This window comes from Oncorhynchus keta, chromosome 14 (genome assembly GCF_023373465.1).
Source record: "Oncorhynchus keta strain PuntledgeMale-10-30-2019 chromosome 14, Oket_V2, whole genome shotgun sequence".
Lineage (NCBI taxonomy): Eukaryota > Metazoa > Chordata > Actinopteri > Salmoniformes > Salmonidae > Oncorhynchus > Oncorhynchus keta.
In genome coordinates, this window is record NC_068434.1 from 14,748,191 (window position 1) to 14,854,963 (window position 106,773).

A 106,773-nucleotide genomic window follows, 5' to 3' on the forward strand; every position below is an offset into this window, starting at 1 on the left:
AGGCTGCTGAAGGGAGGAAGGCTCATAATAATGTCTGGAATTGAGTCAATGGAGTGGTATCAACCACATGGAAACCATGTCTTTGATGTGTTTGATGCCATTCCATTGACTCCATTCCAGACATTATTATGAGCCGTCCTCCCCTCAACAGTCTCCACTGTTGGGTGTGCTCTGTGCATCTACAGTACATGTAGTCACACAGGTGCCAATCAAAGCAATCATTAGAGTGTGATGAAATAGGAGCACACTATATGCACATCTATTCATGTACAGTAAGACAAGCTAGTAAGAGTCACCCTGAATGACCAGAGAGCTGACTATTCATGTACAGTAAGACAAGCTAGTAAGAGTCACCCTGAATGACCAGAGAGCTGGCTGAGCCTATTTCCAGCGCTCTGAAGATTTATGAGCACAGTCATAACTGTAATTCACACAGAGGCAATTATCTATATACAGTACGGTGTGACATTTGTCACTATCACCATGCTATGCCCTGATCCCTTCCTGGTATGACATGCACAATAAGGCCTCCCCATCATGATACATGACATTGTGTTTTATTGTACCCAGGGGCCCCGCTTAGCTTTTATCCATTGTAATGCAGAGATGATAGTTGTTCCACAGTGACCTCCCAGTATTGGCTGGGCTGGGAGTCGACCACAAAGCCAGACAGAGACTGGGAGACTCTCCCACTCAGTGGGATGAAAGCGCCCCCAGCAACACATCCAACCTGTGGTTTGGGTGGCTGACTAATTCACTATGGCAGCGATGTTACATCAGTTCTCCCCATTATAACAAGTGGCTTCTTTCACAAGGTTGATTAGGACAGCCAATCCTAATGGCTTCCTGGATTGCTTGCAAACATGCAAACTGGTTTGACCCTGAACAGCAACTACAGCGCCATGACAGTAGATGTCTCTGTTAGAGGTCGACCGATTCATCAGAATGGCCGATTAATTGGGGCCGATTTCAAGTTTTCATAACAATCGGAAATCTGTATTTTTGAACACCGATTTGGCCGATTTTACACCTTTAATTCATCTTTATTTAACTAGGCAAGTCAGTTGAGAACACATTCGTATTTTCAATGACGGCCTAGGAACGGTGGGTTAACTGCCTCGTTCAGGTGAAGAACAACAGATTTTTACCTTGTCAGCTCGGGGGATTCAATCTTGCAACCTTACGGTTAACTAGTCTAACGCTCTAACCACCTGCCTCACGAGGAGCCTGCCTGTTACGCGAATGCAGTAAGCCAAGGTAAGTTGCTAGCTAGCATTAAATTTATCTTATAAAAAAACAATCAATCAATCATAATCACTAGTTAACTACACATGGTTGATAATATTACTAGTTTATCTAGTGTGTCCTGCGTTGCATATAATCGATGCGGTGTGTATCGTTGCTCCAATGTGTACCTAACCATAAACATCAATGCCTTTCTTAAAATCAGTACACAAAAGTATATATTTTTAAACCTGCATATTTTGCTAAAAGAAATCCAGGCAATATTAGCAGGCAATATTAACCAGGTGAAATTGTGTCACTTCTCTTGCGCTCATTGCACGCAGAGTCAGGGTATATGCAACAGTTTGGGCCGCATAATTTGCCAGAATTTTACGTAATTATGACATAACATTGAAGGATGTGCAATGTAATAGGAATATTTAGACTTATGGATGCCACTCGTTAGATAAAATACGGAACGGTTCCTAAAATAATAAAAGTCTTGTTTTCGTGATGATAGTTTCCGGATTCGGCCATATTAATGACCTAAGGCTCGTATTTCTGTGTTATCATGTTATAACTAAGTCTATGATTTGATAGAGCAGTCTGACTGAGCGGTGGTAGGCAGCAGCAGGCTAGTAAACATTCATTCAAACAGCACTTTTGTGCGTTTGCCAGCAGCTGTTTATGACTTCAAGCCTATCAACTCCCGAGATTAGGCTGGTATAACCGATGTGAAATGGCTAGCTAGTTAGCGGGATGCGCGCTAATAGCGTTTCAAACGTCACTCGCTCTGAGACTTGGGAGTGGTTGTTCTCCTTGCTTTGCATGGGTAACGCTGCTTTGAGGGTGGCTGTTGTCGATGTGTTCCTGGTTCGAGCCCAGGTAGGAGCGAGGAGAGGGACGGAAGCTAAACTGTTACACTGGCAATACTAAAGTGCCTATAAGAACATCCAATAGTCAAAGGTTAATGAAATACACATGGTATAGAGAGAAATAGTCCTATAATTCCTATAATAACTACAACCTAAAACTTCTTACCTGGGAATATTGAAGACTCCTGTTAAGGAACCACCTGCTTTCATATTTTCTCATGTTCTGAACAAGGAACTTAAACGTTATCTTTCTTACATGGCACTTTTACTTTCTTCTCCAACACTTTGTTTTTACATTATTTAAACCCTATTGAACATGTTTCATTATTTATTTGAGGCTACATTTATTTTATTGATGTATTATATTAAGTTATAATAAGTGTTCATTCAGTATTGTTGTAATTGTCATTATTACAAATAAATAAATAAAAAATTGTCAGATTAATCGGTATCGGCTTTTTTTGGTCCTCCAATACACGGTATTGGTGTTGAAAAATCATAATCGGTAGACCTCTAGTCTCTGTAAAACAACCAGGTCAAACGAGGTGTGAGGCTGTGTGTGTGTCTGTGTGTCTGTGTGTGTGTGTGTGTGTGTGTGTGTGTGTGTGTGTGTGTGTGTGTGTGTGTGTGTGTGTGTGTGTGTGTGTGTGTGTGTGGGCGTGCATGTGCCATTTAAAATCCAGTTTAGTTTCTATCTCTGGCAGCTGAATATGGCCAATGTCTTTTCGATGCTGCCTGTGGTAATTGCCAACCTCCTTAGTGAAGAACGGGGTGGCCAATACAATACTATCTAGCCTACTGGCCAATAAAATATTATCTAGTCTACTGGCAAATACAATAGTATCTAGCCTACTGGCCAATACAATCGTATCTAGTCTACTGGCAAATACAATACTATCTAGTCTACTTGCCAATAATATACTATCTAGCCTACTGGCAAATACCATACAATTTAACATACTGGCACCAACAATATTATCTAGCACAGGGGTCTTCAACATTTTCTTGCCCATGGACCCCTCCCAGGCAAACTGGAGACTCAGGAACTGGAGACTCAGGTACCCCTATCATGCATTAGCAAAACTTTGATTTTTCACGTTTCTTGTCTTATCATCAGGTGAATGATAATGGCAAGGAGAAGTAATCCACATTTTTAAATGAATAGATTTGGTAGATATTTTTCATTATTTTGACATTATAATTGGAAGATGAAGTGTAAACTCTAACATACCAGCCGCCAGAGGTATTTGCTGCACTGCTAGCCTATTGGTATATGCTTTTCGAAAAGCCTATGTCAAATACTACATGGCTCCGAATACTGTAATTAGCTCAATATTAGGAGTTGAAAAATCATTAGAAAGAAGATATTCTCTTATTTTCTACTGTAGGTATGTAATTCAAAGGCTGTTTATTCTGTTGTTGCAAACGATATTAATAAAAACATGAAACATTTCTTTGTATATTTTTTCTCGGCCCCCTGCAGTATCTTGGACCTCCGGTTAAATATCCCCATCTAACAAACTGCCCAGTACAGTGCTATCGAGCCTACTAGCAACTACAATACTATCTAGCCTATTGGCACAGGCATCAATGTCAAACACATAGAAAATTAGAGCTTATAATTTTATGATTTTATTTATGATTTTATTAGGATCGCCAATGGCAACAGATAGTCTTCCTGGGGTCCGACACGTAACACAAAATATATTACAAACAAAAATACTATATAATTGACATATATTTAAAACATTAACATAGAAATGACAGACATACAACTATAAGAGCTAAAGAGAAAGTGTAGAAGGAATTCATAACAAATCACTCCTCAATTTCTGGTACTGTCTTTTCAATACTGTCTTTTCAATACTGTCTTTTCAATACTGTCTTTTCAATCGGTTTCTCTCTCTCTCACACACACACACACACACACACACACACACACACACACACACACACACACACACACACACACACACACACACACACACACACACACACACACACACACACACACACACACACACACACACACCGCTGGCGACAGAGAATGGTGTTTCTTAATTCAGATTTAATGAAACCCACAGCCACTGGAGGAGTGTGATGTGGGATGTTATTAAAGGAAGGCAGGAAGCAGAGAGATGCAAGGTGACACCAGAGAATACTGGAGAGTCTGAATATAACAGGCATGGCTAGTGTGTGTGTCTGACCAAAAAGGCATAGTATCATCTAAACAACTAAATAAAAAATACACACACATAAGCATGTACACACTTTGTGGGAAGAACAACAGATTTGTACCTTGTCAGCTCGGGGATCTGAACTTGCAACCTTTTGGTTACTAGTCCAACGCTTTAACCGCTAGGCTACGCTAGGCTACGCTAGGCTACGCTAGGCTACGCTAGGCTACGCTGCCGTTTTGAACCCAAGTTGAACCACTCCGTTATGTTTCCCTTGTCCAGACGCTGTTCGTGTTTTGTTTCATGTCCGCTATTCATTAAATGTTCATTCCCTGTACTTGCTTCTCGTCTCCAAGCGTCTGTCCTTACACATTCAAGGGTTTTTCTTTATTTTCTACATTGTACAATAATAGTGACAATATCAACACTATGAAATAACATATATGGAATAATGTAGTAACCAAAACAGTGTTAAACAAATCTAAATAAATTTTATATTTTAGATTCTTCAAATTAGCCACTTTGCCTTGATGACAGCTTTGCATACTCTTGGCATTCTCTAAACCAGTTTCACCTGGAATGCTTTTCCAACTGTCTTGAAGGAGTTCCCACATATGCTGAGCACTTGTTGGCTGCTTTTTCTTCACTCTGCAGTCCAACTCATCCCAAACCATCTCTATTGGGTTGACGTCGGGTGATTGTGGTGGCCAGGTCATCTGATGCAGCACTCCATCACAGTCCTTCTTGGTCAAATATCCCTTACACAACCTGGAGGTGTCATTGTCCTATTGAAAAACAAATGATAGTCCCACTAAGCGCAAACCAGATGGGATGGCGTATCGCTGCAGAATGCTGTGGTAGCCATGCTGGTTAAGTGTGCCTTGAATTCTAAATAAATCACTGACAGTGTCACCAGAAAAGCACCCCCACACCATCCCACCTTCTCCTCCATGCTTCATGGTGGAACCTACACGTGTGGAGATCATCCGTTCACCTACTCTGTGTCTCACAAAGACACGGTGGTTGGAAACAAAAATCTCCAATTTGGACTCATCAGACCAAAGGACAGATTTCCACTGGTCGAATGTCCATTTCTCATGTTTCTTAGCCAAAGCAAGTCTCTTCTGCTTATTGGTGTCCTTTAGTGGTGGTTTCTTCGCAGCAATTCGACCATGAAGACTTGATTCACACAGTCTCACATTCTGAAAGGCACATCTGTTAATTGAAATGCATTCCAGGTGACTACCTCATGAAGCTGGTTGAGAGAATGCCAAGAGTGTGCAAAGCTGTATTCAAGGCAAAGGGTGGCAACTTTGAAGAATCTCAAATATAAAATATATTTTGATTTGTTTAACACTTTTTTGGTTACTACATGATTCCATATGTTATCTCCATATGGGTACAGAGGCCCATTATCAGCAACCATCACTCCTGTGTTCCAATGGCACGTTGTGTTAGCTAATCCAAGTTTATCATTTTAAAAGGCTAATTGATCATTAGAAAACCCTTTTGCAATTATGTTAGCACAGCTGAAAACTGTTGTCTGATTAAAGAAGCAATAAAACTGATGTCCACATCAGGTGCAATGACCAAAAGATGTATTTTTCGGTCATTGATTATACAGCCAAATTTAAGCTACACATACACTCTCAGTAAAGTAAGAGTTATATCACAATAATAATATTTCAAGCCTCTTAACATAGGAAAAAGGAGTCAACTGAAGAACACAGCAGAATATTTTTTATTGCTCCACTCAGCCACAAGCACTTATGTTAGATTTCTTTCAAACTTCAAAACTGTCAATAACGATGTTTAAAGTAGTCAAAATCAAAAGAAGAAACCAACAGACCACTTCAACTACAATAACATTCTCAGTAATGGTTCCATAAAAAAACAATTCTGGCTATGACTTGTTCCCAAGAAAGCTAAGGTAACTGAGCTAAACGACTACCGCCCCGTAGCACTCACTTCCATCATCATGAAGTGCTTTGAGAGACTAGTCAAGGACCATATCACCTCCACCCTACCTGACACCCTAGACCCACTCCAATTTGCTTACCGCCCAAATAGGTCCACAGACGATGCAATCTCAACCACACTGCACACTGCCCTAACCCATCTGGACAAGAGGAACAACTATGTGAGAATGCTGTTCATCGACTACAGCTCGGCATTCAACACCATAGTACCCTCCAAGCTCGTCATCAAGCTCGAGACCCTGGGTCTCGACCCCGCCCTGTGCAACTGGGTACTGGACTTCCTGACTGGCCGCCCCCAAGTGGTGAGGGTAGGCAACAACATCTCCACCCCGCTGATCCTCAACACTGGGGCCCCACAAGGGTGCGTTCTGAGCCCTCTCCTGTACTCCCTGTTCACCCACGACTGCGTGGCCACACACGCCTCCAACTCAATCATCAAGTTTGCGGATGACACAACAGTGGTAGGCTTGATTACCAACAATGACGAGACGGCCTACAGGGAGGAGGTGAGGGCCCTCGGAGTGTGGTGTCAGGAAAATAACCTCACACTCAACGTCAACAAAACTAAGGAGATGATTGTGGACTTCAGGAAACAGCAGAGGGAACACCCCCCTATCCACATCGATGGAACAGTAGTGGAGAAGGTAGTAAGTTTTAAGTTCCTCAGCATACACATCACAGACAAACTGAATTGGTCCACTCACACAGACAGCATCGTGAAGAAGGCGCAGCAGCGCCTCTTCAACCTCAGGAGGCTGAAGAAATTCGGCTTGACACCAAAAGCACTCACAAACTTCTACAGATGCACAATCGAGAGCATCCTGGCGGGCTGTATGACCGCCTGGTACGGCAACTGCTCCGCCCTCAACCGTAAGGCTCTCCAGAGGGTAGTGAGGTCTGCACAACGCATCACCGGGGGCAAACTACCTGCCCTCCAGGACACCTACACCACCCGATGTTACAGGAAGGCCATAAAGATCATCAAGGACAACAACCACCCGAGCCACTGCCTGTTCACCCCGCTATCATCCAGAAGGCGAGGTCAGTACAGGTGCATCAAAGCTGGGACCGAGAGACTGAAAAACAGCTTCTATCTCAAGGCCATCAGACTGTTAAACAGCCACCACTAACATTGAGTGGCTGCTGCCAACACACTGACACTGACTCAACTCCAGCCACTGGAAATTATGTAAAATATATCACTAGCCACTTTAAAAAATGCTATCTAATATAATGTTACATACCCTACATTATTCATCTCATATGCATACGTATATACTGTACTCTATATCATCTACTGCATCCTTATGTAATACATGTATCACTAGCCACTTTAACTATGCCACTTTGTTTACATACTCATCTCATATGTATATACTGTACTCGATACCATCTACTGTATCTTGCCTATGCTGCTCTGTACCATCACTCATTCATATATATTTATGTACATATTCTTTATCCCCTTACACTGTGTATAAGACAGTAGTTTTGGAATTGTTAGTTAGATTACTTGTTGGTTATTACTGCATTGTCGGAACTAGAAGCACAAGCATTTCGCTACACTCGCATTAACATCTGCTAACCATGTGTATGTGACAAATAAAATTTGATTGGATTTGATTTGATTTGATATGTTGTTCTTTATCTACCTTAGTTGAATGCACTGACTGTAAGTCGCTCTGGATAAGAGTATCTGCTGAATGACCAAAATGGAAATGTAAAAACAAATACTTGCAAAGCATGCTGGGTATTATTCTAATATTTAGGAACCCCTGCTCTACTGTACTATACCTTGCTGTCCAAATTTGTGAACCATAGACACCATAGACATCTATGATTCATTCAGACCAAATCTACCAAAATTCAGACCAAATCTAAACCAAATATAGATGTCTATGTTTGGGCTAAATCTAGTCCGGACCGGACGTCTGTGGGCATTGACATCAAGGCTGGACTGCACCAAAAATAGATGGTTGGTCAGCATAGGACCAAAAAAGACGGTTGGTCCGGACAGGACCAAAAAAATACATTGTCATCGGTACATACTTAGTAGGAGGTACTTCATGTTGTAAATCTTAGAAACTTTGTCTGCTGCTTTTTTGGCCAGGTCTCTCAATGAGACTAACCTGGTAAAATAAAATCAATAATGCAAACACAGACACACAACCATGTACACACGATCAAACACACACTTATGCAACATGCACACATGAACACTGACACATCCCACACAGTGGTGATATATTGTGACAACACACTCTCTCTCATGCACATGCACAACCCCCCCCCCCCGCACACACACAGTCATATGACTGAAGTGCTATGTCTCCCAGGGGGATCAGCTTTCCAACACAAACATGAGAACAGCAGCAGACGCTACAGAATGGCACCTCCAGATCAAATCCCTGACACACACTACAAAATACAAACATAGTCACAGTGACGTACTGTGTAGGTATAATATCTTAACTTGAGCCAGCTTGCTACAACAACAAAAAATATCCTGCAGGAAGAGAAAATACTAATTATGGAATTTACTAACTTCAGAAGCCTTTTTATAAAACCTCAAATAAACTGTTTTGAATTTCCTGCATACTGTGACAGGGTGATCAAATTAAGATCCTACATTTCAATTTGCAGTCTCATAATGCTATTCTACATATTTTGTCATTAAGGCTGTGAGAAAATGTTGCATGTGCCATGGGTATGAGAACATTTGTGAGAAAACAGTCCAAATCAGCTGTTGTGTTTTTGGTGGGTTTTTATTTTATTTACATTTAATCTGTTATTTTACCAGGTAAATTGACTGAGAAGACATTCTCATTTGCAGCAACAACCTGGGGAATAGTTACAGGGGAGAGGAGGGGGATGAATAAGTCAATTGTAAACTGGGGATTATGAGGTGAGCGTGATGGTTTAAGGGCCAGATTGGGAATTTAGCCAGGACACCGGGGTTAAAACCCCTACGATAAGTACCATGGGATCTTTAATGACCTCAGAGAGTCAGGACACCAGTTTAACGTCCCATCCAAAAGACAGCACCCTACACAGGACAGTGTCCCCAATCACTGCCCTGGGGCATTGGGATATATATATATTTTTTTTAGAGCAGATAAAAGAGTGCCTCCTACTGGCCCTCCAAAACCACTTCCAGCAGAATCTGGTCTCCCATCCAGGAACTGACCAGGACCAACCCTGCTTAGCTTCAGAAGCAAGCCAGCAGTGGTATGCAGGGTGGTATGCTGCTGGTTGTTTCCCATACATTTGAAGATGTATTTTATTACCTCCATTTGGTAAACCTGACCACAACTCTATCCTCCTGATTCCTGCTTACAAGCAAAAATTAAAGCAGGAAGCATCAGTGACTTGGGCTATAAAAAAGTGGTCAGATGCTAAACTACAGGACTGTTTTGCTATCAGAGACTGGAACATGTTCCGGGATCAGTCACTGACTATTAATAAGTGCATTGAGGACATCGTCCCCACAGTGACTGTACGTACATACCCCAACCAGAAGCCATGGATTACAGGCAAAATTCGCACTGAGCTAAAGGGTAGTGCTGCCGATTTCAAGGTGCGGGACTCTAATCCGGAAGCTTACAAGAAATCCTACTATGCCCATCAAAGAGGCAAAGCGAACCATCAGAGGCAAAGCGTCCATACAGGGCTAAGATTGAATCATACTACACCGGCTCCGATGCTCGTCTTATGTGGCAGGGCATTCAAACTATTACAGACTACAAAGGGAAGCAGAGCCACGAGCTGCCCAGTGACACGAGCCTACCAGACAAGCTAAATCACTTCTATGCTCGCTTCCAGGCAAGCAACACTGAGGCATGCATGAGAGCATCAGCTGTTCCGGGCGTCTGTGTGATCACGCTCTCCGTAGCCGACTTGAGTAAGACCTTTAAACAGGTCAACATACACAAGGCTGCGGGCCAAGACAGATTACCAGGACGTGTGCTCCGGGCATGTGCTGACCAACTGGCAGGTGTTTTCACTGACATTTTCAACATGTCCCTGATTGAGTCTGTAATGCCAACATGTTTCAAGCAGACCACCATAGTCCCTGTGTCCAAGAACACAAAGGCAACCTGCCTAAACGACTACAGACCCGTAGCACTCACGTCTGTAGACATGAAGTGCTTTGAAAGGTTGGTAATGGCTCACATCAACATTGTTATTCCAGAAATCCCAGCTGCAACATCGAGAGCATCCTGACTGGTTGCATCACAGCCTGTTACAACAATTGCTCGGCCTCTGACAGCAAGGCACAACAGAGGGTAGTGCGTACGGCCCAGTACTTCACTGGGGCTAAGCTGCCTGCCATCCAGGACCTCTACACCAGGCGGGGTTGAGGAAGGCCCTAAAAATTGTCAAAGACCCCAGCCACCCCAGTCATAGACCGTTCTCTTTTCTACCGCACGGCAAGCGGTACCGGAGTGCCAGGTCTAGGACAAATAGGCTTCTCAACAGTTTTTACCCCCAAGCCATAAGACTCCTGAACAGGTAATCAAATGGCTACCCGGACTATCTGCATTGTGTGCCCCCCCAACCCCTCTTTTTACACTGCTGCTACTCTCTGTTTATCATATATGCATAGTCCCTTTAACTATACATTGATGTACATACTACCTTAATTGGGCCGACCAACCAGTGCTACCGCACATTGGCTAACTGCATTGTCCCACCACCCGCCAACCCCTCTTTTTTTACGCTACTGCTACTCTCTGTTCATTATATATGCATAGTCACTTTAAATATATCTACATGTACATACTACCTCAATCAGCCTGACTAACCGATGTCTGTATGTTGCCTCGTTACTTTTATAGCCTCACTACTGTATATAGCCTGTCTTTTTACTGTTGTTTTATTTCTTTACTTACCTATTGTTCACCTAATACATTTTTTGCACTATTGACAAGAGCCTGTAAGTAAGCATTTCACTGTAAGGTCTACTACACCTGTTGTATTCGGCGCACGTGACAAATCAACTTTGATTTGAGATGGAATGTGAGCTGACCTAGAGCCTGACCCTATCCTACCTCAGGTCTGCTGCTGTCATTTGAAGCCCTGTCCTTCCGAGAATGTGCTAATGCTGTTTTTTCCACCACTTCTTAGGATCTGTGTTTACGCTGTGAGATCATTACATAATGCAGAGGGAGAGCTTCAAATAATGTCATTAGCAACTGGAAAAGTTTATAAAGAGTGCCTTTGAGTTGCCAGAAATGACAATGCAATCATGCTACAATCCAGTGTGGGAAGCCAAAATCCCCATAGAAGAAAGGCACACTTTGCTGTGCTGAACATTTGACTTGGAAGCTCGGAGCTCTTACCCCAAAGTGTGTCAGTATGGGGGGTTGTGCAACAGACACGCTTATCTGTACCGTCACCCTGGACCAGGGACCCAAACAGGACACCCACTCAGGCCCTGTCCCCAGCCTAGGGCTCTCAGAGTGGGGGAGTGGGCAGAGGGAGAGGACAGAGGGCTTGTAAATGTTTCTGTGATCACCTTAAACGTAAACTTCCATGTATATATGTACTGTATGTGAATGTGATAGGAGTGTTAGTGTCACGCCCTGACCATAGAGAGCCATTGTTTCTCTATGGTGTTGTAGGTCAGGGCGTGACTGGGGGTGATCTAGTTTATTTATTTCTATGTGGTGTTCTAGTTTATTTTCTTTGTTGGTGATTTGTATGATTCCCAATTAGAGGCAGCTGGTAATCGTTGTCTCTAATTGGGCATCATATTTAGGTAGCCTTTTTCTAGCTGTGTTTTCATTTCTAATAAAAGATGTGGAACCCAGATCCGGGTATGCTTCCAACGATCGTGACAATGAGTGTACATGTAGGTATAGAAATGTATAATATTACAAACTGTATTTTTTGTTTTTCTAGAATAAAATATGAATATCAAAAAAATATAAATGTCTTTGAAAGGCAGTGTTAGATCTGTTATTACATAAATGTGCACATGGTTATGTGAAGTAGCAGCTGCAGAGCCTCAGACCTATGTAACACAGAGTAACTGAGTGCACTGACTAATGACATTACTCAACTAAGCGGAATTACTTTGGAAAGGGGCGAATCTTAACTTTAACTAATGTCTTTTTATTCATTATCAATGGGAGACTAAATGAACATTTTACTTCAAGTGGAAGTTAGGATTCACCTGAGGAGCAGGGGAAGTGAGGGAGAACTACTGTAAAAGATATGGCAAGTAGATGACTCTAGTCTGCTTGTCTGTCTGCCTGCCTGTTTGTCTGCTTGCCTGTCTGCCTGTCTGTCTGCTTGTCTGTCTGCCTGTCTGTCTGCTTGTCTGCTTGCCTGTCTGTCTGCCTGTCTGTCTACCTGTCTGTCTGTCTGTCTGTCTGTCTCTGTCTGTCTGGCTGCTTGTCTGTCTGCTTGCCTACCTGCCTGTCTGTCTGTCTGCTTGCCTGTCTGTCTGTCTGTCTGCTTGCCTGTCTGTCTGCTTGCCTACCTGCCTGTCTGCCTGTCTGTCTGTCTGCCTTTGTTATGCCCATGTTGGATTGTTTATGTTTTTCACAAGGTGTTGTAACGGACTTAGTACCTGACTCCCAACTCTGTATTGGCTAAACAAAGGCTTTGTGATATCTAGCCCTCTTGTCTGTGTTCCTCTCTGCTGTTCTCCAGGCTGCTTCCCTCTTCCTCAGGGTCTGTGCTCCTCCTTTCCTCTCTGGGGAGGCCCACTGTCTCATCCCCAGCTCTCCTCTCTGCTCCCCACTACCATACAAACACATGCATGCGCACACGGACACACATTCTTTGCACACGGACACCCTGCTTAAAAAACAACCACAGTGGCAGCCAGAAAAGAAAGAAAGAATTGTATGACTGCCATCCCTCTCTCAATCGCCTGCTACATTTCCCCTCTCCCTCTCTCCTTCTCTCCCTCTCTCCTTCTCTCCCTCTCTCCTTTTCTCCCTCTCTCCTTTTCTCCCTCTCTCCTTTTCTCCCCCTCTCCCTGAAACAGCATTACTTCAGCAGAGAGACAAACATCATGTGGTTTAGAGAGGATAACTAACTTTTGTATCTCTGTGTATCTCTGTGGGTATCTCAGTGAATGTTTTATGACTGCCAAGGTGACAATGGCTGTGTGTGTGAGAGAGTTTGCACACATGCGCACTGTGCAGTCTGTGTGTGTTCCTTTGTCTTGCAATGTATCTTACGGAGACTACGTCTGACTGTTATGAAGCATCACATGGTTTCAGCAGCTCTCTGTCCCTTGGTAGAGAGTGGAATGCACACACACACATAGCCCTCACGGCCTCCCACCCCATGCGTTCATCGGGGTATGCAGAGTTGAACAGTGGTGGGGGTCGGAGGGTGTGTGTGTGTGTGTGATATTGCTCAACACACAAAGACACAGCGTCTTATATGGCTCCCAGCTGCGCAGAGCTGGCCCGCTAACCCTTCATCCAGCAGCCTGGAATGTTTGGTGATCAACCCCAGTGGAAAGCCCCAGTTGCCAATACACACTCCCAGCCCCCTCAGGAGACTAACATATTCCACAGAGCCGGACAGGCCTCACCCAAGGAAGAATGGCTCAAATTCTACAGGTTCTACTGGTACAAAAACAGAGCAGAGGAACCGTTGTCAACACTGTATCTGACCATCCACATCTCATATATATATATATATATGAGTGTGTGTGCATATATATATATATATATATATGAGAGAGTGCATATATATGCACACACACTCATATATGAGAGAGAGCATATATATGCACACACACTCATATATGAGAGAGAGCATATATATGCACACACACTCATATATGAGAGAGAGCATATATATGCACACACACTCATATATGAGAGAGAGCATATATATGCACACACACTCATATGAGAGAGAGAGCATATATATGCACACACTCATATATATATATGAGAGAGAGAGAGAGAGAGAGTATTATGTAGATTGTTGGTCAAGTTGATAAAGATATGAAGGGTGGTGTCATTTTCGGAGGCAAAACGCTTGAACGTTTATAGGCTACAGTGGGTGTCTATAGAGAGGGGTAGGTATGAACTGTTCCTGATGTCTTTCTAATAACGTAACTTCTCAGGAGACACATTGTTGTGGTGGCTTTCTCTTTGTCATGGTCCACTGACAGCAGGTGCTATGAAAGAAAGTAACCTATCTTATTGAGATAGGCTATACAAACCCATGTTAAATACTCTTATTTTTAATAAGATTTCGGTTACCTATAGGTTGTTGAAACGTTTGGCCTAATATACGGGTTTAACCGAGCTACGATTGCAGGAAATTAGCTTTAAAAATGCTAAATGCCATTTAGCAGACGCTTTTATCCAAAGCGACTTACAGTCATGTGTGCATACATTCTACGTATGGGTGGTCCCGGGAATCAAACCCACTACCCTGGCGTTACAAGCGCCATGCTCTACCAACTGAGCTACAGAAGGACCACTAAATTCTCTCAGTGTCATTGCAAAATGTGTAGAATAGCATGAGATTAGCTATACAACTGCAAATTGTTTTCTCTGACCCATGTCAAAATGTGTTGAATTGCATGAAATTAGCTTTAAAACAGCAACATGCTCCCTCAGCACACATATCAGCAAGTACACACCATAAATAAAAACCTCTCAAATAAACGGCAGGTCTAAATGAATTGTTTATGAGGTTACCATGAATTACCATGAATTGTTTATGAGGTTGCCAAAAGGAAGCAAACACCCCGAAACAGAGGGACCTACCTGAATTTGTCCAATAAGAAACGCCTGTTCTTCCTTTGCAAAACGTTTAGTTTATGGTGTGCTCTAGTGACCTTCCATGGCTCATACGGTGGGCTCAGACATTGCTGGCCCGCGAAACTTCTGTATACCACTGTGCATGTGTGGTCAGTTGCTTGTAATTTCTTATGATAACACATTAGCATAAATTATTTCGCACGATTATTGCAGTCATTTAGGAATTTACCTTCAATGGTCATTCGCCTCTGGAATCTTTTCGGTGTTCTGCGTAGTCCACTTCACACTCTCCACTTTTAGCTTTCTTAGTTATTTTCACAGCGCTCGTATATTTCTCTTCCCTCTTGGCTGCAAGGAACAACACACAATAACCATGTTCAGTACATTCCTGCATGCTACCGATAAAACGATGTGTGAACAGTGTGCACTTAATATTTACTGGCAAGTTTTTTTTCTTGGTGAGACTTGACGCCTGTCTTCCGATGCCTTTTGGACCGGTTTTGTTGTGACCAGTCAGCTCTAAAACACTCCCATGTACTGACGCCAGAAGGAATGTAAATATGCAGCATATTGCATATTGCAAAAGCTGCAGACAATCTTGTTTAGGGGACTGGGTGTTCACTGGTGCTGATGCGAGTTTGTCCACGTCCTTTGTTATTTCTGTCACACCTAAAAGGGGCCATTGGAGGAAAGGCATGTGCCCGAATTTCTTTGTCTGTTTCCTTCTATCGCCTTTACCAAAGCAATATATTTTTTTTTGTACATTTCTTGATCTTTCTTATTAGACTATTATCTAACCAGTGACTGGTTGCCTATACCTTCATACAAACCTAACTATAGCCGAAACCTGGTCTACACAAATGTGAGCGCAAGCATAAGACAAAAGGAAACGTGGTATTCACAACGTGCGATGCTTTTATATAGGCTATAGACTATCTGTTTTTTTGTCAGTATGGACATTTTGAGCCAAAAAAATGAATCTCAAATCGTTTGTTTCTCTGTAACCCTGCTCCAATTCCACCCCTACAACGCGTGTAGTGCATGCGGTGCGAGACTGCCCCATAGCCTCACCAAATCCGCCCGAAATTCACCTCGGCTTGAGTCTCTGTGGTGTCGCTGTCTGTCTCTCGCTCTCAATTGTCACATACGGTGGAGGAGCCAAATTGCGCTCTCATCCAGTCCAGCCAGCGACAAAACGCCAGTGCCTATCAACGAGAGCAGTGACGACAACCTAGCGCCAGTCACTCATCCACCGCCTCCGCCACACCCATCCATTCATAAACTGAATGGATGCCTTCACTGGCACATGGCGCCGAGGATAGGCAGAGGATGCTAGTAAATACAAATCCTGTTGTATTTTTAAGAGAGAGAGAATAATTAAATCTGAAATAAATGCTTAATACATATAGCCTACCGACAATACCTACTGCAGGACTTGACATATTTTTTAATCGTGACAAATAGACTATCAATCAAATTCACCAAATCTGTCATAATTTCTCGTGAATACTGAGTATTATTAATATCTGGGCTTGCTCAATGCATCGCTCAGGACACGTTACTCTTGCTAATCACACTTATAGTGATAATGAACAACACCTCGTGTGTGTGTGTGTGCGCGTGTGCGTGCGCGCGCATTGGTGTGTGTATGTGTGTGTGTGTGTGTATCTCTGTGTAGTCTTTGTGTGTGCGTGTTTATTTCAAACCAACGCAAAGCCCTCTGTTGTTATGGTTACACTTAGATATGACATTAATTGGTTGGAAATGTCAAGGTAAAAATACCATCAGGTTTTGAATAGAATGGTGGCACACAGCCACAGGGACCTGTCGACAGGTGCTGTGCAGAGGAGTTGATATAGGTCTGTGTAGTCACTTTGTTGCACATGGTCTGTTGTGCATCAGGTGTGTCTACTAGACAGTTTAGGGATGTATTCATTTGAGCACACCATAGCAAAACGTTTTTCAACGGAAAAACAAGAACAGTAGTTTCTTATTGGATAAATTGAGATAGGTCCCTCCCTCTCTAGGAGGACGTGTACCTCTATTCAGTGTTGGACAGCTTGGATGCACACACTCCCAGACACATCCTGTATCTAGAAGCTACGTAGGAGTGCCATCAGAGGTAAATGCACTCTCTCTTAGGTTTTAGTGACACTTGACTTGAATGACAACAAATAATTTGAACCACTTTCAATTTCTGCTATGACACCCTATGTCAAGGAATGGGAGATACCTAGTCAGTTGTAACAACTGATTGCATTCAACTGAAATGTGTCTTCTGCATTCAACCCAACCCCTCTGAATCAGAGAGGTGCGGGAGGCTGACTTAATCAACATCCACGTCTTCAGCGCCCGGGGAACAGTGGGTTAACTGCCTTGCTCAGGGGCAGAACTACAGATTTATACCTTGTCAGCTCGGGGATTCGATCCAGCAACCTTTCGTTTACTGGCCTAATGCTCATACTCGCCAGGCTACCTGCTGACATGGATTACTAAACTAGGATTACTAAAGTAGGATTACTAAAGTAGGATTATTTAAGCAGGATTACTAAAGTAGGATTACTAAAGTAGGATTACTAAAGTAGGATTATTTAAGCAGGATTACTAAAGTAGGATTACTAAAGTGTTACCAAGACCTTTGCCAGGATAGGACAATGATTTACTGGGAGGAACACACAGGACCATGTTTTGAACATTTTGGTCTCTGCCTCTCCAGTTCACTCAACCATTTGCTGAGGCATTCTCGATGTGAGGACGAGAAACATGTCCAGGCTTGCTCACATCTCAGCTGTTATGCAATGAGGGCCCTAAACAACACACTACAAGCCATAGGCCCTTGGTACTACAGTTATTTTTACACTCTGGCGGGTGTGACATGTAGCTGTGGCCATGGCAATGGTATCATTGGGATAAATCATTGTCCTGTATCTGGAAAAAGTGAATGTATTGGAAACATGTTTCTGATGAAGGCCATTGACAGCCGATTTCAGCTCTAATCAGATCAATAAAGTATCACATTTTTATTGTGAACGAGAGTCGCGCCTATTCCTTCCAAATGTATTGGGCGGAGACAATCTTTATTGCAGTGATGAACATTGGCGTGATGGTGCAACGTGGGTCATGTGAACGTTTGTCTTTTTGGGCCAACTCTATGCTCATCAAAGCTAATCATCTTCTTTGTTACCTCTCTCCTTCATGCCACACCAGGTGCATGGAAGCTTTATCCTAAAGTGTCCTCTCCAGCACTTTCCCATTGCCTAGGGTTATGCCCAGCACCATTGTTGTGCCTGGGCACAATAGGAGCACAAAGGTGGTCTCCAAAAAGCCCACCCCACTGTCTCCCTGTCCTGTGGAGGGGGGACTGCTGATCCGAGGGGTGGGAAAGGCCTGTGTCGGCTGAATTCAACAAAGCTGGCCCGGCCCATGCCACACACTCATGAAAGAGTGGTCCTAATCCCACCCAGATCGATTTCACTCAGCAACTCTGTGTCCCTCACACTGTCCCGGCCCCGGCCACAATAGGGCTCTCTCTGCACCTCAGAGCCTGGCTCATTCTACCCGCTGATCCTTCCGACAAAGCAATGTTACAGAAGTGCCAATTGAGCTTGAACAATCGCTCACAAAGGGAGGTGCTCACTCGGTCCACCCCCCTGGCCGTACGTACCCTAGCACGTTGGGCAGTAGCCAGCCAGCCATCCATCTAGCACTGTGTGCTATGGAGACTGGGTGCCGTTAGTCACTGTTCAACTGAATTAGATCATTCTGCATGTCAGCTATTGATTGCAGATGGATAAGTTAGTAAGCCAGTGTGTGAGAGAGAGCCAGGCCTTGAGTCACTACAGTAAAACGGACTCACAGCTAGGCGTTAGGAGAGTACATGGATACGGTGGGTGGATGACAGTTCCCTAATGCTCCTGCCATCTTGCATTCCACTAACACCTTATGACACGGGTTTAGGTAACGTATTGCTATGGTTTTGACAATACTAATGACTTATTGAAATCTCAGCTCAACAGGACATGAAGAATCAGGACTGAATCCACGACTCCTTTAAGACTAACAGTCCTATTACTAATGGAGGTTGTTGTTACTTCTCCAATCTACATGATCAGTGTGATCCTGAATGCAGCCCAGAGGAAAGCTCATAAGCTCTGTGTTGTGATTGACTAGACATACGGTCCATCTCTGTAAGGCAGTCGGGAGACCAGGTGTCACCCTCCAGAGTCTGGAGCAGGATCAGAGCGAGAAAAACAGCAGCTCCATGCCTTGTCCCTCCGTACACCTGCCCATAGCCACACCTCTGCCATAGTCCTGCCTCGACACTGAGTGCTATGAATAGTCACGCTGAGTGGAGCCAGGTTTAGGCACGTGCCTCAATGCAGCTCAGTTCAGCACAGCGATCCCAGTAGCGTCACCACTCTGACGGCACTTTTGGGTCGCCATGGATACAAGGACTAGTGCAGCTGCCACTACCCTGACATTGTTACATGAGCTGTCTTAAGATTCCTATTTTAATTTGACTCTCTTTCCTCTCTCCCTCTTCTCTCTCGCTTCTCTTTCTCCTCCCTCTCTTCTGTTCCTCTGCTCTTTCTCTCCCCCATTCTCCTCTGCCTCTCCTCTTTCTCCTCCCTCTCTCCTCTTTCTCCTCCCTTTTTCCTCATTCTCCTCCCTCTCTCCTCTTTCTCCTCCCTCTCTCCTCTTTCTCCTCCCTCTCTCCTCTTTCTCCTCCCTCTCTCCTCTTTCTCCTCTCCCTCTCCTCTTTCTCCTCCCTCTCTCCTCTTTCTCCTCCCTCTCTCATCTGCTTCTCCTCTTTCTCCTCCCTCTCTCCTCATTCTCTTCCCTCTCCCCTCTTTCTCCTCCCTTTCTCCTCTTTCTCCTCCCTCTCCCCTCTTTCTCCTCCCTTTCTCCTCTTTCTCCTCCCTCTCTCCTCTTTCTCCTCCCTTTCTCCTCTGCTTCTCCTCTTTCTCCTGCCTTTCTCCTCTGCTTCTCCTCTTTCTCCTCCCTCTCTCCTCTTTCTCCTCCCTCTCTCCTCTTTCTCCTCCCTTTCTCCTCTTTCTCCTCCCTCTCTCCTCTTTCTCCTCCCTCTCCCCTCTTTCTCCTCCCTTTCTCCTCTTTCTCCTCCCTCTCTCCTCTTTCTCCTCCCTTTCTCCTCTGCTTCTCCTCTTTCTCCTCCCTTTCTCCTCTGCTTCTCCTCTTTCTCCTCCCTCTCTCCTCTTTCTCCTCCCTCTCTCCTCTTTCTCCTCCCTCTCTCCTCTTTCTCCTCCCTCTCTCCTCTGCTTCTCCTCTTTCTCCTCCCTCTCTCCTCTTTCTCCTCCCTCTCTCCTCTTTCTCCTCCCTTTCTCCTCTGCTTCTCCTCTTTCTCCTCTTTCTCCTCCCTCTCTCCTCTTTCTCCTCCCTCTCTTCTTTCTCTGCTTCTTCTCTTTCTCCTCCTCTCTTCTGTCTTCTCTTTGTCTCTCTTCTCTCTCTCTTCTCTTTCTCCCCCTCTCTTCTGTCTTCTCTTTGTCTCTCTCTCTCTCTCCTCTTTCTCTCCCTCTCTTCTCTCTCTCTTCTCTTTCTCTCTCTCTTCTCTCTCTCTTCTCTTTCTCTACTTCTTCTCTTTCTCTACTTCTTCTCTTTCTCCTCTTTCTCCCCTCTCCCCTCTCTTCTCTCCACTCTTCATGTTTTCTTTCTCCCCTCTACTCATTGTGTCTGTCACTGTGTGTTTCTGGGTTCATAACTGCATTGGTATGATGTGCTTTCTGTAACACAGAATGGAGCACACCTGACAAATCTCATGTGTCTGTATGTATGAGTTCACAGAGATGGATCTGGGCATTGTACAAGTCCCAACAGGGAGGTGGAGCAACGTGTGTGTGTGTGTGTGTGCGTGCACGCACTAGAGGCCATGTGCACTCCTTGCCATCTGACTGCCACGTCTCTCTCTTTCCCTCCTTCCCTCCCCCTCCTTCAACAACCACACAGAGTATGAGTGATACCACTAATGGACATCTTTGTGTGTTTGAGGCTCTGGCCTTTTAGTGATGTCCAGCAGCTCTGCCTGTGGTCAGAGTATATCACAGGGAGAGCTGAATACAGGGATAAATGACCAGATTTAGGTGTTTGTGTTCCGGATCCATTTACCCCTCAGTGTTTGATCTGTCATATAATTAGTGTACCCAGACAGCCAGGAAGGAAGACAGGCAGGAAGGAAGACAGACAGGAAGGAAGACAGACAGGAAGGAAGACAGACAGGAAGGAAGATAAGAATGCAAGCAGATAGGGCGGCAGGCATGCAGCCGAGAATGGGATGATCCCGTAGTCTGGTTCCTCTCAATGTTTCTGTGGACCAAGGAGGTTTCCTCTCCACCCTCACCCTGGTTAGGTCTTTTGAGGGTTTAGTGGGTGAGGAGTATGTTGAGGACTTTGTGTATTTGTAAAAACTGCAATACAACTTAACAAGATACTGGCTTTGGATCTACTGTACATCAGATAAGACGAAGAATGGAAGTGAGCACATCGATTTGTTGTTGTTGTTGTTGCTGGTCACTAGATTGATCGTTCAGTACTTAAGTGAGTCCGAGAGGGCTGCCATTGAGTCCACCTTCACTCACTCCAGCCAGCCAGGCTGTTGATTCAGAATTTTCAGTCAGAACATAATTCATTTCCTCCCTCCAACATTTTGAAACCAGGACAGTGAAGATGAGCTCATGTGTTGAATCAGCTGGAGCAGTGTGCAGTGTGTAGTCTCAGCGGGGTGATTGTGGTGGGTCGGTGGGTTGCCTAACTCTGGCCTGATAGTTGGTCAAAGTCCTACTGGGGGAACGGAGTAACACATCAGACAGATGTTTCTGTGTAGGATGTCTGCAGGACAGACAGTTTGATGTTCACACTGCCTGTTGTTGAGGTCTGTCTCACTTTTAGAGGATCTTTTGTTTAGTGCACCCAGTAAATAACCGTTGACCTGAACTGAAAGAGAGTCAGTGGTATTGGTCCTCTGGTTTATGCCTCTCAGAGACAGTGGTGTGTGTGTGTCTGTGTCTGTGCACGTATATGTGTTTGTGTACACATCTGCGGTGTGAGTGACAGTGCAGCTGGTTGAGACATGAGACTGGTTGATCTAAAGGGGGAGCAGCAGGGCCTCTCACTGGCCCAGCTCTGCTCTGCCTGGTGTAATGAGTTCTTATTGAATACTTGGGGCCTGGGCTCCATGCTGGCTGACTTGTGTGCTGCTGAATCACATGGACCAATGGTAATATGCATCGGAGCCTCAAACAAGCCAAACAGACAGTGACTCATCTGAGCAGTGGAAATAAAGTATTATTGAGCTCATAAAATACTTTAGCATGAAACTTGAAATGAATGGTGAGCGTACATCCTCAGCCATCCAGGATCTTTGCCCTGCCTCTTGTCCATATTGCTATTGTAAAGAGGATATTCATTTATTCTTTCTAGTTCATGATAAATTCCATTGGGAAGCAGAAAATGTACTGTTGTCCTAAATGTCCTACCTTGGAAAGTATACCAGGGTTTAGCCCATCGTTAAATAGGACATGATTTATTTTTAGACAGTGTTTGAATTGTCCGACCTGCCAGTCTAGTAAGTGAAACCAGTTCTGCAGGATCAATTCTGTCTCCCTACAGTTAATGCATTTGTATAAAATGTTCTGCAGTTTGCTCTGTTCTTATCTAGATAAATATTAGCCATTTGAGTTCAGCTTCTCTGGGAATATTAGGTGAAAGCCCCAGTGAATCATGCCTGGTAACGTTTATAAGAATTTGATATACACTCTTAGAAAAAAGGGTTCCAAAAAGGTTATTCGGCTGTCCCCATAGGAGAACCCTATTTGGTTCCAGGTAGAACCCTTTTGGGTTCCATGAACAGCCCAAAAGGGTTCTACCTGGAACCAAAAACGGTTTGTCAAAGGGTTCTCCTATGGGGACAGCCAAAGAGCCCTTTTAGGTTCTAGATAGTAGCTTTTTTTCTACGAGTGATGGATTCATTCCATATCCTGATAGAAAGATATTGCTCTTAACGGAATAGAGTAGACATACAGTGATTTTACATTTACATTACATTTAAGTCATTTAGCAGACGCTCTTATCCAGAGCGACTTACAAATTGGTGCATTCACCTTATGACATCCAGTGGAACAGCCACTTTACAATAGTGCATCTAAATCTTTTAGGGGGGTGAGAAGGATTACTTACCCTATCCTAGGTATTCCTTGAAGAGGTGGGGTTTCAGGTGTCTCCGGAAGGTGGTGATTGACTCCGCTGTCCTGGCGTCGTGAGGGAGTTTGTTCCACCATTGGGGGGCCAGAGCAGCGAACAGTTTTGACTGGGCTGAGCGGGAACTGTACTTCCTCAGTGGTAGGGAGGCGAGCAGGCCAGAGGTGGATGAACGCAGTGCCCTTGTTTGGGTGTAGGGCCTGATCAGAGCCTGGAGGTACTGAGGTGCCGTTCCCCTCACAGCTCCGTAGGCAAGCACAATGGTCTTGTAGCGGATGCGAGCTTCAACTGGAAGCCAGTGGAGAGAGCGGAGGAGCGGGGTGACGTGAGAGAACTTGGGAAGGTTGAACACCAGACGGGCTGCGGCGTTCTGGATGAGTTGTAGGGTTTAATGGCACAGGCAGGGAGCCCAGCCAACAGCGAGTTGCAGTAATCCAGACGGGAGATGACAAGTGCCTGGATTAGGACCTGCGCCGCTTCCTGTGTGAGGCAGGGTCGTACTCTGCGGATGTTGTAGAGCATGAACCTACAGGAAAGGGCCACCGCCTTGATGTTAGTTGAGAACGACAGGGTGTTGTCCAGGATCACGCCAAGGTTCTTAGCGCTCTGGGAGGAGGACACAATGGAGTTGTCAACCGTGATGGCGAGATCATGGAACGGGCAGTCCTTCCCCGGGAGGAAGAGCAGCTCCGTCTTGCCGAGGTTCAGCTTGAGGTGGTGATCCGTCATCCACACTGATATGTCTGCCAGACATGCAGAGATGCGATTCGCCACCTGGTCATCAGAAGGGGGAAAGGAGAAGATTAATTGTGTGTCGTCTGCATAGCAATGATAGGAGAGACCATGTGAGGTTATGACAGAGCCAAGTGACTTGGTGTATAGCGAGAATAGGAGAGGGCCTAGAACAGAGCCCTGGGGGACACCAGTGGTGAGAGCGCGTGGTGAGGAGACAGATTCTCGCCACGCCATCTGGTAGGAGCGACCTGTCAGGTAAGACGCAATCCAAGCGTGGGCCGCGCCGGAGATGCCCAACTCGGAGAGGGTGGAGAGGAGGATCTGATGGTTCACAGTATCTAAGGCAGCCGATAGGTCTAGAAGGATGAGAGCAGAGGAGAGAGAGTTAGCTTTAGCAGTGCGGAGCGCCTCCGTGATGCAGAGAAGAGCAGTCTCAGTTGAATGACTAGTCTTGAAACCTGACTGATTTGGATCAAGAAGGTCATTCTGAGAGAGATAGCGGTAGAGCTGGCCAAGGACGGCTCTACCGCTTGATTTCAGTCATAACAATAACAATATTTATATTTTGGGGGTGTTAAACATTTTTTGGGGGGAAACTAACTCAATATACTTTAAAATGACTAAAACCAATTGGAAACGGACTGTTCTTGACTGTCCAGCTCGCTAACAACCAAAAACTATGGATCGAGGACAATTGTCTGCAAATTGTGACGCCAACGAAATATAACACACATTCAGTGCGGCCCTCCGGAATTCATTGAAGACCGAATTCGCTGCCTCGAGCAAAATGTGTTGGACACCCCTCTCTCTAGATTTTCCTCCATCTTGTTAACCCAAATATGATTGATTTGAGTATCTCTGGTCGATAAATGAAGTGGGACCTTTATGGACATTGAATTTGATTGAATCCCTCTTCTATGACAAAGAATGGCTCTATGTGGCTAACCAACTAACGTACTAACGCTGGCCACCATGCCGCCCAGGCGCCTGTGTGCTAGGGTCCTGGTGTACTGTATGGAGCTCATCCATGCCAACATGGTGACCTGGTGTACTGTATGGAGCTCATCCCTGCCAACATGGTGATCTGGTGTACTGTATGGACCTCATCCCTGCCAACATGGTGATCTGGTGTACTGTATGGACCTCATCCCTGCCAACATGGTGTCCTGGTGTACTGTATGGACCTTATCCCTGCCAACATGGTATCCTGGTGTACTGTATGGACCTCATCCCTGCCAACATGGTGTCCTGGTGTACTGTATGGACCTTATTCCTGCCAACATGGTGTCCTGGTGTACTGTATGGACCTTATCCCTGCCAACATGGTGTCCTGGTGTACTGTATGGACCTCATCCCTGCCAACATGGTGTCCTGGTGTACTGTATGGACCTTATCCCTGCCAACATGGTGTCCTGGTGTACTGTATGGACCTTATCCCTGCCAACATGGTGTCCTGGTGTACTGTATGGACCTCATCCCTGCCAACATGGTGTCCTGGTGTACTGTATGGACCTTATCCCTGCCAACATGGTGTCCTGGTGTACTGTATGGACCTCATCCCTGCCAACATGGTGTCCTGGTGTACTGTATGGACCTCATCCCTGCCAACATGGTGACCTGGTGTACTGTATGGACCTTATCCCTGCCAACATGGTGTCCTGGTGTACTGTATGGACCTCATCCCTGCCAACATGGTGTCCTGGTGTACTGTATGGACCTCATCCCTGCCAACATGGTGTCCTGGTGTACTGTATGGACCTTATCCCTGCCAACATGGTGTCCTGGTGTACTGTATGGACCTTATCCCTGCCAACATGGTGTCCTGGTGTACTGTATGGACCTCATCCCTGCCAACATGGTGTCCTGGTGTACTGTATGGACCTCATCCCTGCCAACATGGTGTCCTGGTGTACTGTATGGACCTTATCCCTGCCAACATGGTGTCCTGGTGTACTGTATGGACCTCAGCCCTGCCAACATGGTGTCCTGGTGTACTGTATGGACCTTATCTCTGCCAACATGGTGTCCTGGTGTACTTTATGGACCTCATCCCTGCCAACATGGTGTCCTGGTGTACTGTATGGACCTCATCCCTGCCAACATGGTGTCCTGGTGTACTGTATGGACCTTATCCCTGCCAACATGGTGTCCTGGTGTACTGTATGGACCTCATCCCTGCCAACATGGTGACCTGGTGTACTGTATGGACCTTATCCCTGCCAACATGGTGTCCTGGTGTACTGTATGGACCTCATCCCTGCCAACATGGTGTCCTGGTGTACTGTATGGAGCTCATCCCTGCCAACATGGTGTCCTGGTGTACTTTATGGACCTCATCCCTGCACTAGCTGGTCACTCATACACACACCCTGTTTGAACCCAGCCCTCTGTACTGAGAGCCTTTTGGAATTGTTTGAACCCAGCCCCCAGCCCTCAGCCCTCTGTACTCTGTAGTGTAATTGCAGCCACACCTCTGAAGAGGCTCAGGTCTCATCTCATATGAACCCTTTTAATGGGCTCTTTGATAGAATACAATGGTGAAGGATCCCATGATATACTGTAGTTGAGGTTGTTGCTGTGGTTCAGAGTCAGACTATTTTGGGACTCGATGGTTCACACAGCACACTTGATCATACCATGAGGAGACCTTTCTGAAACCCTTATAGGAAGGACAAACACACAGGTACATACACGTACACACACACACACACACACACACACACACACACACACACACACACACACACACACACACACACACACACACACACACACACACACACACACACACACACAGCACAGTACTCTGGAGCCTTAGTCTGGAAAATGAATCCATCATCATGAGTGCTGCCACGCACACACACACACACACACACACACACACACACACACACACACACACACACACACACACACACACACACACACACACACACACACACACACACACTATCCTCAGTACACCCACGTCAGACTATCCAAACAGGACACGGCACTAGGCAACCATGCCATCCCAGCGCAGATGGCTGATCATGTTTATTTTACTCTAATGTACTTAAGCACAGATGCCTCCCCATGTCTGCTCATTTACATCAGTAGGGGGTCCGTATGGGGGCGCCGGTACGCTAATGTGGACTGTCTGTGACGTCAAGGGAAGAGTCAATGGCACTGTGACCTTCAACCATATAATTCCAGTCCCATCCTACCAACACTAAGTGTGTGTCTCACTGGGAACAGACATCAGTTCAACGTCTAGTTTTGATTTCCATTTGGTTGAGTTGTCAACTAACGTGAATTCAACGTTAAAACCCCAAAAATGAATCACCATGTCATTGGGTTTTTGTTAAACGTTATGTGAAAAGAAAGACGAAATGCCCTGACGTTGATGACTCTTAGAAAATACAATCAGTTTTCCATGTTGATTCAACGCCATCATGTAGATTTTTGGGGGTTGAAATTACGTGGAAACGAAGTTGATTCAACCATTTTTCCCCCAGTGACGTATGTGTTGTGGTTTGCAGTCCGGTGTCAAACTTGTGCGTAGTCAATGTGGACAGGCATGAAATTCTAAGTTGTTTTTAGGGTTGGTCCTTAACGTTTACTTTAAAAGGTTAACTTTAAAGGGACAGTGGTCATCTTTGACTTTATTCCTTGTTAATCTTCCTCGTCTTCTCTCCATTCCCTCTTGACTGTTGATAGGTGTGGTAACAGGATATGTTGATAGGTGTGGTAACAGGTTAGGTTTTCACCATATTTCCCATAATCGATCAAGGGCTCTCAGACTTTGGTTCGGGATAGTTCACCCAAGTTACAAAACAATGTATTGGTTCCCTGTAAGCAGTCTATGGACATGGTATGACAGCAGTCTATGGACATGGTATGATGCAAGTCTATGGACATGGTATGACAGCAGTCTATGGACATGGTATGACAGCAGTCTATGGACATGGTATGACAGCAGGCTATGGACATGGTATGACAGCAGTCTATGGACATGGTATGACAGCAGTCTATGGACATGGTATGACAGCAGTCTATAGAGCAGGTATGACAGCAGTCTGGACATGGTATGACAGCAGTCTATGGACATGGTATGACAGCAGTCTATAGAGCAGGTATGACAGCAGTCTATGGACATGGTATGACAGCAGTCTATGGACATGGTTTGACAGCAATCTATGAACATGGTATGACAGCAGTCTATGAACATGGTATGACAGCAGTCTATGGACATGGTATGACAGCAGTCTATGGACATGGTATAACAGCAGTCTATGAACATGGTATGACAGCAGTCTATGGACATGGTATGACAGCAGTCTATGGACATGGTATAACAGCAGTCTATGGACATGGTATAACAGCAGTCTATGGACATGGTATGACAGCAGTCTATGGACATGGTATGACAGCAGTCTATAGACATGGTATAACAGCAGTCTATGGACATGGTATGACAGCAGTCTATGGACATGGTATAACAGCAGTCTATGAACATGGTATGACAGCAGTCTATGGACATGGTATGACAGCAGTCTATGGACATGGTATAACAGCAGTCTATGAACATGGTATGACAGCAGTCTATGGACATGGTATGACAGCAGTCTATGGACATGGTATAACAGCAGTCTATGAACATGGTATAACAGCAGTCTATGGACATGGTATGACAGCAGTCTATGGACATGGTATAACAGCAGTCTATGGACATGGTATAACAGCAGTCTATGAACATGGTATGACAGCAGTCTATGGACATGGTATGACAGCAGTCTATGGACATGGTATAACAGCAGTCTATGACATGGTATGACAGCATGGTACATGGTATGACAGCAGTCTATGGACATGGTATGACAGCAGTCTATGGACATGGTATGACAGCAGTCTATGGACATGGTATAACAGCAGTCTATGAACATGGTATGACAGCAGTCTATGGACATGGTATAACAGCAGTCTATGGACATGGTATAACAGCTGTCTATGGACATGGTATGACAGCAGTCTATGGACATGGTATAACAGCAGTCTATGAACATGGTATGACAGCAGTCTATGGACATGGTATAACAGCTGTCTATGGACATGGTATGACAGCAGTCTATGGACATGGTATAACAGCTGTCTATGGACATGGTATGACAGCAGTCTATGGACATGGTATGACAGCAGTCTATGTACATGGTATGACAGCAGTCTATGGACATGGTATAACAGCAGTCTATGAACATGGTATGACAGCAGTCTATGGACATGGTATGACAGCAGTCTATGGACATGGTATAACAGCAGTCTATGAACATGGTATAACAGCAGTCTATGGACATGGTATGACAGCAGTCTATGGACATGGTATAACAGCTGTCTATGGACATGGTATGACAGCAGTCTATGGACATGGTATAACAGCAGTCTATGAACATGGTATGACAGCAGTCTATGGACATGGTATAACAGCAGTCTATGGACATGGTATGACAGCAGTCTATGGACATGGTATAACAGCAGTCTATGAACATGGTATAACAGCAGTCTATGGACATGGTATGACAGCAGTCTATGGACATGGTATAACAGCTGTCTATGGACATGGTATAACAGCAGTCTATGGACATGGTATAACAACTGTCTATGGACATGGTATGACAGCAGTCTATGGACATGGTATAACAACTGTCTATGGACATGGTATGACAGCAGTCTATGGACATGGTATAACAGCAGTCTATGGACATGGTATAACAGCAGTCTATGGACATGGTATAACAGCAGTCTATGAACATGGTATGACAGCAGTCTATGGACATGGTATAACAGCAGTCTATGGACATGGTATAACAGCAGTCTATGGACATGGTATAACAGCAGTCTATGGACATGGTATAACAGCAGTCTATGAACATGGTATGACAGCAGTCTATGGACATGGTATAACAGCAGTCTATGGACATGGTATAACAGCAGTCCATGCTTTGGTTTTGTTTACTTGACCACTGTTTCAAATGCTAACTTTTTAGCATCTGTGGCACAAATCCAATGCAAGTCAATTGTACCTATATTAGCATTTTTTTGCGCTTCATGTCCAAATCATCTATAAGTAACTTAATTGAGTTAGACAATCACATTTGAGATACTTTAGGATGATTTGAGACAAGTAGATGATGCAATGTAAGGACATTGGGATCCAATCTCAGTCTTGGGCTCTTCTCTTTACTGAGGAAGTCTCCCTGGAGGAGCCGTCTTCTCTTGCCCTGTCCTGTGGGTTATAGTTCAGGAGCCGTCTGGTGAGTCAGATCTGTGGGAGAAGGCATTTCCCCTTAATGAGAAGCCTAGGCTCACTTTGGGTGTGTCCCATCAGGGTACAGCAGTGAACTAAGACAAGTGTAGTAGGCAGGGTTGACTAAAGCTTTCACAACAGGACTGCCAGGCAGTGAGGAGGAGGTTTGCCAACCATCCACCTGAGTGAATCCCCATAAAGTTTGCATAATGTTGTGCTGAAACAGTCCGCTCAGTTCAGTCTCTTAATACAATGCTATTACCCACAGGTCCTTGAAGTGCACATTTCTGTACGTCATCGACCTGTTTACTGGCTCGCCAACATCAATATTATTTTGAACTTCTGGTTTATTTCAATGGGGGGGTTGAACAATCCAAAGCATCCCTCTGATTGGTTGAGAGCAGCGAAGTCTTGAAAAGAGGACTGACAACATTAAGAATCTCTCCCCTCGAAGAGATTTTTCTCACATCAGAGGACTGATTTTCTCTCCCTTTCCCTTTCTGTCTGCCACTCATCTCATTCTGAGGAAGGACTTAGTCAGAGACACAACAGAGGCAGACCCAGTTTCTGAAAGACAGGATCCCCCACTTAGATGAATACAACCACCTAATGAATCACCTGCGAGTTGAATGGAAAACATTTCTCTCATTTATTTCAAAACTCCCCAAACTGCTTCTGTCTCATCTCTCATTTCTCTCTCTCTCTCTCATTTCTTTCACTCTCATTTCTCTCTCTCTCGTTCACTCACTCTCATTTCTCTCTCTCTCTCAATTCTCTCACTCTCATTTCTCTCTCTCTCATTCCTCTTTCACTCATTTCTCTCACTCTAATTTCTCTCTCTCTCTCATTTCTCTCACTCTAATTTCTCTCTCTCTCATTTCTCTCTCTCTCTCTCTCTCTCTCTCTCTCTGTCTATTTATACAGCGTGGCTTCTGTCTGTTTCCTCATTTCGTCATGTGCGTTTCTCTGCTGTCCAGCTTGGAGGAGCTTTAGACTGTTGATCCCCTTAGTGTGCTTCTGTCTCAACAGGCTTTGCTGTAGTGGCCCAGGCAGCTGCCAGTGGGCTGGAGGAGATGGGCAGGGATTGTGCGTGCTGTACCATCCACATTTCACACCCAGTGGCTGTTTGCGTTGTTGTTGTATCATAGGGTTCGGTCGATACCTCTGCAAAACAAGGGTGGACTCCAAACACCCTTGTTTAATTGTCCTTTGATTAGATAATTAAAGTGACACCCACATACCGTTCCAAGGTGTTTGCAGGTTCTGTGATAACGCTAGTGCAAAAGGTGAATGACTGATTCATATGAGATATTTTGCTATTTTTGTCACTCATGAATAAAATATGTCTGTGTGTCGACTGGGTATAGGGAATTTAGTCATTATTTAAATCCCACCTCTACTACGCACAAACACACAAACACACACACACACTTAATGAAATGTCAGTCTGAACATAGCTCATATTTTGTCCCATTTCTGTCAACCAAAACATTGCAAACCATGACAAAGGATAGATGATGCAATCTACACACATATTGTGAGCTCAGCGGTGAAACCCATAAGTGCACCGTATTGACTCGTATATTGTATTGTGCTGAAGTGGATTGCAGTACTCAGTATATGGGGGCCTGGGGCTACAGTAAGTCTGGGGCCAGAATAGTGCAGAGCACTATCGACCTTATCCTGCTGAGCATGTCACTGTGGCCCGATGCTTTCTGTTGCTTCACATCCTTCTAAAAACATAGTGACCTTATATCCCCTCTCTCTCACAACCTCTCTATTCCTACTCCCCATGCTCTAACTCTATTCCTACTCCCCATACCCTTGCTCTATTAGTATTCCCCATGCTCTAACTCTATTCCTATTCCCCATACCCTCGCTCTATTAGTATTCCCCATGCTCTAGCTCTATTAGTATTCCCCATGCTCTAACTCTATTCCTATTCCCCATACCCTCGCTCTATTAGTATTCCACATACCCTCGCTCTATTAGTATTCCCCATACCCTAGCTCTATTAGTATTCCCCATGCTCTAGCTCTATTAGTATTCCCCATACCCTAGCTCTATTAGTATTCCCCATACCCTAGCTCTATTAGTATTCCCCATGCTCTAGCTCTATTAGTATTCCCCATACCCTAGCTCTATTAGTATTCCCCATACCCTCGCTCTATTAGTATTCCCCATACCCTAGCTCTATTAGTATTCCCCATACCCTCGCTCTATTAGTATTCCCCATACCCTAGCTCTATTAGTATTCCCCATGCTCTAGCTCTATTAGTATTCCCCATACCCTAGCTCTATTAGTATTCCCCATACCCTAGCTCTTTTCCTACTCCCCATACCCTCGCTCTATTAGTATTCCCCATACCCTAGCTCTTTTCCTACTCCCCATACCCTCGCTCTATTAGTATTCCCCATACCCTAGCTCTATTAGTATTCCCCATACCCTAGCTCTATTAGTATTCCCCATACCCTAGCTCTATTAGTATTCCCCATACCCTAGCTCTATTAGTATTCCCCATACCCTCGCTCTATTAGTATTCCCCATACCCTCGCTCTATTAGTATTCCCCATACCCTCGCTCTATTACTATTCCCCATACCCTCTATTCCTGTATTACTATTCCCCATACCCTCTCTCTATTAGTATTCCCCAAACCCTCGCTCTATTAGTATTCCCCAAACCCTAGCTCTATTACTATTCCCCAAACCCTCGCTCTATTACTATTCCCATACCCCTCTCTATTAGTATTCCCCAAACCCCCTCTCTATTACTATTCTCCAACCCTCGCTCTATATTACTATTCCCCAACCCTCGCTCTATTACTAGTTTTCTCCAAACCCATACCCTCTCTATTACTATTCCCCATACCCTCTCTCTATTAGTATTCTCCATAACCTCGCTCTATTACTATTCCCCATACCCTCGCTCTATTACTATTCCCCAACCCTAGCTCTATTAGTATTCCCAAACCCTCTCTCTATTAGTATTCCCCAAACCCTCGCTCTATTAGTATTCCCCATACCCTAGCTCTATTAGTATTCCCCAAACCCTAGCTCTATTACTATTCCCCATACCCTAGCTCTATTACTATTCCCATACCCTCTCTCTATTAGTATTCCCCATACCCCTAGCTCTATTACTATTACCCTCCATACCCTACCTAGCTCTATTACTATTCCCCATACCCTCGCTCTATTAGTATTCCCCAAACCCTAGCTCTATTACTATTCCCCAAACCCTCGCTCTATTACTATTCTCCATACCCTAGCTCTATTAGTATTCCCATACCCTAGCTCTATTACTATTCCCCAAACCCTAGCTCTATTAGTATTCCCCAAACCCTCGCTCTCCATCCTATTTCTCATACCCTAGCTCTATTAGTATTCCCCATACCCTAGCTCTTTATCCCATTCCCCTATTATACACTGTCTATTAGTATTCCCCATACTAGCCTCTCTCCCCTACCCTAGCTCTATTAGTATTCCCCATACCCCTCTATTCTATTCCTGTTGGCCTATTATACCCTGCTCTAGCTCTATTCCTATTCCCCATACCCCTCTCTCTATTCCCCTATTTCTCATTCCCCATACCCTCTCTATTCCTATTTTTCATTCCTATTAGTATTCCCCATACCCTCTCTATTCTATCCCATTTTGTCATAGCCCCTCTAGCTCTATTAGTATTCCCCATACCCATCTAGCTCTATTCCTACTTCTCAAACCCACTAGCTCTATTCCAATTCCCCATAATCTAGCTCTATTAGTATTCCCCATTCCCATACCCTCTCTATTAGTATTCTACTCCTATTCCCCATACCCCTTGTCTATTATTAGTATTCCCCATACCCCTTGCTCTATTCCTATTCCCCATACCCTCTCTCTATTCCTATTTCTCATACATTCTCTCCACTCTTTATTCCCATACCCTCTCTCTATCTCTATTCCCCATAACCTCTCTATTCCAGTTCCCCATAACCTCTCTCTCTATTCCTACTGCAGTGTGAGTTTTTATATGCTCTTAATTACCCCCTCTGTCTCTCTCTCATGCAACCTGTTGCATCTCTCTCTTTCCCCCTTTCTCTCCCTTCCCCCCTCCTCACTCCTCCAGTAGAATTGTGTAATACTAATAGCACCAGTGTGATTGGGGATCTAACCACAGACTCCTCTGGACATTCTAATCACAGATTCCTCTGCTCTATTAGGCCAGTCTAATCTCAGACTCCTCTGTCTATTCCTATTTCCAGTCTAATCACAGTACCCTCTCTCTATCTCTGGCCAGTCCAGTTAATCCAGACTCCTCCTGGCAGTCTAATCACAGATTCCTCTGGCCAGTCTAATGCACCAGACTCCTCTGGACATTCTAATCACAGACTCCTCTGGCCAGTCTAATCACAGACTCCTCTGGCCAGTCTAATCACAGACTCCTCTGGCCAGTCTAATCACAGACTCCTCTGGCCAGTCTAATCACAGACTCCTCTGGCCAGTCTAATCACAGACTCCTCTGGCCAGTCTAATCACAGACTCCTCTGGCCAGTCTAATCACAGACTCCTCTGGCCAGTCTAATCACAGACTCCTCTGGCCAGTCTAATCACAGACTCCTCTGGCCAGTCTAATCACAGACTCCTCTGGCCAGTTTAACCACAGACTCCTCTGGCCAGTTTAACCACAGACTACTCTGGCCAGTTTAACCAGACTCCTCTGGCCAGTTTAACCACAGACTCCTCTGGCCAGTCTAACCACAGACTTCTCTGGACAGTCTAACCACAGACTCCTCTGGACAGTCTAGCTACCACTGATTCTCTGTTAATCATTTGACCCTATCATCATCAATGTAAGTTAACACACTGTCATTACATGCCATAGAGGCTTCCATAACTGATGTTAACTATAGGAATTTACACCACATGGTTCCTTACATATACCAGTGTTAATGAGTGGGTTAATTAGGAACAATCAATAGATCTAAGTTGTCTCCACAACACCACTTCTCAGATTGCAAAATATTTTCAAAGGTTACTTGAAATGTTATTTTTTTTCTCCTCTTTACATATTTGATGTTAGTTTGAAAGATTACTGTCCACCCAAACCTCTCTACAGCACCCTGAGCACACTTGGTGAGAAAATGAGCAACGAGTGAACTCTAAGCCCCTGAAAGTGCTAAAGTTTTTTTCTCCATTACACAAAAAAGGAACCAACTCATTCCCACGATGTTGGCCGAGAATACTGATGCAGAGCACCATCTACTGGCATATTGGTGAACTGCAACCCACCATATAAAACTTGAACAACGTTTAATCAAATACTGGCCAGAGGAGTCTGTGGTTAGACTGGCCAGAAGTATCTGTGGTTAGACTGGCCAGAAGTATCTGTGGTTAGACTGGCCAGAAGTGTCTGTGGTTAGACTGGTCAGAAGTGTCTGTGGTTAGACTGGTCAGAAGTGTCTGTGGTTAGACTGGCCAGATGAGTCTGTGGTTAGACTGGCCAGAAGTGTCTGTGGTTAGACTGGCCAGAAGAGTCTGTGGTTAAACTGGCCAGAGGAGTCTGTGGTTAAACTGGCCAGAGGAGTCTGTGGTTAAACTGGCCAGAGGAGTCTGTGGTTAAACTGGCCAGAGGAGTCTGTGGTTAAACTGGCCAGAGGAGTCTGTGGTGCTCTGAAATAGATCACAACTTTACAGTTTCTACTTTCAGCTGTTCTATTGAAGGCAAATGTCACAAAACTAGAAACTGAATTTCCAGAAGATATTTCTGAAGGAATGTGTAGTGAAATAAGTGTGTGTGTGTGTTTAGCTGCTGAAAGAAAGTGAGTCTTTGTTATAAAGGTGAGGGATGAGGAAATATCACAGATAGTACCTTTAAACATGTTAGTTTGACGACACACACATACAGTTGAACGTTTTGGGTAGCCTTCCACAAGCTGGGTGAATTTAGGCCCCTTCCTCCTGACAGAGCTGGTGCAACGGAGTCAGGTTTGTAGACCTCCTTGCTCGCAAACCTTTTCAGTTCTGCCCACACATTTTCTATGGGATTGAGGTCAGGGCTTGTGATGGCCATTCCAATACCTTGACTTTGTTTTCCTTAAGCCATTTTGCCTCAACTTTGGAAGTATGCTTGGGGTCATTGTCCATTTGGAAGCCAAGCTTTAACTTCCTGACTGATGTCTTGAGATGTTGCTTCAATATATCCACATAATTTTCCTTTCCTCATGATGCCATCTATTTTGTGACGTGTAGGAGTCCCTCCTGCAGCAAAGCACCCCCATAACATGATGCTGCCACCCCCATGCTTCACGGTTGGGATGGTGTTCTTCGGCTTGCAAGCCTCCCCCTTTTTCCTCCAAACATAACGATGGTCATTATGGCCAAACAGTTATATTTTTGTTTCATCAGACCAGAGGACATTTCTCCAAAAAGTACAATCTATAGACACTAGAGATCACGGCTCTGTCGCCGTGACCAGGAGACCCATGGGGTGGCGCACAATTGGCCCAGCGTCGTCCGGGTTAGGGGAGAGCCGGGAAGTCCTTGTCCCATCATGTTGGCAGGGATGTCCTTGTCCCATCGCACTCTAGCGACTCCTGTGGAGGGCCGGCGCATGCTCGCTGACACGGTCGCCAGGTATTCAGTGTTTCCTCCAACATGTTGGTGCGGCTGGCTTCCGGGTTAAGCGGGCATTGTCAAGAAGCAGTGCAGCTTGGCTGGACGCACAGCTCTCGACCTTTGCCTCTCCCGAATCCGTACGTGAGTTGCAGCAATGGGACAAGACTGTAACTACCGAATGGATACCACAAAATTAGGTAGAAAAAGGCATAATAAAAAAATTGTATTAATAAAATAATTCCCATCAAGTGGGTTAACCCTATTGGCGCGATGAGTAGAGTGTTTGCCATTGTGCCAGCGACCCAGGTTCTCTTCCCTGCCCCGCCATTCGTGACAATTTGCTACAAGCGCAGTTCGCTGCAAGCACACAACAACTAAGAAACACAAAGCACAAACAAATTAAATAGGATAAAGACAGTTATCTACAATAAATATTTATTGTCAAGTTCATTCATAGTTACAGTACATTTATACAGTGATGCTGTACAATAATAATATTCAAGACTTACTAAGTCAAAGGAATGTTACATTTCCAAACTGAATGCTGAACGACCTACATTACCATACACGTTGTAAATACTTGCAACAATGATATACTGAGACACCTGAGGACTTGTGCTGCTGTCAGCAACCCTACGTCGTTACAGTATAGCCTGCTACCTTCATTTTAAATCTGTACAACAGATTTATACACACTCATCTGTAGTTTCATGGTCCGTTACTCGCACGCACGCATGCACGCACGCACGCACGCACACACACAACATAGAGGAAACGTGTCAGCATAAGCCAGTATGTGATCAGTCAAAATATACAAGGTCACATCGCACTACAAATCATCTTTCTCCTCATATATCGTAAGATGCCTCACTTTTCCTTTCCCGCATTGATATGTAGGAAACTACTTGATAGAGACAACATTCTTCTATCTGACCTCTGGACCAAAGTTATTATATCCATGGGAGAGACGCTGTAGACATACATACTGTATCATGTCCTGTAGTTAGGTCATAGTAAATGGAGATGGGGTCACAGCCCTCGTTTGCTTCTGAGTTAACCTTCATAGGCTTTCAGTCTCTCTGTAGACCATTGATCTGGTGGAATTAGATGCTGCATGGTCTATCAGGCAGATGTTTCCTGCTGTAGGCTTCTCTTTTGTCACACACTCCCCAACAGAGATACTGCTGAGCTGACACACTCCGTTCACATGTCAACCTCACACACACTCACACACATCTACTGCTGTTAGACCTGTGTGTAGCGGATGATCTCACTCAGGTCGTAGCCCGTCACAGCGAAGGCGTAGCCGTCCCCATCGCAGAACTTAGCCCCGCAGATCTGGGTGTCTGTCACACACTCGTTATACATGTGCACGATCTGGAGGGAGAGAGAGGGAGGGAGGCAGTCAATGTCTGTCTGTGTGTGCGTGGTGTCGTGAGGTTCCTCCCTGGTATGGTTTGAGAGGTTACCTCCACACTGTTAGTCTCTGGGGTCATGGTCAGATGCCACACTCTAACCAGAGAGTCCTCAGCAGCAGAAAGAAGCTTGGAGCACAAACACACAGACAGACAGACAGGGAAAATGATCCATTAGCATCAGAATTCACTCCTTTACATTAAGATGTTTTGTCTTTCTACATGGATCTCTAGTAGCTTGCTTTAAAATCAGTTTGCATACAACTGGTGATAAACACAGTCCATTGTCTGGAGATAGATAGTCATATGGAAATTGCCAATCCCTCCCACTGCCCCATCCTGACAGCATCTGGTGTTGACCTCACCAGGCCAGAGAAGGGGGCGATGTCCAAGGAGTAGATCCAGCGTGCGTGGGCGTTGACCTCTGCGTGGACGATCCCTGTCACGGCCTCGTAGAGACGGATCTGCCCTGTGCCATAGCCTGCCACCACGGTTCCCTTCCACAGCTTCACTGAGGAGCAGCTCATACTGGTACAAGAAGAGGGCAGAGGTGTTGAGGTTAGTGGTGGCATTTCCACAGATGCCAGGCCAATGGCAAGAGGAACTCATAACTACAAGGCCTCTATGGCCTTATCTGAAGAAGGGAGTTCAAATGTGGTTAAAAGATCCTACTGTCAGTAACTCACTTACTCGAAACCAGGGATCTTGTTGAGCAGCTGGAAGTCCTCTCCTGACTTCCACACACAGAGATTGCCAGAGTCGTCAGCACTCACCATGTCTGCAATGCACTCCTGGGGGAGGGAGAGCATCAACGACAGGGTCAATATCTAAAGCTGTGATTGATGCATATTGACAGACAACTACACCTTCATCTGTCTGTCGGTTCTACATGGTTACGGTTATTATCGAACATAACACTTGGCCCCAGATGGATAATGCTTTTCCGAGATTAACAACAGACACATGGTGTTTGCGCATAGTACCAGGCTACCGGAACATTCTGAGGCCAAATCCGTGATGGACTCCTTGTGCTCCTCCAGCACCTCCGAGAGGGTGATGTTACTGCCTTTAATGGGGACGTCAAACACCAGCATAGAGCCAGACGAGATGCCTGCAGAGAGAGAGAGAGATGAAATTGGCTGGGTTTTGGTCAACATCCTGTCAGGTCTGAAGTGATTGCAGGAGAGAGAGGGAGAGGCCTAGCTTACCGTGCTCATTCTGTACTTACCCACACAGATGTATTTTTCCCGCACTGCTGCAATCCCTCGAGCAAACACTGCCTGAGCTGTGGGTACAGATCAGGATATATCATCAGCACGGTCCTCTGAGCTCACACACTCAACCTACAGTACACCAAACTCCTCTCCATGGCAAAGACACCCCTCCATGGCAGACACCCCTCCATGATAAAGACACTCCTCCATGGCAAAGACACCCCTCCATGGCAAAGACACCCCTCCATGGCAGACACCCCTCCATGGCAGACACTCCTCCATGGCAAAGACACCCCTCCTGGCAGACATCCATGGCAGACACCCTCCATGATAAAGACACCCCTCCATGGCAAAGACACCCCTCCATGGCAAATACACCCTCCATGGCAGACACCCTCCATGATAAAGACACCCCTCCATGATAAAGACACCCATCCATGGCAAAGACACCCCTCCATGGCAAATACACCCTCCATGGCAGACACCCCTCCATGATAAAGACACTCCTCCATGGAAAAGACACCCCTCCATGGCAAAGACACCCCTCCATGGCAAAGACACCCCTCCATGGCAAAGACACCCCTCCATGATAAAGACACCCCTCCATGGCAAAGACACCCCTCCATGGCAAAGACACCCCTCCATGGCAGACACCCCTCCATGGCAGACACCCCTCCATGATAAAGACACCCCTCCATGGCAAAGACACCCCTCCATGGCAAAGACACCCCTCCATGGCAAAGACACCCCTCCATGGCAAAGACACCCCTCCATGGCAGACACCCCTCCATGGCAAAGACACCCCTCCATGGCAAAGACACCCCTCCATGGCAAAGACACCCCTCCATGGCAAAGACACCCCTCCATGGCAAAGACACCCCTCCATGGCAGACACCCCTCCATGATAAAGACACCCCTCCATGATAAAGACACCCTCCATGATAAAGACACCCCTCCATGGCAAAGACACCCCTCCATGGCAAATACACCCTCCATGGCAGACACCCCTCCATGATAAAGACACCCCTCCATGATAAAGACACCCATACATGGCAAATACACCCCTCCATGGCAAATACACCCCTCCATGGCAAAGACACCCCTCCATGATAAAGACACCCCTCCATGGCAAAGACACCCCTCCATGGCAAAGACACCCCTCCATGGCAAAGACCCTCCATGGCAAAGACCCCCTCCATGGCAAAGACACCCCTCCATGGCAAAGACACCCCTCCATGGCAGACACCCCTCCATGATAAAGACACCCCTCCATGGCAAAGACACCCCTCCATGGCAAATACACCCCTCCATGATAAATACACCCCTCCATGATAAAGACACCCCTCCATGATAAAGACACCCATCCATGGCAAAGACACCCCTCCATGGCAAAGACACCCCTCCATGGCAAAGACACCCCTCCATGATAAAGACACCCCTCCATGGCAAAGACACCCCTCCATGGCAGACACCCCTCCATGGCAGACACCCTCCATGATAAAGACACCCCTCCATGATAAAGACACCCCTCCATGGCAAAGACACCCCTCCATGGCAGACACCCTCCATGGCAGACACCCCTCCATGATAAAGACACCCCTCCATGATAAAGACACCCTCCATGATAAAGACACCCCTCCATGGCAAATACACCCCTCCATGGCAAATACACCCCTCCATGGCAAATACACCCCTCCATGATAAAGACACCCATACATGGCAAAGACACCCCTCCATGGCAAATACACCCCTCCATGGCAAAGACACCCTCCATGATAAAGACACCCTCCATGATAAAGACACCCCTCCATGGCAAAGACACCCCTCCATGGCAAAGACACCCTCCATGGCAGACACCCCTCCATGGCAGACACCCTCCATGGCAGACACCCCTCCATGATAAAGACACCCCTCCATGGCAAAGACACCCTCCATGGCAAAGACACCCCTCCATGGCAAAGACACCCCTCCATGGCAGACACCCCTCCATGATAAAGACACCCCTCCATGGCAAAGACACCCCTCCATGGCAAAGACACCCCTCCATGGCAAAGACACCCCTCCATGGCAGACACCCCTCCATGGCAGACACCCCTCCATGGCACCCCTCCATGGCAGACACCCCTCCATGATAAAGACACCCTCCATGATAAAGACACCCCTCCATGGCAAAGACACCCCTCCATGGCAAATACACCCCTCCATGGCAGACACCCCTCCATGATAAAGACACCCCTCCATGATAAAGACACCATACATGGCAAAGACACCCCTCCATGGCAAATACACCCCTCCATGGCAAAGACACCCTCCATGATAAAGACACCCCTCCATGATAAAGACACCCCTCCATGGCAAAGACACCCCTCCATGGCAAAGACACCCCTCCATGGCAAAGACACCCCTCCATGGCAGACACCCTCCATGATAAAGACACCCCTCCATGGCAAAGACACCCTCCATGGCAAATACACCCCTCCATGGCAGACACCCCTCCATGATAAAGACACCCATCCATGGCAAAGACACCCCTCCATGGCAAATACACCCCTCCATGGCAAATACACCCCTCCATGGCAAATACACCCCTCCATGGCAAATACACCCCTCCATGGCAAATACACCCCTCCATGGCAAAGACACCCCTCCATGATAAAGACACCCCTCCATGGCAAAGACACCCCTCCATGGCAAAGACACCCCTCCATGGCAAAGACACCCCTCCATGGCAGACACCCCTCCATGATAAAGACACCCCTCCATGGCAAAGACACCCCTCCATGGCAGACACCCCTCCATGATAAAGACACTCCTCCATGGAAAAGACACCCCTCCATGGCAAAGACACCCCTCCATGGCAAAGACACCCCTCCATGGCAAAGACACCCTCCATGATAAAGACACCCCTCCATGGCAAAGACACCCCTCCATGGCAAAGACACCCCTCCATGGCAGACACCCCTCCATGGCAGACACTCCTCCATGGCAAAGACACCCCTCCATGGCAAAGACACCCCTCCATGGCAAAGACACCCCTCCATGGCAAAGACACCCCTCCATGGCAGACACCCCTCCATGGCAAAGACACCCTCCATGGCAAAGACACCCTCCATGGCAGACACCCCTCCATGGCAGACACCCCTCCATGATAAAGACACCCTCCATGATAAAGACACCCCTCCATGGCAAAGACACCCTCCATGGCAAATACACCCTCCATGGCAAATACACCCCTCCATGATAAAGACACCCTCCATGATAAAGACACCCATACATGGCAAAGACACCCCTCCATGGCAAATACACCCCTCCATGGCAAAGACACCCCTCCATGATAAAGACACCCCTCCATGATAAAGACACCCCTCCATGGCAAAGACACCCCTCCATGGCAAAGACACCCCTCCATGGCAAAGACACCCTCCATGGCAAAGACACCCCTCCATGGCAAAGACACCCCTCCATGGCAAAGACACCCTCCATGATAAAGACACCCCTCCATGATAAAGACACCCCTCCATGGCAAAGACACCCCTCCATGGCAAATACACCCTCCATGGCAAATACACCCCTCCATGGCAGACACCCCTCCATGATAAAGACACCCCTCCATGATAAAGACACCCTCCATGATAAAGACACCCATCCATGGCAAAGACACCCCTCCATGGCAAATACACCCCTCCATGGCAAAGACACCCCTCCATGATAAAGACACCCCTCCATGGCAAAGACACCCCTCCATGGCAGACACCCCTCCATGATAAAGACACCCCTCCATGATAAAGACACCCTCCATGGCAAAGACACCCTCCATGGCAAAGACACCCCTCCATGGCAAAGACACCCCTCCATGGCAAAGACACCCTCCATGATAAAGACACCCCTCCATGATAAAGACACCCCTCCATGGCAAAGACACCCCTCCATGGCAAATACACCCCTCCATGATAAAGACACCCCTCCATGATAAAGACACCCATACATGATAAAGACACCCATACATGGCAAAGACACCCCTCCATGGCAAATACACCCCTCCATGGCAAAGACACCCCTCCATGATAAAGACACCCCTCCATGGCAAAGACACCCCTCCATGGCAAAGACACCCTCCATGGCAGACACCCCTCCATGGCAGACACCCCTCCATGATAAAGACACCCCTCCATGGCAAAGACACCCCTCCATGGCAAAGACACCCTCCATGGCAGACACCCTCCATGGCAGACACCCCTCCATGATAAAGACACCCCTTCATGATAAAGACACCCCTCCATGGCAAAGACACCCCTCCATGGCAAATACACCCTCCATGGCAAATACACCCCTCCATGGCAGACACCCCTCCATGATAAAGACACCCATACATGGCAAAGACACCCCTCCATGGCAAAGACACCCTCCATGGCAAATACACCCTCCATGGCAAAGACACCCCTCCATGATAAAGACACCCCTCCATGGCAAAGACACCCTCCATGGCAAAGACACCCCTCCATGGCAAAGACACCCCTCCATGGCAAAGACACCCCTCCATGGCAAAGACACCCCTCCATGGCAAAGACACCCCTCCATGGCAAAGACACCCTCCATGGCAAAGACACCCCTCCATGATAAAGACACCCCTCCATGGCAAAGACACCCTCCATGGCAAATACACCCTCCATGGCAAAGACACCCCTCCATGGCAAAGACACCCTCCATGGCAAAGACACCCTCCATGGCAAAGACACCCTCCATGGCAAAGACACCCCTCCATGATAAAGACACCCCTCCATGGCAAAGACACCCCTCCATGGCAAATACACCCCTCCATGGCAAATACACCCCTCCATGGCAGACACCCCTCCATGATAAAGACACCCTCCATGATAAAGACACCCCTCCATGATAAAGACACCCATCCATGGCAAAGACACCCCTCCATGGCAAATACACCCCTCCATGGCAAAGACACCCCTCCATGATAAAGACACCCCTCCATGGCAAAGACACCCCTCCATGGCAGACACCCCTCCATGGCAGACACCCCTCCATGATAAAGACACCCCTCCATGGCAAAGACACCCCTCCATGATAAAGACACCCTCCATGGCAAAGACACCCCTCCATGGCAAAGACACCCCTCCATGGCAAATACACCCCTCCATGGCAAAGACACCCTCCATGATAAAGACACCCCTCCATGGCAAAGACACCCCTCCATGGCAGACACCCCTCCATGGCAGACACCCCTCCATGATAAAGACACCCCTCCATGGCAAAGACACCCTCCATGATAAAGACACCCCTCCATGGCAAAGACACCCCTCCATGGCAAAGACACCCTCCATGGCAAAGACACCCTCCATGGCAAAGACACCCTCCATGATAAAGACACCCTCCATGATAAAGACACCCCTCCATGATAAAGACACCCCTCCATGGCAAAGACACCCCTCCATGGCAAATACACCCCTCCATGGCAGACACCCTCCATGATAAAGACACCCCTCCATGATAAAGACACCCATACATGGCAAATACACCCCTCCATGGCAAATACACCCTCCATGGCAAAGACACCCCTCCATGATAAAGACACCCTCCATGGCAAAGACACCCCTCCATGGCAAAGACACCCTCCATGGCAAAGACCCCTCCATGGCAAAGACCCCTCCATGGCAAAGACACCCCTCCATGGCAAAGACACCCCTCCATGGCAGACACCCCTCCATGATAAAGACACCCCTCCATGGCAAAGACACCCCTCCATGGCAAATACACCCCTCCATGATAAATACACCCCTCCATGATAAAGACACCCCTCCATGATAAAGACACCCATCCATGGCAAAGACACCCTCCATGGCAAATACACCCCTCCATGGCAAAGACACCCCTCCATGATAAAGACACCCCTCCATGGCAAAGACACCCCTCCATGGCAGACACCCCTCCATGGCAGACACCCCTCCATGATAAAGACACCCCTCCATGATAAAGACACCCCTCCATGGCAAAGACACCCCTCCATGGCAGACACCCCTCCATGGCAGACACCCCTCCATGATAAAGACACCCCTCCATGATAAAGACACCCTCCATGATAAAGACACCCCTCCATGGCAAATACACCCTCCATGGCAAATACACCCCTCCATGGCAAATACACCCTCCATGATAAAGACAGATTGCCATGGCAAAGACACCCCTCCATGGCAAATACACCCCTCCATGGCAAAGACACCCCTCCATGATAAAGACACCCCTCCATGGCAAAGACACCCCTCCATGGCAAAGACACCCCTCCATGGCAGACACCCCTCCATGGCAGACACCCCTCCATGGCAGACACCCCTCCATGATAAAGACACCCCTCCATGGCAAAGACACCCCTCCATGGCAAAGACACCCTCCATGGCAAAGACACCCCTCCATGGCAGACACCCCTCCATGATAAAGACACCCCTCCATGATAAAGACACCCCTCCATGGCAAAGACACCCCTCCATGGCAAATACACCCCTCCATGGCAGACACCCCTCCATGATAAAGACACCCCTCCATGATAAAGACACCCATACATGGCAAATACACCCCTCCATGGCAAATACACCCTCCATGGCAAAGACACCCCTCCATGATAAAGACACCCCTCCATGGCAAAGACACCCCTCCATGGCAAAGACACCCCTCCATGGCAAAGACCCCCTCCATGGCAAAGACACCCCTCCATGGCAAAGACACCCCTCCATGGCAGACACCCTCCATGATAAAGACACCCCTCCATGATAAAGACACCCCTCCATGGCAAAGACACCCCTCCATGGCAAATACACCCTCCATGATAAATACACCCTCCATGATAAAGACACCCCTCCATGATAAAGACACCCATCCATGGCAAAGACACCCTCCATGGCAAATACACCCCTCCATGGCAAAGACACCCCTCCATGATAAAGACACCCCTCCATGGCAAAGACACCCCTCCATGGCAGACACCCCTCCATGGCAGACACCCCTCCATGATAAAGACACCCCTCCATGATAAAGACACCCTCCATGGCAAAGACACCCTCCATGGCAGACACCCCTCCATGGCAGACACCCCTCCATGATAAAGACACCCCTCCATGATAAAGACACCCCTCCATGATAAAGACACCCCTCCATGGCAAATACACCCCTCCATGGCAAATACACCCTCCATGGCAAATACACCCCTCCATGATAAAGACACCCATACATGGCAAAGACACCCCTCCATGGCAAATACACCCCTCCATGGCAAAGACACCCCTCCATGATAAAGACACCCCTCCATGGCAAAGACACCCCTCCATGGCAAAGACACCCCTCCATGGCAGACACCCTCCATGGCAGACACCCCTCCATGGCAGACACCCCTCCATGATAAAGACACCCCTCCATGGCAAAGACACCCCTCCATGGCAAAGACACCCCTCCATGGCAGACACCCCTCCATGATAAAGACACCCCTCCATGGCAAAGACACCCTCCATGGCAAAGACACCCCTCCATGGCAAAGACACCCCTCCATGGCAGACACCCCTCCATGGCAGACACCCCTCCATGGCAGACACCCCTCCATGGCAGACACCCCTCCATGATAAAGACACCCCTCCATGATAAAGACACCCCTCCATGGCAAAGACACCCCTCCATGGCAAATACACCCTCCATGGCAGACACCCCTCCATGATAAAGACACCCCTCCATGATAAAGACACCCCTCCATGGCAAAGACACCCCTCCATGGCAAAGACACCCCTCCATGGCAAAGACACCCCTCCATGATAAAGACACCCCTCCATGGCAAAGACACCCCTCCATGGCAAAGACACCCCTCCATGGCAAAGACACCCCTCCATGGCAAAGACACCCCTCCATGGCAGACACCCCTCCATGATAAAGACACTCCTCCATGGCAAAGACACCCCTCCATGGCAAATACACCCCTCCATGGCAGACACCCCTCCATGATAAAGACACCCATCCATGGCAAAGACACCCTCCATGGCAAATACACCCCTCCATGGCAAATACACCCCTCCATGGCAAATACACCCCTCCATGGCAAATACACCCCTCCATGGCAAATACACCCCTCCATGGCAAATACACCCCTCCATGGCAAAGACACCCCTCCATGATAAAGACACCCCTCCATGGCAAAAGACACCCCTCCATGGCAGACACCCCTCCATGGCAGACACCCCTCCATGATAAAGACACCCCTCCATGGCAAAGACACCCCTCCATGGCAGACACCCCTCCATGATAAAGACACCCCTCCATGATAAAGACACCCCTCCATGATAAAGACACCCATCCATGGCAAAGACACCCCTCCATGGCAAATACACCCTCCATGGCAAAGACACCCCTCCATGATAAAGACACTCCTCCATGATAAAGACACTCCTCCATGGCAAAGACACCCCTCCATGGCAAAGACACCCCTCCATGGCAGACACCCCTCCATGGCAGACACCCCTCCATGACAAAGACACCCCTCCATGGCAAAGACACCCCTCCATGGCAAAGACACCCCTCCATGGCAAAGACACCCCTCCATGGCAAAGACACCCCTCCATGGCAAAGACACCCCTCCATGGCAAAGACACCCCTCCATGGCAAAGACACCCCTCCATGGCAGACACCCCTCCATGATAAAGACACCCCTCCATGATAAAGACACCCCTCCATGGCAAAGACACCCCTCCATGGCAAATACACCCTCCATGGCAAATACACCCTCCATGATAAAGACACCCCTCCATGATAAAGACACCCATACATGGCAAAGACACCCCTCCATGGCAAATACACCCTCCATGGCAAAGACACCCTCCATGATAAAGACACCTCTCCATGGCAAAGACACCCTCCATGGCAAAGACACCCCTCCATGGCAAAGACACCCCTCCATGGCAAAGACACCCCTCCATGGCAAAGACACCCCTCCATGGCAAAGACACCCCTCCATGATAAAGACACCCTCCATGGCAAAGACACCCTCCATGGCAAATACACCCCTCCATGGCAAATACCCCTCCATGGCAGACACCCTCCATGATAAAGACACCCCTCCATGATAAAGACACCCCTCCATGATAAAGACACCCATCCATGGCAAAGACACCCCTCCATGGCAAATACACCCCTCCATGGCAAAGACACCCCTCCATGATAAAGACACCCCTCCATGGCAAAGACACCCCTCCATGGCAAAGACACCCCTCCATGATAAAGACACCCCTCCATGATAAAGACACCCTCCATGATAAAGACACCCTCCATGATAAAGACACCCATCCATGGCAAAGACACCCCTCCATGGCAAATACACCCCTCCATGGCAAAGACACCCCTCCATGATAAAGACACCCCTCCATGGCAAAGACACCCCTCCATGGCAGACACCCCTCCATGGCAGACACCCCTCCATGATAAAGACACCCTCCATGGCAAAGACACCCCTCCATGGCAAAGACACCCCTCCATGGCAAAGACACCCCTCCATGGCAAAGACACCCCTCCATGGCAAATACACCCCTCCATGGCAAAGACACCCCTCCATGATAAAGACACCCCTCCATGGCAAAGACACCCCTCCATGGCAGACACCCCTCCATGGCAGACACCCCTCCATGATAAAGACACCCTCCATGGCAAAGACACCCCTCCATGATAAAGACACCCTCCATGGCAAAGACACCCCTCCATGGCAAAGACACCCCTCCATGGCAAAGACACCCTCCATGGCAAAGACACCCCTCCATGGCAGACACCCCTCCATGGCAGACACCCCTCCATGATAAAGACACCCCTCCATGGCAAAGACACCCCTCCATGGCAAACACCCCTCCATGATAAAGACACCCCTCCATGATAAAGACACCCCTCCATGATAAAGACACCCATCCATGGCAAAGACACCCCTCCATGGCAAATACACCCCTCCATGGCAAATACACCCCTCCATGGCAAAGACACCCCTCCATGATAAAGACACCGCTCCATGGCAAAGACACCCCTCCATGGCAGACACCCCTCCATGGCAGACACCCTCCATGGCAGACACCCCTCCATGGCAGACACCCCTCCATGATAAAGACACCCCTCCATGGCAAAGACACCCCTCCATGGCAAAGACACCCCTCCATGGCAGACACCCTCCATGATAAAGACACCCCTCCATGATAAAGACACCCCTACATGGCAAAGACACCCCTCCATGGCAAATACACCCCTCCATGGCAGACACCCCTCCATGATAAAGACACCCCTCCATGATAAAGACACCCTCCATGGCAAAGACACCCCTCCATGGCAAATACACCCCTCCATGGCAAAGACACCCCTCCATGATAAAGACACCCTCCATGGCAAAGACACCCCTCCATGGCAAAGACACCCCTCCATGGCAGACACCCTCCATGATAAAGACCCCTCCATGGCAAAGACACCCCTCCATGGCAAAGACACCCCTCCATGGCAAAGACACCCCTCCATGGCAGACACCCCTCCATGACACTCCTCCATGGCAAAGACACCCCTCCATGGCAAAGACACCCCTCCATGGCAAAGACACCCCTCCATGGCAAAGACACCCCTCCATGGCAAAGACACCCCTCCATGATAAAGACACTCCTCCATGGCAAAGACACCCCTCCATGGCAAAGACACCCCTCCATGATAAAGACACCCCTCCATGATAAAGACACCCCTCCATGATAAAGACACCCCTCCATGATAAAGACACCCCTCCATGATAAAGACACCCATCCATGGTAAAGCTGGCCACCAGACAATCACACAGCAGAGAGAGAAAAGGACTCCTGTAGGAGAGCTTCTGTAGCTGTTACTAGGTAGAGATAAAGGAGCAGCTCATTCATATCCAAAGGAAGAGTCTCTCTTGGGTTTGTGTGCACTGGTAAGGGTTAGAGGAGACTCAGTATTTGTATATGGGGCAGAAGTTACCTGTTTGGGTTTCAGGCGTGTCCAGTGCATGCCAGTATACCATTATGGATCCATCCGACTCATACATCTGGAACACAGACACACCTGTCAAGACCTGACCAACAGGCGGACAGCATTGTACAAGGCCACACACATGTTACAGGAGGCTGCAGAGGGGAGGACGGCTCATAATAATATCTGGAACGGCGCGAATGGAATGATATCAAACACATAGAAACCATGTGTTTGATACCATTCCACTCCAGCCTTTAACACAAGCCATCCTTCCAAATGTAGTTAACACCAACCTCCTGTGACATGCACGCACACACAATCCACTCACCTGGATGCCTTTCTGAGAGGTGAGCACCAGGATGTCACGAGATGGGAGGACACACCAGGCTGCCTGAAAGGAGAGACAGCAAGTTTCCCCTTCAACAAAAAATAAAATACTGCACCAACTCATGTCCATCTAACATGGACATTAAAGAAGGAAGTAGACCCATATCATTCATGATCCACTGACACCCTCTTGGTCAGCTCTAATAACAGTCTACCTGCATGATGAGGGAGGAGCTGGTAGCTACGTTGGCCTCTTTGGACTGCAGCTGGCGGTGGGAGTAGTTGAGTCCGTCCCAAGAAGCACTGACCATATTGACCATGTTGGCGTGTACCACTGTGAAATAGGTCAGGCTCCGCGGGGCTATGCGCAGCACGCTCAGGTTGTTGTATAGCGCAGACGCACTGCTTTTCATCTGAATGCTTTTCTCTTTGTGGTACATCTTTCAATCTTATCAATTCAATTGGGTAAAAAGGGAGAGTGCAAATAGTGTACTTAATGACGACAATTCTGGGGAACAATGAGAAATAAAGCTGGTTAGTATTGCAGTGTGTGTCAGTATGTCGCTGTGTCTCCGAGTTGGGTGAGATGTGGGAAAAGAAGTAGCGTAAAATATGTCATACCAAAAAACACAATGGCAGCTACATAATGTTGCCCAACGTGAAGATGATCATTCTCATTGAGCAAGTTCAGCGAACATGCTGACCTACTAGCCAGCTAACGTTAGTCATCCAAATTATTTTTGACCATGCCACACTGGGCCCTTGAATCAAGCTAGCTGTATAGCTAATCAGCTTGACATGCACTCCTATGAATTGGAAGACGTTAGAAGCCATCTAGTTCAGTCTCGCCATTGCCGGCTAAATTACCTAACGTATACGTTACATCAATTAGGAACTAAGTTAGTTAGCTAATGCAATGCAATTCAGCAAAATATAGTTAGTTAGCTAATGTACTGCAATTCAGCTAAATGTAGTTAGTTAGCTAATGTAATGCAATTCAGCAAAATGTAGTTAGTTAGCTAATGTAATGCAATTCAGCAAACATAAATAGTTAGCTAAATTCGCCTTTAAGTCTATTCATCTTTCTTACGCTAGCTAGCTAACGTTGGCTAGCTACTGCAAGCAAGCCTAAGCTTGGAGGCAAGTATTGTCGAACAGAATACCGTATTGTGAACTAACGTTAGCTTCTATCATATATTCTGCTAGACAAATACAGTTAGCAATATTCTATGTTACGTTATTCATTCATCAACAAGTGCTAAATAGATTGCATTTCATTTAGCGAGGAGATTACCATTGCGCGTCCTTTGCAGCCATAGTGACAGCTCCACCTTTGCGTGAAACGTCATACGTTTTGTGTACACAAAAAAAGGTAGTGGCGTTTTCAGTTGCCAAGCAATCCTGTCTTTTTGGGTTGGAAAAAAAGTAGGGCAACGAGAGAAGTGTTCTTGTTCTTCTCCCATCAGATTGAAGGCAAAGATTTTCAGCCTGCTCTTTGTTTAAGGTACCTAAATATTGTTATCTAGATTAGAAAGCAACCTTGTTATGTTTGTTGATGCATTGCTTCACTTGGCTAGGTTGTTCAATCACTGCAGGCAGCTTCAAAGATTTTTCACTTCTTGTCCAATACAAGGTGGTGAGGGCTGTGTTATTGTTGCACTCAGCAGACAGTCTGGTGTGTTTCAAGAAAGTGACAACTCTCTCCAAGTAGAAAACCCACCAAGAAGGCCTATTGTAACTCCATCCATAAAATATAAATGTACAAATTAATCTAGTACTTTTGAAGGGAGTGAGAGTAGAAAAGGACAAGATTTTGAACCAGAACTATAACTAAAAGTTATTGCTTTGAATGGCTGCACATTTAATAGTATCCTACATCTTTTTTTCACTCACGCAATTCTAATCTAACCTCAGCAAAATAAGAAACGTCCCTTTTTCAGGACCCTGTCTTTCAAAGATAATCCGTAAAAATCTAAATAACTTCACAGATCTTCATTGTAAATGGTTTAAACACTGTTTCCCATGCTTGTTCAATGAACAATAAACAATTAATGAACATGCACTTGTGGAACGGTCGTTAAGACATTAACAGCTTACAGACGGTAGGTAATTAACATCACAGTTTATGAAAACTTAGGACACTAAAGAGGCCTTTCTACTGACTCTGAAAAACACCAAAAGAAAGATGCCCAGGGTCCCTGCTCATCTGTGTGAACGTGCCTTAGGCATGCTGCAAGGAGACATGAGGACTGCAGATGTGGCCAGGGCAATAAATTGCAATGTCCGTACTGTGGGATGCCTAAGACAGCACTACAGGGAGACAGGACGAACAGCTGATCATTTTCGCAGTGGCAGACCATGTGTAACAACACCTGCACAGGATCGGTACATCTGAACATCACACCTGCGGGACAGGTACAGGATGGCAACAACAACTGCCCGAGTTACACCAGGAATGCACAATCCCTCCATCGGTGCTCAGACTGTCCGCAATAGGCTGACAGAGGCTGGACTGAGGGCTTATAGGCCTGTTGTAAGGCAGATCCTCAACAGACATCACCGGCAATAACGTTGCCTATGGGCACAAACCCACCGTCACTGGACCGGACAGGACTGGCAAAAAGTGCTCTTCACTGAAGAGTCTAGGTTTTGTCTCACCAGGGGTGATGGTCGGATTCACGTTTATCGTCGAAGGAATGAGCATTATACCGAGGCCTGTACTCTGGAGCGGGATCGATTTGGAGGTGGAGGGTCCGTCATAATCTGGGGCGATGTGTCACAGCATCATCGGACTGAGCTTGTTGTCATTGCAGGCAATCTCAACGCTGTGCGTTACAGGGAAGACATCCTTCTCCCTCATGTGGTACCCTTCCTACAAGCTCATCCTGACATGACCCTCCAGCATGACAATGCCACCAGCCATACTGCTTGTTCTGTGCGTGATTTCCTGCAAGACAGGAATGTCAGTGTTCTACCATGGCCAGCGAAGAGCCCGGATCTCAGTCCCATTGAGCACGCTCTGGGACCGGTTGGATCGGAGGGTGAGGGCTAGGGACATTCCCCCCAGAAATGTCAGAGAACTTGCAGGTGCCTTGGTGGAAGAGTGGGATAACATCTCACAGCAAGAACTGGCAAATCTGGTGCAGTCCATGAGGAGGAGATGCACTGCAGTACTTAATGCAGCTGGTGGCCACACCAGATACTGACTGTTACTTTAGATTTGGACCCTCCCTTTGTTCAGGGACCATTTCTGGTTAGTCACATGTCTGTGGAACTTGTTCAGTTTATGTCTCAGTTGTTGAATCTTGTTATGTTCATACAAATATTTATACATGTTAAGTTTGCTGAAAATAAATGCAGTTGACAGTAAGAGGACTTTTCTTTTTGTGGCTTATGTGCTTACTCAGGCTCCCGGCAAAGATGTCCCGCGCTGCATCAAAGTCCCGTGCTGAGAAGGGGCGCACCAACTCTGCTCCTGCACCCCCCCCTCCTCCTTCCCAGAGTCCAGATGTGGTGGACATTGTCCCGGGCCGCCTGACAGAGTCTAACTGGGTGTCCATGCTAGTGCAGGAGGAAGGAGAGGAGGTGGTGGTGGAGGTCCTGTATGAATTCATGAACCATATCATGGAGAAATGTTACACTGTGTACCTCCAGAGACAGGTGAGGCCTTACGTTCACAGGTGGACACTCCCTGTGTCAGACAGTAGTCTCATACATTCACAGTGCAGAGATGACATTCTGATTTTGTTTCAAACAAATATTAATAAATGTACTATAGCCAATGAAGAATCCTTCAGTTTACGTGGCTTATCAGTTTAATGTGGGCAGTATACAGTGCATTCGGAAAATATTCAGACACCTTCCATTTGTCCACATTATGTTATGTTACAGCCTTATTCTAAAATGGATTAAATAAAAATAAATGTTCATCAATCTACACACCATACCCCATAATGACAAAGCGAAAACAGGTTTTTAGAAATGTTTACAAATTTATTAAAACAGATACCTTATTTACATAAGTATTCAGACCCTTTGCTATGCGACTCGAAATTGAGCTCAGGCGCATCCTGTTTCCATTGAGATGTTTCTATAACTTGATGGGAGTCCACCTGTGGTAAATTAAATTGTTTGGACATGATTTGGAAAGGCACACACCTGTCTATATAAGGTCCCACAGTTGACAGTGCATGTCAGAGAAAAAACCAAGCCATGAGGTCGAAGTAATACTCCATAGAGCTCAGAGACAGGATTGTGTCGAGGCACAGATGTGGGGAAGGGTACCAAAAAATGTCTGCAGCATTTAAGGTCCCCAAGAACACAGTAGCCTTCATGATTCTTAAATGGAAGAAGTTTGGAACCACCAAGACTCTTCCTAGAGCTGGCCGCCCGGCCGGCCAAACTGAGCAATCAGAGGAGAAGGGCCTTGGTCAGGGAGGTGACCAAGAACCCGATGTTCACTCTGACAGAGCCCCAGAGTTCCTCTGTGAAGATGGGAGAACCTTCCAGAAGGACAACCAATACTGCATCACTCCACCAATCAGGCCTTTATGGTAGAGTGGCCAGACGGAAGCCACTCCTCAGTAAAAGGCACATGACATCCCACTTGCAGTTTGCCAAAAGACTCTGAGACCATGCGAAACAAGATTCTCTGGTCTGCTGAAACCAAGATTTAACTTTTTGGCCTGAATACCAAGCGTCACGTCTGGAGGAAACCTGGCATCATCCCTATGGTGAAGCATGGTGGTGGCAGGGACTGGGAGACTAGTCAGGATCAAGGAAAAGTTGAAAGGCGCAAAGTACAGAGAGATCCTTGATGAAAACCTGCTCCAGAGCACTCAGGAACTCAGACTGGGGTGAAGGTTCACCTTCCAACAGGACAACAACCCTAAGCACACAGCCAAGATAATGCAGGAGTGGCTTCGGGACAAGTCTCTGAATGGCCTTGAGTGGCCCAGCCAGAGTCCGGACTTGAACCTGATCGAACATCTCTGGAGAGACCTGAAAATAGTTGTGCAGCGACGCTCCCCATCCAACCTGACAGAGCTTGAGAGGATCTGCAGAGAAGAAACGGGAGAAACTCCCCAAATACAGGTTTGCCAAGCTTGTAGCGTCATACCCAAGAAGACTAGGGACTGTAATCGCTGCTCAAGGTGCTTCAACAAAGTACTGAGTAAAGGGTCTGAATACTTATGTAAATGTGATATTTTATTTTTATTTTCTAAAAACCTGTTTTTGCTTTGTCATTATGGGGTATTGTGTGTAGTTTGATGAGGGAACAACACAATTTAATCCATTTTAAAATAGGCTGTAATGTAACAAAGTGTGGAAAATGTCAAGGGGCCTGAATACTTTCCGAATGCACTGTATATACTATTGATTTAATCAATTCACTTTACAATAAGTGCCTTCCTTTGCTCAGAGGATCAAATGCACTGTTTCAATCTGGCTGGTGACCAATTTCCCTTTACTATCCTCTCACCAATAATGCTGCTAATTCTTTGCGGGACTGACAATGAAATGTCTCCTCTCTAGCCAGAGTTATTCACAACGTCTTGGGCCCGAGATTCTTTGGTGCAGATTCTGGAGTGGCAGTTCCTGGTCCAGGATGAGGGGGAAGGACCAGACAGTGCCCCCTCCTGGGAAGAAGATTCAGAGCCCCTGCCGTCAACTACAGACTCCTGGGCACAAGGCTGTGTGCAGGTTCTGCAAGTCAAGCCAACAAAATACCCTTCTCCCCTACAGGTAGCTCTGAACAATACTCCATCGAGCTGCATTGTGTTTCCACTCTAACAAGTCTACCTGGAAATAAGCCAAAATGTCAAGGATATATCTAGCAGTAAATATGTAGTAGTAAAGGAAGTAGAGAACTCCATGAAGTATATTGTTTGAAGCTAGTTGCTTGCTTACCGGTGAGTGGCCGGTGTAATGCTAATACCTGAAAGCTAATCATTTAATCATAATAATGTAATCTAACACATCTCTGGTGTTTTCCTCCAGAGGTCCACTCCGGTTGGTGAGGCGGCTGGACGGACAGGTCATAGGGCCAATCACAAGACTCACACAGTGAGCCAGCTTAGTTCCTCTCCCAAGCATTCCAGAAAAGACAGAAAAGCCAGAGAGCCACCAGGTTTTAGGGGTTTCAAACTATCCCCTGCTCCCCCACCCATAACTGAGGGAGGGACCTGGAGGCAGCATCACACATCACCCACCACTCCTACAGAGGACTACCTGCAGTCTCCAAGGCATTCTCTGAACAGCTCAGTGACTGAGGAAGAAGAGTATGTAGAGACATGCCCAAACATTTCTGTCCAAAGTGCTAAGCTCCGCCCTCAGCGTGGAGGCCTCCCATCCTTGCGAAGACTGGATCTTGCCCGTCTTCCACGCCATCGTGTCTGGCCCCAATATGAAGTGCTGGATGCCAGTCCCTCAAAGCGCCATCCATTGAGACCCGGAGGTCCACTGGCAGCAGGGCAGAATCTCGAGAAACAACACACCACACAGACAAAGGCAATGAAACCCTTGACCAACGACAAAGGCCCATCCATGGCCCAGAGGAGAAGTGCCCTGACTGGGGCAGTCTCTCTGACCATTAAAAGGAGGAGTATTCTGCATGGGGGCAACAGTGAGGGGATTGTACCCTTCTCTGGCACCCTGATGCTTGATAGCATGGAGCTGGCCCCTGGGGTCACTTTCAAAGGCCCCCAGGGGACCCGTTTCAGCCCCCTCAAAGGATGCCCAGCCCAGCTAGAGCACAGTGCAGAGCTGAGGCCCATACGGAACAATCTGCCTGTGCCACTGTTTTCCCTGGAGCAGCTGACGGCCGGACCAGACCCTCAGGTCAACACACTGATTTGACACCAACTGGGCCATTACTCAAGAACTTTGGGAAGGTCAATTACTGAAGACAAAATAATGGGATCCATTTCATGACAATAACTTCAAGAATGAAAGAAATTTACAAATTGTTGAGATTAAATAACGTTAAAAATATATATATATTTATTTTAAAATGTGTAATTTTTCAGTGATTTCCACAATGAAAGTAGACATTTGAGTTAACTTCACTATTCCCAACTAATCAGATATTTGATGCTCCATGGTGGAGTAGTAGGCCATATGAGGCAGAAAGGCATTTGCTTTTCAATGCTATGAGTAAATTTAACAAGATGGCACGGTGTCATATATATTGCTCGAATTGTCATAAATTGACAGTATTTTTTGCAAGTCAAGTTGATCTTCGTGTGCGCTCTTTGCTGCTAGAAACCGAGTGCTGCAATGGCGACACCACGTGACAAATGCGGAACAACAACAGACGTGAAAATTGAATTTGTTGCAGTCAAGAAGCCCTTGTTGGACGACAGTCACTTCCCTGAATAAATGCCTCTCGTCAGCACCAAGGCAAGCAGCAGCAGTTAATGTCGTAATAATTATAATTTTTATATTGATGTACGCGATGTATGGAACATGGTTAGTTCTCCTTATACTTTCCCAAACGCATGGACATTGTTTGTGCCAAAATCGTACCACAAACTTCAGACCCAACATTGTGATGGTGATGTCCGATGCATTTGTAAGTACTGCCACTTTGACATTTTGTAAATATTTTTGATTCGTTTTACACAACATTCTCATGAGTTTTTGTGTGGATTATATTTAAATGTAACTTTCCTGATGATTTATAAGTTGTTTCCACCAGTGAGTTTTAACAAGAATGTAAGCTTTCTGCCATTATCAGATATGTCTATATCCTGGGATATGTTTTTATTACTTACAACCTCATGCTAATCGCATTAGCCTACGTTAGCTCAACCGTCCCGTGGAGTAGTAATATCCCTGGTTAATTTATCACTGCTCTGATAAGGTTGGAGGGTGGTCATGGATCAGCTATTATCAATAGAGACATAGTAGATGCTCTGTTACTACCTCAAAGAAGGGAGAAAGAATTAGGAAGGATGTTTTTTTTTAAAGGTATTCAAACTCTTTATTTCCCTCTTGCTGAAGGATGGGCGGCTGACCTTTGACCCTGGGAGTAGGGTGGTCCAGTTACCATACTTAAACTATCTCCGGGAGCTAGGCACTGTCTTCATCAATGCCTACACCAATTCTCCAATCTGTTGCCCCTCAAGAGCAGGTAAGATGTTGGTGTGCATTTGTATGGAAGACCTCAAGGCAACAGCAGATCATTGGTCAATAATGTGGGCTATGTTACGATCCATTCACAACATACAGAACAAGAAGTTGAATTGCATAATGCTGGTGGATGACTCTGAATCCGATAGTTTGTGAGTAACAGACATGTTCAGTACAAAGGAATGGAATGCAACCAGCTCAAATTGTATTCAAAGTCAAACAATACTACAACTGCATTTCAATCCAGTGGCCACCATAGGTCCATGGAAGGAAACATTTCACGGTCTGTTGTATGTTGATTCTTTTTCTCAGCTATGTGGAGTGGTCGCTTTGTCCATTTAACTGAGTCCTGGAATAATTATAAGTGCCTGGACCCCAATGCCACAACGTGGATGGACCTGCTCCAACAGAATGGCTATAACACCTTGAGTGTTGGGAAGCTGGACTATACTTCAGGAAGTCACTCTGTCAGGTGGGTGGGCACTGCAGTGAGTCATGAATGTCTGATTATCCTACCGATCCTTGACTTCGGCGAAGTCTTTTACAAAATAGCCTCCAAAATAGCGCTCCAGCAGGTATATTTCACTGGTCATCCCCAAAGCCAACACCTCCTTTGGCAGCCTTTCCTTCCAGTTCTCTGCTGCCAATGACTGGAACGAATTGCAAAAATCACTGAAGCTGGAGATTTACAACTCCCTCACTAACTTTAAGCATTTCTGTCAGAGCAGCTTACTGTACCTGTACACAGCCCATCTGTAAATAGCCCACCCAACTACCTCATCCCCATATTGTTATTAATGTTTTGCTCTTTTGCACCCCAGTATCTCTACTTGCACATCTATCACTCCAGTGTTAACGCTAAATTGTAGTTATTTTTCCACTATGGCCTATTTATTGCCTTACCTCCCTAACCTTACTACAATTGCACACACTGTACTTAGCCTTTTCTATTGTGTTATTGACTGTACATTTGTTTATCGCATGTGTAACTCTGTGTTGTTGTTTTTGTCGCACTGCTTTGCTTTATCTTGGCCAGGTCGCAGTTGTAAATGAGAACTTGTTCTCAACTGGCCTACCTGGTTAAATAAAAGTGAAATAAATTTAAATAAATAATAATAATTTATAACAGAACTGACAGCATCATTTTACAGGAAACAGTGAGCTCACTTAAAGTAGCCAGTCTTGTAATGCTAAGAGATGCAGAGACTTTATGTGTAGATAGATAGGCTTGTGCATGGAAATGTTTTATTCAGTCTCATTTTCCCCAAATGTGAACAGTCCCTTGATTTCTGACTCATGTCTTTGTTTAGGCCTATGTTTTTTTCCTCGTGTCAAGTTTGGTGATGTCACATTTTTATGATGTGTGTATTTCCACTCCAGTAATCGTGTGGAGGCATGGACGCGAGATGTGCCTTTCCTTCTGCGGCAAGAGGGCCGGCCGGTGACAGACCTGGTTGGGGACGCGTCCACAACGAGAGTCATGACCAAGGACTGGAGAACCACGGACATTGCCACCCAGTGGATCCGCCACAAAGCTGCAGCTCTCTCCAAGCCTTTCGCCCTCTACCTGGGCCTGAACCTGCCACACCCCTACGTCACAGACTCCCTGGGGCCCAACGCTGGGGGGTCCACCTTCCGCACCTCTCCTTACTGGCTCGAAAAGGCACGTTCTCTTCAAGAATTACTACTAGTTCCTATTTACAATTTTATAGCAGTCATGTGTCATGTTAGCAGTCTAGCTTTGTTTTAACTGTGCTAACCAAATGTTGATACATCTTCAGAAGCATTCGACTTTACTCTAGAATGTCAAACCATGTTGATTGATTCCCATCTGCAGTCTGCACTTGTGTTCCATTTCGCAGCATGTGTAATAAGGAGCTGCTTTCCACACACAGGTGATGCCTGAATTAATCTCTATTCCAAAATGGCTGCCGTTGTCCGACATGCACCCTGTGGACTACTACTCCACCTTCACCAAGAACTGCAGTGGGAACTTCACAGAGCAGGAGGTCAGAAAGATACGGGCCTTCTACTACGCTATGTGTGCCGAAACAGATGCCATGCTGGGTTAGTGGTGACTTAATTGTTTGTGTCTGGAATTTCATTTGGTCAAATGTGTACATCCGTACAATGTTTTACAGTGTTGCAGAATGTGGTGTTCAGCAATGGACAGTTTAGCAGCTCCTGGTGTTATACTGGTTTATTGCAGATGTATTGCTGTTGGTAGTAAAACATCTAGCCACGTGCCAGCCAGGCAGCCACCAACCATAGGATGTTCTGCAACCTTGTGCAACTCAATCAGTTTTCATACAAATCAAATCTAATCTAATGTTATTTGTCACATACACATGGTTAGCAGATGTTACTGCGAGTGTAGCGAAATGCTTGTGCTTCTATTTCCGACAATGCAGTAATAACCAACGAATAATATAACCTAACAATTCCACAACTACTACCTTATACACACAAGTGTAAAGGGATAAAGAATATGTACATAAAGATATATGAATGAGTGATGGTACAGAACGGCATAGGCAAGATGGTATCGAGTACAGTATATACATATGAGATGAGTAATGTAGGTTATGTAAACAAAGTGGCATAGTTTAAAGTGGCTAGAGATACATGTATTACATAAAGATGCAGTAGATGATATAGAGTACAGTATTTACATATACGTATGAGATGAGTAATGTAAACATTATATTAAGTGGCATTGTTTAAAGTGGCTCGTGATACATTATTTACATGTATGGCAGCAGCCACTCAATGTTAGTGGTGGTTGTTCAACAGTCTGATGGCCTTGAGATAGAAGCTGTTTTTCAGTCTCTCGGTCCCTGCTTTGATGCACCTGTACTGATTTCGCCTTCTGGATGATAGCGGGGTGAACAGGCAGTGACTCAGGTGGTTGTTGTCCTTGATGATCTTTATGGCCTTCCTGTGACATCGGGTGGTGTAGGTGTCCAGGAGGGCAGGTAGTTTGCCCCCGGTGATGCGTTGTGCAGACCTCACTACCCTCTGGAGATCCTTACGGTTGTGGGCGGAGAAGTTGCCGTACCAGGCGGTGATACAGCCAGACAGGATGCTCTCGATTGTGCATCTGTAGAAGTTTGTGAGTGCTTTTGGTGACAAACCGAATTTCTTCGGCCTCCTGAGGGTGAAGAGGCGCTGCTGCTCCTTCTTCACAACGCTGTCTGTGTGGGTGGACCAATTCAGTTTGTCCGTGATGTGTACGCCGAGGAACTTAAAACTTACTACCCTCTCCACTACTGTCCTGTCGATGTGGATAGGGGGGGTGCTCCCTCTGCTGTTTCCTGAAGTCCACAATCATCTCCTTTGTTTTGTTGACGTTGAGTGTGAGGTTATTTTCCTGACACCACACTCCGAGGGCCCTCACCTCCTCCCTGTAGGCCGTCTCGTCGTTGGTAATCAAGCCTACCACTGTAGTGTCGTCTGCAAACTTGATGATTGAGTTGGAGGCGTGCATGGCCACGCAGTCGTGGGTGAACAGGGAGTACAGGAGGGGGCTCAGAACGCACCCTTGTGGGGCCCCAGTGTTGAGGATCAGCGGGGTGGAGATGTTGTTACCTACCCTCACCACCTGGGGGCGGCCCGTCAGGAAGTCCAGTACCCAGTTCCACAGGGTGGGGTCGAGACCCAGGGTCTCGAGCTTGATGACGAGTTTGGAGGGTACTATGGTGTCAAATACTGAGCTGTAGTCTATGTGAACAGCATTCTCACATAGGTATTCCTCTTGTTCAGATGGGTTAGGGCAGTGTGCAGTGTGGTTGCGATTGCGTCATCTGTGGACCTATTGGGGCGGTAAGCAAATTGGAGTGGGTCTAGGGCAGAGGTGGGCAAACTTTTTGACTCGCGGGCCACAATGGGTTCTAAAATTTGACAGAGGGGCCGGGCCAGGAGCATTTGGAGGAGTGTTTGGGCCGGATATACTAAAGCATTAAATGTAGTGTGTGCAAACCTCATAGCACAGTAAGAACACTACAACCCAATTTATTAACTGTCTTTCAAATGTGAAAAATAGCCCTTATCAGTTAATAAATTTGTCTCAAGGAATATGCAAGATATGGCATTTACATACTATTTCGCAGATACTGGGAGGAGGAAATGTAAATAGATTAAAATAACATACGCACTGTTATTTATCAAGATTGCGTCTGTTTTTAATAAGTTTCAATCGAAGGTGCACAGTTAAAGAAATCAACATTTATTGAAAAATGGAATCACTTTCAACATTCAAAACATATTATTACACAACGAAATACTCAAGCTCAATAATATCTACTTGTGTTAAACTCCGCAAAATCATGGATGGATTGTCCTGACCGCGCGCTCTACAAACTCGCCACGTATAGTTGCCAAGCACACAGACATAGGCTGTATTAAATATCCTACCTGCAGCTGAAAATTTAAATTTAAATTAAGAGCGATGTGCGGCGTGTTAATTAAGCTACTGTACCGCTGCTGTGCGTAAATGCGCATTGCTCTTAATTAAAAGACGCACTTCCAAACTTTCCATATGCATTTTTTCATAACACAGCAGAAAAACTCACCATTTCAGTGGGAACAGTGTTGTTGGTCTCCCTTTTTTGCCAGTGCATCAAAGTCTGGAGTTAGTTTTGTTGTGGCAATTCTCAGGACAGATCTGAGGTGTTGGTCAGTTAACTTGGATCTGTGATGGGCTTTGTTGATTTTCATGACGCTAAACGTCTGCTCACACACGTAGGTCGAGCCAAACAACACCAGCATCTTCTGCACCGTCCTCGGAACGCGGTCTCGTTAAGTGAAGCGTAAAAGTCATTCAGTTTAAGAGACTTGAACTTCTCCTTTGAGACAGACTGAAGATCGATCAGTTCCAATTGCAGCTCCTGCGGTGCTGATTCGGGGTCTTGTGACAGGGGACAGGACACCAGTTGAAGTGACTTGTCAATTTTTTCAAAATCACAGAACCGACGGCAAAATTCTCTGTGCAGATCGTCCAGTGATTTGCAGTATTTCTTCGCATTTCGGGCGGCCTCTTTCTGCAGGCTAGTGTGGGGAAATGTGCGAAAGATTTGTTTGACATTTGCCTGGAGAATAAAACCAGCTTGGATTTGAAGGCTCTCACATTTGTGTACATGTCGTGCGCAAACTGATCTTTCCCCTGTAGCTTCACGTTCAGCTCATTCAGGTGTGAAAATATGTCCACAGCAAACGCAAAGTCACAAAGCCAGTTTGTGTCGCTCAGCTCGGGGATTCTTCGGATTTCCCCATTAAATTAAAAATGAGCGAATCTCGTCTTTGAGCTCCCAGACTCGTTGAAACACTTTCCCCAAACTTAACCAGCGGACGCGAGAGTGGTAAAGTAGGTCCTGGTGATCCGCATTAGTTTCTTCCAGGAACGTAATGAACTGACGATGATTAAGTCCCCTTGCTCGTATGAAGTTAACAAGTTTTACAACTGGATCCACGACGTGATTAAGCTGCAATACAGACTTACACAGAGACTCCTGATGAATGATGCATTGAAGTAAAATAACATCCTGGTCAGGGTTTTCTTCTTTCACTTTATCCTGGATTCTTTTCAGCAGCCCGATGTTTTTTCCAGTTAAATTTGGCGATCCATCCGTGGTGACATTGGCAAGTTTACTCCAAGGTAGCTTCATTCTCTCGATGACAGCAGACACCTGTTCATATAAGTCCTCTCGCGTTTTCCCTTTCAGTGATTCCATGCTCAAAAGCTCCTCCGTTATCTCAAAACTGTCGTTAATCCCTCGGATAAAAATGGAGCTGAGCAGTGTCTTTTATGTCGTTACTTTCATCCAGTGCTAGTGAATATAACTTAAAGGACTCCGCCTTTTTGTTTAACTCGCTGACTATATCTTCGTCAATCAGTTGAGTCACTGTCCTGCGTGCTAAACTGATTTTTTCAAACTTGGCTTTGCTCTCCGGACACAAGAGACCTGCTGTCTCTACCATGCACTCTTTCAAAACTCGCCTTCGGAGAAAGGCTTGCTAGCCTTTGCTAATTTGAAAGCCTTGGTACTTGACTCTTGAATTGCAGTTTGTCGGTGAAAAAGTTCTGTTGACTCTGTAAATTAGCTGCCAACCTCTGAGCAGTAGCCCGTTCTTGTGTTGACTGCTTGCTAGCATAGTTTGCATGCTTCGTGGCAAAGTGACGGCTGATATTGTACTCTTTGAAAACCGCAACAGCTTCTTGGCATATCAGACATACAGCCGTTGATCGGACTTCAGTGAAGAAGTATTTTGTTGTCCACTCCTTATTAAACACTCGGCATTCGCTGTCCACTTTCCTTCTCTTTGGTCCGCTCATTTTCACAGAAGGGCTTAATGGTGACGTGAAACGAAGTGAAAATTAAAGTGAAATAAAGAGAAATACGCGCCACCCAACAACGGTCAATGTGTTTTGAGTGCGCCATCTATTGGGGAAACGTGGGCATTGCAGGGAAAGGGGAAAAAAGGAGGTTTTTACCATAATTTGGACAAATTCGGATTAAAAAGCCTTATGTGGCCCGCGGGCCGTAGTTTGCCCATGTCTGGTCTAGGGTGTCAGGTAGGGTGGAGTTGATATGGTCCTTGACTCGTCTCTCAAAGCACTTCATGATGACGGAAGTGAGTGCTACGGGGCGGTAGTCGTTTAGCTCAGTTACCGTAGCTTTCTTGGGAACAGGAACAATGGTGGCCCTCTTGAAGCATGTGGGAACAGCAGACTGGGATAAGGATTGATTGATTGAATATGTCCGTAAACACACCAGCCATGCGGTCTGCGCATGCTCTGAGGACACGGCTGGGGATGCCGTCTGGCCTGCAGCCTTGTGAGGGTTTACACGTTTAAATCTTTTACTCACGTCGGCTGCAGTGAAGGAGAGTCCGCAGGTTTTGGTTGCGGGCCGTGTCAGTGGCACTGTATTGTCCTCAAAGCGGGCAAAAAAGTTAATTAGTCTGTCTGGGAGCAAGACATCCTGGTCCGCGACGGGGCTGGTTTTCTTTTTGTAATCCGTGATTGACTGTAGACCCTGCCACATACCTCTTGTGTCTGAGCCGTTGAATTGCGACTACTTTGTCTCTATACTGACGCTTAGCTTGTTTGATTGCCTTGCGGAGGGAATAGCTACACTGTTTGTATTCGGTCATACATTGATTAGGTCTAAAACATTCTTGGCAAAAAAAAACTGTTTTCAAATGTAGTTTGGAAGTTGAATAAGTAGTCCCTTACATTACACACTTCTAATACCCCTTGAATGTAATCCCAACAGACACTCATTCTGTGGCGGTCCGTGCTATCTGGGATCCTTGCAATGTCCCTACTCCATTTAATGTTGATATTTTAAAATAGTTAAAGTTAGGTAAGGGTTCAGGGTAGGGATGTTCAAAGGATCCCGGAGAGTACTAACCATTCTGTGGCTGCGCTACTCTCTGTGGTCCTTCTAGGCCAGGTGATCTCAGCTTTGCGGGACACAGGCTTGCTGGACACCACAGTGCTGCTCTTCACGTCTGACCACGGCGACCTGGCCATGGAGCACCGACAGTTCTACAAGATGTCCATGTTTGAGGGCAGCTCCCATGTCCCCCTGCTCATCATGGGGCCTGGGGTGAAGTCTGGCCTGCGGCTGAGTCAGCTAGTGTCCTTGGTGGACATCTATCCCACTGTGCTGGGTAAGTACAGGAGTATATGCAGGTCAGAAGCACAGGGCTCGATGATGTGGAGGGATTCAAAGGGTTGTTACACATCCTGGTCAGTAAACTGATTCCATTTCACATACATGTTTGCAGAGATGGCAGGCATAGCAGTGCCAGGTGGCCTTAGTGGTCATTCACTCCTGCCCTTGCTGTCTCAGTCTGCTGCCCGGCCCGCACGGCCTCGCCCAGACTGGGTATTGAGTGAATACCACGGTTGCAATGCCAACGCCTCCACCTATATGTTGAGGGAGGGCCGGTGGAAGTACATTACCTATGCAGATGGTGTGAGTGTCCCCCCGCAGCTATTCGGTGAGTGCCCCCCCCCCCACACTGAAAGATTACTGGAGGAAATAGGGTTTAGGGTTTGTTTTTATCCCTCATCATTACTTATCAGCATGTAAATTACACATGGTCCAATATCTAATCCTTTTATTTAGTGGATAAATATGATTTGGAACAGTACCACTACTGTGTGTACTTGGTATGTGATTTTTAAGCATAGCCACATGTCTTTTGGCATTATTTATCTGTCAACTGACTTCCCTAGTTAAATAAAGGTTAAATAAATATGTCATGTCATTCCCCACTAAAACCTTTGTCAGAATGTTCCCTCAGTGCAGCCCTCCCTCAGCCGCAGGGTCTACGTAGATCAAATCTCTGCAACTTTTCCTCTTGTAACACTTTTAACTTCTCTCTCCCCTGACAGACCTAACGGTGGACAAAGAGGAGCTTCACAATGTGGCGTCCAAATTCCCTGATGTGTGTCATCACCTGGAAAAGCTGCTGCGCAGTGCAGTAGACTACCCCCAAGTCTCTCAGGCAATCTGTCTCTACAATAAGCAACAGTTTGCTGCATGGCGAAAGAGTCTTGGTGACAATTATACCCAAGTCATTGCAAACCTGCGTTGGCATCTGGACTGGCAAGAGGATGTGGTGAACAATGAGAAAGCCATCGATGAGTGGCTCATGACATCTGGGTTCTCTTCTGAAAAGCTCAAAGTATCTATGTTTTAACTGGCCTGCTGTATTAGAAAAGCACCAAAATAAAAATGTCATGCCAAACATGACTACCAATAACTGCACAATCCACAACAGTGCTGCAAATTGAAATGATAATTCTGGTCAAAATGTGAGAACACACACCCCTGTAGTTAAAGCGTAATTATAATTCACTTGTTTCTTAGTTTTTTTACTCTGGTAAGATTGTGGGCGGCAGGTATAGTAGTGTTGGGCAAGGAACCGAAAGGTCGCTGGTTTGAATACCCGAGGTGACGTTGGTGACAAATCCTTCGATATGCCCTTAAGCAAGATACTTAACTTACTTATGTCAGTGCTCCAGTGGCACGATACTACTATGGATGATCCTGTAAAACAATACATTTCACTGCACCTATCCGGGGTGTATGTGACAATGAAACATTAAAGAAATATATTGTATGTCTGGTAGATTTTATTGTTCTATATTATATTCACTTCTGGTCCTGGAGAGTTGTTGGCTTTTGTTACAGCCCAGCAGTAAAGCTCTTGTAAATATTGGGTCGCATCAACCAAAGATTATGGATATACTGACAAGATACGTTTCTCCGCCCTAACAATGGGAGTCGTTGTCCACACAGGCAAGGCGGGCTGTCTAGCTCCCGCCTATCCTTTCTTTGGATTGGATACATCTTGTTATTGTAATCCCCTTTTGAATATTCAATGAGGGTTATTGACATCAAATTCCTATGTTCAATGGAGAGAGATGCTATGCCAGTAGCCTTATGACATGAATATACATCGCCATCTGATCTTCAAAAGGTTCTACAGCTGCACCATTGAGAGCATTGCATCACTGCCTGGAATGGCAATTGCTCGGCCTCTGACCGCAAGGCATTACAGAGGGTAGTGCGTACAGCCCAGTACATCACCGGGGCCAAGTTTCCTGCCATCCAGGACCTCTATACCAGGCGTTGTCTGAGGAAAGCACGAAAAAATGTCAAAGACTCCAGCCACCCTAGTCATAGACTGTTCTCTCTGCTAACGCACGCAAGCGGTACCGGAGCGCCAAGTCTGGGTCCAAGAGGCTTCTAAACAGCTTCTACCCCCAAGCCATAAGACTGTATCGGTACCCCCTGTATATAGCCTCGCTATTGTTATTTTACTGTTGCTCTTTAATCATTTGTTACTTTTATTTCTTATTTTTGTAGTTATTTTTCTTAACTGCATTGTTGGTTGAGGGCTTGTAAAAGTAAGCATTTAACGGTTAAATGCTTACTTTTACAAGCCCTCAACCAACAATTGTATTTGTCACATGTGCCGAATACAACAGGTTAAATTTTAACCTGTTGTATTCGGCACATGTGACAAATACAATTTGATCTAGAGACAACTCCAATATAGTGTTTTTTTCTCAAAGTTGCAGGGATGTCACTTGTTTTACTTATATCAGTACACTCATAATTTAAGCATTACGACATTTATTTTCGATTAAATAAACCTCACGTAGCAGATACGCCATACATTTTTTGTTGACAAAATTTGGTCCTTCTGAAGCTCAGTTGGTAGAGCATGGCGCTTGTAACGCCAGGGTAGTGGGTTCGATTCCCGGGACCACCCATACGTAGAATGTATGCACACATGACTGTAAGTCGCTTTGGATAAAAGCGTCTGCTAAATGGCATATATTATTTGACCCTCATCGGCCTCCATACAAAAACACTCTGCTTGGTTGGCGAAACAACCGGGAAAAAACGCCACCTGCTGGAGGGAGAAAGGTTTTCCACCCAAGTTGGGCCTCTCTTCCTCTGCATCCTTCCGCGTATGCTCATGCAACGCATCTTGAGTTAGATGGGCGGAGTTAAACGGAAATTACCCAATCGTAACACACAGTTGTGTGTCGTAATGCACTAGGGTCTGACTGATCCTGGCCACACGTGAGAATTGTGCCGAGAACTAAAAGTTTTCATATGCATGGATATAAAACGATTGCCGATTGAACAACCAGTGAATAAATAAAAGATGAAAGCAACAGCCAAGGAGCAGGTAACTTACATTTTATAGTGTGAACTTTTTCATTTTAGCATGAGGCAATGACGACTAGTACTAGTAATTAGCTGCCAGCTAACGTTAGCATCGCACATTACGGTGTACTGTAACTCTTCATGTGTGGCTAACGTAACGGTAACATTAGCTAGCGGAGACAATATCTATGCGCGTAGTATTACAGATAACGTTATTATTTGAAAGGTTGTCAGAATTTGAGTTATGACGAGTTTCTGTAGCTAGTCCAATTTATCTAGCCAACCCTCGCTAGCCCATGCCTTTATATCCACCATGCACCAAGTTGATGCTAGTTAGTTTACTAGCTAGATCTCGCACTACACCATATATATGTTATCATATCAGAATATATATATATATTCTGATATGATAACGTTACACATGATTCTCACGTTTCAAAGATGGAGCAATCAGAGTCTTCGCACGATGAGGAAGATGAGGGCCCGACCAGGGCCAAAAGGGGTAAGCCCGAGGTGGTCCAGAACGGGCTCCTCCGTCCCGTGAAGCTGTCGCGCGGTGACCTCTACAAACCTCCCACCGCAGATGAACTAAACCAGCTCAAGGAGGCCGAGAGCCTGTTCCACTGCAGCCTGCTCAAGATGCAGGTGAGACGGGGGTTAGGTATGGGTGGAGGTCGGTGGTTCATTCACAAATTAATCGTTTTCAAGAACATTGACATTGTGTGTTTGTGTGTGTGTGTACACACACGCCTACATTCCAGTATTTCTGATGAAGCGGGGACCACACGGCCACTTAGCAACATGACAGCAGTCTCAATGGTCCCATGCCTGCATATACATATATATTTGTTAATCTCCCTCTGTCTCCCTGCCAATGCCAACAGATGGAGGAGCTGCTGAAGGAGGTTTCCCTGAGTGAGCGCAGGAAGCAGCTGATTGACTCTTTTGTCCAGAGTGTGACTGAGCAGCTCCAGACTGTACCACAGACTTCTGACATGGAGGTATGTCAGTGATACGGTGGTTCCAGGGGATTAGAAATAGTGGGAACTTGTTGTATTTGGTCTGACCTCAATGATCTCCAAAATTTTTGCCATTGATCTCTCTCTTGCTTTTTCCCCAGCTAAGTGACTTGTCATGGTTGTCAGGAGGGGTGAAGGTCCCCTTTGTCTTGGTGCCAAAGGCAGCCAAGGGCAAGTTTCACATGGCACCACCCATATCTGTTACCATCATAGGCAGCTACCCACTGGGCACCTGCACCAAACCAGGCATCTCAGTTGATCTGGCAGTCGCTATTCCTGCTGTACGTAACGCCACACTGTTCACTCTGAACAATAAGAGGCAACGTTTGGTCGTACAACCGAAATAACAACATACCTCTATTCATGTATTATCTTCAGGATGTCCTGCACCCTAAAGATGCCTTAAACCAGAGGTACCCACGGAAGAGGGCGATTTACCTGGCAGGACTGGCACAACATCTTGCTGCCTCTCCTGCCATCGGGGCCATGCGGTACTCATGTCTCCATGGCAACCGCCTCCGTCCTATCCTGTTGCTTTCCCCTCCAGGTACCTAGCATCTGTCACAGAAGGGTGGGATAGCAACAGTGCTTCTACATCTGCATAGCTTGGGGTTTTAGGCTGGGTTTCTGTATAGCACTGTGTGACATCGGCTGATGTAAGAAGGGCTTCATGAATACATTTGTTTGATTGAACAGTTGGTTCATTCTAAGGCCAAGTTTTGTAGAGCTTAAACCTTTTTTCACGGTGTTCCTTAACTCAAAGCCTAGCTTGGTTGGATTTAGCATGCAATTCATATGGTTGTCGGCAAGCACCTATTCACTACCTGTTCATGTACCTATTCACAATGTTGGTTTGTGTGAGTCAGTAATGATTAAATGAAATGGCCCCTTTTCCAGGCAAAGACTCCTCCAGTTTCACCTTGCGACTCCACGCCTGCCCTCCACCGGGCTTCTTCAAGCCCAGCCGCTTCCACCCCCAGAGGAACAACATCCGCACCGACTGGTATACTGGCCTGGGGAGCTCTCAGCCAGGTGAGGGCCTCAACTCAAACCAAGCAGCTTCGATATATTGTTTCCAAAAATACAGGTCTCTTATGATTTAGGAAGTTAATGGAAACTGATTGTTAAATGAGATGAGTGTTCCTTGTTGAGGGAGATGGTACACTAACCCGAATTACAGCTGTGCATTGGATAGATTCTTCACCTTTAAATCAGACTTAAGTCCACGTTCTCATCCATTCCTTTTCTGTCTGTATTTTTGGGCAGCGACAAATGAGCCGCCCACTCCCCACTACAACAGCTCTGTTCTTGGGGACATGCTACCCAGGGCCCACCTGCAGTTCCTGACTGCTGTGAGCTCCCAGTGTGCCGCCTTTGCAGAGGGAGTGGCACTGCTCAAAGTGTGGCTCAGACAGAGGGAGCTGGACCAGGTATGGGCCCCTGCACCACCACCTGCTCCCTCTCTATCAAGAGTTGTACTGGGCTGAATGAACCCAGTGCTTAAACTAATCTCTTTCTTCTCCCAGGGTGTTGGGTGTTTCAGTGGATTCCTGGGCTCCATGCTGCTGGCATACCTCCTCTCCTGCCACAGAGTCAGCAACACCATGACAGCCTACCAGCTGCTCCGCAACAGCCTGCATTTTCTGGGTAAGATGCATGAGGTCTCATCTCCTACCTGTCTGTCTACTCCTACTGTTGGAGTAACATTGCATGTACCATAAATACCATACCTGGTGTTATTGCAAAGTGTTTGGTGTTGATCTCATCACTACTCTGTTTAGAGCCGGTCTCATTGTCATCGCTTTCTTGTCAATCTCAGCTTTCAACGACCTGACCGAGAATGGAATTACCCTAGCCAAAGGCCCAGATTCAACAGCGGTGAGGCAGGACTAGTCCAAATGCCACCCAATAACTGTCTTTTGGCATTTGTTTTCCATTAGTCCTTTGATATAGTCCCAAAATGTTTTGCCTGTCAGCAATCAAGTTTTCAAGTTGTATAACTTTCGAAGTACAGCTGGTATGATCATCGTGTGATGCAAAATGCATCATACCGGTTGTATTTCTGTATTTTGAATTGTATCTCTTAAACTCGATTTCTGACATGCAAAACATTTTGGGACAATATCAATAATGGACTAATGAAACAAATACAAGAAGCTAGTTTTTTGGGGGGAATTATTCTTTACAAATAGGAGTGCTTTTCTATTTTCTCCATTATGGATCATAATCACATGTTCTTCTCCCCCTTGTTTTCTTTCGTTTCCTCCCTCAGCCCTCTCTCGCCGAGTTCCACACTGCTTTCCAGGTTGTTTTTGTCGACCCCTCTGGACACCTCAACATGTGTGCTGACATGACAGCCTGCACCTACAAACAGGTGAGTGCCCCGTGGCAAGGTGCCTTGAGATTGGCTGGATGGCAGTAACATGCCCTCTGATTGGTTGACTGTAGCTTGTTTGGCTCTCAGGTGCAGCACGAGGCTTCTCTGTCGCTGCAGTTTTGGGACGACCCCACCGTGGATGGATTCCATGCCCTACTCATGACCCCCAAGCCCATGATCAGGACCAGTGACCATGTCTTCCAGTAAGGCCTTGTTCCGAACACACGCTAGCACACACACACTTATTGTTCTTGTATTAACTTTGACCCCTCCCTCCCCCATATTCTGTTTGTTCTCCTCTCCTGTGTGTCTCTGTCATCAGGTTGTGTGAGCTGGTCAAGCTGCAGTGCTGCTGTAAGAAACTCAACCTCCTCAGTGAACTCATGGACCACAGTGGAAACTACGTCGTCACCGCACTCCCCTTCATCCTCTCCCTCCTGCAACGAGGACTGGGCCAAAGAGTCCGTCTCCTCACCCACTCACTGACCCCTGACCCCGAGGTGAGCATTCTCCTGCTTTCTTTGATTTCCGTATGTTAAATAGTACTGAATGGTTTGTGTTCCTGTGTTTCACTTTGTAAAATGTGTGTGTAATTCAGGTCTGTTGACTGGGACGGACTGGTCCAGTACGTTTAGAGTGAACTGTTTACTTGATAACGTTCCTAATGGGTAGTCTGGTTGGTGTGTGTAACAGTGTATGTTTGCTATGGCAGTGGCCGGTGGAGAGTGATGCTCCGAAGCACAACGCCCAGCCACCCCTGTCCTTTGGCCTGCTGCTCAACCCAGAACAGGCGGCCTCTGTACTGGAGAGAGGACCCCCAGCCGATAGTCCCAAGGTCTGTGTCTATTTCTCTCTTTGTGTTTCTGTGTTAACAATTAATACCATGCTTTCAAATGTGTCATCCAGTTGTGTGTGTCATTTGTACTGCTGTGTGTGTTTGTGCAGGCTGAGGAGTTCAGGCAGCTGTGGGGGTCTCGCTCTGAGCTGCGTCGGTTCCAGGACGGTGACATCACGGAGGCTGTGGTGTGGGAAGGAGAGACCACCTGTCAGAAGAGACTGGTCCCACGCCAGCTCATCACCCACCTGCTGCAGCTGTACGTACCTCACCACTCCTAAGCACAGATCTAGAATCAGATCATCCTACCTCCAATCCTAACCATAACCATTTTGGGGATGGATGAAGATCTGACCCTGTATCAGTCGGTTTAATTAATCATTTTTATTTTATTCCACCTTTTATTTAACCAGGTTGACCAGTTGAGAACAAGTTCTCATTTACAACTGCAACCTGGCCAAGATAAAGCAAAGAAGTGCGACACAAACACAGTGTTACACATGGAATAAACAAACATACAGTCAATAACACAATATAAAGTATATATACAGTGTGTGCAAATGGTGTGAGGAGGTAAGGCAATAAATAGACCATGGTAGCGAAGTATTTACAACTTAGCAAATTAACATTGGAGTGATAGATGTGCAGAGGATGATATGCAAGTAGAAATACTGGTGTGCAAAAAAGTAAATAAAAACAATATGGGGATTAGGTAGGTAGATTGGATGGGCTTTTTACAGGTGTGCTGTGTACAGCTGCAGCGATCATTTAGCTGCTCAGACAGCTGATGCTTAAAGTTAGTGAGGGAGATATAAGTCTCCAACTTGCAATTTGTTCCAGTCATTGGAAGCAAAGAACTGGAAGGAAAGGTGGCCAAAGTAGGTGGTGGCTTTGGGGATGACCCGTGAGATACACCTGCTGGAGCGCGTGCTACGGGTGGGTATTATGGTGACCAGTGAGTTGAGACAAGGCGTCGCTTTACCTAGCAAAGACTTATATATGACCTGGAGCCAGTGGGTCTGGCGACGAATATGTAGCGAGGGCCAGCCGACGAGAGCGTACAGGTTGTAGTGTGGGTAGTATATGGGTCTTTGGTGGCAAAACGGATGGCACTGTGATAGACTGCATCCAGTTTGGGATCACTACCCTTTTGTTTACCTGTCGGCCCCAGCCTCGAACACAGGTCCTGTATGTACCTAACTGACCCGCTTTACCCATTTAATCGCCATTTACCCGTTATTGTCTTTGGTCTCCTGATCAACACCTGCGATTGCTTTATGCCTCTCCAATGTCAATATGCCTTGTCTACTGCTGTCTCATCTAGTTCTTATTGTTTTATTTCACTGTAGAGTCCTCAGTCCCACTCAAAATGCCTTAGATAGCTCTTTTGTCCCACCCTACACACATCTGGAGACCTCACCTGGATTAATTGCTGCCTCCAGAGACGAAACCTCATCGTCACTCAAAGCCTAGGTTTACCTCCACTGTACTTACATCCTACCATACCAATGTCTGTACATTATGCCCTGAATCTGTTCTACCACGCCCAGAAATCTACTCCTTTTATTCTCTGTTCCAAACACACTAGACAACCAGTTATTCTAGCTTTTAGCCGTACCCTTATCCTACTCCTCCTCTGGTGATGTAGAGGTTAAACCAGGCCCGGGAGCCCCCAGTTCCACTCCTATTCCCCAGGTGCTATCATTTGTTGATTTCTGTAACTGTACAAGCCTTGGTTTCATGCATGTTAACATTAGAAGCCTCCTCCCTAAGTTTTATTCACTGCTTTAGCACACTCTGCCAACCCTGATGTCCTAGCCATGCCTGAATCCTGGCTTAGGAAGACAAAAAATTCTGAAATTTCCATTCCCAACTACAACATTTCTGTCAAGGTGGAACTGCCAAAGGGGGTGGAGTTAGCCTGCAGAGTTCTGTGATGCTGTCCAGGTCTGTGCCCAAACAGTTAGAGCATCTACTTTTAAAAATCCACCTTTCCAGAAACGAGTCTCTCGCTGTTGCCGCTTGTTATAGACCTCCCCCAGCTGTGTCAGCGATCACTGACTCATTGCCTGTGTGCGTTATGGGTCCGTGGTCAAACAACCACCCTTCATCACTGTCAAATGCTCCCTAAAACACTTCAGTGAGTAGGCCTTTCTAATCAGCCTGGCCCGGGTATCCTGGAAGGATAATGACCTCATTCCGTCAGTAGAGGATGCCTGGTTATTCTTTAAAAGTGCTTTCCTCACCATCGTAAATAAGCATGCCCCTTTCAAAAAATGTAGAACTAAGAACAGATATAGCCCTTGGTTCTCTCCAGGCCTGACTGCCCTTGACCAGCTTAAAAACATCTTGTGGCGTACTGCATTAGCATCAAATAGCCCCCGCGATATGCATATTTTCAGGGAAGTTAGGAACCAATATACACAGACTGTTAGAAAAGCAAAGGCAAGCTTTTTCAAAAAGTAATTGGCATCCTGTAGCACAAACTACAAAAGTTCTGGGACACTGTAAAGTCCATGGAGAATAAGAGCACCTCCTCCCAGCTGCCCACTGCACTGAGGCTAGGAAACACTGTCACCACCGATAAATCTACAATAATCGAGAATTTCGATACGCATTTTTGTACGGCTGGCCATTCTTCCACCTGGCTACCCCTACCCCGGTGAACAGCTCTGCACCCCCCACAGCAACTTGCCCAAGCCTCCTCCATTTCTCCTTCACCCAAGTCCAGATAGCTGATGTTCTGAAAGAGCTGCAAAATCTGGATCCCTACAAATCAGCTGCGCTAGACAATCTGGACCCTCTTTCTAAAATTATCCGCCGCAATTGTTGCAACCCTTATTACGAGTCTGTTCAACCTCTCTTTCTGAGATCTCTAAAGATTGGAAAGCTGCTGTGGTCATCCCCCTCTTCAAAGGGGGAGACACTGTAGACCCAAACTGTTACAGACTTATATCTATCTATATCTATCTTTCTTCGAAAGCCAAGTTAACAAACAGATCACCGACCATTTTGAATCCCACCATACCTTCTCTGCTATGCAATCTGGTTTCCGAGCTGGTCATGGCTGCACCTCAGCCACGCTCAAGGTCCTAAACGATATCATAACCGCCATCGATAAAAGACAGTACTGTGCAGCCGTCTTCATTGACCTGGCCAAGGCTTTCGACTCTGTCAATCACCGCATTCTGATCGGCAGACTCAACATCCTTGGTTTCTCAAATGACTGCCTCGCCTGGTTCACCAACTACTTCTCAGAGTTCAGTGTGTCAAATCGGAGGGCCTGTTGTCCGGACCTTTGGCAGTCTCCATGGGGGTGCCACAGGGTTCAGTTCTCGGGCCGGCTCTTTTCTCTGTATACTTCAATGATGTCGCTCTTGCTGCGGGTGATTCTTTGATCCACCTCTACGCAGACGACACCATTCTGTATACATCTGGCCCTTCTTTGGAGACTGTGTTTACAAACCTCCAGACAAGCTTCAATGCCATACAGCTCTCCTTCCGTGGCCTCCAATTGCTCTTAAATACAAGTAAAACTAAATTCATGCTCTTCAACCTATCGCTGCCCCCGCCCGCCCATCTAGAATCACTACCCTGGACGGTTCTGACTTAGAATATGTGGACAACTACAAATACCTAGGTGTCTGGTTAGACTGTAAACTCTCCTTCCAGACTCACATTAAGCATCTCCAATCCAAAGTTAAATCTAGAATCAGCTTCCTATTTCGCAACAAAGCATCCTTCACTCATGCTGCCTAACACCCTCGTAAAAGTGACTATCCTACCGATCCTTGACTTCGGCAATGTCATTTACAAAATAGCCTGCAACACTCAGCAAATTGGACGCAGTCTATCACAGTGCCATCCGTTTTGTCACCAAAGCCCCATATACTACCCACCACTGCGACCTCTATGCGCTCGTTGGCTGGCCCTTGCTTCATATTCGTCGCCAAATCCACTGGATCCAGGTCATATATAAGTCTTTGCATGGTAAAGCGACGCCTTGTCTCAGCTCACTGGTCACCATAGCAGCACCCACCCATAGTACGCGCTCGAAAGCCACCCCCCCTTTGGCCACCTTTCCTTCCAGTTCTCTGCTGCCAATGACTGGAACGAATTGCAAGAATCACTGAAGCTGGAGATTTACTTCTCCCTCACTAACCTTAAGCATCAGCTGTCAGATCAGTTTACCGATCATTGCACCTGTACACAGCCCATCTATAAATAGCCCACCCAACTACCTCATCCCCATATTGTTATTTATTTTTTTGCTCCTTTGCACCCCAGTATCACTACTTGCACATCAATCACTCCAGTGTTTAATTACAATTTAGCAATTATTTTGCCACTATGGCCTATTTATTGCCTTACCTCCTTAATCTTACTATATTTGCAGACACTATATATAGATTTTTCTATTGTGTCATTGACTGTATGTTTGTTTATCCCATGTATAACTCTGTGTTGTCTTTATCTTGACCAGGTCGCAGTTGCAAATGAGCACTTGTTCTCAGCTGGCCTACCTGGTTAAATGAAGGTGAAATAAATAAACCCTCTCCTATACTAGAAGGAAGGAGAAGTATGCTGAGCTGTTCATCAAAATGCTTGCATCCACACAAAGCCTCTTTGACAACTCTCCACCATCTTTTCCTTGTATGATGTTGTGTTGGCTGTATGGGAAGTTCTGTTAGAAGCAGGTTTAAGAGAGGCTCCTTTCTCTTCTCCTTAGTCATGCAGATATACCAGAATCCTGTGTGAGATACATTGGAGGGATGCTGGATGATGTCATCAAAGTGGGACGTGAGGTAGTTCTGAATTTTCTGTAGTAGTGCATCTTACTCTGGGTTGATGATCCCCTCCGTACAAACTTTGACATCTGAAACCTGTTAAAGCTGTGTGTGTTTGTTCGCCAGGTGTGCAGTACTGGTGAGGAGGAGAGTCTGAAGGTGGTTCAGTCATATGATGATCTAAGCAGGAAGCTGTGGACGCTGGAGGGGCTTCCCTTGTCCATAACTTCAGTGCAGGGGGCCCACCCAGCCCTCCGCTACACCCAGGTAACCCCCCCTAGCTACTGTACCCTACCTAGACCCCCCCCCTTCCCCATTGACACATCTCAACAGGAGTGTGTTCATTGGTGCAAAACCTAACAAAAGTTTTTGGCAACATGACTTTCAGTTAGGTCACTTCCCGTTAAGGCCTGTTTATTTCAATTTGGCTCCTAATCCACTCCAGCTCCTCCATGCAGCAGACGTTAACTAGCGAGTTGGAGATGGTTCATAATTTCAATGTTTGATTTGTGCTTCCTCCATCACACAGGTGTTCCCCCCAGTGCCCCTGAAGCTGGACTACTCATTCTTTGACAGAGAGAAGTTGTCCCGGTCACTGGTACCCCATGAGGTCAAACCTTGCCCTGTGTACATCACCCCTATCCAAGGTACGGCACACCGTTTCTTACGTGTGTGTGTGTGTATGGGGGGTGCATGTGTTCATCAGTGCCTTGCGTTCATGTGTTGCGCTTACAATGCTGCCTGCCTTCATGTACGTGCCAAAACTGTGGCGGGACTGAACTTTTCTAGTTGTTAGGTAAATTAGGGTTCATACATTCTCTTCAACACAATGTGCAACAACAATCTCGCCACAGTGAGGCAGCATTGTATTTGTAATTTGGATAGAATACTAATTCTTCCATTATGGTTCACTTTCCCATGAACCACATCCATGCCTGTTGCTTGTAGTCTACCATTTAGGCTTATAATCCAACTCAATATGCAGGTTAATGCTCAACATTCTTCAATAATGAACACAGTAAGCAGTCAGTTAAACAATCTCAGCCTTCTTATAAAACGTTAATTTTGAAGCAAAATAACGATATGATGGCATGGGACTCGAGGCGTTAACTCATGCCAACAAATGAACGAAGAGCATAGCATTGCGTTTCTTAAAATACAAACAACCCTTCACCTTGGTATATTGGCAGTATACCACAAACTCCTGAGGTGCCTTATTGCTATTATAAACTGGTTACCAACGTAATTAGAGCAGTAAAAATACGTTTTGTCATAGCCGTAGTATTGGCTTTCAGCCCATCAGCATTCAGGGCTCGAACCATCCAGTTTATAATAAGAGCACACAGTGAATTGACATACTGACACATTTTTATTGTTTTGGCTCATTATTCACGCGCTTTATTCACAATTCATTCAGGACTATCTGTAATCATGGTAGCATCCACATTAATGGAGAAGTGTTTAGTGTTTCTATTGGCACAAATGTATCTGGAACACAACCAAAACAAACAGCAAATGCATCCAAACAAATTTGTAGTCACAAGCTTGATGAAGATACTGTGCTGTTAATATGGGACCAAATACTTAACTTTTGACTGCTACAATACACAAGTGAATTTGGCCCAACACTTTTGGTCCCCTAAAATGGTGGGGGGGGGGTATGGATGAAAATACCCCCGGTCTGCACTTTAACCTCATAGTCATTGTATCATTTAAAATACAAAGTGCTGGAGTACGGAGACAAAAATATACACTAACGTTCTAAAGTTTGGGGTCACTTAGAAATGTCCTTGTTTTTGAAAGTCGAGCACATTTTTTTGTCCAAATTGATCAGAAATACAGTGTCATCGTTAATGTTGTAAATGTCTATTGTAGCTGGAGACGGCAGATTTCTTTTATGGAATATCTACATAGGCGTACAGAGGCCCATTATCAGCAACCATCACTCCTGTGTTCCAATGGCACGTTGTGTTAGCTAATCCAAGTTTATCATTTTAAAAGGCTAATTGATCACTAGAAAACCCTTTTGTAAATATGTTAGCACAGCTGAAAACTGTTGTGCTAATTAAAGAAGCAATTAAACTGGCCTTCTTTAGACTAGTTCTGTCTGGAGCGTCAGCATTTGTGGGTGTGATTACAGGCTCAAAATGGCCAGAAACAAAGAGCTTTCTTCTGAAACTCGTCAGTCTATTCTTGTTTTGAGAAACTAAGGCTGTTCCATGCGAGAAATTGCCAAGAAACTGAAGATCTCATACAGCACTGTGTACTACTCCCTTCACAGAACAGCGCAAACTGTCTCTAACCAGAATAGAAGGAGGAGTGGGAGGCCCCAGTGCACAACTGCGCAAGAAGACCCGTACATTAGTGTCTAGTTTGAGAAACAGACGCCTCACAACTGGCAGCTTCATTAAATAGTATCCGCAGAACACCAGTCTCAACATCAACCGTGAAGAAGTGACTCCGGGATGCTGGCCTTCTAGGAAGAGTTCCTCTGTCCAGTGTCTGTGTTCTTTTGCATATCTTAGTATTTTCTTTTTATTGGCCAGTCTGAGATATGGCTTTTTCTTTGCAACTCTGCGTAGAAGGCTAGCATCCCAGAGTTGCCTCTTCACTGTTGATGTTGAGACTGGTGTTTTGTGGGTACTATTTAATGAAGCTGCCAGTTGAGGACTTGGAGGCGTCTGTTTCTCAATGTCTACACTATTTCTGACCAATTTGATGTTAAATGTGCTTTTCTTTTAAAGACAAGGACATTTCAAAGTGACCCCAAACTTTTGAACGGTAGTGTATAATTGTCACTGGCCCAATACTTTTGTAGCTCACTGTAAATTCCAACAAGATTTGTTAAGCATAGAATATTGTGCATAATTGAGCAACACAAGATATAAGCAGCCTTTCGAAATAGCTGCCATATCAAAATAGGACAGTAACAATAGCAAATAGCGCATCCAACAAAACACCATTAAAATAATGAAAATACTTAAATGACAACAATGAATTGTTTAGCATCTAATTGTATATTAGAGGAGGACTCTGAGTTTTTGTTTTGCCCCTTTTTCTCCCCAATTTCATGGAATCCAATTGTTTTAGTAGCTACTATCTTGTCTCATCACTACAACTCCCGTAGGGCTCGGGAGAGACTAAGGTTGAAAGCCATGCGTCCTCCGATACACAACCCAACCAAGCCGCACTGCTTCTTAACACAGTGCACATCCAACCCGGAAGCCAGCCGCACCAATGTGTCGGAGGGTACACCGTGCACCTGGCAACCTTGGTTAGCGCTCACTGCGCCCGGCCCGCGACAGGAGTCGCTGGTGCGCGATGAGACAAGAACATCCCTACCGGCCAAGCCCTCCCTAACCCAGACAACGCTAGGCCAATTGTGCTTCGCCCCCGGACCTCCCGGTCGCGGCCGGTTACGACAGAGCCTGGGCGCGAACCCAGAGTCTCTGATAGCACAGTACCACTGCGCCACCCGGGAGGCTTGACTCTGAGGTCTGAAGAGTATTTCCTCCCAGGCAGCTCGTAGTCTACTGGGAGTCTGTTAATCATGTCCTTGAAGTCTTCTTTTCCACCCTGTGGAAGGAAACCATTTATTCCGCTATGTATTTGGTAAAACCGTCTGTGCACCTCTACCACCGTCTGTGCACCTCTACCGCCGTCTGTGTACCACCGTCTGTGCACCTCTACCGCCGTCTGTGTACCACCGTCTGTACACCTCTACCGCCGTCTGTGTACCACCGTCTGTGCACCTCTACCACCGTCTGTGTACCTCTACCGCCGTCTGTGTACCTCTACCGCCGTCTGTGTACCTCTACCGCCGTCTGTGTACCTCTACCGCCGTCTGTGTACCTCTACCGCCGTCTGTGCACCTCTACCGCCGTCTGTGTACCGCCGTCTGTGTACCTCTACCGCCGTCTGTGTACCTCTACCGCCGTCTGTGCACCTCTACCGCCGTCTGTGCACCTCTACCGCCGTCTGTGCACCTCTACCGCCGTCTGTGTACCGCTACCGCCGTCTGTGCACCTCTACCGCCGTCTGTGCACCTCTACCGCCGTCTGTGCACCTCTACCGCCGTCTGTGCACCTCTACCGCCGTCTGTGCACCTCTACCGCCGTCTGTGCACCTCTACCGCCGTCTGTGCACCTCTACCGCCGTCTGTGTACCGCTACCGCCGTCTGTGCACCTCTACCGCCGTCTGTGCACCTCTACCGCCGTCTGTGCACCTCTACCGCCGTCTGTGTACCTCTACCGCCGTCTGTGCACCTCTACCGCCGTCTGTGTACCTCTACCGCCGTCTGTGTACCTCTACCGCCGTCTGTGCACCTCTACCGCCGTCTGTGCACCTCTACCGCCGTCTGTGCACCTCTACCGCCGTCTGTGTACCGCTACCGCCGTCTGTGCACCTCTACCGCCGTCTGTGCACCTCTACCGCCGTCTGTGCACCTCTACCGCCGTCTGTGTACCTCTACCGCCGTCTGTGCACCTCTACCGCCGTCTGTGCACCTACCGCCGTCTGTGTACCTCTACCGCCGTCTGTGCACCTCTACCGCCGTCTGTGCACCTCTACCGCCGTCTGTGCACCTCTACCGCCGTCTGTGTACCTCTACCGCCGTCTGTGTACCGCCGTCTGTGCACCTCTACCGCCGTCTGTGCACCTCTACCGCCGTCTGTGCACCTCTACCGCCGTCTGTGCACCTCTACCACTGGGTGCTTTGCTTTTTGTATTTGGATAGTTTTGAAAAAGACCTAATAATTGTTAGCTGTGATGGAGACTGGGTTGTCCCCAGCGCGGTGGTCCCTGAGGCCTGCGTAGTTCAGAGCCTGGTGTACCCTGAGGTCGGAGGGCACATTGTATGTATTGCCTTTTGCTGTTATTGCCTTCGGCAAATCTAGCAAATTACCTCTGTTAAATCCTTGGGTTCCCCTTTCTCGTTGGTTCTAAAGCGAAAATGTATCCCAAAAGTGGTGGTGGCGTTTTTTTCCGACACCAGATCTGCCATTTTCACTCTTCCTCTCTCTTATCCTACTAAAGGTAGACGAGGTCACGTGACCCCAAACGTTAGTAGGCTCTATGACCCCTTCCACTCTGTCGAGAGGTGTAATTTTATCCCCTCACCTCACTCACATTGATGTGATTTAACAAACAGCGCAAAAAACAACTTTTAGATCGTTAAGAGTACCAACTAACTGAAAAATCTGACCAATGGTGCCGTGAAATATCGCGGTTTATGATCTATACGGCATACTGCCCAAGCCTAGTGGGTACTGTACAGACCTAATTGAAGTGTTTTGTTGTGGAGCCAGAGAAGGTATGCTATTTGTGTTCTACTATGAACCCTTCTCGCTTGCCTTCTGTTGTAGTGATCTGCCACATGGAGGGCAGTGGGAAGTGGCCTCATGACAGAGTGGCCATCCGCCACATTAAAGCAGCCTTCCACATCAGCCTGGGAGAACTGTTAACCCAACACCACCACTACACCTGCCAGCCCAGTCCCACACACCTGGATGTGTGGAAGGTATGGGCCCCGCTCTCTCTCTCTCTCTCTCTGTGGGGTTAGGAAGGTAGTGATTATGATTATGATTATTAATGACACACACTGACATCTACAGTTGTCACAATTGAGCTTTGTAACACAGATTTCATTTTAATTTGACTGATATAGGGAAGCACTGTTCTCAGACATCTTGACTAACTGTGTGTGTGCAGGATGGCTTGGTGTTCAGGATCCAGGTAGCGTACCACCGGGAGCCTCAGGTCCTGAGGGAGAGTGTTAGTCCAGGGGGCCTGCTCATCGTCAGGGACAATGCGGAGGCTCAGGCCCTGGAGATGGCCACCATGCAGCGGCCCCTACTCACCAGCACCCTGCACGGGTCAGGCTCTCTCTGTCAGCTAATACTATAGCTTTACACCTTTTCTCTGAAACAGACACACATATCCTAATGTCTCTGTGGTTGTGTGTTCTAGGCTCCAGCAGCTCCACCCGTGCTTCGGGGCGGTGTGTCGCCTGGCCAAGCGCTGGCTGGGAGCGCAGCTCTTTAGCGATGACATCACAGAGGACACTGCTGACCTGCTGGTGGCGTCCCTCTTCCTGCAGCCGGCCCCCTTCACTCCTCCAGGGTAACTAGTTACCTACTTGAAGTATCAATCCCTCTCTGCTCATTTTTCTCTCACTTGTTCTATCGTCACCTTCCTGTACCAAAAACTCTTTCTCTCAAATTCTTTGTTGGTCTGTGTAATCTGAGGGATGTATGTGTCTCTAATATGGTCATACATTTTGTCAGGAGGTTAGGAAGTGCAGTTCAATTTTGTATGCGGTGGGCGCATAGCCAGATCTGGCTCTCAAGAGAAGACCGGCTATGGCGGCCTTTCCCAATACAAAGGCTATGCTCACTGAGTCTTTACATAGTCAAAGCTTTCCTTTAATTTTGCGTCAGTCACAGTGGTCAGGTGTTCTGCCACTGTGTACTCTTGGTTTAGGGCCAAATCGTTTAATTATTTTCAATGTGTCAAGTAATTATCTTTTGTTTTCTCACGAGTTGGTTGGGTCTAATTGTGTTGCTGTCCCGGGGCTCTGTGGAGCCCCAGAACCAGCTTGCTGAGGGGACTCTTCTCCAGGTTCATCTCTCTGTGGGTTATGGTTTCATCTCTCTGTAGGTTATGGTTTCATCTCTCTGTGGGTTATGGTTTCATCTCTCTGTAGGTTATGGTTTCATCTCTCTGTAGGTTATGGTTTCATCTCTCTGTAGGTTATGGTTTCATCTCTCTGTGGGTTATGGTTTCATCTCTTTGTAGGTTATGGTTTCATCTCTCTGTGGGTTATGGTTTCATCTCTCTGTGGGTTATGGTTTCATCTCTCTGTAGGTTATGGTTTCATCTCTCTGTGGGTTATGGTTTCATCTCTCTGTGGGTTATGGTTTCATCTCTCTGTGGGTTATGGTTTCATCTCTCTGTGGGTTATGGTTTCATCTCTCTGTGGGTTATGGTTTCATCTCTCTGTGGGTTATGGTTTCATCTCTCTGTGGGTTATGGTTTCATCTCTCTGTGGGTTATGGTTTCATCTCTCTGTGGGTTATGGTTTCATCTCTCTGTGGGTTATGGTTTCATCTCTCTGTGGGTTATGGTTTCATCTCTCTGTGGGTTATGGTTTCATCTCTCTGTGGGTTATGGTTTCATCTCTCTGTGGGTTATGGTTTCATCTCTCTGTGGGTTATGGTTTCATCTCTCTGTGGGTTATGGTTTCATCTCTCTGTGGGTTATGGTTTCATCTCTCTGTGGGTTATGGTTTCATCTCTCTGTGGGTTATGGTTTCCTCTCTCTGTGGGTTATGGTTTCATCTCTCTGTAGGTTAAGGTTTGGGAATCACTTCCTTTTAGGTGGTTGAAGAATTTAATGGCTCTTTTCTGGATTTTGATATCAGCCTAATTCTGCTCTGCATGCATTATTTGTGTTTTTGTACACAAGGATATTTTAGCAGAATTTGTGAATTCTTGTTTGGTGAACGGACCCCAGACCTCACAACCATAAAGGGCTATGGGTTTTTATAACTGATTCCAGTATTTTTTTGCCAGTGTTTTCCATTAATGTTTTGTAGTCGACGGCAAATCATCCGGTCACAGATTAATACTTCATATTATCTTGGCTACTTTTCATTTAGAAGTTTTAATTTGATATGCATCTTCTAGTGATCTATTGATAGGACAGGTGCCTGACAGTCAAATCGAGCGATGACGGGGAAACGCGGTCTGTCTGTCCGGCCTCTTGGTACAGTTTGTGTGCTCTGTGGTTGGTTGCTGTCAAATGTGTTTTCCAAGAAGGGAGAGCACGATGCTCGTGAATTTGCACGTCACATGTAATGTAAGTGGTAACGATGAGTCAAAATCCACTAAGCCAAATGATTGTTCTCTGCTACAGTCATGTATTGTTTTTCACATCTTTCCTATAGCCAGCCACGCAGAGTTGTGGCGCATAGGCCACTTATTGTGCTTTGACAACTGAACAGCAAGTGTTGACTAGTTTATTGAAGGTGTCGAACTGACTGAATACATTTGATCTTCTATATCCCTTTGCCATTCATAAATAATGCAGCGTGGTTCTACTGTATGTCCTAGGTTTCCTATCCTGGGACAAGGTTCCTAGGTTTCCTATCCTGGGACAAGGTTCCTAGGTTTCCTATCCTGGGACAAGGTTCCTAGGTTTCCTATCCTGGGACAAGGTTCCTAGGTTTCCTATCCTGGGACAAGGTTCCTAGGTTTCCTATCCTGGGACAAGGTTCCTAGGTTTCCTATCCTGGGCGCATAGGCCACTGACTCTGGTCTCATCAGTCAGTGTAGCCTACCAAATTGCGTCGGTGAGAGCGCTGTTCATTTGGCTCCCTAATTTGCACGATGCCAGGCTAACTTCTAGGCTGTCAAATACCTCCACGATGAGACGGTAGCTTCAGTCTCTACGAAGTCTTTGTTAACAAAATAATAACTCCCTTATAAGATGAGATCTGTATTTACTTTCTAAACTCAGTTGGTTTTGGTTTTGTTCTACTTTTATCGTCTTTTATCGGTTTTCTTCACCAACACCGATAATGTCTCCTTCCTTTTTTCAACGTCTTTCTCCCTCAGGCCTCCTCCTGTTTACCAGGTCAATTCTCCCATTGGCCACAGCTTAACAAGCTACCTTATTGGTCAAAACTTATACTTAAAAGTAAACCAACCTATTCACTTGTACATTAAATATTTATTCAAAACAAATGCATTAACGACATCATAATACAGGAGTTCCCTGGGGTAGCTTTTTAAATGTTTAACTAACGACATACCACTGACTGAGTAAAGCCAGTGTGTCTATGTATGCAGATGACTCAACACTCAACACGTCAGCTACTACAGCGACTGAAATGATTGCAACACTCAACACGTCAGCTACTACAGCGACTGAAATGATTGCAACACTCAACACGTCAGCTACTACAGCGACTGAAATGACTGCAACACTCAACACATCAGCTACTACAGCGACTGAAATGACTGCAACACTCAACACGTCAGCTACTACAGCGACTGAAATGATTGCAACACTCAACACGTCAGCTACTACAGCGACTGAAATGACTGCAACACTCAACAAAGAGCTGCAGTTAGTTTCAGAGTGGGTGGCAAGGAATAAGTTAGCCCTAAATATTGTATTTGGAACAAAACACTCACTAAACCTCAACTAAATATTGTAAATAATAATGTGGAAATTGAGCAAGTTAAGAACTAAACTGCTTGGAGTAACCCTGGATTGTAAACTGTCATGGTCAAAACATATTGATACAACAGTAGCTAAGATGGGGAGAAGTCTGTCCATAATAAAGCGCTGCTCTACCTTCTTAACACTATCAACAAGGCAGGTTTTGTCACACCTGGACTACTGTTCAGTCGTGTGGTCAGGTGCCACAAAAAAGGACTTAGAAAAATTGTAATTGGCTCAGAACAGGGCAGCACAGCTGGCCCATGGATGTACACAGAGAGCTAATATTAATAATATGCATGTCAATCTCTCCTGGCTCAAAGTGGAAGAGATTGACTTCATCACTACTTGTATTTATGAGAGGTATTGACATGTTGAATGCACCGACTTGTCTGTCTGAAATACTGGCACACAGCTCAGACACCTGCATACCCCACAAGACATGCCACAAGAGGTCTCTTCCAGAACAGACTATGGGAGGCACCCAGCTCAGACACCCATGCATACCCCACAAGACATGCCACAAGAGGTCTCTTCCAGAACAGACTATGGGAGGCACCCAGCTCAGACACCCATGCATACCCCACAAGACATGCCACAAGAGGTCTCTTCCAGAACAGACTATGGTAGGCACACAGCTCAGACACCCATGCATACCCCACAAGACATGCCACAAGAGGTCTCTTCCAGAACAGACTATGGGAGGCACACAGCTCAGACACCTGCATACCCCAAAAGACATGCCACAAGAGGTCTCTTCCAGAACAGACTATGGGAGGCACACAGCTCAGACACCTGCATACCCCACAAGACATGCCACAAGAGGTCTCTTCCAGAACAGACTATGGGAGGCACACAGCTCAGACACCCATGCATACCCCACAAGACATGCCACAAGAGGTCTCTTCCAGAACAGACTATGGGAGGCACACAGCTCAGACACCCATGCATACCCCACAAGACATGCCACAAGAGGTCTCTTCCAGAACAGACTATGGGAGGCACACAGCTCAGACACCCATGCATACCCCACAAGACATGCCACAAGAGGTCTCTTCCAGAACAGACTATGGGAGGCACACAGCTCAGACACCCATGCATACCCCACAAGACATGCCACAAGAGGTCTCTTCCAGAACAGACTATGGGAGGCACACAGCTCAGACACCTGCATACCCCACAAGACATGCCACAAGAGGTCTCTTCCAGAACAGACTATGGTAGGCACACAGCTCAGACACCCATGCATACCCCACAAGACATGCCACAAGAGGTCTCTTCCAGAACAGACTATGGGAGGCACACAGTACTACATAGAGTCATAACTACATGGAACTCGCATCAAGTAACTGACTCAAGCAGTGAAATGTAGATGTAAAAAACACCTTATGGAACAGCGGGGACTGTGAAGCAACACAAACATAGACATAGACACATGCACACAGTGGGGCAAAAAACGTATTTAGTCAGACACCAATTGTGCAAGTTCTCCCACTTAAAAAGATGAGAGGCCTGTAATTGTCATCATAGGTACACTTCAACTATGACAGACACAATGAGAGACAAAAATCCAGAAAATCACATTGTAGGATTTTTTATGAATTTATTTGCAAATTATGGTGGAAAATACGTATTTTTCATGGGAATCCATGATAAATACAAATACAGGAGAAACGCGATCATATTTTAAATCTAATACCAATTAATTATAACAAGTAGACTCTGTACTTGGTTTTAACAAGGGTATTACAGGTAAAATATATTTTTTTATTTTGTGAGCAGGACACAATGAACAATGAGCCAGATGTTTCACCTGGTTTATAAAAGTGAAACATAAAGTATCAAAGTATTCAGACCCTTTGCTGTGAGACTTGTAATTGAGCTCAGGTGCATCCTGTTTCTGTAGATCATCCTTGATATTACTACAACTTGATTGGTGTCCACCTGTGGATATTTAAATTGTATGGACATGATTTGGAAAAGCACACACCTGTCTATATCAGGTCCTACAGTTGACAGTGCATGTCAGAGCAAAAACCAAGCCATGAAGTTGAAGATATTGTAGACCTCCGAGACAGGATTGTGTTGAGGCACTGATCTGAGGAAGGGTACCAAAAATTGTCTGCAGCATTTAAGGTCCCCAAGAACACAGTGGCCTCCATCATTCTTCAATGGAAGAAGTTTGGAACCACCAAGAATCTTCCTAGAGCTGGCTGCCCGGCCAAACTGAGCAATCAGAGGAGAAGGGCCTTGGTCAGGGAGGAGACCAAGAACCCGATGGTCACTTTGACAGAGCTCTAGAGTTCCTCTGTGGAGATGGGAGAACCTTCCAGAAGTACAACCATCTCTGCAGCACTCCACCAATCAGGCCTTTATGGTAGTGGCCAGACGGAAGCCTCTGTTCATCAAGGATCTCTCCTCACATGACAGCCTGCTTGGAGTTTGTCTGGAGGAAACTTACCACCATCCCTACGGTGAAGCGTGGTGGCTGCAGCATCATCCTGTTGCGATGTTTTGCAGGGACTAGGAGACCAGTCAGGATGAACGGAGCAAAGTTATAGAGAGATCCTTCATGAAAACCTGCTTCCGAGCGCTCAGGACCTCGGACTGGGGAGAAGGTTTATAAAGTCTGACTGACTTGCATGAGAGATTTTTGCTGGCACCTGAAAATTTATATTTTTTAAAATCACGGATAATTACAAAAAGTACTCTGATCATAATCGTGTCAAGAAAATTGCCCATATGTTATGATACTCGTTTTGTCTATCACAGCCATTAAACTCTGTAACTGTTTTAGTCACCATTAGCCTCATTGTGAAATCCCTGAACAGTTTTCCGCCAGTATCTTTGTCGTGACTGGGTATATATTTTTTTATTTTATAAAAATTTATTTTTACCTTTATTTTACTAGGCAAGTCAGTTAAGAACCAATTCTTATTTTCAATGACGGCCTAGGAACAGTGGATTAACTGCCTGTTCAGGGGCAGAACGACAGATTTGTACCTTGTCAGCTCGGGGATTTGAACTTGCAACCTTCCGGTTACTAGTCCAACGCTCTAACCACTAGGCTACCCTACCATCCAAAGTGTAATTTAATTACTTCACCATGCTCAAAGGGATATTCAATGTCAGTGTTTTTATTTTACACATCTACCAATAGGTGCCTTTTGCGAGGCATTGGAAAACCTCTCTGGTCATGTGTTTGAACATCATTGCTCGACTGAGGGATTTTACATGTATCTGTATGTGTGGGGTACCAAGATGAGGTAGGCATTTTAGAAACCATGTTGAACACTTATCGATGCAACATTTCAGCTTTTCAATTTTGATTAATTTGTAAAAATGTCTAAAAACAATTTCACTTTGACATTATAGGGTATTGTGTGTAGGCCAGTGACCCCTTGACTTTTTCCATCTTTCGTTCAGTTACAGCCTTATTCTAAAATGGATTAAATGAAAAACAATTGTTCTACACACAATACCCCATAATGACAGATTTGTAGATTGTTGTTGTTGCAACGTCAAAAAAATAAAGATCACAAGCAGCATACTGTTCAGCTCCCATCTGAAGGCTGGGTGCATTTAGTTTCCCTTCTACTGTAGATCGCTAAAATATCCTAATGATTACTCTGCCTTAATTCAAATATATCGACACAAGACCTAAAAGATGGTTTGGTATGGTTCAGAAACTTGGAACCAAGCTCAATATATCAGTGATATCAGTGTAGCCTGTTTCTGCCTGGACTTGTTGAAATATCTTCACGCCTTGAAAAAAAAACCATCCAGGCTTTTTTGATTTAAAAAAAGACACTTACAGAGGATATTTAGGAAAAAACGTATCCTGCCTGAATAGTCCTCTGGGGTAGTAAATACATAACCAACGTAATACTAGTCCCATGCCAATAGGACTTTTAATAGCATATTCTAACGTTTGTAATTGGTCATATGTTTTTGCTGTTTGTTCTTTGATTAAAAAAAATTGGAGAAGTGGTTTATCCATCTGTTTCTTGTGCTCACTTTCTCTCCCCTCTCTCAGGTCTCCTCAGGTCGGTTTCCTTCGGTTTCTCCACCTACTCTCCTCCTTCGATTGGAGAAATAACCCCCTGGTTGTCAACCTCAACAGCCAGCTCACCGGTGAGCACACACACAATGTGGATTATAATGTATCTTACACAACAATGTGCATCAAATCATACTCATGCAGCAGTATATAAAGACCCCATAACATCTCTCTCCTTCCTTCTGTCCTGTCCACTCTGTCCTGTTCTCCCTTATCCTACCCCTCTTTCTCCTCCCGTCTGTCCTGTCCACTCTGTCCTGTTCTCCCTTATCCTACCCCTCTTTCTCCTTCCTACTGTCCTGTCCACTCTGTCCTGTCCTACCTTATCCTACCCCTCTTTCTCCTTCCTACTGTCCTGTCCACTCTGTCCTGTTCTCCCTTATCCTACCCCTCTTTCTCCTTCCTACTGTCCTGTCCACTCTGTCCTGTCCTCCCTTATCCTACCCCTCTTTCTCCTTCCTACTGTCCTGTCCACTCTGTCCTGTTCTCCCTTATCCTACCCCTCTTTCTCCTTCCTACTGTCCTGTCCTCTGTCCTGTTCTCCCTTATCCTACCCCTCTTTCTCCTTCCCTCTGTCTTGTCCACTCTGTCCTGTTCTCCCTTATCCTACCCCTCTTTCTCCTCCCGTCTGTCCTGTCCACTCTGTCCTGTTCTCCCTTATCCTACCCCTCTTTCTCCTTCCTACTGTCCTGTCCACTCTGTCCTGTTCTCCCTTATCCTACCCCTCTTTCTCCTCCTGTCTGTCCTGTCCACTCTGTCCTGTTCTCCTTCCTACTGTCCTGTCCACTCTGTCCTGTTCTCCCTTATCCTACCCCTCTTTCTCCTTCCTACTGTCCTGTCCACTCTGTCCTGTCCTCCCTTATCCTACCCCTCTTTCTCCTTCCCTCTGTCTTGTCCACTCTGTCCTGTTCTCCCTTATCCTACCCCTCTTTCTCCTTCCTACTGTCCTGTTCTCCCTTATCCTACCCCTCTTTCTCCTTCCTACTGTCCTGTCCACTCTGTCCTGTTCTCCCTTATCCTACCCCTCTTTCTCCTTCCTACTGTCCTGTCCACTCTGTCCTGTCCTCCCTTATCCTACCCCTCTTTCTCCTTCCCTCTGTCCTGTCCACTCTGTCCTGTTCTCGCTTATCCTACCCCTCTTTCTCCTTCCTACTGTCCTGTCCACTCTGTCCTGTTCTCCCTTATCCTACCCCTCTTTCTCCTTCATACTGTCCTGTCCACTCTGTCCTGTCCTCCCTTATCCTACCCCTCTTTCTCCTTCCCTCTGTCTTGTCCACTCTGTCCTGTTCTCCCTTATCCTACCCCTCTTTCTCCTTCCTACTGTCCTGTCCACTCTGTCCTGTTCTCCCTTATTCTACCCCTCTTTCTCCTTCCCTCTGTCCTGTTCTCCCTTATCCTACCCCTCTTTCTCCTTCCTACTGTCCTGTCCACTCTGTCCTGTTCTCCCTTATCCTACCCCTCTTTCTCCTTCCTACTGTCCTGTCCACTCTGTCCTGTTCTCCCTTATCCTACCCCTCTTTCTCCTTCCTACTGTCCTGTCCTCCCTTATCCTACCCCTCTTTCTCCTTCCTACTGTCCTGTCCACTCTGTCCTGTTCTCCCTTATCCTACCCCTCTTTCTCCTTCCCTCTGTCTTGTCCACTCTGTCCTGTTCTCCCTTATCCTACCCCTCTTTCTCCTTCCTACTGTCCTGTCCACTCTGTCCTGTTCTCCCTTATTCTACCCCTCTTTCTCCTTCCCTCTGTCCTGTTCTCCCTTATCCTACCCCTCTTTCTCCTTCCTACTGTCCTGTCCACTCTGTCCTGTTCTCCCTTATCCTACCCCTCTTTCTCCTTCCTACTGTCCTGTCCACTCTGTCCTGTTCTCCTTATCCTACCCCTCTTTCTCCTTCCTACTGTCCTGTCCTCCCTTATCCTACCCCTCTTTCTCCTTCCTACTCCTGTCCACTCTGTCCTGTTCTCCCTTATCCTACCCCTCTTTCTCCTTCCCTCCTGTCCACTCTGTCCTGTTCTCCCTTATCCTACCCCTCTTTCTCCTTCCTACTGTCCTGTCCACTCTGTCCTGTCCACTCTGTCCTGTTCTCCCTTATCCTACCCCTCTTTCCTCTGTCCTGTCTGTCCTGTTCTCCCTTATCCTACCCTCTTTGTCTTCCCTCTGTCTTGTCCACTCTGTCTTGTCCACTTCTGTCCTGTTCTCCCTTATCCTCCACTCTGTCCTGTTCTCCCTTATCCTACCCCTCTTTCTCCTTCCCTCTGTCTTGTCCACTCTGTCCTGTTCTCCCTTATCCTACCCCTCTTTCTCCTCCCGTCTGTCCTGTCCACTCTGTCCTGTTCTCCCTTATCCTACCCCTCTTTGTCCTTCCCTCTGTCTTGTCCACGCTCTCTCCTCCCGTCTCTGCTGTAGCTGCTGACTACACTGAGATCAAGAATGACTTCATAGCCTCCAGAGAGTCTCTGCCTGTTATGTTCATGGCTACACCCAACGACAAGAAAGTCTCCATTTGGACCAAGCAGGCTCCCACTGTGCAGGTCAGAACACACACATGCAGTACATTCACCAGTATGTCACTTCCAATATCTTATTTGTGCAGCACATTGTACACAGCATAGTAACAGAAGAGGCATACACAGAAACGGAGGAAAACATTTTAAAAAAGGAATTCAAACTTTTCAATTGACTCTCACACTGTCTAGGACAGGCCATGTTCTTGCCAGTCTCTGTATATTAAACAGCATAGTCAATTGTTGGCTTCTGAGAATATGAAATATACTTACGTCACTGACGGAGAGAGGGTAATGTATAACATTTACAATATGGCAGAATATGTTATTGTTAGCCATCAGGGATCCTATGGGAGGGATCCTCTGGGAGGAGAAGAGACGCAGTCTAGTACCAATCACCATGACAGCCTTGAGTTGGGGAGGAGTGAGCACTTTGGGGTAGAGGTCAGATGAAGTGAGGAAGAACAGAGATCACAAAATGTCTGTCTAGCAACAGAGATGCATTGGCGGGGGCGTATGCCTTATGGCTAATGAGACATAGTGTGATGAAAGAAACATACAGGAACTCAAATCCTTCTGTTCACCTGATTTTAGAATTCCTCACAATCAAATGTCGACCGCATTATCTACCAAGAGAATTCTCTTCGATTATAATCACAGCCGTATATATTCCCCCCCCCCCAAGCAGACACATCGATGGCTCTGAACAAACTTTATTTGACTCTTTGCAAACTGGAATCCATTTATCCAGAGGCTGCATTCATTGTAGCTGGGGATTTTAACAAGGCTAATCTGAAAACAAGACTCCTTAAATTTTATCAGCATATCGATTGCGCAACCAGGGGTGGTAAAACCTTGGATCATTGTTACTCTAACTTCCGCGACGCATATAAGGCCCTGCCCCGCCCCCCTTTCGGAAAAGCTGACCACGACTCCACTTTGTTGATCCCTGCCTACAGGCAGAAACTAAAACAAGAGGCTCCCACGCTGAGGTCTGTCCAACGCTGGTCCGACCAAGCTGACTCCACACTCCAAGACTGCTTCCATCACGTGGACTGGGATATGTTTCGTATTGCGTCAGTTAACAATATTGACGAATACGCTGATTCGGTGTGCGAGTTCATTAGAACGTGCGTTGAAGATGTCGTTCCAATAGCAACGATTAAAAACATTCCCTAACCAGAAACCGTGGATTGATGGCAGCATTCGTGTGAAACTGAAAGTGCGAACCACTGCTTTTAATCAGGGCAAGGTGACTGGTAACATGACCGAATACAAACAGTGTAACTATTCCCTCCGCAAGGCTATCAAAAAAGCTAAGCGTCACTATAGAGACAAAGTAGAATCTCAATTCAACGGCTCAGACACAAGAGGCATGTGGCAGGGTCTACAGTCAATCACGGACTACAAGAAGAAAACCAGCCCAGTCACAGACCAGGATGTCTTGCTCCCAGGCAGATGAAATAACTTTTTTGCCCGCTTTGAGGACAATACATTGCCACTGACACAGCCTGCAACGAAAACATGCGGACTCTCCTACACTGCAGCCGAGGTGAGTAAGCCATTTAAACGTGTTAACCCTCGCAAGGCTGCAGGCCCAGACTGCATCCCCAGCCGCGCCCTCAGAGCATGCGCAGACCAGCTGGCCGGTGTGTTTACGGACATATTCAATCAATCCCTATACCAGTCTGCTGTTCCCACATGCTTCGAGAGGGCCACCATTGTTCCTGTTCCCAAGAAAGCTAAGGTAACTGAGCTAAACGACTACCGCCCCGTAGCACTCACTTCCGTCATCATGAAGTGCTTTGAGAGACTAGTCAAGGACCATATCACCTCCACCCTACCTGACACCCTAGACCCAATCCAATTTGCTTACCGCCCAAATAGGTCCACCGACGATGCAATCTCAACCACACTGCACACTGCCCTAACCCATCTGAACAAGAGGAATACCTATGTGAGAATGCTGGTCATCGACTACAGCTCGGCATTCAACACCATAGTACCCTCCAAGCTCGTCATCAAGCTCGAAACCCTGGGTCTCGACCCCGCCCTGTGCAACTGGGTACTGGACTTCCTGACGGGCCGCCCCCAGGTGGTGAGGGTAGGCAACAACATCTCCACCCCGCTGATCCTCAATACCTCACACTCAACGTCAACAAAACTAAGGAGATGATTGTGGACTTCAGGAAACAGCAGAGGGAACACCCCCCTATCCACATCGATGGAACAGTAGTGGAGAGAGTAGTAAGTTTTAAGTTCCTCAGCATACACATCACAGACAAACTGAATTGGTCCACTCACACAGACGGCATTGTGAAGAAGGCGCAGCAGCGCCTCTTCAACCTCAGGAGGCTGAAGAAATTTGGCTTGTCACCAAAAGCACTCACAAACTTCTACAGATGCACAATCGAGAGCATCCTGGCGGGCTGTATCACCGCCTGGTACGGCAACTGCTCCGCTCACAACCGTAAGGCTCTCCAGAGGGTAGTGAGGTCTGCACAACGCATCACCGGGGGCAAACTACCTGCCCTCCAGGACACCTACACCACCCGATGTTACAGGAAGGCCATAAAGATCATCAAGGACAACAACCACCCGAGCCACTGCCTGTTCACCCCGCTATCATCCAGAAGGCGAGGTCAGTACAGGTGCATCAAAGCTGGGACCGAGAGACTGAAAAACAGCTTCTATCTCAAGGCCATCAGACTGTTAAACAGCCACCACTAACATTGAGTGGCTGCTGCCAACACACTGACACTGACTCAACTCCAGCCACTTTAATAATGGGAATTGATGGGAAATTATGTAAAATATATCACTAGCCACTTTAAACAATGCTACCTAATATAATGTTACATACCCTACATTATTCATCTCATATGCATATGTATATACTGTACTCTATATCATCTACTGCATCCTTACGTAATACATGTATCACTAGCCACTTTAACTATGCCACTTTGTTTACATACTCATCTCAAATGTATATACTGTACTCGATACCATCTACTGTATCTTGCCTATGCTGCTCTGTACCATCACTCATTCATATATCTTTATGTACATATTCTTTATCCCCTTACACTGTGTATAAGACAGTAGTTTTGGAATTGTTAGTTAGATTACTTGTTGGTTATCACTGCATTGTCGGAACTAGAAGCACAAGCATTTCGCTACACTCGCATTAACATCTGCTAACCATGTGAATGTGACAAATAACATTAGATTTGATTTGTTCAGTGTAGGAGGATACTCAGCCTAGGAGAAAGGGTTTACATATCAGTGTTGGTGTGTGATGTCTAATGCAGCCGTATTGACCCTCTGGGAAGAATAAACTTGTTTTAAGCTTTCATAGTGTCCATCAAGTTTTTACTCTGAGAATTAGAACCTAACAGAATATAATGGTAGATGTGACATCATAAACAGCGGAGTAGAAATGAATTTCACGTTGTTGTTAGTCGGCAGTCACAGTGTCCCGATCCTTGGACTCATCCTCAGAGCATACTGCTGTCCTACGTCACACTGGTGACAGATACACTCATACCGTTATCAATATTACTATTACTGATTAGTCAAACTTTTTTTTAAGTCTAAATGCCTGTTGAAATGACTTGTGTCGTATCTCTCACCATAGGCAGCTGACTGTTTCTTTCCTTGATTCTGACCTCTTGCTTTTTAACCTTTCAAGCACCTCATGTAATGTCATACACATTCAGTTTGTCATGTTATGAAATTAATACAATAATTATATTACATGAATTGAAAATGGCAGAATATTTACCTGAATGCTTCCGTTTTCATTCATGATCTATCTAGACGAATACAATATGGATATGGCTTCAATATGATCAGGGACAACATGATCAAGATGTGCATGTAATGCTCACCAGTTGTGTTTTTCACTGTCCACTTCCAGTAGGAAAGCAGTTGAAGATCTTGTTTTCATGTCCTCTGTTTGACCGAGTGTGCTGAGAAATACAGCAGCACACAGCAACATGGGGAGGAGATGGAGCTGGCAGCTTCCCATCCTTTTCATGTTGCTTTCCTGCTCCACCTAACCCACTGGATTCCAATACTCCAAGTAGCTGCTCTCTAGACCTGCCATGTTTTTGTGTCTGTCAGATAACATTGAATTCAATAGGCCTAATGCACGATGTGCAGACCAACTAACATTGTGCCTGAGAAAAGCCTGTGTGTTTGCGGCATCTGTCAGGTCACTTTCTCAATGATGGCAAAGGTCCACTTAATTTTGAATGTCTGCAGTGTTCCAGCTGTGAATGTACGAAGGCTGCGGGGTAGCTGGTGGAATGATTGGAATACGCCCAAGGACACTGCTCTTTTCACTTGCGTAATCAAATGATTGGTCGAGACGCTGAGCACTTTTTGACAGAACAGCTTATAATGGAGCTCTGTGCACATGTTTTTACAGCCCAATGTTCTCACTAAGATGCCCATCCTTGACAATGTACCAGATCTTTGTGATGGAGTCTGGTGTTTCGACAGAGTAAACCTAGCTATTCGATAGAACTCAAACTGTCCTTAGCTGACTCATTCACAGTATTGACCCTAGAGCTGTTTAAACCACAGGTGAGGATATTTCTGAATGAGGAGTTTCAAACATATCTCTTTACGGACAATGGTTTGGTAGGATCACTCTCACTATGCTGGCCAGTATCAGGTGTGGGTTATTGAGGGGTTTGTCTCTGTGTGCTCAGATGTTGCAGCGTGCGGTGATGGTGGCTGCAGAGAGCCTGAAGATCCTAGAACCTCAGCTGATGGACACCAGCCAGATACAGGACGTCAGGGTCAGTCACTCACACGTTCTTAAAACTACCACTCATGCATAATTGTATAATGTTTTTCTTCATTTTCCCAAAATTATTCCATTGTCAAACCTACTGTAATGTACATTCCATCATTACCATTCCTTCTCTCTGTGTTTCTGTACACACGCAGGTGGTCATGCGGCCTCCATTGGATCCCTATGATGTCCTGATCCACCTGAGCCCCAAGCAGGTGCCCTTACTGAGCCAGGCAGTGGACCCGCCTCATGCCACCTTCAGCAGGGGCATCCTGGCTGGCAGAGTGGCCAACACTGGAGGGGCACTACCCGTCATCGACTTCAACCCCGTCACCCACTACCTGGCAGAGCTCAGGGTAAGTACCTGTGTGGTGCTCAATGGGCTCTGGCTTGCTGGTTTTCTTTAGAAGCAGAAAGACAACGTCTAGGTTTTTCCTGACATGCAGTTTGCCATTTATTTCTAGTGGCCTCGTGCAGCCAGATCTACTGCCTTGTGTATGTAGGTTTCAGACCATGTAGTTCTTGTCATATTTACTCAAGTGGGCTAAAGGCCTTCCATTTTAAACCTGTCTGCTTATCTTTCCCAGGATGCATTTGGAGACCTGGCTCTGTTCTTCTATGACCCCTATGGCGGCACTGTGATCGCGGTGTTATGGAAACCCAAAGCCTTCACCCCACTGCCGTTCAAGGTAAAGACCGGAAGTCACAGAACGTGTCTTTCTTTCCCCCTCTATTTGCTTATTCATTTCTTTATGTGTGTCCCTCTGGAACAGACCTCCCAGATGGTGGCTCGTCGTGTGGAGGTGAGTGGGGAGGAGGCTCACACTGTCCCCAACGTGGAGGCCATCCTGGAGGATTTCAGGGTCATGGGCCAGGGCCTGGTGAAGTCGGTGGAGCCAAGGACGGAGAGATGGGTGGTGTAGTGTAGACTGAGGTCACACACACCCACACACATACATGTACCATGATCATATTTTAACTGCACAATCAAGTTCGACTTTAAATTAATTCCCCATAGCCAGCAACTTTCTTAGTGCAAAGGTTGCATGTTCAGATCTCATCACGGACAACTTTAGCATTTTAGCTAACTTTGCAACTACTTAGTATGTTAGCTAACCTTAACCGTTTAACCTAACTCCTAACCTAGCTAACATTAGCCACCTAGCAATCTAGCTAACGTTAGCCGTAACAAATTGGAATTGGTCACATATCATACGTATTGCAAATTTGTAACATTGTAGGAATCGTAATTCGTAACATGAAATGGATAGACTTCAACAAATGAATAATACCATATGAAAAGCAGCATCATACTAAATTGAGTGAATTTACTTTTACTATGTTATGTTTACCCCTGAGTACAGCTTGAACACATTTTAATTGTATATTGAAGTCTGTTATCAAAACAAGTCGAGGAGATTTATTGGGTAGGAGAAATGTTGTAAGAAACTAACCATGTCTTTGTTTTTGCTGGTTCTTTACCCAGTCTTATAAAAAACTATTATTCTCAAGCTGGTCTGTGTTACTGTTTCATCTGGGAGGGTAAATACTGACAGCAGGATGCGGTAGCAGTGAACTGTCCCTATGGTATTCCCCATAGTGTAAAAGCAGTCTAGTTGAGATGATGTATCCTGACCAACAGGGGGTGCTTCACCCTATCTATGAAAGTAGAACATGAACTTAAAGGCTCGGCATGGTCAATCCGCATCTGCATTAGCCATGCAGCATTTACGGTGATACTGCGTTTGCAGAGGTCAGGGTCATACTTGTGCTTTGCAGAGCTGTTGTGAAGGAAGTGAGTTTGTGCTCATATAGGACCTACTGTCAACTAGTCATGTCAATGCAGAGCTTTATGGAGCCCTATGAGTTGTTATAAAAAATTTGAGAGGCTCCGTGGAAGTGCGGTATGGAGCTCAATTTGGCCTCTGTGTGCCTACGGCGGCTCCGCAAATGCTCTCACCGTTCAAGCACCTTGGGCCACATTTTCGTATTAAGCATACGTTATCTCTTAGAGTACAGGCAAGCATGCCTGAGCATGACTGACTAGGCTACACCCTCCCCTGCTCCTGGGAAGAAACCTGGGGACGCATAAGTGACATGAAGTGTCATTACTCTGGCCGTTTGGGTGTAACGATTTACCATTTGATGTAGCGTAGAAGTACGTTCTCACTGGTTTCATAATCGCAGAGCTGCCAAATATTGCCTCTGCGTTAAATTCCAAAGGGCTTGCATATTCTTTCACAACTGCAAAATGGGTACGAGTTAAAAATGAAATAATTCCAAAAATTGAACGCCCTGCTTGCTTTACCTTATTTACACATCATAGTGAGTGTAAATAAAGCATAAATAACACAAGTGTTTGTTTATTTTTATGAACCTATTTTACATTTGCAAAAGAATACGCAATATTCTATAGAAGCAAAAAGACACCGTCTGGGTTTTTCCTGACCTGCAGATTGCCATTTATTTCTCGTGGCCTCGTGCAGCCAGGGCTATTGCCAGTGCCTTGCACACGTTTTTATCCCCCTTTCTGTTTTTCCTATTTTGTTTCATTACAGCCTGTAATTTTTAAATGGATTTTTATTGGATTTACACAAAACAATCCAAATTTGTGAAGTGAAATGAAAAAATGACTTGTTTCAAAGAATAAAACCAGGATAGTGGTACGTGCGTATGTATTCACCCCAAAATGCTTTGAAGCCCCTAAATCAGATCTGATTGCACACAGGTAGATTTTAAGTGTCACATGATCTCAGTATATCTACACCAGTTCTGAAAGGCCCCAGAGTCTGCAACACCACTAAGCAAGGTGCACCACCAAGCAAGTGGCACCATAAAAACAAACGGAGCTCTCCAAACAGATCGGGGACAAAGTTGTGGAGAAATACAGATCAGGGTTGGGTTATAAAAACATAGCAGAAACTTAGGACATCCCACAGAGCACCATTAAATCAATTATTAAAAAATGGAACGAATATGGCACCACAACAAACCTGCCAAGAGAGGGCCGCCCACCAAGACTCACGGACCAGGCAAGGAGGGCATTAATCAGAGGCAACAAAGAGACCAAAGATAAACCTGAAGGAGCTGCAAAGATCCACAGCGGAGACTGGTGTACCTGTCCATAGGACCACTTTAAGCCGTACACTCCACAGAGCTGGGCTTTACGGAAGAGTGGCCAGAAAAAAGCCACTGCTTAAAGAAAAAAATAAGCAAACATGTTTGGTGTTCACCAAAAGGCATGTGGGAGTCTCTTCAAACATGTGGAAGAAGGTATTCTGGTCAGATGAGACTAAAATTGAGCTTTTTGGCCTTCAAAGAAAATGCTATTTCTGGCGCAAAACCCACTGCTGTACACCAGTGGAACCCATCCAACTTGAAGGAGCTGGAGCAGTTTTGCCTTGAAGAATGGGCAAAAATCCCAGTGGCTAGATGTGCCGATCTTATAGAGACATACCCCAAGAGACTTGCAAATGTAATTGCTGCAAAAGGTGTCTACAAAGTATTGATTTGGGGGGGTGAATAGCTTTGCACTCAAGTTCTATTTTTTTTTGTCTTGTTTGTTTCACGATAAAAAATATTTTGCATCTTCAAAGTGGTAGGCGTGTCCCCCAAAATCCATTTTAATTCCAGGTTGTAAGGCAAAATAGGAAAAATGCCACGGGGGTGAATAATTTTGCAAGCCACTGTAGTTCTTGTCATTTTGGTTCTTGGGTTAATGGCCATTTGTTTTGAACCGGTGTCTGCCCATCTTTCCCATGATGCATTTGGAGACCTGGCTCTGTTCTGCATTGACCCCTATGGCGGCAAATGCATCACAACATCCAGGCAACTCCGGCCACATTTTCAGATCAAGCAGAAGTTGGCTCTCAAGAGTACAGGCAGGCATGCCTGAGCATGACAGACTAGGCTACATCCTCCCCTCCTAGAAGAAACCTGGGGATGCAGCAGTATCATGAAGTGTCATGACTGTGGCTGCTTGGGTCTAACGAATACCGTAGAAGTAAGTTCTCGCTGGTTTCATAATCATAGAATCAAATTTGAGAGCGCTCTTTTCACAACTGTGAAATGTGTATGAGAGATGTATAAGAAATATCAGGAAACACAGTTGTTTTTCTTTCATGTATTTAACCACTTATTTTTGTCCCTAAACAGTCTGTGTACAGTACCAGTCCAAAGTTTGGACACACCTACTCATTCAGGATTTAAATGTATTTTTACTATTTTATACATTGTAGAATAATAGAGAAGACATCAAAATGTGAAATACACACATGGAATCATGTAGTTACCAAAAAAGTGTTAAACAAATCAATTTATTTTATTTAGAGTTTCTTCAAAGTAGCCACCTTGAAGACAGCTTTGCACACTTGGCATACTCTCAACCAGCTTCATGAGGTAGTCATGTTGAATGCATTTCAATTTCAACAGGTGTGCCATGTTTAAAGTTAATTTGTCGAATTAATGCGTTCGAGGTAATCTATTGTGTCTATCGAGTGCTATGATGAAACTGGCTCTCATGAGGACGGCCACAGGAAAGGATGACCCAGAGTTATCTCTGCTGCAGATGAGTTTATTAGGATCTCTTTTACTCCATTTGGAGTAATCTTCCAAGAGTCCTTCAACATTAAAATATAATTTATAATACGATCACATTTTGACATTTAACACACTATTACAGACATAATACACTGACATATTGACCAGATAAATACTCTTAACAGTCTGAAATTATAGATTGATTCCTTCATCTACCATATTCCAGCACAACCTTCCAATTGATTATATGTAAATGGTCCTGAAGTATTGTTTGAATGTATATATTGAAAGGTTTCTGGATTGCTCAGATACATTTTTCCATTTCTTTATTGCTCTAAATTGAAATTTTATTTAGCCTATTTCTCTTTTCTGTCTGTCCACCATCTGTGTTATCCAATCTATTCCTAGTACTTACTGAATGTTTCTCTTACCAACTGAATGCTATTATGGAGTTAGTCCTCTTTAAATGGTGTACATTGCGAAATTAAATAAGCATGTTTTTTTTCTCAATTTTCTTGTTGATTGGTGACCAACCAAGAGCATTGTGCATGACTACAACAGAAGAACCATATCTCCACCTTAAAACAACCCATGACTACAACAGAAGAACCATATCTCCACCTTAAACCAATCCTTGCTGCTTTGTTCTGTTCAATCTGCAGCCTGCTGACGCATTTCTCCAGGCCACAGAACACTATTTCACCTGACTCCCAATTTAATGCTTGAGTTGTTTGCTTAATCTTTCCTTGTAAATATTTAGCTATCCTGATCATGCATGCTGTTTTAATAATTTAATCATTAATTTTATCCCATGTTGTGTTGGCCTTTTTCCTGGTGGAACAGACCAACATAACTTTGGTTTTCTAAGTGTCCAAAACCAGGTTGTTCCGGCAAACCCACTACATCTATTTGTAGAGCTTGCTGTACCCGTTGAACCGATTGTCTTGCTGTATAAATTGTAGTTTCATCTGCAGATATAGTAGCTTGAGTTTCAGATAAGGCTAAAAGAAGGCCGTTGGTTTTGTCGTGGAAATTCTTACACAGGGACACTCAGTCAATTTTACACGAATCCTTGTTTATTGTTAGCGCTCTGGAGAGGTTCCAGACCAATATCTCATGAGGCTTCTTTCTTTCTAAGCGGAGACCTTGAAACTGAGATTGATAATTAGTTCTCAAAATGCGGTCTGGGTGTACTGCCGAATTGCAGCGACTGATAGTGAGTGAAGATTTGTACAGTCAGCCACTTGCATGAACACCAATTGTTTATTAGAACAGCACATTAATTGAAGACAGAAATTAGTTATAAGCACAAACATTAAAATTCCTATTACAGTATATATTAAATAAAGATGTGGCCCAAGGCAGCTGCCATGCGGTATTCCACTGTTTAAAGCATGAGGGGAAGAAAACTACCCATTGATATAGGTGGACTGTTTCCTGTCAGTTAGATATGACTGTACGCAATACAATGCTGCCGCCTCAAGCCCATAATGCAATAATCTTGTCAATTATTTAATGATCCACTAAATCAAATACTGCACTGAAATCTAAAAATAGTACCACCACAACCTGCCATTATCCATAGCATTGAGCCTGTGGTCAGTCATGTCAACCAATGCACTGGTAGTGGAATGGTTTTTGCTGTAAGAATGCTGATTGGCTGTGATCAGATCATTCTTTTCCATATACTCCCATATTTGTCTACTCACAATACCCTCCAATATCTTATTGAGTGAAGGGGGTAGACTAATTGGTCCGCTACTGGCAGGAGTAATGGGTTCTTTGCTGTCTTTTGGGATTGGACACAGTTTAGCTTCCATACATTTGGCCATATCCCCTTTTCCAGTGACCAAATAAATATGTATTTCAGTGGAGTTGCATTCTGGGGAGTAGCATAGCGAAGTGAAAAATTGTCCATAAGATCATAACCTGTAGATTTACCATTAGATAGTGACTTCAACAGGTTTAACACCTCAACTGACACTATTTGTAGGTTAAAAGAGCATTTGTTTTGTTGTTGCTCATAATATGATCATCAATTCATCGGACTATAGCTTGTTTGGAAGAATGGGTGATTACATTATCGCTCAGTAAATCAATTTTCTTTGTAAAACATTCTGCAGAATGATTGGCAATATCAGCTGGTTTTATTGTTCTCCCGTCAACCTCCACACTAGATGGGTATGATGAAATAGATGTACCAAGTAAGCCCTTAACTGTATTCCATAGCTTCTTTTTTTTTAAATCAATTTTACAATCAATAAAAGCATTTTTGTAAAAAAAAAATTTTAAGGATTTATTTTAACTGCATAATTACATAATGTTCTATAATTCTGTTCATCATTTTCTAGTTCAGATTTGGCTGCTAAGACTTATACCATATTTGGAGATGGATGATCCCCAACTGTCCTCTTTCTGACTGGGGCATGATAGGCCATTACCTCAGTGAGCAAATCAATAAAACATTCTGAAGTGTGATTTAAATCATCCTCTAGATAAATCAGCTCCCAGAGTACAGCAGCCAAATCATTTAGAAATAGCTTAAATGTGTAAACATTTCTCTTGACCACAATCCTTGGGGGTTTCTTTGGAACCTTGGTGTTCGTGGTTATGGTCTATCCAGCCCACTGGCATTGATCTGGTTTGTAAGCATTGCAATGGTGCATTGCAATGGTACATTACAGAAGATCAGTTCAATGCACGTGTCTGAACGGTGACCTAACTTAGTTGATGATCTAGTTCTATCATTAACCATATTTTTTCTAACCACAGCTCTCAGCATATCTCATTCATTTAGTTATATTTGATTTCCAATTTATATTAAAATCACCCAAGTTCAATACATCTGTTACTGTCTGTGACCTTGTCAAACCCAGTGCATAAATCATCCAGATAGGACACGTTAGAGCTAGGATGTCTATACACACATCCTACCAATATAGGTGAGGTAGATGTACCTGAGTCCATAGTGCCTCTACTTGACATACATTAAGGTCATCCCTTCTCTTTAAAGGTATATGA

General features: G+C 45.8%; 4 protein-coding genes across 6 annotated transcripts; 3 read left to right on the plus strand and 1 right to left on the minus strand.

Annotated features, from left to right (window-relative positions):
- Nucleotides 1-37,244: 37,244 nt before the first annotated feature.
- wdr54 (WD repeat domain 54) lies at nt 37,245-52,168 on the minus strand. Of its 3 annotated transcripts, none has more exons than XM_035784889.2 (10): nt 52,067-52,168; nt 50,988-51,220; nt 50,774-50,836; nt 50,452-50,518; nt 39,471-39,527; nt 39,226-39,353; nt 38,933-39,033; nt 38,608-38,770; nt 38,297-38,371; nt 37,245-38,204 (listed from the first exon to the last, which is right to left on the minus strand). In XM_035784889.2, exons 2-10 carry the CDS (start codon nt 51,210-51,212, stop codon nt 38,073-38,075), a joined length of 1,011 nt encoding a protein of 336 aa, XP_035640782.1. In that variant the 5' UTR covers nt 51,213-51,220; nt 52,067-52,168; the 3' UTR covers nt 37,245-38,072. The 3 variants fall into 3 exon arrangements, with proteins under 3 accessions (XP_035640782.1, XP_035640779.1, XP_035640781.1); XM_035784886.2 differs by having other exon boundaries at nt 50,988-51,280; nt 52,067-52,160; XM_035784888.2 differs by lacking the exon at nt 52,067-52,168 and adding an exon at nt 51,394-52,054 and having other exon boundaries at nt 50,988-51,280.
- On the plus strand, nt 52,138-57,769 carry LOC118392887 (uncharacterized protein C2orf81 homolog). Its single transcript, XM_035784885.2, has 4 exons — nt 52,138-52,276; nt 54,180-54,432; nt 56,308-56,517; nt 56,773-57,769. Exons 2-4 carry the CDS (start codon nt 54,193-54,195, stop codon nt 57,628-57,630), a joined length of 1,308 nt encoding a protein of 435 aa, XP_035640778.1. The 5' UTR covers nt 52,138-52,276; nt 54,180-54,192; the 3' UTR covers nt 57,631-57,769.
- A 179-nt stretch (nt 57,770-57,948) lies between these two features.
- On the plus strand, nt 57,949-68,040 carry arsk (arylsulfatase family, member K). The gene is made up of 8 exons (XM_035784884.2): nt 57,949-58,345; nt 58,777-58,906; nt 59,218-59,377; nt 60,286-60,568; nt 60,801-60,972; nt 66,355-66,579; nt 66,697-66,912; nt 67,310-68,040. The coding sequence occupies exons 1-8, from the start codon at nt 58,220-58,222 to the stop codon at nt 67,615-67,617; spliced, it is 1,620 nt and encodes a 539-aa protein (XP_035640777.1). The 5' UTR covers nt 57,949-58,219; the 3' UTR covers nt 67,618-68,040.
- Nucleotides 68,041-69,459: 1,419 nt separating this feature from the next.
- Nucleotides 69,460-100,724, plus strand: LOC118392889 (nucleolar protein 6). The gene is made up of 26 exons (XM_052461151.1): nt 69,460-69,624; nt 70,044-70,247; nt 70,487-70,603; nt 70,723-70,902; nt 71,000-71,168; nt 71,519-71,653; nt 71,888-72,051; nt 72,148-72,268; nt 72,441-72,499; nt 72,894-72,995; nt 73,086-73,201; nt 73,321-73,498; nt 73,711-73,833; nt 73,944-74,092; nt 78,563-78,638; nt 78,747-78,887; nt 79,150-79,267; nt 83,985-84,139; nt 84,331-84,494; nt 84,589-84,741; nt 91,883-91,980; nt 94,309-94,433; nt 99,128-99,217; nt 99,369-99,569; nt 99,801-99,902; nt 99,987-100,724. Exons 1-26 carry the CDS (start codon nt 69,601-69,603, stop codon nt 100,134-100,136), a joined length of 3,414 nt encoding a protein of 1,137 aa, XP_052317111.1. The 5' UTR covers nt 69,460-69,600; the 3' UTR covers nt 100,137-100,724.
- Nucleotides 100,725-106,773: the final 6,049 nt, after the last annotated feature.

Excerpts from the sequence above, each read along its gene's own strand:
- LOC118392887 (XM_035784885.2), top strand. The coding sequence starts at position 54,193 with ATGTCCCGCGCTGCATCAAAGTCCCGTGCTGAGAAGGGGCGCACCAAC. Across the intron at positions 54,433-56,307 it reads CTGTGTACCTCCAGAGACAG|CCAGAGTTATTCACAACGTC; the intron begins GTGAGGCCTTAC and ends TCTCCTCTCTAG. Across the intron at positions 56,518-56,772 it reads AATACCCTTCTCCCCTACAG|AGGTCCACTCCGGTTGGTGA; the intron begins GTAGCTCTGAAC and ends GTTTTCCTCCAG.
- wdr54 (XM_035784889.2), bottom strand. The coding sequence starts at position 51,212 with ATGTACCACAAAGAGAAAAGCATTCAGATGAAAAGCAGTGCGTCTGCG. Across the intron at positions 50,837-50,987 it reads GCTCCTCCCTCATCATGCAG|GCAGCCTGGTGTGTCCTCCC; the intron begins GTAGACTGTTAT and ends CTCTCCTTTCAG. Across the intron at positions 38,771-38,932 it reads AACAAGATCCCTGGTTTCGA|TATGAGCTGCTCCTCAGTGA; the intron begins GTAAGTGAGTTA and ends TTCTTGTACCAG.
- arsk (XM_035784884.2), top strand. The coding sequence starts at position 58,220 with ATGTACGCGATGTATGGAACATGGTTAGTTCTCCTTATACTTTCCCAA. Across the intron at positions 59,378-60,285 it reads TCAGGAAGTCACTCTGTCAG|TAATCGTGTGGAGGCATGGA; the intron begins GTGGGTGGGCAC and ends TTTCCACTCCAG. Across the intron at positions 60,569-60,800 it reads CTCCTTACTGGCTCGAAAAG|GTGATGCCTGAATTAATCTC; the intron begins GCACGTTCTCTT and ends TTCCACACACAG.
- LOC118392889 (XM_052461151.1), top strand. The coding sequence starts at position 69,601 with ATGAAAGCAACAGCCAAGGAGCAG. Across the intron at positions 72,269-72,440 it reads CAACAGCCTGCATTTTCTGG|CTTTCAACGACCTGACCGAG; the intron begins GTAAGATGCATG and ends TGTCAATCTCAG. Across the intron at positions 73,834-73,943 it reads CCCCAGCCGATAGTCCCAAG|GCTGAGGAGTTCAGGCAGCT; the intron begins GTCTGTGTCTAT and ends GTGTTTGTGCAG.